We start from the raw sequence: 126,860 nt of genomic DNA, 5'->3' as shown, positions 1-126,860 counted from the left end.
ACATATGTACGGTGAAGGATAGATTTTTGGTAATGTATAAAATTAGCTTAGAATGTTGGATGCATTATGTGCTTGGCTAAACACGCGTGTGCTATAGATGTATACTCGGAGAGAGTGTCTGAACCCAGAACAGTGTCTATTCCACAGTTTAGGTGCCAGAAGGCTCTACCTCTTTTGGATGATTTTGCTATCATAGGAACTACTAAAAGTCTGGAGTTTTGTGATCTTAAGGAGCGTATTTAATGCATTTATGTTCATTTAATATCATAACAGCTCTGATCACTGAATCCCAGATTGTCAATAAAATTTATTCATCTAAGAAATTTAAGTCAAATGCCCTACATTAAAGTCTGTCCACCATGAATGTCTGCACTGCACATATCTAGCTTACATATTATACATATTAAGGCTACAGAGTATAAATAACACAAAATTAAAATTTTTGAGTGCAATGCTAGAAATTAATTGCCACTTCTCTCTTCTTATCTATATGTCTGTCACTTTTGCCCACACAGTTCAATCTGAGAAAATAGATATCCAGCACTTCTGTCTAGATAACCAAACTTATTAACATAATTTATAGTCCTGAGCATGTTATTTCATATTAAATAAAACTAGACCACACATGGCTTTGTACAAATTTGCTGCAGTTAACCCTACATCCGATATACCAAAATATTTGCATAAAGAAAAGTGTAATGTGGTTCTTAAAAATAGCCAAAACTATGTCAATTTCTTTTGGGGGGATGTAGTTATTTTGACATTATCAAAATAGGAAGGTCTCAAACATCTCAGTACTTTGATGACCTCTAGTGGCAATTGTTGATTTTATGAAATATTTTAAGGAGACATATCATGAAAATCTGACTTTTTCCATGTTTAATTGCTATGATTGGGTCCCAGTGCTTCTGTCAACCTAGAAAATGTATAATAGAACAACCCAGTAACTTAGTTTTGGTAAACCATTTTCTGCAAGCATGTGAAAAAAATAGTGAATTGAAATTTGTCTCTTCTTGTGATGTCAGAAAGGGATAATACAGCCTCTTATTAATCTGCACTATCAAACCAGGCCATTGCCATTTAGTGCAGAGATCAGTTGCATTTCAAAGGACACACCCAAAACGGCAAATTTTTACTTGCATTTAAAGTGGCAATTTTAACATGCTATAATAAATTATCTATGTACTTTGGGGACACCCAAGATTTATTTAAAAGTCTTGTGAAATGTCCTCTTTAATTAAATTGTGCCCTTTTGAAATTTAAATATTAATGTTATTGCATTACATAACACATCAAACTGTTAAATATCGATACAAAATTGGACTAACCTCCCTTTTCTAGCATTTTACAGTTACTGTTATCATTTGCATAGTCTTAAAGTCATTTTTAGTGAATGCATGGTCAGTTCCCTTTAAAATGGTGTCCTAACAGAGTAACGAAAGATATTATTCATAGCGACATCTATTATCTGTTGTTTAATCACTTACAAAATAACAAATTCTTTAGATAAGATTACATTAACATGCATATTTATGCATATTCATTTTTATCATTATGTGTGTTCCCTGTGTTCTCCACCACTGAGTTATAAAGGAACAGGAAGATTAAATTGACATTAAATGTACTGTAGGTTTCCTTTGTGAAAGGTTTTGCTTATTTCTTAAAATGTTTTTTATTGTACAACCCTTTTAATTGCTCAGCATCACTTGAATAATTATGTCATTGTTATCAATTACCGAATAACTGAGCGAACAGTAAGCCAAAATGCCTTAAAGTCTTTTTAGGTATTCACAATTTAAAACCATTCTCATATTAATATTAATGAACAAAAAAATGTTCTTCTGAAGAAAAACTGGTAGATGTATCTCTGTGGCCAAGCCTCAATGAGAGTCATTAGTCAGATGTTCCAGATGAGCAGAGACGAGAATGATAAGAATATCATCCCATTACTGAATCCATTAAAAGAGCCAAAGGAGAAAGCAGATCCATGCCATCTGCAGTTAAATTTCATTTACAGTGCAGCAATAATTAGTCAATAGACAAAACAAACCACACATAAGAAAAAACAGGCACACATGCACACGTTGTACCCTCAGGGCTCCATGTAATTACAAAGATGATTTTTTTTCTAGCCGTTTCCTTATTTGTTGCCCTCAGGCAATTTTTTTCCTAATAGGACCTAGGATCACTATTGGTTTACAGATGGCTCCAGAAAACATTCAGAAAACATTGTCTAACATTTTTAACAAAAGTTTTTGTTTTTATGATGTTTTTAAATATATGTTAATTTAAAAAAATGTATAGAGTACTGTATATTGTGGTTATAAGTCACCATTTACTTTGCAGGGCACACAGTGTGATCTTATTTGTAGCAGAACATACAGATTAATTTCTTAGCAATGTCTTATGGGAGTCTCAAGGGATAAATTCAAATTCAAGTTTTCTTACACATGAATAATATTCCAGTTTATTTTCTACTTTGTCTCACCAGATGGTGCTATACACCAAAATTGGCAGATGGTGATTAAGACATAATTTATTACAAATATTTTACACACAAAGAAATTAATAAAGATGCATGAGAGGCAGAGTCACATCACTAATATAGTCAAGTAATATAATAAATCATATCATTAATATAATTAAGGTGGCTGATTGCAAACAGCCAGCAAAAACGTTAGTGTAATGCTGCATTCACGCTGCCAGGTGTCAGTATAAGTCCAAGAAGACTGGCCTATCTGCAAACACAACTAAAATATAAAGAACTGCCTATATGTTTAAAATGTGAAATATTAATATTCTACTCATGGTTTCCAATTCACAAGGTTTAGTGTTCACTGCTTTCTATTTAAAGTCGCCATGAAAATAAAATGAAAAACTGTAATTTGTTTTGGAATATTGTGGTATGTTTTACAAATGATATATCTGTGAGCTTCATTATTATTATTATTATTATTTTTAAATTCATGTGCCCTCGTAATCTTTAATCAAAAACGCAAATCGCAGCAATTAGCACTTAGCTACACGACCCAACTTCAAATGATCCAATCAGATCTCGAAGGACGAATTCAGATCCAGCCCTGCCTTATTTCATTTCAGAAGCTGTCTGAAACCTCATGCCCCGTTTACACGAAGGAAAGACGCAGGTATTTCCCTGCGGTTAGGCCTCTCATTTACAAGGAAACCCCGTTTTTATCACAGAAAACGATTATTTAAAAAACCTCCGGCCAAAGTGGAGATTTTTTGATAACCCCGGTTATGGGTTTGTCAACTGGGAGGAGAAACAGGGTTTTAGGTTCTGAAATGCACCAGAAAATGCTTAATGTCATGTGAGCGCCCTATGTTTGCCGTTTTGAAAAGAACAGGAAGTCGCTAGTGTTATTCGTTGGTTTCAATTCTGAGGATCTTTATTGGCTTGCATGGCCTAATTCCACTCCCTACACTGCCGCCCATAGGTTTGGCATAGTTATTATGGTGCTTGACGGCGTATTTATGTGGGTTGATGTAAATGACAAGTTTTTTGAAAACGATGTTGTGTGCACGATGTTATTATTGAAAACAGAGATGGAGAAATATTCATTTAGGAAAACCTTTTTTCTCCAAGGGACTTACAAATGAGAGAACATTAAAAATACCAGAAAACTATGAACTGGGCTCCCCTGGATGAAAGTGATATCTAACAATATGTATTCCTTGTGACAACACCTACTTTTGCGGTAATTGTCAATAAATCATACGTCAACAGATGGGCCACATGCCAATGAAATATAGGCAATGATTATAGGTTTGATGTTTGTGTTAACAAATAAAACAATATGTCATGAATAACAGATCTTTAAATTTAGATATCACAGTAAAAACACCTCCCACATTCTAACTTAATTGAAGACAACATTCTCACCACTATTGTCTTGCATTCTTACCCCTCCACAGAAAAGAAAGCCACACCAGAGATCACTGCAAAACTTTAAAAAAAAAAAACAATTCTGACATGGCAAGGATTTGTTAAGGTCATGTACTCACTGTAAAAAAATTCCGTAGAAATTGCAGCTGGGTTGCCGGTAACTTACTGTAGATTTAAATTTATGTTATTTACTGGCAAGAGTTTGTTCAAAGTTAAATACATTTAAAATATTGACAAGTCTTTATCTTTACAGAATAAAACTATACAATAACAGCCTCATGCAAAGCATTCTGGGAACCAGAAATCATCATCAACCTTTTTCTGTTTTTTTTGCTTCAGATTTTGTTTCCCAGAATGTTTTGCTTAATGCTGTTTTTTTTAGTTTTACTCTGGAAAGACAAAGACTTGTAAATGTTTAATGTTCATTTAACTTTGAACAAAATGTTGCCAATAAATAACATGAATTTAAACCTACGGTAAGTTACCGGCAACCCAGCTGCAATATCACTATAATTTCTACAATTTTTTTTTACAGTAGTTCACAATCACAGTTCAATGACTTACAATATAACTGTATGTATATTAAATAGACTGTTGACATGTTTCATGTATATTTTAAACATGCTGGAGCTATCAAACAAATGCTTGACATCTACTGTATGATTATGCATGAAAGTGAAAAAGTGAAGGTAACCTCATATGGTTCTACGTTGCACAATATGGTTCTACACAGGTACTACAAAGGGGCTATATGGCACTTAAAAAAGTTCACACGTCTGGCCTGTGCACCCTAAAACACTGTTCCTTTTAAGGACACGGGCCTTCACGGCAGGTGCCGTTGAAGATAAACATATTTGCACTAAATGCTGCACAAAACGCTTCTACTAGCCTAAAGGCCTAAACGAGAAAGCTGTAGTCGCGCGGCGATTCTGCCGCTAGCCGCGTACAGTGTAAAACGGCCTTAACTATGAGCCACGGTTGTGGATAAATGTGAAGCGAATGCTGCGAGAAAGAGACACAATGCACCAAAGACGCCTCACGCCCCATTCAGACAGCCAGCGACCAGCAGTAGCAGAGTGACGCGATCTCATTAATTTCAATGGAAACCGGGCGACTTCCGGCGACACGAGCGAAAGTGACCGTTGGCGACTGTATGGGCGTGTCCAGCGACGCGAGAAAGTTACGAAAAGTTTAACTTTATGCAAAAGTCAAGCGAATTTCAGGAGCGACTACCAATGAGAACAAAGCAGTGGCGTTCACGTCATCCTTCACTCGTCAGATACTGGCGTGGATGGTACTCATTTGTTTATGACAAGCAGATTTAGAAACGCCTCATTGAATGAGACAGGCGACACACAGCGATAACAGCCAGCGACCAGCAGTAGCAGAGCGACGCAATCTCATTCATTTAAATTCATTTTAAATCGGGCGATTTCCGGCGGCACAAGCGAAAGTGACCATTGGCGACCGTATGGGCGTGACCAGTGACGCGACAAAGTTAAGAAAAGTTTAACTTTATGCAAATGTCGATTGAATTTCGAGAGCAACTACCAATGAGAACGAAGCAGTGGAGTTCACATCATCCGACTGGCGTGGATGGTACTCATTTGTTTATGACAAGCAGATTTAGAAACGCCTCATTGAAAGAGACAGGCAACACACAGCAATAACATAATTTGTGTTTCCAGCAATGGCAACTCCTGCACACAACATTAAAACTGAAAGATGGGAACAAAGCAATGCAATAAAAGTATTTTTAGAAAATAGATTTAAGAAAAAAAAACATAAAAGCAATAGGGAAAAAAGGGAAAAAAATAATCACAGCATGAAAATGATAAAATACATGTTAATTTATATTCTGTACATTTAACCACCATGGGCGTTTGTAAAACTGCGGTGTTAAATGCAATGCAGTCAAAAATTTGGGTGCACCTAACTTTTTGCAACCAGTGCAAAAAGTTAGTTTAGAGCCCCGAGTGAACCATTTTTAGTGCTATTTAGCACCAATTAGGGTAAGGTGCCTTAAGGGCACCATAGTCACAATCCGCCGGCCGTGAGACTCGAACCGGAAACTCTCGGGTTACAAGCCCGACTCTCTAACAACTAACCTCTATAACTAATATATAGCTACTATTTAGGTACCTTTGAGACATTTTTGAAAGGTTCCGCTCCAGTGAAAGCTAGGGTCTTTTTTGGCACTTTTTTTTCTGACCACCTTTTTTTAGCTGTCCACATGAAACATAAAACCCTTCAAGTTATATAAGAGACTTCAAGCTATATAAAAACAACAATGCCTGTCATTTGATATGGAAATATTACACCCACATTGCATACATATTTTAATGAACTGTTGTCTATATTGGATCATTTTTAAATATTCCGATGACAAATATGTTGGCTTTCAGAATTTTTGCCACATAAATAATCTTTGTACCCATTCAGAAAGCCTCGGTCTCTTTATGCTGTGCTCTGTGTTCAATTTAAAGTCATTTTGAACATTTGAAAGCTTGCAGTCTGTGATATAAAACACCCATGCACCTCATGTAATATGCATGGTGTTTTTCTTCACTTCTTCAGTAAACATATTGGCTTTATGACTTTGAAATGTTGTATACAGATGGAAATAGACAGAAAATGTTCCCATATATTTCCTTTAACTTGACATTTACTTAACCCTTCGTACATTAACACTTACCCTGCATGTTTTCTTTCTGAGTTAAATGCAAGAATCTGGAAGAGAAATGTAATCATGCGTCCTTTTTATGTCTCAGGGGTTTGTGGGGGTTTCACAGATAAACATAAACAATATTGTACTTAAAATTACCATTATAAAGGATGCTGGATGGAGCTTTGAGTTGGTTGTGTCTCTGGAGTAAATTGCATGCATTAAAATATCTGGTGCAGAAACACAACAGCTGTTATTAAAGTAAAAACAGCTATAATACAACCGGCATGCCTTCATCAAAGCTTAATATCATACCATTAAAGACTTTATCTCTGCAGCAGTTATTGTGTAACTATGATTTAATGATGCATGTCTTGGTCCCAGGTCAATTTACAATAAGAATGAGAAAATAAAAAAGGATATTATTTACTGTACACTTATTAGTTTCTACCACATATTGTTTTGTAATGTCTTTTGTAAAGCAAATGCTTGGATTTTCTTGTGGATTATCCCACAGCCGATTCCAACAATTTCTACATGAAGCCTGATGAAGTTTTGAAGACCAACTGCATACCCGTGGGTTGAGCGCTGTTGACAGCTTAATGGTACATCATTTAGTGGATAAAATGTGCTGTAGTTGCTTTGTTGCCTGTAGATCGAGTCTATTACCAGGAGATTTCAATTATAGCTAAGTGCTCCTTTCCTCTCATGCCTCCGTTCGAACTCTCCCACGGTGTTGTCTATTGTTCTACATTCACCACCACCATTACAGTACATCTCCCATAACAGGCTTCAAATGCACTCTGCTGTTCATTTTTGCTTTTTTCATAAGCTTTTACAACCTTTAATAGAGAGCCGCATGCAAGGTAGGACAAAATGTGTTATGAGACAATAAAAAAAGAACACTACTGAGTCAAACCTTTGCTGGTTGTTTTGCCCTGGGGCTCTAAAGAGAAACACATAGAAAGACAGCACATCTCCGTGTTTATAGTCACACCAATCTACTGCTATATTAAGTTCAGTCCAGAGATTTAACGGTCTGCAGCGTTTTGTATTTTTATATTATTTTGCTCCGCTGGAGTGAAATCATTAGTGCTTTTTTGGGATTTCACAGAGTCAGTCACCAGGCGGTACGTAAGCCCTGAGAATCCCTATTACCATCAGAACTACATTGACTTGTTCTGACACGCCACATTCTTTTCTGTTCCTCCCTAAACCTCTTGCTTTTTCTCCAGGGTAGCTCTGTCATTTGGCACTAAAAGTATCTATTGCTATTGATGTCTTATGCTGTTGGTCTTTGATCACACACTTTGGAGTTCAGACCCCTCCCCTCTGTTTCCAGCACCCCTGCTTGCTTGTGTATAATTTGTGTTCAGTGCAGGTGTTTATGGGAACTATGTTAGTGTAACAGTCAATGAGAGCTCTGCAGTAAAGTAAACCTCATTTCCCGTCCTCAAGAGGTGCCCTAGCGATAGACGCTAGAGGTCACGACCTTAAGCCTCCTTGGAGCACCTGACTCCCATGCTGGACCGGTTTGAGTCCTGCTCAGGGTGTGAGAAGGACCAGTTACATTGGTGTCATGACCCGGATATGGGAGTGAGGTTTAGGGGGATGAGTGTAACTAAGGTCAGCTAGCCAGTAAGAGGTATGCAGTAAAGTAAACTTCAATCCTCAAAAGGTGGTCTAGCGATGGACACTAGAGGTTGTGGACTTGAGCCTCACATATATGTATAATAAAGGCTAAATGTCTCACCCGCGCTGCTGGCAAATGGAGGTCGACGTCCACACCTGCCGTTCACACCCCAAATGGTTTGGTTTGTTATAAACCGCAGAGATGTACCTATGACACTGCATACTTATGAACAATGTTCCTGAAACATGTTTAAGCATCCAGAATTATATCCACATTAATAATGTTTCTAAAAAAACAAACCATTTGAAAATCAGTAGAAAATTTGGCAAGTTATTGTTATTTAGATGTACATGCACCATTAAAATAATGCTACAGTATGTGAGTGAGCTGCCTGAAACAAGATGGCCGCTGGTGATGGCGTTAGGGACTCTGCCGTAGGACATCTGGCCTTTATTATACATATCTATGTTTAGCCTCCTTGTAAGAGTACTCGACTCCCATTCTGCGAGTAGGACCGGTTACATTAGGAATTTGATTCTATCAGCACTTCCTTATGACGGCATCTTGCTTTGTGGAATTAGGAGTGGAATTGTCTTATTTTTTGTGAACCAAGAAATTAGGATCCAGACAAGGAACTGTGGGAACAAAGTTGTTGGTGATGTGTCACGACATGTGTAAAGAAATTCATAAACAACTTGGACAAGGTTGTGGTTAGCAGATTTTATTTTGTTCATATTTTGTTTATTTTGAAAGCATTCAAAAAGGTTACTGATTTTACTACTCTAAAATATGCTGGGTTATTTTTAACCCAGCCCGTTGGGTTGTAATTCATATGTTGTTTTAACCCATTGTTTGGTGATTTCATTTTCTGGGTTAACCCAACTGCTGTGCTTGTCCCTTTTTGATCCAATTTTTAAAGTGTATGCTTAAAGAGATAAATAAAACATATTTCATTATTTACTCACCCTTATGTTTTTTAAGACCTGAATGTTTTTGTTGAACACAAAAGAAGATATTTTGGTAAATGATGGTAAGCAAGCACACAGTTGAAAGTACCCATTGACCTTTATATAGTAGAAAGAACAAATGGAAAGTTCAACAAAAAAATCTGCATTTGGGTTCTGAAGAACAAATAAAGACAATGGGGGTTCAAATAACATGAGGATGAGTAAATAATGGCAACACTTTAAATAGCACGCTGTTTAAAAGTCAAAGTCTAATTGTGCATGAATATTATACGCCAGTCCTTCCTGTTTTCTTAATACCACGCATTTGGTTTTTGTGTCATTTTATGTATTGGTTTCTGAATTGTTTTTCTTTTTTTATTCAATTCAATTCCAATTTTCTGATACATTTCAGACATCCCAAATCTACCTAAAATTCCAATTTTACTTCAAGCAAGCATTGCTTAAAAATAGAGGAAAAAATCTGAGAAAATAATGACAACATTTTAATTGTTTTGTTCTTTCTGAATTGTTTATTTTTCTAAAAACAGTTGTTGGTGATGTGTCACGACATGTGTAAAGAAATTCATAAACAACTTGGACAAGGTTGTGGTTAGCAGATTTTATTTTGTTCATATTTTGTTTATTTTGAAAGCACTCAAAAAGGTTACTGATTTTACTACTCTAAAATATGCTGGGCATATATACATTTGCTGTGACTATTTGTGATCAGATTTTGTTGAGGGTATTAACAATATGTACGATTTCACCAGAGGTCACATTTTCAAAACAAAGGCGAAGCTTAATGATGTTTTGAAGGAGAGTGGAACGATGGGAGATTGTGTTTTCACCATCCAGAGAAAAGGAATTCGCAAATTATGTTCACAGATGAGGTTATGAATTAACTTTTTTATTACCTGTATGTTTGTTCTAACTATTTTATGTCATCATAATAAATTAGCTGCAAGATACAACAGCTGCGTGCTAGATATTGTATAACCACCACTTCCACATTTGCCCTTACGTGTTGCCATAGTTTTGCAATGTTTAATTTACACATTTTTGGGAACTTTTGGGATAATGTATGTACACATCTGCATGGAATTTATCACAATGTGCAAATTATTTTTGGATATATTATTATTAAAATTTTTTTGTTATTACAAAAATCTTAATATTGTGGCTTTAACAGAAGTTTTTAATCCATTGTAAATTATCAGGTCCCTCCGCTCTATGAAAGTCTATGCATTTTACCACCCTTATGAGTCATTCATAAAGTTTTACATTAAAATGTAACACTTCTATTAGTGATTTTACAAAGCAAGCACTACTCATGAAATGATTGATGATTGACATCAATTGATCAATTGATATCTCATACAACAAAAATCTGTTAGACATGCAAAAATACAAAAACTTACTCTAAAGGCCTTCAGAAAGCAAAAAGCAATCAATAATGATATGAAGCTGCATTATGATTGGTTGCACATCATTAAATGAAGCACATTTACTCAATTCAGCACAGTCAGCTTGAAAACCTTATAATAACGCAAGATTTAATTCTGATTCTTTTCTGCTGAGCACTAACCAAAAGATCATGAACCAATCGATCCTTGTTCTAATTCAGACCTCACTGCTATATTAATGTAAAATAATAAACCTCAGTATCCAGAAAAAAAGGTGAGTAATATCCACTGAAGCTCTTATTGAAATTCCTTCATTTCCATAAACAAAGAAAATGGGGTTCTTCATGAGTGTAGACTGATCAATCTATTTGAGCAAAATAAATATTCCCTCCCCGGGGAATGACTTTTCAATGACCTGGAGAGGCTTGCAATAAACTTTATCTTTAAGGTGCAAGCAACCTTCCATATTTCCAATAAAATAATGAGAAGCATCAATCAAAAACCATTGCTCTGGAAAACAACAGTGACCTGAAGTGAGCCCTGGGTTATGTTTGGTCCAACCCATTCTCATAAATTGCGTATAAATAGCACCCCATTGAAAATTCATGAAATATAGTATACACGCCAAAGTCTAATTTTGCATGCATTTTATATGCCAGTCCTTCCTGTTTTCTTAATACCATGCATTTTGTTTTTGTGTCATTTAATGTATTGGTTTCTGAATAGTTTTACTTTTTTTATTATTAAATTCAATTAAATTGTTGCTTGGGTTTGAGGTTAGAAGATTTTCTGATACAAACATTCCAAATTTACCTAAAATTCCAATTTTACTTCAAGCAAGCATGGCTTAAAAATAGAGAAAAACAAGAAACATAAAATGATACGAAAACATGCATGGTATTAAGTGAACGGGAAGGATGGTGTATCATATGCACAAAAAATTGGACTTTGGCATTGCACGAATTTTCAACGGCGTGCTATTTGTATGCATTCGATGAGAACGGGTAGGTTTGATCACAGTATAGAAGCTGTCAATGTATGCACTCTACAAAGATCTAATTTGCTTCTGGTATAAAATATTCAAATCTTTTCAGAAGAGGACCACTGCTAGGCAGTGACTGAAATAACAAGGCCATCAGAGATTTTATTATTACTTATGCAACTCGGTCTACAGAGAAAATAACCTATTTTCATTTTAGTAGTCATGATAGACTCTCACTGGGCCGGTATCCTTTCCAAAACTACACCTTTGCACTTAAAGAAGTCATTTTAGTAAGTCAGAGGTACATATTGCTACCAAAGAGTGCATATAGTACATCAAAGGCACATAATAGTACCAAATGTATACATTTTTTAAAGGGTAATGCCCCAGTGACAGCATGGGACCATTTTTAGCAGTATCCTTTTGTATTGATTGGTCATTGTGGGGTTTGCGGTCTGCTATTGAAGTGTATATCGTGGGAAACAGGAGAATGTATGTGAAATTAATATCGGTGTCTTTTAAAACCATAGCTGTTGAAATGTCAAACATGGATTCTGCACCAAAAGAATTTAACCCACCAGAGTGTGTATCCATCAGCATTATACAGTTGCTAATAGAAAAAATATTATGAGGTGGCTTTACATGAATAGACAGTGGCCCTAATACATGCATACTTTAGAAACTTATGTCAAACATAAATATGAAAATTGTGATCGTAAAATTCAAATTTCGTTGCAGATAAAACATTGGCAAGCAAATGATGTTGGACCTCTTCTGAAAAAATACGAAGCCATTTCTCAAGTTCATACAGGTGTCCTAGCAGATAAACCAGAGGTGTGGCCAATCACATTAACTATGGAAATGATCCACTGACATTTGACATCCATTATATGTGACCCTGACTGTAAAAATCCACAAATGTCCAAATACTTCAAATATATCTATTGTTTTAGTATTTGAAAGAAACAAACTCAATTTAGCAATTATTCATGTGGTTCTATTTGTTTTATATAATACAAAGACATTGTAATTGTCTTCCACTTCTGTAATATTTATGGACAGTATATTGTACATATGCATACCCATTAAACTATTACTGCAAATGACCATAAACAATACATTTAGGAAAGCAAAATTAGTTATTGTTGATGATAATTTGGGACATACAAACCTGGGACAAGAGTAAAAACTTTTTTACATTGCATTCTATATTCATTGTGATAAACCACACCAAATAGTAAATAAAAAAAAATGCATTTATTACTGATTGTTTTTCTTGTATTTTCCCTGCATTCAGGATCTCTGCTCTCTATTTTTTCTTTTTTTCAGATGATTATTACACCTACTCATATTATAATCACTAAACTTTTTATCAAAAATATTCCCAAGCTGTCACTTGGGCGGTACCCTTTCACAAAGTACAGTACACCTTTGCATCTAAAGAGTTCATATTAGTACCTCAGATAGACTCTCAGAAAAAGGTACAAAAGTTGTCACTGGGATGGTATTATATAATATGTTCCACAGATACCTTTAAGGTACCAGTATGTACCTCTAATGGCGCTTTTCCATTTCATAGTACCCCATGGGTTGGCTTATTTTGGGGACTTTCCACTGGGTACAGTACGTACCATACCAGTGTTTTTCTAGAAGTTTGTGGTGGCACATGATGTTCATTTGGTGGCACAGGTGTTTGTACAGAAACTGTCATGTGAGACACAGGTATAATGACAAACACGATGTGCAAATATCTATTTGTGGTGGTCAATTTATGTTGCGGACAGACAAATAAATGACTGTATGGAAACACTGTGTTCCAATGATGCTCACTCCTACCTTTTGTATGATGTAATCACAGCAGTAGCCAGTGCTAATGTAACGACGCACCTATAATCCCTCCAACCCTGAAGTGGTACTAAACTCAATGGAAAAGCTAACCAGCCCAAAGTAAGGTGAGCTGACACGACCTGACCTGTGGGGTACTATGCAATGGAAAAGCACCATAAGGTACCAATATGCACTTTAGGTACAGTGACAACTTTTGGATCTTTTTTCTGAGAGTGAATATTAGAACCTTTATATAGGTTACTGCCCCAGCGAGAGCAATCTCTAGTGTAGGAGATTGAAAAGAACAAAAGATATGAAGCTGATTGTAAGGGGTTCTCAGTAGAATTGAGACTATAGAGCAGACAGTGGATTGGAGAAAGTTAGAAAATGGTTGCTCTACACCAAATATCTCCCCAGAGATCCACAATGCACTTCTGTTGACTGAAATGTTCCTTTGCTACGTCAAACAGACATTTATAAGCGTGAAAAACAAGACAGACCCAGAGGGGCCGTATAAACAGTCGATATAAACAGCGCTGGGTGTGTTCTTTCTTTAACTGCATTGATGCTTTCAGAAGTTGCACAGTGGCAGATGTCACTAACATACTTCAAAGTTTCCCTGACAAGAAAGGGGGCCTGACCCATACACTCGGGTTCCTAACATTTGCGTAAGCCAAACATGATTTTATCTTTGCCTTTCTTGCAATTTCTTTGTTACTTTGTTTGCTCCACTGAGGTTTCTCATAGCTGAAACGCAAAAAAACTTTAAACAAATTGTAAAAAAGTCCGTTTAAGTTTACAGAGAGAGAGAGAGGGAGTCAAGAGCTCTCAAAATATTTTAGTTTACACTGCTGAAACACAGTGAGGTTATTTTAAGATACTTCTGTTGCTCTAAAGTTTTTGGACACTTAAGCTAAAATATAATTTTATGAAATGATATTAAAAATCTAAAACCCGCTTTCACTTTTTTAATTACAAAACTGTAATTTTATATCAAAGAGTTTATTTTATTAACTACAATCATGTTATTGCTTGACAACCAGTAAAATACTTTAAAAGTAAAAGTCTTTAAATAGGGAAAACATGAAAGTGTTTGGTGGCTTCTAAATTCATCTGTGTTTGGATCCTAAAGAATGAATGGGGCTAAGCTAAATGCTAACACATTCACAACACGCTGTACAAAGATTAAGTGCACGCATTGAAAAAAGATAGGCATGTATTAATTTGTCTAAGTTGACGTAGGAACATAGTAAAATATTGAAAAACAGTGTTGTTTTCCTTTAAAGGGATAGTTCGGCCAAAAATGATATTAAACCCATGATTTACTCACCCCCAAGCTGTCCGAGTTGCATATGTCCATCGTTTTTTAGACAAATACATTTTTGGATATTTTATAAAATGTTTTAGTTCTTTCAGTTGATTAAATGCAATGTTACGGGGTCCACCCATAGTCCACGACCTTCAAGTCCAAAAAAAGTGCGTCCATCCTTCACAAATTAAATCCAAACGGCTCCAGGATGATAAACAAAGGTCTTCTGAGGGTAATCCGTGCGGTGTTGTTGTAGAAATATCCATATTTAAAACTTTATTAACGAAAATAAATACCTTCCGGTAGCGCCGCCATCTTAGTCGCGTCCGCATTCAGGATGAGAGCTTACGCAGCCTATATGGGCTACTCTGCTGCTGCTCTGTGCCCCCGCCCTCCGAATTTGTCATACGTCACTAAGAAAAGTGCGTACACTACGCTAATACTCTCTCCTGAATGCGAACGTGACTAAGATGGCGGCGCTACCGGAAGGTATTTATTTTCGTTAATAAAGTTTTAAATATGGATATTTCTACAACAACACTGCGCGGATTACCCTCAGAAGACCTTTGTTTATCATCCTGGAGCCGTTTGGATTTAATTTGTGAAGGATGGACGCACTTTTTTTGGACTTGAAGGTCGTGGACTATGGGTGGACCCCGTAATATTACATTTAATCAACTAAAAGATCTAAAACATTTTATAAAATATCCGAAAATGTGTTTGTCTGAAAAACGATGGACATATGCAACTCAGACAGCTTGGGGTGAGTAAATCATGGGTTTAATACACTGATCTATATAAATGACTGGATTGCGCATGACGTCACACTTGTGAAGCCACCGCGCCGCCATGTTGGTATACCCAAACGTTCTATTAAATCAATGGACGTTATCAGATTTTAATGATAAAACATCACTTTACTCGTCTTCGTTTTTATATGTGAAGTTACCCTGTACATTATAACAACACAAACGTCCAAAGCATGTAAATAGTTATTTACTGAAAGTTGTACATTTTGCGTTTTAATCAGTTATTATACATTCATCTTTATTACAGTATCAGATCAGCAGACAGACCGCAGCATATTTAGTATTAATGACAATAAACGTGCTCATTCTGAAATCTAAATAAATAATCATGCTTTGTACCGTATGTGCATGCAATAATTTGCTAGTTTTGTAATTATGTTATCTAAACTTACAAGTTACCTAAACTTATTTAGAGATATAACGCTGACCGTCACAGTGTAGCTGAATGTCAAAAAAAACTTTATTTATACCCGTGTCATTAACAAATGCAACAGACACACTCACATTAACGGTTTTTTATAAATCCATTATCCTGCCCGATTAAAACATAAACATTGCAAATAACACCAGAATTAACAAATAATTTACGTACACATATCCTAAAAATTAACCTTGTGTAACTGATACGCTGTAAAGGGGGTAAATTTTGATCATGATTTTGAATGGAAGTCAATGGCGCTCTCTGCCGGTTGGGTATACCAAGATGGCGGCTCGAACTCTGCGCTGGCTTCAAATCACGCAGTTACGTCAAGCGTTCTATGCGCAATCCAGTCATTTATATAGATCAGTGGTTTAATATCATTTTTGGCCGAACTATCCCTTTAAGCGTTGTCTGTGAAATGGGGTTAGTTTTATGAACATTTAAATAATTCATTTTGAGAGTTGAAAGCTTGATTTGGTGTGTTTGTAGCTTTTTTTAATAATGTAACTTGATATTATGTTGACTTTCATATATTAAGTATGGCAAAGTGTCCTAATATTTTTGGCCCACTGTAAATAAATCAACAGTATGATATCTACAGAAATGATGCCAGCTACAGTATAACCTCTTGCCCCCCCCCCCCCCAAAAAAACATTTAGAAATCAATTTCATTCTTTCACAAAAATGTATCCAATAAAATGTCAGTGTAGTAAATATACTTAGGATGTAATAATTTCAATAACGCACCACATTTTACACATCTCAACACAAGATTTTTCCAATTATTCTTTGTCGATACATAATTTGCAGGCTTCCATTAATTTCTTTTCAAAACAACATTCAGTTTCGCTAATCTGTTTGTTTTGCAACTGAGCCTGTATTATCATGTGAATGTGACATAGAGACTTAATCTGCATATTTGTCATCAAGATCTCAGTGTGAGGTCCAGATGTCCCTATTCATCATTTTTCTTTGCATTTGTCTCATGCAACGGTTTCTTTCTCTCTCAGCAGAACAATACGTCCAGCCAGAAATCATACAGAAGGTTAATATCTACAAACAAGTGCCCAGGGCCATTATTTGCTCTATTTTCCTTAGTTTTCACTGTGGTATATACACATACCTTACAAAACACACAAACACATCCCTTTTGTCAACTAGACAATGATTCTCTTCTCTTGATTATTGCCACTCGCCAGAAATAGGCTTTATGTCACTTTAAACCATTACATAGAAGGTCAATATCTACATCAGCAGTGTCTGGAGACTGTATAGTGAAAGACAGGCCTGAAATACCTCATTTCACAAGTTCTGCAGCATGACAGGGTAAATGGATTTGGCTTGCCATCCATTAAGGAGGGACTCTAACACAAATTTGCACTTGAGCTCTTAAATCCCCTGCTGGACTAAGGCAATAAATATAGTCGATGTGGTAATAAGTCAAATACATGATTGGCAAATCAAATGAACTTCTGAAATGCATCAAAAAGTCACCAGAGCAAGTGCATCATTGTTTTTCATGATCAGGAAAAATATAAAAAGAAAATATTAAAAGCTGACGTAACAAATGAGTGCCTGGATGTGGAATCTTTGGTTTCTTTTATGTCAAAGAATCCACTTTCATTTTTTGCATTCAGCCAGTGGAGCACTGGCTCAGACTCACCTGCAATGTACTCTGTGCTCTCGGCCTCATTCCTTCTTACCCCCCAAAAAATTAAGGGAGTGACAATCTTGGTTTTGAGCTCTGGTATGGCAGAAGCATCTTAGGAACAGGTTCAGACATGATGGCGGCCATCTTGGGAACTGGTTCAGGCATGGTGGTGGCCATCTTGGGAACAGATTCAGGCATGGTGGCGGCCATCTTGGAAACAGGTTCAGGCATGGTAGCGGCCATCTTGGGAACTGGTTCAGGCACGGTAGCTGCCATCTTGGGAACTGGTTGGCCTTGGGAGTCAGGTGAAGAGTAGGGATATGCACATCGATGCTGCAGTATCGATAAATCAATCCCCAGAAGCGAATACTTTGGTATCAATGTAAATTAAAAAAGTATCGATATCTTAATTATATTAATGATTTCATCATAAGTAAGTGTTCCTGTGTGTTTGACGATACACATCGATCAGTTAATTACACGAGTAATGTGTCGTTCAACGCAGGCAGCATGGCGAAAGGAAACACAGTGTAATTATTAAAAAAAGTAAAATATTTAATTCTAAAGAGTACAAAGAGGCTGAACAAAAACATGAAGCCAAATCTCCCTCTGTCCGTTACAGGAGAGTTTTTAGGGATGGAAACCAGAGTACAAAGTGTGCATGGTTGATGGTTGTGTCTGCATGTCCTGGAATTTTTTACCTTAGAGATCAAAACGTAGTAATATAGTAATAGCATCATATCGGGGTATCGCCCATCCCTAGTAAAGGGTGATTTATCGGTGCACACACAGTGTAACAAAATAATCAAAAAGAAAATAAAACAAAATGTAAACTATACAAATTATTTACTGGCCAGATCCGCTAAAACAACTGTTCTGAACGGCATCAGCAAAAATACAGCACTTTACTAACCAAATTCAAGGTTATTTAGGGTAGATGTGGGTTACTAGCCAGACTATATTGGGTCTGGAAATGTATGTAAATGTAGATAAAAACTGTAACTCCACTGTTTAAGTTTATATGGCTCTTTTGGCCTTCCCTACAGTAGATGACGGCAACTTTGATGTATAAAATGCAGCTCTCAATGTGCCGTCTTTGTACACTCAAGGTTCTTTAAAAGATACTTCAGACTATGAAAGGTAAAAAAATGGTTCTTTTAAAAACCTTTTACTAAATGATTTTTTGATGAACCAAAAATGCACCTTTATACCACCTATATAGAATGTCCTGTATGTCTATGTGTAAAAAAGAGCTAGTAAATAATGGCATATAAGCATCTGTGCTCTCAGAAATATGTTACTTTTAAGCATCCAGTATGTACCTCCAAGGTACTAATGTGTACCTTTGAGGCACCAATATGCACATTTTAGGTACCAAGAGAATGTAGTTTGCAGAGTCTTACTGTATGCTCTTAAAGTCGTCTTTATATGAATTTTATTTTTAACACCTGTTACACATATTAACACTTTTTTCTTTTAAGTTTTGGGCAATTCCACTCTGATATGCCTTATTGTACCATGACCAATGCACCAAGTATAGACGTCTAATTCACAATTCATTAATAGATTATTAACAGTTCTGAAAATACGATTACATTTAAAAACCTTTTGAAGTCCATTAGGCAACCTCTCACTAATTGTGCCTTTTGCTGAGCTGCACAAACATCTCAGTATGACGACACTCGCTGTATTATTATAAAAGACGGGGGAGCGGTTCTTACATAATGTATGGTTCTTAAGTTATAACAGCTGAGGCACAGAGGTTCAGAGTGTTACACGAATAAAACCCAGTTTCTTTTCTATGGTCATTTTAATTTTCAGATGCTCCTATGCATAGTACAGTTTTTTTATTCATCAAAATGATTGGATTCGGCAAGGGTGTGTTTAAATAAAAAACACATAAGTTTGTAACCGAACAGGACCCCACATTTAAAGCAGCATGAGAACCTCCCTCCCTCATACTTCACACAATAATCATTAACATTTCCTTTTTTTGCCTTTTGGTCAAATAGCATTTGGCAAAGGGACCACCAATAAAGAAAACTAGGTGCTGCATTAAATTCTTGCAATGATGTCCTCATACAGGGCTACACTCTCAGAAATAAAGGTACAAAAAGGTACAAAAGCTGTCACTGGGGCGCCAATGCCTTTTCAAAAAGTACACTTTTCTACTCAAAAGGTGCAGATTTGTTCAAAATGGTACATATTATATCTAAAAAAGGATGTGTTAATTTTGTACACTTTTTTGTATTATGCTATTTAACTTTTTTATGTTATTTTGTGTTAAAAAATAAACTGACAATACAAGTTGTGTTAAAAGTCCAATAATAAAAAAGAGATGTGTCTAGTTTGGGACAATGCATTTTGTGTGTTATAACCCCCAAATAAAACTGATTGTGTCATTTTTAAATCATTCATTTTAAGAGTGTAGGATCTTTTTTTAAAGTACCGCCCCAGTGATAACTTTTTATCTTTTTTTCTGAGAGTATAAGAAGCAGTCTGATCCTCACTGCAGACTGTGTTTAAGTTAGATTAACTTAACACAAATACAGACTGCTGTCTGGCTTCCCAACTTCACATGGAGACTGTATCTTATATTCATTATTTAAAGGCCCTGCACAAATAATAACACATCTGCATTATGAACAAGGGCTGGTTAAAGTGAGAGAGCTATAGACATGACGCAGAAGAAGAAATCTTATATTGGAGGGCCTCTCTTTTTGTTTCATGTGTTTTTGTGCTATGTTTTCACGGAAAGCAACTTGAGAGGAAACAACAACAATGCAGTAAACTGAATTTTTCACCATATATATGGTCTTTACTGAGAATTGTAAACCAGATATATGGAATCCAAAGTGATACTGAGACTCATGAAACTGCTTTGGTATCGATTACTACGTTTTTTTCATTGTGACAACCTTTTACTGTATATACAGTATCAGTCAAAGGCTTTGGACCTAAATACTGTTACAGTGTACAGTCAATCCAGGCTTCTCATCATCCTCACAGTCCATTATTCCCTCACCAGAGTTTCATTGTTCATCATCCATCAAAAACCCAACCAGCTCACTCACTCTTTGTCTGGACTTGTTAAAATTCCCACTTTATCTTTATTTTCACACTATACAGCATTGGATATTTACAGTACACGAAACAATATCCTGGGAATGTTCTCCAGTGTTTTCTTGTCCCAGTAGATCCTCTGTGATTCCTCCAAACCTGAAACCTGAAAGATAAGACTTATTGTTGTTTGCATCTTGGCCATAGCTTTATTCTACTTCATCCATATTCCCCATCTGTTCAGTAAAGCATTGCTGCTGGGTTCATCTCTTGTTTTATCTTGTGCTTGACATACATTGTGTGTATGCTTGTATAACAACTGTAATACTCTTCTACGCTCTTGGATAGAAATACTCTAGGGTTCATTAGTAAAATACTGATGTCGCAGGCCTAATGAATGAATTTGTAAACGTATACACAAAAAGTATATAATGATTTACCACCACTCCGTCCACACTGTAAAAAATTTCCCTGTAAAATAACAGTAAAGAGCTGGCAGCAGAGACGCCAGCAGTATACTGTTATTTTTACGGTATTTATACGTAAAATGACTTTACGGTAGTAGTCTGTAAACCAGAAAAACTGTATTGTTCTGTATTTATATAATTAACAGTAAAGAGCTGGCAGCAGAGACGCCAGCAGTATACCGTTATTTTTACAGTATTCATATGTAAAATGATTTTACGGTAGTAGTCTGTAAACCAGAAATACAGAATACTTCTGTAGTCACACTGTTAAATAATTTCACAGTCTAATACAGTAAAAAATAAATGCATTTTTCTGTGATTTATTTAGAAACTAAAATAATATTGTTTAGGTTTAAAGTAACAACCTAAACAATATTATTGTAATTTCCAAATAATCACAGAAATATGCAGCATTTTTGAAATAACATAAATTTAGTCTCTAAAAATTCTTCATTGATATTTAAAATATCAGTCTCCCATGAACTTGCCCAATGAATTCCCAGGGCTAAAGACAACTGCTTAAGATATGCATTATTGTGAATATTATGCAAAATAAGCAACAAAAACTTTCAAATCAAACACCTTTATTTCAAAGAGAAATGTCAATGTCAAAATGAATACAAAAAAGGAAAGAAAATAAATCCTGTTGGACAATGTTGAAAAAGCTTTCTAGTAGTAAACAGAAACAGTAGTTTCTTGCTTTAGACTATGGCAATAAACGTACGTTCTTAAATTGCTCGTCAGAGACTGACCCTAATCCTAACCAAATGTGAAGGGCATAACCTATAGTTTACTTTTTGAAAACATACCTAAGGCCATTTTGAAACTATTATAGTACAGTAGAACATTTTGTCAGGATGTATCAATAATAAGCATAAAAAACATTTAGGATGAAACCGTATAGGCACATGTGCCACTGCAAGCTAGACTTGCAGGTTACCTCTTAAAATTGTCCTGTGAGGTAGGTTTGTGTTTTTACATCTTAGTTCTTGTGGATCCAGAAGAGACGATCATCACTTTAGTAGCCGCTGTTCCTCTCTGCAGCATTATTCCAGTGCTGCCACTGTCAAAGAACAAAAAACAATCATACTCATAAATAAAGTAAACAATCACGAATGTAAAGTATAAACTCCAAGCAAATGCTTATAAAGTTAAAAATACCAGTATAATTGTGGCAATGCCAGACTGTCAAAAAAATGAGAGAAAGATTATATACTCACCGATCTATATGAAGTTCCATTAAAAAGTCAAGGAGATTCTTCAGTAGCATGGCCACGTGTGTATTTAACTGCAGAAGACGACTTCTGGACGATCACACCTTTCTTCTTAGAGACAATCTTGTCTGATGATTTTGGCATTTGTTGGGATTTATATCAATGAAGTGCCTAAATCAAAAGCAATTAATTGTTTTTTTGTCTTTCGTCATTGCACAAATTGAGTGGATTTAAAGGAATAGTCTACCCTTTTGCCATATTAAACTATGTTATTACCTCAACCTAGACAAATTAATACATACCTATCTTTTTTCAATGCGTGCACTGTACAACATGTTGTGAATGTGTTAGCATTTAGCCTAGCCCCATTAATTCCTATGGTACCAAACAGGGAAGCCACCAAACACTTCCGTGTTTTCCTTATTTAAAGACTGTTACATGAGGAGTTATACCAGTAAGTATGGTGCCACAAAATAAAACTTTTTTTTTGTACCATAGGAATGAATGGGGCTAGGCTAAATGCTAACACATTCACAACACGCTGTACAGTGCACACATTGAAAAAAGATAGGTATGTATTAATTTGTCTAGGTTGAGGTAATAACATAGTTTAATATGGCAAAAGGGTAGACTATTCCTTTAATGACATCAAATGGAATTATAATAAAGTCTATACCGTGTGTGTGTGTGTGTGTGTGTGTGTGTGTGTGTGTGTGTGTGTGTGTGTGTGTGTGTGTGTGTGTGTGTGTGTGTGTGTGTGTGTGTTGAGGCTTGAAATGTACAGTACTAATTCCATTCTATGCATAAAATACAAACACATTAATTTAATTGTATATATCTATATAATGATGGCAGGGATTGAAGGGGTTTACCTCTGAATGAATTCCAGAGGGCAGGCTGTCTCATCTTGATACTGAAGGCTGAAAATGTAGTAGGTTGCAAACATAGCAGCAAGTCCAATTGCAAATGTTGGTGTGATGCCCTCAGAGCCCTTAAAGGTGATCATCCAACCCTTAATTGTGACTTGCCTTGTTGCACTTGAAACTTAACAACATGGAAATACTTGTTACCTTGTGTAAACATTTGTAAACTCAAGATGATTGGATAAAATATACAATGTGTCTATCAATGATTCTAAATTAAATGTATATTACCAGGTATCAGGCGAGGACTTGCAGGAAGACTGAGAGTTGTCTCAACGTCAGCTGCAGTGGCAGATACCTGAAGGGAACAAATACATTATCCTTACCATAATAAGATTTTTAAGAAGAAAAATTATAAAAAGGACAATAATTAGTAAACACTAGGTGGAATGTAACCAAGACGTGAACGAGGTACCTACAATCAAACTTCTAAATAGATTTTACATTCAAAATTTAAAGGGTAACAATTTATTTTTTTAACTCCATGTTGTCACACGTAGCTTACATGCAGCTTCCTTTGAACCAAAAAAATATTTACACCTCTCTTTTTACATATGTAGTAGTACTCCCACAAACTAGTACACACATTGCATTCACAAAGAGTCCAGAAAGACAATATTTTCACACCAATTTGGCGTTTAAAAAGAAAAATGCAAAGCCTTGACTATTCAACTTTAACCAAACTACAATTAGCTTTATTTTCTTGTTAACTGTTTGTAAAACACTTTTCATTAAAAGTCGACACAAACAAAATAAAACTCACCAAAACCATCTTGGATAGTCGATGTTCAAATAATCCTATGGTTTGGTTAAAGTACATTTTTTAATAAGTGTTGTTTCTCAAATTCAGAAGTAGCCTACGGCTAACTTTACCAAAATTAAACAAAATACCACTCAAAAGTAATATTGTTTTGGCTATTCAAATCTAAGCCTCACTGTTCAATGACATGTTTAAATCCCTAGCAAGAGAAGCTTCTATCAGTTGATAAGCATTTTTGGCAATATGAATAAGATTTGAATTACCGTTTCATTTGTAGATGCAAGACCCGATCAATTGGTTGAAGAACACTTGAGAATGTGCAGCACGTCATCTAAATTGTACGTCCTCTTCTGGAAAATCTCCAATCCAAATAATGGTTCCCGAAATTCCATCCAGGGGCAAATTACTTCTGTATTTTTTTTAAAGAAAATTGACCAAAAGCAAAAGGCTAGCCTCAATTTATAAAACTAATATTGCTTCTGACCGTGCTCCAAATTCCCCACACTGTAAAAAAATCCGTAGAAATTGCAGCTGGGTTGCCGGTAATATACCGTATATTTAAATTTATGTTTTTAACTGGCAACATTTTGTTCAAAGTTAAATGAACATTAAACATTTACAAGTCTTTGTCTTTATAGAGTAAAACTAAAAAAACAGCATCAAGCAAAACATTCTGGGAAACAAAATCTGAAGCAAAAAACAGAAAAAGGTTGATGATGACTTCTGGTTCCCAGAATGCTTTGCATGAGGCTGTTATTGTATAGTTTTATTCTGTAAAGATACATACTTGTTAATATTTAAAATTGATTGAACTTTGAACAAATTCTTGCCGGTAAATTACATAAATGTAAATCTACGGTAAATTACCGGCAACCCAGCTGCAATAACATTGTAATTTCTACGGAATTTTTTTACAGTGCAGTCAACATGCATTTTCGAGAAAATACTGTATTGTCCTGTAATTTAAAACATCAACTTACTGTTGAGGGCCTCTGTCTTGTTGCTCCAATTTAAGCAGCCCACAATGCATTGCTAATTACAGTACTAAACTGTTTAACATGAAAACAGTATTTTAGTGTTGAAAATTGGCTGTAAATTTACGGCAATTGCTTACAGTGCATCCTCAGAATAGTTTTTTTCCAGTTTTAAAATCCTATGTGCTAGCTTAGAGGTCAAACTAATCCTCAGGACCTTAATGTCTTTGTTCATTCTTCACCAGAATGTCTCTTCCCTAAGGACATATAGTTGATTCTTTACTGAAGTGCAATGGGATATAAATAATTCAGATCAATTGATGGCTCTTATTGTGAAGTAACTCAGAGGTTAAGACTCTAGGAGGGTAATATAAATGGCACAACATCAGCATTGTACGTAACAGAAGAGTTAGTCAGAGAATAGTAGAATTATTGTGTCTTTGATCAAGACACTTAACACAAAAGTCTTGTTTGCTGTCATGGGAAATCTCTGTTTGATGAACTCCTCTGGACAAACTCTTAAATCTTTATCTGATAGGACGGGTTCAAGAATTGACATCCACTGCTCAAAAAAATAAATGTTTTAATACACTTTCAGCAAAGACAGTCCGTTTTCCTTGTTAGCATAATGGACTAGTGAGTAAAGGTGGCCATTTTATACATTGACAGTTCTTTTCATGGATATGATTTTTGCATTACTTTGAGTGGTTGATATTTTATGTTACATGATTTGAGATTTAATGGTGTTGCATGACAAATATACATTGGCAAAATTTTGGGATCAAGTATGGTGGCCACAGCTGCAGTATAATAATTCTAACTTCACTAAAGAAAATCTAGTAAAACATATCTGTCATTTTAAGTTATAGCTCTACTTTTCATCCACACTTTGATACCAGTTATATTAAATGCTCTAACCTGTACTGGATTTCATGCACAGAGGTGCATTGCAGACACTTTTAAAATAATGTGATAAAAAGATTAGATGCAACCTGAATAATATTTTTTTTACTAGGGCTGTCAAAAGATTAATCACGATTAATGCATACAAAATGAAGGTTTGTTTTGCATTATATATTTGTGTGTAATTATGTATATATATTTATTTATTTATGTGTTTTTTATTTATTTATATATAATATATAAAATTGGAGGCCAAGAAAGCGACTGAAGCACACATTTTGTGTAAATAAGATTATATTTTTAATTTTTAACACCTTTTGATATTATTTTTAGCAAGTATTTTTTTCTGCATAGTTTTCATATATGCACTGTAAAAAATTACAGTATTCCTGGGTATTACTGGCAACTAGCTACCAGTAACTAACTGTAGATTTTACATTTATGTTATTGGCAACAGTTTGTTTAAAGTTAAATGAACATTAAACATTTTCAGTCTTTATCTTCTACAGTAAGTTACTGGCCACCAGCTGCATAATTACAGCTAATTTTTTACAGGGTGGTATTAGTTATCACAAAGGTACTCTCTGTTTATATTTCAAACATAATTCAATTACGCTGCCTATGAGGGCTGTCTGAATGTATTTCCCAGAGATGCCTTCATGCCGCCGAAGTCAGCTGCCTGCCTGGGTTTTCGGACGTAGCCTCTGTGGCCGTTGACAGTTCGTCATGGACCATTTTCACTCAGCAAAAGAAGGCTTTCAGTGATTTTACTTTTTACATTGATATATTTTTCGCTTTAATGTATGTATTGTGTGGTAACAGTTTTATAAAAGCAATAAAGCTTTGCAATGTAGTGCCCTTCAGCCTTGACTTATTCACAATACCGTACAGCCTCTCATACCTACGCCGGACTTTACTAGTAACATCAGACCATGCGCTAATGCTGTGAATATGTGGTCGAGTGCACATTCAAATACTAGCATTGTTTTCACAGACATTCATTTACTCACAAAAGTATTTGCTTAGTAATTTGTTTAGGAATAAAATGACCACCACAAATCCATTAGAATATCTGTATAATATTGAAATGTCCTGGCAGGTATAGAGATTAGACTCACAGATGACATGGATCTTTAGACTGGGTCCTACCATTGCCACTTCACTGGCTGGACATTTAATCTAAAGTTAGTGTTATTTAAAGGGGACAGAGAATGAAAAACCCTTTTTACCTGGTCTTTGTTGAATAATGGTAGTCTACCCGCTTTCACGAACATACAAAAAGTGCTAGATGTGCTAAACATCTCAGTCTCATAGAAATTGCTCTTTTAGAAATGTCAGCCAGAAAACGGCCCAATCTAAAAAAACTGATGCTTATGACATCACAGGCATCTCACTGCCCCTCCACTTTAAAATAATTGGCTACATTTTTTGAGTGGCAGCAAAGTCATCCAATCAGTAATGAGATTGCAGTTAAGCCAGTAGGGGGAGCCAAATAGGTGCAAAACCACTTGTTTAAAATCCCCCACCCTAATAGAGCTATCTGAGAGAGGTTTTTAGGAAGCTTCTAAGGCATTACAGACGCAAATAATTTTTTTTTGATTGTAATCAAACTTTGATGCTACTAATCTCAAATAGATTACCAGAATTTAGCCTGGATTTCACAGACAGGGTCCCACTCATATCAATCTGCTGTGAGTCATTTTAAAAGCTCTGTTTACCCACCCTTTAATTCTACACAATGCAGTAAAATTGATAATTTTTTTCCATTGTTTTGATAGACTGTTAAAGTATAAAGAGAGAGACATTTAGGTTCACAGTGGGGGAAAGGCTATGGTTAATATGTAATTAATATAACAATGCTATTGGGAAACATTAGTACAAGCTGCCTGTCGCTAATGTTTTCATTAGTGGTTTGGGAAGCCAGTACAGAAATTTGTTTAGTTTCTAATGAACCCATTTGGTTCAGCTTTTGCCCGTATAGAAAGACAAAACAGAAAATGGTCAAAAAAATATCTTGAGGATACCGGGAACTCTCGTCGACCATTCAACATAGCAGGAAGTTTACAGCACTACAGCCCCACTGCTCACAGACATTAGCTGTTCAGTGAGGGAATGCTGGAAATAATGCTTGCTCATTAACACTGCAGGGCATGAAAGTGCCCTGGATCTAATCACTGAGTATTAAACCACACGTGCCTCTGTGTGTACGGGTAACTGAGGTCAGGTGTTGCAACCTCAAGAGGGCTTTGGGAAGTTCGAAAATAACTTTGTTATCTTGACTTTACCTCAGCTATACATCTATCATGTGTGGGGCTGCATGTGTGCATGCATGATTGTGTTTGTGAGCTTAGTAGATGAGAGTAGGGTTGGGGATTTTCCGAGTTGTGTGTGTACATCAACAATTTTAAGACTCTTAAGACGCTTGTTCTTGGTGTCTGTGTCTCAGGCTTTGAACTCGTGCCTTAAGCACTGAGCCTTTAAACAAGCAGCTTTATACTCCCAGTGTGTTCACTTCAGACCAAGACAGGAGAACATACTATTAAGTGCACTTTAAAAGAACGCTCGTAAAACAGGTACAGTACTTGGCAGCAAAATTAAATGTAATGTAAAGCATTTTATATTGTGCTGAAACATACTTGTGTTATATACTGCATATAACAAGACATGCATAGTGCAGCTTAACAAAACATACGTGATTTAGGTGAATATAATAATCAGTGTAAGAAGAGAACTGGGATGGAGCAAGGCAGCAGCATCTGTGTTTACTCGCCCTACAGGAAGACTCAACTGCTGCTCATATTTGTTCCAGACTGTGGGTTGCTTGGAAACACAGCAGACGGCTTTATTAGCAGAAAAAATATATACAAAGTAACTGGCCAAAATGTTTCTGTAATGCAAGTTTAACAACAAGTTGATTGAAGTGATGTTTATACAAATGGTGCTACATAGCACCAAAAGTGGTTCTTTGGCTGCATAGAAGAACCACTTTTGGTGCTATACTGTATAGAGTTAGCACCTATTTTAAAGGGACATTCCACTTATTCTGAAAATATGCTCATTTTCCAGCTCCCCTAGAGTTAAACATTTGATTCTTACTGTATTGGAATCCATTCAGCTGATATCCGGGTTTGGCGCTAGCACTTTTAGCATAGCTTAGCACAATCCATTGAATCTGATTAGACCATTAGCATTGCGCTTAAAAAAAACAAGAGTTTCAAAAATGTTTCCTATTTAAAACTTGACCCTTCTGTAGTTACATTGTGTACTAAGACCGACGGAAAATTAAAAGTTGTGTTTTTCTAGGCAGATATGCTAGGAACTATACTCTCAAACTGGCATTATAATCAAAGACTTTGCCATTGTAACATGACTGCAGCAGGCATAGTGATATTACGCACTGCCCAAAAATAGTCCCCTGCTATTGAAAGTAACCAAGGGGACTATTTTCAGGCACTGAGAAATATCACTACGCCTGCTGCAGTCGTGTTACATCAGCAAAGTCCTTGATTATTACGACAGAATAAGAGTATAGTTCCTAACCATATCTGCTTAGAAAATTGCAATTTTAATTTTCTGTCGGTCTTAGTACACAATGAAACTACAGAGTCAAGTTTTAAATAGTAAAATATTGAAACTCTTTCTCGAACACGAGCATTGAGAACATTGTTTGTGTACACAAAGTTTACTAAAAACTGACTTTGGCTGTTTTGTTGTCCACTCGCCGCCATCTTGCCAGTCAAAATGTATCGATCTCCGAATGTGACGTAAGGAGGGATGAGAGTAAAGATGGATAGCTCCTAAAGCATAGTTCCATATAAATGCACAGATAATTCTTTGTTTTGTCGCAAGTGAAAAACAATATTGACCTTCTAGTTGAAAAAGGAGCCTCATATGAAGTCCATTCATTCGCATTTGGAGATCGATTCTTTATGTCTGGGAAAGATGGCGAGCGACACCAAAACAGCCAAAGTCAGTTGTTCAAAAACTATCTTTTTAGTAAACTCTGTGTACACAAACAATGTTTTCAATGCTTGCGTTCATGTGTAGAGATCCAGGTGATACTTCAAGCAAAGTTTCATGTTGTGTCGTGCCTTCTTGGTGTTGTAAAAATAATGATAGTTCGGGCAGCTGCTGGAAGAATGCATCAGGTAGTAGGCATCACACCCTAAATCGTAGCAAGCTAGCCAATGCTTGTCATTAGCCTACTGGTACTCGGTAGGTACTCAAGATGGCAGCAGTAAGCTGAAAAAAAGGCTGGATGACGTAAAAGGTCACATGACTGATAATCATCTATAGCAGTGTTTCTCAACCCTGGTCCTCAAGGACCCCCTTCCAGAATGTTTTAGATGTCTCCTTAATTAACACACCTGATTTAAATAGCTTGTTAGAGAGACATTCTGGAAGGAGGCTGATGAGTTAGTTCAGGTGTTTTAATTGGGAGACATCTAAAACTTTCTGGAAGGTGGTCCTTGAGGACCAGGGTTGAGAAACACTGATTTATAGGGCACCTTTGTTAAATGGTGCTAATATAAAACTTTATTACTTAATGCCTGATACACTACATGACTTAAAATCTGAACATATTTAAAATTAGGCATCATACACTTTGCAGACAGCAGACTTTGTAAACAGTTAGGAAAAAAACTGATCTGCAGACATTCTGCAACAACTGCAGACTAGTCCATATTGAAAATCTGGGTCAAAATCTCCATAAAAGTCTTGTAGTGTATTCAGGGCTTTAACGAGTGGTGGTCAATAGAACCTACAGTGGTTCATTTTTCAGCTAGTAGGGCTCATTATTGTGCCAGATACTACCACAGATAAGTTAATATGGTTTTATAAATGACAATTTTATTTAAAAGATAAATTATATTTTATCTTATATCTTATACTTCCTCTTGCGACAGCTCTCAGTATCCAAACTGTCCATCTTGTATTTAATATGTTACTCCACTTGCATATGTTTGCTATTTACTATGACAGTATGTTGTAAATCACTTATGCTTTTCTGATGTCAAAAAGTCTTGGGTGGGGAATGTTTCCTCATGCGGGTTTTGGTGGTAAAAATGTCTTCAGCAAATACACTGTTTTAAAAATGGTTCCCCTATGATTACGAGCTTTTAGTGCTATTTAGCAAAAAAATGTAGTGTGTAGGGCAGGTGGCCTTTCTGTGGGAAGTTTGCATGTTCTCCCCGTGTCACTGTGGATTTACTCCAATTTCCTCCCACAGGCCAAAAACATGCAAGTTAGGTGAAATCGGAGAAACCAAATCGCCCCTCCCCCAACTTATGTATGGATTAACCAGTTCTTACCATGAATATAGCCAGAGATACTGGAATGATGTAAAGAACAAAGAAAGAAAGAAAGATATAGGACCTTAACAACCCCAAAGAACCTCTGAGGAACCATACAGGGGTTTAACCGGTTCATTATATGGTAGCGGTGTTACAGTATATAGCACCTCAATCATCCCAAATAACAATTTTTTCCTGTGTGTTGAGTAACCATGTACAGTAACCATTTACAAAGTGGTAGTCAATATGCCAAAAACATTGTTCACTACACTTTTACTACAAGGCATGATTCATTTTAAAATACAACAATGTCATGACGGGAAGGAACCACGTGGAGGAAAACAAAATGACATAAACCGATGACAATACAGGCGAGACTATGACAAACATACTAAAGCCCTATTCAGACAGGATTAGTTTGTATGGGGGTAGGTGGAGTAATGTATTTTTACCACAGGATGTCTGTAATATTGATGGTCATTTTGCACAGGATTAGAAATCTCAGTAAATCATTAAGAAGGTGGAGCAGTCACCTCTCGTAGTCACGTGCACATTACCTTGCTTCCTGATATAACATGCACAGCAAACTGGGGACCACCAAGTGGTTTGACTTTTTTTAAGTTTGTGTCATGGTATTCAGGAACTGACTTGCCACTGACTTGTTTTTCCGTCTAGAATGCAAGTAAGTGCTTCTTTAACTGCTTTTATATTTTGAAATAAACTCACAAAATAACAGGAAATTACGAAATTTACAGATGGTTTTACAGCTGGTCTATTCGCACCGGATTAGTATTACCTGAGTAAACCTTTTACTTCCCCGGACCTTTTTACAGAAGGTAAAAGTCGCCGTAATCTTTACTGACATTGTCCGTAATGATTATTGACATGGAGCATTCGGACAAGACAAAAATCACTAAGAAGCTCTGATAAAAATGATTTACCCCACCTCCCTATGAAACTATTCCTGTCTGAATAGACTTTAACTTTAACAGAATTGACTAGAAAACTTCAGTATCACCAAGCTCAAGAAAGCTCAAGGTAATTGTTTTACAAAGGTCTTCTGAGGGTAATCTGGGCGGTGTTGTTGTAGAAATATTAAACATTTTATTAACGTAAATAAATACCTTCCGGTAGCGCCGCCATCTTAGTCACGTCCGCATTCAGGATGAGAGCTTACGCAGCCTATGGAGGCTACTGTCACAGGTAGGGGTGGACCCAGATGTTAATAAGGTCACGCCCCTTTCTCCACCTCGAGGAGATTCCCAAAGCCACCCCAATGACCAGGCACACACAGTAAGCATAATATTAAAATACTCTTTATTTAAATTACTTAAAATAAAATAAATAGGGGAGAGAGGGAGGGGAACTTAAAATAACGGCCTCTTCAGGCTCCCGTTATCTCCCTGGCAGGGTTTCACACAGTTCCTTTTTCAGGTCGTTCACTCGCTCTCTTTCTTCTCTTTCCACAGGCATCGTCTTGGACACAAAAGCACAGTTACTCTGCTTTGGACGGTTCTCACCTCTTGGCTGGGCTCAGCGTACCGTAAGTACAGGCTTCCTTGATTTCTCCTCAGATTATTCACTCTCTCTCCTCTTCTCTCCACAGGTATCGACTTGGACACAAAAGCACAGTTATTTTGCTTTGAATGGCTCTCACCTCTCGGCTGGACACAGCGTACCGTAAGTACAGGTTTCTATGCTCTCTCCTCAGGTTATTCACTCTCTCTGCTCTTCTCTCCACAGGTATCGTAGCAAATTGGCGAAGCGTCCGCTGGGGTAAGTAGTCCCTACGTGGCGTCGGGGGCGAACCCTCTCGACTGCTGGGTGATGGCAGGGGAGTGGGATAGCACAACGTCTCACCGGGCCGAGCGCTGCCCTTTCCTCGCTGCCGTCAGGCGTTCGAACTCTGGACGGGGCGCCCCTTTTTAGAGGCCACGGGACGATGGAATCGCTTCACCTCTCTCTCTGCAACACCAATACTCATGCAATTTAAAGTGTCAATGATAATAGCCCCAAATCGTACTCACACCGCTGCTGCTTCTCCAGCTCTTTGCTGCCACTCTTCACACCCGCCCGATGTCTAGGCGGGGAAAAGATCGTCCTGGGGCACCGTGCTACTTTCGGAGATCTGAAGCACGCTCACAACATATGCTACATTAGATCAAGCTAGGGCCAGCAGCCTCTTTGTCTTCCCTTAACGAAGTGCGTGAAGGCGGGGGTCTGTCAGACAGGACACACAGCAATACACAGCAACCCACAGCAATATACAGCACCACGTCAAAATTAAAGGTTTTCACAGCACAAAGACTCACCCACCACGCTCAGTGTATAAAAAGGACACCCGTCTTCCTTCACTTCACTTTGGTCAGATCTGGCGATGAAATATGCGGCCCAGCTAGTGGTGTCGTCGTTGTGACTGCTTCGGTAAATACCCGTTTGGCTCGCCCACCACGCTATAATAGGGGTAGGGCCGCCCTCCTTCTCCTGGAGGAATCTAACATACAGCTAGATCAATACACAAGGTACTTGCAACTTACACTTGGTACTCACAACAATGCCGTTTTCAATCCCCGTTTTCTCTTGGTCTCAATTCACCAAATATTCCGTTGGGTTCTCAACCTTTAAGGTTCGCGATGTCTTCACAAACGCACTATTCCAGCCAGCAAAAGCTCTCTTCGGGGTGCTCCTTTACTCTCTCTTCCCGTCCTGCCTTTCTTTCGCCTCTCGTGGCTCCTGTCCTCTTTCCGCGCGCTTCGTAGCGCAGCCCGGATCAACAGAGCCTACGGGCTCTTCAAAAGGTGCGGATCATCTTTCTGCCTTAGGCAGAGGAGCTTTCCCCGTGTCGATCGCCTCTCGTGTCTGACGTGCCTCTCTTTGTGTTTCAGCAGAGCTATTTATTCATCTCCCTTTCCCACAGCCTCCAATCACACTTCGCTTACTTAACTCTTCTCACCTGTGGCTCGTAAAGCCCGATTAGGTTTCCCTGGAAACCAGGAAGTGAGAAGGTCCGTCCTTGAATGCGGCCCGGTGGGAAACCTTCCGGGCGGAACCAAACTTCCCTAACTTTGGTTCCGCCCTTAAAAAGAACGTCACCTTGTGACACTACTCTGCTGCTGCTCTGTGCACCCGCCCTCCGAATTTGTCATACGTCACTAAGAAAAGTGCGTACACTACGCTAATACTCTCTCCTGAATACAGAGGAGTCTAAGATGGCGGCGCTACCAGAAGGTATTTATTTACGTTAATAAAGTTTTAAATATGGATATTTCTACAACAACACCGCGCGGATTACCCTCAGAAGACCTTTGTTTATCATCCTGGAGCCGTTTGGATTTAATTTGTGAGGGATGGACGCACTTTTTTTGGACTTGAAGGTCGTGGACCCCGTAACATTACATTTAATCAACTGAAAGATCTAAAACATTTTCTAAAATATCCGAAAATGTGTTTGTCTGAAAAACGATGGACATATGCTACTCGGACAGCTTGGGGGTGAGTAAATCATGGGTTTAATATCATTTTTGGCCGAACTATCCCTTTAACCAATAATGAATAATGAATTAATGAGGAAGCAAGGGGGAGGGGCAGAGACAAGACACCGAAGCACACAGCCCAAACAAAAGCCATATGCTACCACACAACACATGGGTATTATCCTGCCACATGAACAATGAAAAAGGCTGGCAGGATTATAACACCACCACTTAATATGCCACTCCCATTTCTAAACTTTTACAATTATGCATTTGGCAGATGCTTTAATTGAAAGCCATCTGTAACAAGGTATAACAAATCTTTTTTTTGTTTTTTCTAGGAACGAACCTGGAAGGACTTATCAATCTGTTACAGACATACTGGCATTATGTCAAAGCTTTAACCTATACGAAAAAATACCACAGCATAGCAACATTTAGCCCGAATTCATAGGAAAAACACAGAATTGGTAATCCACAGCCCTGCTGATACATCTTTACTAGGGGTGCACCGCTATATCGGCAGATGATGCTTGCAATGCTAAGTTCTCAATGAATTACGGTGAAATGTTGCTATACATCTAAAAGCCACAGAGTGATCTCATGCAGAAACTCAATATGTGATGCAGAAGAAGAACAATACACTCCAGGCCGTTTTGTCCAAGAATGTTTTGCATCACAATACTTGCCTTTCTTTCAGTTCATGTCAGGTTTGTAAACAAACTAAGAGACGACGTAACACCATTTCTCATTTGTAAGTCGCTTTGAAAAACATGTAAATGTTACATGCCATTTGATGGATGAGCTGCTTAAATGACCCCTGAGGTAACCTTCAGATCGACCAAACTAGGGCAGGTAAAACAAATTGCCAAAATGGATATACATAGTCAACTTTGTCATTATTTTATTACTTTAAAGTTCCACATTTCAGACTATTGTAAATCCATCAAACTGCAATAAAACAATGTAATATGAGAATCAGGTTGTCATAAAAATTTCTATAGAGCTCCTGCAGTTGACGTCACGCAGCCTAAACTCTGCCCTTTTGGCAGGAAATCGTAAAGCGCTTGAGCACTGTTGCATTGGTATCGATGGTTGAACAATCATTTTTAACCTTACCTTACAAATCTTACTACATTGTGTCAAAATGTTGTATAAGGCTTTTATGTTCGACAGTAACCCTGGGCTGATAACTGAGCTGATACACGTTAATAGGCTTTATAGGGATCTGTTATGCATTAATCGATTAAGTTTTGGATGTACATATCTATATCTTTTGAATTAAAGTGCAAACTCATGTCATGAAACTCCTGCTGGCGCCATCCATTTCATATTTTCTCCCGGCTGTCCTTGCCTGCCAGTATGGTGGCGTAAACAGAATGGGTCACATGATGTCCGGACCTCTATTGAGGTTACAGAATGTTTCAAATCAAAACATAGAGGAGAGCAGAGGAGAGGAAACAAAGTAGTTTGGTCTCACTAAAAGGGTTATTTCTAAGGCATATCCCATATACAGCACAAACTCGTTCATTGCCATTCTGAAATGAATCCCAATCCATGCTAAAGATTAGGGACCAGAATGTTGGCTGTGGATTACAGAAAAACACCCATGAGTTTATTTTTGCATTATACTCGAGAAGCAAAGAATCATATCAAAAAAGCTTACGGCGGAGACAAACTGGGCTTTAGCAGAGACATGTTAGATTCTTGTGAATGCTTTGGTTTAAAGAGCCAAGCACTTACAGTAGGGGCAGTTTCCCGGACAGGGTTAATGCACGGTTATTTATATTAGGCTTTATTATTTATGTAGTTTTTACAAACATACCTTACAAAAACAATACTGGTGTGGATCTTGAGACAAAACAATGGCAGTGATATATGTTCAAATCTGGTGTTTTGAAATTGAAGAAGCTCAAACATGCATTTTAGTCTGGGACTAGGACAGTTACAGTTTAACACATAAGTCCATCGGTTTAGTCTAACAAGTTATTCCATATGAACGGATTGATATTCTGGTGACAAACACACACATAAAAAGAAAAGTCATGCAAATGTGCCATGCTGTATTAAATGTGTACAATAAATGTATTCTTAAACTAAAGGTACAGTATAATCAGAGCTGGGTAGTAATGGATTACATGTAATCTGGATTACGTAATCAGATTCCAAAAATCAAGTACTTGTAATTAGATAAAACGACATTTTAAAATACTCGTAATCAGACTACTGTTGTTTTTTATGGATTACATGATTACATATGATTCAAACTATGGCAGTTTGATGTTCACAATTTTGTAAATCTCTTTTTTTTACATTTTTCATAATAAATTTACCTACAGCTTACGTTAGACAAGATGCAAAATGGAGCAGCACTCAGCGTTTGATCATAGGATGCAAAGGCGTTGATTTGGGTAGGGGCGCTGGGACATGTCCCTACCAATATCCAGGGAACACTGATTTATCCCTAGCAATAATTTTGACCAAACAATGAATCTATGTGTACATATATTCACTGATGTCCATCTGTTTTACTTACTTTATTTAAAATAAAGCAGATCTGGAGGAAATATTTTGGTTCAGTTTTTAATTTGCCATGCCAGATTTTTTACTGGCATCACAAAAAAGTTAAAATTATCCAAAAATAATAAATGAAATAGAATTATTGTATATTTGTTGTTTTTGGCCTGTAACCTTAATAATTAAGATTATGATAACAAAAGTACTATTTCAACTATTGTTCATGCAAAACAGCGATAAACCTTTGTGACAATCTGACTCTGAAGACAATGTTATTTATTTCCCCACCAATGTCAAAATCAAACTTATGCCCGTGACTGGATGTACAGTATAGACATTTGTAAAGAAACTCGCGGTTTAAAGAAACACTTCAATTGAATTTGTGAAGTGAAATTTTAGACCTAGCAGTGAATTTTGTGAAATGTAATATTGTTTTTTTGCAATGTAGCTGTTTTGTTTTTATTTACTTAAAATTACGTAAATATGTTTTAAATTTATAAAGAGTGATTTTGTTTTATTCAGTGTGTTACTATCAGTTGACACTAATAGCCAAGTAAATCAGTGTTAGTATTGTGAAGTATTAACATTGTCCGTACATTGCACTTTAAAAATAAGTTTTTAAGGCTCTTTTTGGTGAAATAGAATTTAATATATTTTTCCCCTCTTTATATATTTGAGATCAAATAAGATGTACAGTATGAATTATACCCAGAGCTGGGTAGATTACTTTACATAACATTGAATGAATAATTTTTTCAGTGTATTACTGACTTCAAATTTTGTCATATAATTCGTAATCAGTAACGGATTACATTCCAAAAGTAATCTACCCAGCTCTGGGTATAATACATACTGTACAGTACCAGAAGTTTGGACATACTGTCCCGTATTTAAAGTATAATTACCTTTATGCATTTGGCAGACACTTTTATCCAAAGTGCACTGTAAAAAAAACGTTAATGGCTCAACTTAAAGCAACACCAAAGAGTTTTTTTTACCTTAAAATAACGCTTCCAAAACAGTTTCAGTCGTTCATCCACTCTAAACAGGGTGAACAGCACTTTCACATTCGCTTTGCAGCCCTCTATCGGCCAAAACCGCACTAAAGAAGTTTCCAAACGTCGGGTAGTGGTCCTGTAGTCCCAGTGAATACTACAAAAACTTGCTTTACGGCAGACCTACAATCCAATCAGAGCCAGCTATGCCTCAGTATTTATGACAGTGGTAATGAACAATTACGCTTCTAACCTGTAGGGGGAGCAAAGAGCCAGAGTTCTTTAGTGTTGCTTTAATAAAATGGGATACATGGTTGCTTTAAGTTGAATTGACTAAAAATTTGAAGACATCAAGATAACCTTGTAAAGTTGAACCAACAGTGCAATCTATACGTTTTATCAGCATGTGTGTGTATGTTCCCTGGGATTTGACCATGACTTGAGCATGAACTTTTATGTTGCTAAAACAGTGCTCTATTGGGTCATACACACATGCATGCACGCACATGCATGCACATGCGCGCACACACACACACACACACACACATGTTGGCATATGTGGTTTAAAATTCCATAGATGCAATGCATTTTATGCTGTACAAACTGTATATTCTATTCCCATAACCTACCCAAAATGTTTTTTAATCTATGAAAAAGTACAATTTAGCATGTTTTTAAGCCATTCAGTTTACGGTTTACGTCTTTGCATGTTTAAACGTAAGTGTCATGTAATCCATAAAAACATCTAACTTTTGTGTATTTGGTGGTATAGGTATGTGAATAAAAATAACAAGACAAAGCAGGGAATTAACACCTCCGCAGCCAGGCTTTTGTTTAATGCCAAGCAGCATACGCAAACAGAAACTCCTTCAGACTTTCAACTCATGATATCACTTAATTTAAAAGCTTTACAGCTGCATATAGTTGAAATAAGTCAACTTCATTTTATATGTTGTAGCAACTCATTAAGATAAATAGGAGTAATGACTTAAATCTGAGTTGAAAAAAAATAAGGCAGCATAGAATTACTAAAAATTGCGTGGTTTCTGTTATTTTACCTTTCATGCGAATCACAGGTCGCCAAAAATGAAATTTCCATCATTGTTTTCTTATATCGTAAATCAGACAGTTAATTTATTTTATTCATGTCAGCGTTGCATGCTCTACCAGTTGAGCAGGAGCATGTTATTGACAAGAATATTTATTTATTTTTTAAAGGGGAGTATTCTGTTATTACTGAAGATGCCATGCTATCGTTTTCTACAACACTGTCGGTGCAACATTACAGCCTCTGCATTTAACCCATCCCAGTGAGAAATGAACACAAGCACTAGGCTGTGAACACAAACACAACCGGAGCAGGGCAGCTTTAACTGCAGCATCCAGTGAGCAATTAGGCAAAGGGTGCCTTGCTCAAGGACACCACAGTTGTAACCTGAGGTTCCTTTGCAAACTACAAACAAATTTCTAAAACAAGATGCATTCATTTGTACCGACATCTGGCAACACATCACTTTTATTTCAGTATATACATAATTTGGTAGCCTTTTAGTTTATCAATTAAAATTTAATTGTAAAAAGTTTCGTTTGGTTATTTGTGTTCCAAGACCAGTTAAATAAATATACATTATACTGTTTGAACAATTATATTATATAGCAACAAAAAGATCACATATGGATGGTCTTAAACCTCATAGCATGCTGTTCTAGTAAAAATGCCACAATAAAGTTGCTAGTGTGCCTTATGTGTGAGGGCAAACACTTCCCGTAATTGTTTCTGGGATCTCTTCTGTAAAGGGAACCCAGGAACATTGCCAAAACCTTTACAGACCTGTGTGAATAAAAGCCAGAAACAATGCCATAAGGGGTTTGCCATGCTACATCCTGATCTCACAAATTTCTGTGAAATAGTCATGCATTATTTTGCTCAGTTTTCCGTAACATTGTCACGTATTTCCACCATTTAATGTGCCCCTGCCACGACTTTCTTTTCCCTGAAAGTTTCACGTATTGGTTACTCAACTGTTTTTCCTATTTTTAAACAATTGTGGCTTCGGTTTGGGGTTAGATTTGCTGTTTGGGTTATGGATGTCACTTAAAGTATTGGTTAACACAATTTTTTCATATGCTTTTTAAACCATTGTCACCTGACGTTAAAGCAACCTTAAAATAACGTTTCCAAAAAAGTTTCAGTGGTTCATCCACTCAAAACAGGGTGAATGGCACTTTCACATTCACTTTGCAGCCCTCTATCCGCCAAAACCGCACTAAAGAAGTTTCCAACCGTCGGGTAGTGGTCCTGTAGTTCGAGTGAAAACTACAAAAACTTGCTTTACGGCAGACCTACAATCCAATCTTTAGTGTTGCTTTAAGGTTAGATTTGGGTTTGGGTAAGGATGTCATTTTATGTAACAGAAAGTTGTTTAATCCCAAACCGAAGCGACAATTGTAAGAAAATAGGAAAAACAGTTGAGTAACCACTACGTGAAACTGACACGGAAAAGAAAGTCGTGGCAGGGGCACATAAAACGGTGGAAATACGTGACAATGTCAAAACTGAACAAAATAATGCGTGACTATTTCATGTATTTTGTGAGATCAGGCTAGCCATACTAGCAGGGATGCAACTAAAGGTGGGGGGTAGGATGATTCTAAGGGCCCACGCACTTTTGTGGCCCCAAGAGATCATTTAAGTTATGGCTTGTTTTTGCATTTCTGTTAAAATTACCCCTCCCCATTTACTGCATGGTTTCGTAGTCTAGACAGTTTATTTAATAGGTAATGTTTTTCACCAATGAAAATGAGAAGAATGTAGTTTTCATCCAGATATAGATATTACATTTGTAGCCAGTTGCCAGCATTCTCCTGTTAGCAAACTATGCTAGCAGAGTTTTTGCTAACTATCACCATGTATGCTAGCGAACTGATACGCATGTGGAGTTGCGTATAAATAGCACAAAGTTTGAAAATTGTGCAATACATACGGCAAATTCCAATTGCCAAGCGAAAATGGTTAAAAAAATAAAATAAATAAAGATTATCAAAGAAAAGATGTAGCATTTAAGTGAATGGGGAGGATCATATGCATGCCAAATTGGAATTTGCTGTATTTATTGCATGAGACTGGGTAGCGCTAGCGCATTTACCTGCTCTTCCCCAGGAAGTTTCCCTAAATTTTCTCCCAGTTGAAGAAGGTGGTCATCAGTAAGTCACTACAAGACTGAAAACCAGACTAAAGTCTCAAATCTAGTCTTTAAATAGAATTCAAATCTTTAAATATGTGTACATCACATGTCTTGTCAAAATAAGTGCCTGCTGCAGACGCGTCTAAAGGGTTTATGATAAAAGAGACGCTCGCGTTTGCCAGATACTCGCATAATCTCATGCGTAATCAGAGTTTACTGTTAAGGGAGTGTTTTGCATGTATTTTGTGAACATGAGCGTCTCTTTTATCATAAACGCTTTTGCGCGTGTGCAGCAGCCACTTATTTTGACAAAACACGTGATGCACACAGGATCTTTTGAGGCGCAGAACACATATTTTGAAAAAAGGAAGCACACACATGACACTCCAAACACTTATTTTGAATTAGCGTCCCCTCGGTTGAGCGGTCACGAACCGCCACTGCATCAGACATGACTTCAAGCATGAACCAACAGTGTTCATTGCGATCTTTATGCTTTTATTGATACAACTGCTCCCCGCCTCTTTTATCTTTGTTTCATTTTGCGAGCGTGTGAAAGTTGCATAAACTTTTTTATCGATTGCTCTGAAAAGCCCCACCCTTTACCCCAACGTCACAGGGGTCAATCAAATCGTACAGAAATGAATGTGTATGAATGTGATCACACAAATTAAAACGAATAAGCCAACTCGTAAAATACTTATGAATTGCAAATGAGACATTGCATTTTCTTTTAAAAATATTTCACATATAACTGGGTCAAAAATACATTTCTATGGCCAAGCAACTCTACTTGAATTAAACGTGCAGTGTGAAATTCATGGGACAACAATGTAGTATTTAAAATATTAATTATTTTCTTACACTAGTCAGTTTGTAGTATATACTAAGCAATATTCAGCATGCAGTGAACTAGTATTCCATTCATAGCAACACATTTCATTCAAAACATTAAAGTTTAAGTCAGTTTAGTCAGCAGTTCCTGATCTGACCCATTTGTTGAGACGCCTCTCAAAAAGCATACTGTTCCCGAATGTGTGCTTGATTGTTGAGAATGACGTGTATTTTGCTCTAACAAATGTAAAAATATTCCAAAGACACTGCATCTTTCATCTGGTTTCATCAACAGCGTTTTTGTTTAATGCACAGAGTCCACTGACTCTGAAAAGATTTCCTTGTGTCCTCTGAGCCAATGGGAAAACCATGGCAAATACCCAGCCAGTCTTATCTTAACAGTCATCCCGAGAATCTAATATGGGTCATGATGCCATTGTCCAGGCATCTGACACACTCTCACTTCTCCAGTTACACTCTCCATTTTCCTCGATCTCCCTTCTTTCTCTTTCATAGCCACCTGCTACTCTACCACTGTCTATTGTTGACCAGGTTTAAGCTAGAGTGGCCAAAAGGATCATGTCATGCCTTGTTACTCACACGTCTGTCTGGCTCTGGACCGAAGCTGAGTCTTGGCAGATGTAATCTTGACTCCCACTCAATTGACATTTCAGAGTTGAAAAGTTTATGCTTCACAAAAGAGATTACCTAGATCGTCTGACTACTAGTCATTTATATACACCAGAACTCACTATAGGGTGGCTTTGCCATGACTCTGGAGACATAAAGAAACTCTCAGTTATCAGCATCGGTTCTCAAGTATCAATACTCTTTAGACTTAAAAATATAATAGTAACTATTTCAGTTTATATTGAATTTTGAATATTTTGGCAAATCTGTGCGAATATTTTTGAGAAAATTCCATTAATAATTGAATGTTAGATGTGCTATGTAATGTTAGTCTTAATGGCCTTCATTTTTTACAAACTACATCAGATGTAGTGAATCGTAACCTTAAAGCTTTCTGAATTTACAAGTCATAACATGTTTGCAAATTGCAGGGACCTTGAAAGGGGACCTTTGAAAGAATTTTCCTAGAATTAGTATAAGCAGCACATGCCCCAGGCAATAGATAATAATCTCTGTGCTTTCATAACCCGTGGATCTAAGATCTCACTGTCCTCTATCAAATAGGTTCTTATTCATATTTAATCATGGGATAGGTTGTGAGTGGAAGCAAAGAAGTGGAATTAACATATTCAGAACAGGCAATATGCTAATTACACCTCTCACTGAGGTCAGCTGAGAGAAAACCCAATGCATATGTAAGTCTGCATCTAACAGATGAGATTACCATTCCCCATTGTTCCCTGAAATATGAGGCAAATACCTTTCTGTATCTGTACCTTTAAGTATCTTTTGTTAAACAGGGATGTAACCACAATAGACATTGAGGGGGACATGCCCCCCCCCAGTAATCAGAAACTTTGATATTTAATATACATACATACATATTGCACTTAATGTTTTGGTCCCCCTAATGTTCAAGATGTGGTTACGGCATTGATATTATTACACTGGCCCATTTTGGTTGTTGGTGCCAGACGGGCCGGTCTGAGTATTTCACAATCTGCTCAGTTACTGGGATTTTCACACACAACCATTTCTAGGGTTTACAAAGAATGGTGTGAAAAGGGAAAAACATCCAGTATGCGGCAGACCTGTGGGTGAAAATGCCTTGTTGATGCTAGAGGTCAGAGGAGAATGGGCCGACTGATTCAAGCTGATAGAAGAGCAACTTTGACTGAAATAACCACTCATTACAACCGAGGTATGCAGCAAAGCATTTTCAAAGCCACAACACGAACAACCTTGAGGCGGATGGGCTACAACAGCAGAAGACCCCACCGGGTACCACTCATCTCCACTACAAATAGGAAAAAGAGGCTACAATTTGCACAAGCTGCACAAGGAAAAATGTTGCCTGGTCTCAATTTCTGTTGAGACATTCAGATGGTAGAGTCAGAATTTGTCGTAAACAGAATGAGAACATGGATCCATCATGCCTTGTTACCACTGTGAAGGTTGCTGGTGGTGGTGTAATGGTGGGGGATGTTTTCTGGCACACTTTAGGCCCCTTAGTGCCAATTGGGCATCGTTTAAATGCCACAGCCTACCTGAGCATTGTTTCTGAACATGTCCATCCCTTTATGACCACCATGTACCCATCCTCAGATGGCTACTTCCAGCAGGATAATGCACCATGTCATAAAGCTCGAATCATTTCAAATTGGTTTCTTGAACATGACAATGAGTTCACTGTACTAAAATGGCCCCCACAGTCACCAGATCTAAACCCAATATAGCATGTTTGGGATGTGGTGGAACTGGAGCTTCGTGCCCTAGATGTGCATCCCACAAATCTTCATCAAGATGCTATCCTATCAATATGGGCCAACATTTCTAAAGAATGCTTTCAGCACCTTGTTGAATCAATGCCATGTACAATTAAGGAAGTTCTGAAGGCGAAAGGCGGACAAACACAGTATTAGTATGGTGTTCCTAATAATCCTTTAGGTGAGTGTATAAAACATTTAGTTGCACTTTATTTTGATAGTCCTAACTATTAATGACTTTGCAACTACATTTTAACCAACTTTAGTTAATTTGGAACTATATGTCAACTAACTGTCATAAGAGTATTAGTAGACTGTAAGGGTTAGGGAAGAGGAATTAGTGGAATAAGTTGCCATGCACCCGAAAGAAACTTATAGACAGTTGAATGTCTGTTGAAGGATCATCACAATAAAGTGTTTAGTAGACAGTTTACTTATATTGTAAAGGTTGGTTGCAAAGTTACTTATAATTAGTAAAATGTCTAAAGTGGAGTATGGAAATAAAGTGTTACCAAACATTTCATTGCATGGAAATTTTTATTTATGTCCTTGATTTATATCAGTGATATTTCATTTATGTCACTGAAGCAATGCCCCAAAACTGCTTCAGTATCCAAACATGTAACTGAAGGACCAAAAATGTTACGTACTTGAAATGTGGAGATTCAGAGAGAAATGTTTATGCTTTCATTCCCCCAGGCCATCTAAATACAGTCTCCTCAGCTGTCCTTGTCTGCGTGGTCACCATCTGCTCCATTTGCATGATGGGCATCACTGACCGGGTAACCATGACAACTCCACAGCAATATCTTAGTGGCCTTAGCAAAGAATATGGAAATGGTTAACAATGAGAATTGTATGTGTAGTGTTAAAAATATTTATGCTCACAAGAACAAAAAATAAACATTGCCCACTATTGCAAGGTTTTAGGCAATGATGCAGCACTTCAGTATGCCTTTTTTGTCACATGATCAATGTCTGTTTGTTTTTCTCTGTCTCCTAATGCAATCTGAGATCTCTGTGACATGAACTCGGGAATTTTAACTCATCTCATAGAAAAAAAAAAGTTTTTTATTTGAAAACCATACTAGTGTGATAGTCCATTGTTTTCCAAGACCTAAATTCATTAATATTCATTTATATTATATTAATTTGATTAAAATCAAAGTAAGCCCGAGGTATGGGAATTTTGAAACAAACAAAACAAAAATTCAAAGCAATCCATAGCTAAATTTAGCTCCCTAAAGTAAATACCCTCATTTCAGCTTTGCACGTTCTCTTCAAACTTTTTAAAGGATGCAATTTTTTTATTTTTAAACTTAAATTTTGTCTTAAGAATCATTTACCACTTTTAAGCACAAGCTTTTAAGATCATGAGAAGCATAGATTCAGTTTGTTCAAATGTTTGACCAGTTTACGGTAAACACTAACATAACATGACAAAGGCGTCTTGCAATTCTGAAAGTGTCACTGTATCAAAGTCAAAACAAAACACATTTATCAGGCGTCATAATACAATCACCAAGATTACATAAGGGCAGACAGGTGGCAGTAGGCCAGACGTACTTGCAGAGACCCAGACTGAGCGCCAGGACATCCTCAAGCCCAGACGTTCTGCCACCCTCCCCGCCCCTGAGGGGGCTCACCAACTGCCCCCCCTTCCGTCCCCTCAAGCAGCTGCTATTTCTGAAAAACAGAGGCTGCTCTCTTGTGGTTCACCCTCAATCACTCTCACACATGGCTGCATTAGCAAGACCAGGCACTAATAGACGCCAGGACCCACTTTAGGAACCCTGTATTCATGGTTACTGGATACTCTCGAGAGACACATTTGTGGGCTACACAGTTAACAGTCTGCCACCATCATTGTTAGAAGTTTTTTTAGTGACCTAACCATTACAAGGTATGTTAAATTTCATAGTCCAAATAGTACTAAGAGCCTTTATGTAAGAAATATTAAAGGGATAGTTCACCCAAAAATGAAAATTCTGTTATAATTTAATCACTCTCATATTGTTACAAACCTGTATAAATGTCTTTGTTCTGATGAACACAAAGGAAGATATTTTGAGAAATGTTTGTAACCAAACCATTTGTGGATCCACTTCCATAGTAAGAAAAAAGAATAGTATTGAAGTAAATGGGGTCCAAGATCGGTTTGGTTACAAACATATCTTAAAATATCTTCTTTTGTGTTCATCAGAACAAAGGGTTGTAACATGAGAGTTAGTAAATCATTTTTGGGTAAACTATCCCTTTAAAATATTTTATAATTATATTAATAAATAATTTGAATGGCTTTCATCTGAATCGCACATTATTTTTCCTATTCAACTTAAACCATGTTGAAGTTCCTTGTAAAATGTGAGTTATTGGTGAATGATGAGCCTACTTCGGGCCCTGCTAATATGTTGTAAACTAACAGATATTAGACGGTTTTTGCTGTGTTAACAGCATTGGTACAGACACCTCTGTGTGTGCATAACAGTAAGCTATTTATGCTGGAAAAGTTCAAGCAAAAGTATGTAACAGTGTTAAAATCATCCATCCTAGTTAACGATACAGCCCAGGAATTTGTAAGCTGATTTTCCTGAACATGTAAGCAGTGTGGCTTTATGGTGCTATAAAAACATTGCTCTATTTGTGCAGACAAACATCATAAAATACTGTTTCCAGCTGCACAACAGAGAAACAGGGCTGTAAATGGATGTATAACCATTTAAGTTTTAGAATTAAGTAGGTACTATAACTTAAATGCAAATTAATACATAAAATGTAATGAATAACACAGCAATGAACCTATACATCGGTCTATATTGCTGGCCAGGTGTATAGGGCTTCCAGCAGTAAAGACTGAGAATACAAATGTATGGTGAAACACATTTGCATATAAACACAGTGCTCAAGGCCTGAGGAAAAAGCATGCAGCTATACTAATTCAACTTTGCATTAATAAGCTGTAGGTGTGTGTTAACCCAGAGACAAAGCCAGGAAGCTTAGTGCATCTCAGCTCTGCTATAAAATATATTTTTGATTTGAAAAAAAAAATAGGATGGTGTATTTATTGCTATTTAGATACACATATCCCACAACCTGCTTTCGTTTGTATTATGAGCGCAGGCAATGCAAAATCTAAATGTTTTATTAAATAAATAACTTGGCATAGCTTTAATGATTATTGACAAATCATATACATAGTATTGTTTTGACGGACAGACAAAAATGTCAGTATGATGCAAACAGATACATTCCACTGAGCCAAGCATTGAACATAAATAACAGTTTGCTTTGAACGAGTACCAGGCTGCGGCACAAATGCAAAGTACAGTAACTTCAATTAAATGTCTTTGGCAATGTTTTAAATTTTGGGCACTGTCAATAACGATCTTCTCAAATCTTTTGCCTCTGCAGACGTGCGAACACGCAGGTATCCGAGTAGAGACATTGCATTATGACAATACTCCTCCACCTGTCTGATCTGCTGGTAGTTAAGCACAGTTCTCCAGGCACTCGCCGCTTGTGTTGCATTTCTGGAGGATACGATGAACGGTTTAGTGGAGGAGTTCGTTCCTGTGGTCATATTCATGACGAAGACGTTGATGTCGTGATTGGCTGAAAGATTAACAAAGCCATAAACATTCCCAACAGTTTTAACAGGGTTCTCCACCAGGTCCTCGTATCGTACAGTCATGTATTTTCCCTTAAGCCAGCTGGGGGAGTAGAGGGCAGTTTGTAGAGTTTTATACATCTGTTGGCAGATAACCTCCATAGCTCCTATGGAGTGATAGTCTGAACCATCCTTTTTGTTCACTTTATGGTTTGGATCCATGAATGGCACACGACGATGCTTGGGGTCTCTGCTGCGTACGACTTGTAAGTTCTCTCGTATCAGCCCGTGTCTAGATTTAATCCTGGAGTTGGCCACCGCCCTGGGGTCTCGAACCAAGTGGATTACTTTCAAATTTAGATTGGGATCTTCCATTAAGGGGGCCAGAATATTAATATCCAAAATGCGGACTCCTTTGATAACTATAGTGTTGTATTTTAAACACTCTTCCTCCAGCACTTGCAGGTTCTGTGAAGGGCATTTTTTACAAACGTTTTCATCCACCATCCCCACTACATCTTTCCTGTATGATGAACAGAGAGGGTAGGAGCAGGTGACCTTATTAAGAGTGGCGCCAAAAAGTCCAAGAGAGGTTATGTTCTTTGCCCCGGGGCTGTTGTACAACTGAAAAACTGAGAAATCACATCTGTAAAGAGAGCGGAGCATGTCCCTGGCAGCTCCCTGGAGAGACACGGCATCCCCAGGGTACAGCTTTTGCCAAATATGCCACACCGGTTCATACAAGAAGAACACGTCTGGGTTTTGGTTAAAGAGCTCCCCAAAAAAAGAAGATCCGGATCTCCAAGTGGTCAACACGTACACGAGCTGCCTTTTCTTTACTTGTGGGGCTTTGTAAAATATACGGACGTCTGATCGGCTTTGGAAATTCAGTCCCTGCATTGGCTGGTTGCATTGCTGAGGCTCTTTGGTCCATTTGTAATTAGCCAGGTTCAACATGGTCAAAGCCACCAGCAGAACATAGGCAAGAAATAGGATTATCTTCTTCCGTCGTAGCACTTTCATGACCATACCGGGGTTGGCTATTATTTTGGTGTGGCTTCTTGTGTAAGGCTTGTGTTTTCTTCCAAAACCAGCATTTTTCTCCCATGGTGGTGTGAATTTTAGTGAGTAGGGTCTGTTTTTCATTTATGACACAGGAGAGCCGGTGATGTCCGAAACAGAGCTGCACTGTATCACATGCAGTAATCAAACAGGCACAGATGAAAGCGTGACATCTGGCCCAAACCCATGTAATCGCGTATCGATTGGGTGATGCGTGGGAGACGAGGGGATATCCGTATCCAAAATAGACGAAACGACAACAAACTGCACTGCAATGCGCAGGGTTTCATTTAGGATCAAGACGGCAGATTGTGTTCATGTCCCATAAACATTGACTCACAAAATCGGTATGGAGCTGTTTTAGATCATCTTACCGAAAGAAATCCTCTTGAGATTCATCCTGACTGACGCAGCCGTGGTAAACGCTGATGTACAGTTACGCGGGTCCAGGCAACGAGCTTGTGATAAAATGGCGCTAAACGTGCGTGCACGTTTATTTAAGATCACAAAAAGAAACGTCTAACTTTTATGTCCTTTTATTTTGAAAGTAGGCGTAGCATCTCCATTTAAAGTGGTACCCAGCTTCTGCTTTGTTGTCCAGGCGTACACCGTAACAAATTGATACAGCACGAATTCAGCAGCCTGAGTCAGGGAACACAAGTCTCTCCTCCTCTAAGCGCCGATTGGTAAAAACAGGAGCGTTTAGGCGTTTCCTAGCGATGTTATTGGTTCGTCTCTACGCCCGTCAAAAATACCACTGGTCGCTCGGACCGTTATGGCTCCATAGCAACGTGATTTATTCTGGCGCTTTATGTCAGAAAGCATTATTTTCTTTATTATATATCAAGAATTTGTTTACTTCACGCATAACCTATAATCTCAGAAATGCAGTTGTAAAATATGTATTTGTTTTTCATTAATATTGTTTTATTAATTGTCAAGATGTTCAAGAGATCTTTTAATTTATAACAGATTAGAGATCATTTGTGAAAATTATAAAATAATGTTTTTAAAATCATAATGGTGGAGATTTAACTAATAATAATACAATAATTACAATATTAGAACAATTAATAATAGCATGCACTATTTTCACTATTCTCGTAAAATATATTTAAACCAGGGATTCTTTGATTCTTTGAGATGAGTTTTAAAATTGTTACATAAATAATGATAGTAAATTTGCCACTATTATACACCCAGCGCTTGCTTTAGTGACTATTCTTTGTAGTTAGCGCCACCTGCTGTTGGTTTCTCTCTCTCTCTCTCTCTCTCTCTCTCTCTCTCTCTCTCTCTCTCTCTCTCTCTCTCTCTCTCTCTCTCTCTCTCTCTCTCTCTCTCTCTCTCTCTCTCTCTCTCTCTCTCTCTCTCTCTCTCTCTCTCTCTCTCTCTCTCTCTCTGTGTAAGGCGACATCACACTAAATTAAAACCATAAAAAATGACATGACACCTTCATAATCATGACACAACACGTGTCATTAACATGAAGGAGCTTTTATGCACATTTATGACAGCTGTCATTAAGTGTCATTTGTGCAATTATGTCATTTTTAGTGCAAAGATAACATTGTTTGAATTGTCTTTGTTATGACAACTTGACATAAACCAATACATCATAACTTATAAAATAAATCTGTCATAAACATGACATAACAGAAACAAACTTAAGAAACAACCTGGCTTTATGGGTTAAACTTAACCTTACATTAAACTGTCATTTAAATGTCATTAAGTGTTAATACCAACCTCATACAATGTCATCTTTTCATTAAAAATGACATAATTGAATGAATGACACTTAATGACAGTTGTCATAAACGTGCATAAAATCTCCGTCATGTTCATAGCACGTGTCATGATAATTTAATGTGTCATGTCAGTCTTATGAAAACCGTGAAAAATTTCCGTGTATTTCCATGTTGTATTCTAATAAAGAGAGAGAGAGAGAGAGAGAGAGAGAGAGAGAGAGAGAGAGAGAGAGAGAGATAATTATGGTCATTATACCCATGCGAAAAACAACAAATCTAATGTCGAAATGGTGGCCTATGGGTTTTGAACAGTTCTGTATAAATGAGCCATGTATTAAATAAAGTTTTAGTATAGAAAAAATGTCATTCTTGTAGTATGCAAAACATATGCACTAGCAGTGGATAGACATGGGTGTCTAAAGGCAGATTAGGATAATAGATAGGCCATTCCAGTACGGCATTAGCTCAGCTGGTCATTATTTTGACCCAATGTTCATGGGCTGAACAGACTTCACATCATTTTTCACTTTTTTATGATGAGTCAAGGTCTGCTGCTTTAATTTTGTCCTGCATGAGAAGAAATGGCACTAATATCAAGAGAACTCCCAAGAAAGGGGACAATTTGGTGGACCAAAAAAGCAAAGCACCCCAAAAAAGGTAAGATATGGTCTGTTTAGCTTTGCAGTTTATTTTTTCTTTAAAATGGGGCTTTGCAGCTTATTTTTAAATCCTTTCCATATGTGTAGGGGTCATTAGTTCACATTCTAAGTATGTGGATTTTTCATGTATAGGCCTAGCAATCTGTGGGCTTTTTTCTCACTGTCAAAAAATGGTCTCCTGGGGATTTCTGGAAAGTCTTGATGTGTATTTTGGATGGAAGTTTTTTATCGATTCTAAATTTGGTGTGTAAGTCACCAAATCCAACCTTGAGTTGACAGTGTTAATGTAACTGTAATTACAATACCAAGGGAAATCATTTTTGTCTTAAAGGGGCCATGGCATGAAAATCTGACTTTTTACATGTTTAAAGGGGACAGAGAATGAAAAACCATGTTTACCTTGTCTTTGTTGAATAATGGTAGTCTACCCGCATTCACGAACATACAAAACGTGCTAGACATGCTAAACATCTCTAAACATCTGATGCTTATGACATCACAGGCATTTTACTGCCCCTCCACTTTAAAATAATGGCTACATTTTTTAAGAGTGGCATCAAAGTCAGCCAATCAGTAATGAGATTGCAAGTTAAGCCAAATAGGTGCAAAACCACTTGATTAAAATCCCCCACCCTAATAGAGCTATCTGAGAAAGGTTTTTAGGAAGCTTCTAAGGCATTACCCAAACAAAAAAAATGTTGTCTACATGTCACATCACAGAACAAGGATAAATACCCCGTTCAATCATTCTATGTCACCTTTAAGTGTTATGATTGGGTCCCCAGTGCTTCTATCAACCTAGAAAATGTGAAAAAGAAAAACCCAGTAACTTAGTTTTGGTAAACCATTCTCTGCAAGCATGTGAAAAAATAGGTCATTGAAATTTGTCTCTCCTTATGATGTCATAAGGAGCTCTTATTAAAATAATACCACCCCTTAATCTGCACTATCCAACCACAGCACTGCCATTTAGTGCAGAGAGAAAGAGAGAGAGAAAATAATTCACAGCACAATTGAGTTTCAATTTCAACAAACCACCATCATTGTGATCAGTGTTTGCACTTCATCCGCTCATTTGTATTTTAAAGGACACACCCAAAACGGCACATTTTTGCACACATCTACAAAGTGGCAATTTTAACATGTAATAATAAAATATCTAAATGGTATTTTGATCTAAAAGTTCACATATGTGCTCTGACAGGCCTCTTTAATTGTGTGGCCCTTTAAAAAATGTATCCATATCAATACATAATAAAATGATAGCTAGATGATTGGATATATCTATCTATTATAGACAGATAAACAATATCCACTTATATTGAATAGATAGACTAGTAATACATTATAATGTTTAAAAATTTCTCAAGCATGTGCAACAAGGAACCAAAGGGGTCAGTTGTAACATTTGCACTTCTGTAACCTTCATTTTAATGATATGTTCTAGGTGGGTGTTGCTTGTGTAAAAATATGTTCAAATAATAATTTGAAAAATATGTAAAAATTATATCATATCAACATATATTTTTATGGTACTTTATCTTAACAAATTAAGTTAAAAATGTTCAACCTGTTTTTCTAAGCTCTGTCAACTTATCACAAGTGAAAACTTTTAGGTTGAATTGGCTTGCATAATTAAGATGTGTAAACTTCAAACTGCATTTTATTATAATAGATAAAATGATCAAATATGCCTCTGTCAAATGCCATGTTATGAAATTTGAGTGACTCGTATTAGGAGCATTCAGGTAACCTCTATACAGCTTCTGAGGTCCACTATCAACCAATGTAGGATTGTATTAAAGTAAAAGGAATTATGGGTGTAATATGTAACCTTCTTTCTGCCGTGAGTAATGTGGTAACTGATCCTCTTTTCAGTGTAATCAATAATGCAGGTGGCAGCCCAGAGACCGACGAGTCTCTTAAAGAAGTGAGCTCAGTATTGGATATCAGTGAAACATTCTTGGTTCTCGAAACTGTTGATTTTTACCTGTTTGTTCATCCTGTTGGTTTGCCACCTGTTTGTTTTGCCAGAATATTTTAAAAGACCCTTTAAAACTCGTGAAGGAGATTATTGTTCACAGTTTTTTTTTTTTGGTATGGATTACTCAGAGATCTTTTAGTGGACTGTTACCTGGATCCCTTGAAAAACAGGAAGTAAGGAGCTTTGTGAGTGGTAAGACTGCCAATGTACATTTATTTAAGTTTCTTTTAGTGATCTGGTTGATTGAATCAAAAATCCTTTTTGAAATATTTTTTCTGGAGATTAATTTAGTCTTTTCTCTTCTTTTTTTTTATTTTGGTAATTGTAGTGCTTTGTACAAGCTGACCCTTATAAAAATTAACCATGGTTTTTACATTGTTACTGTAGTAAAACCATAGTTACCACAAAATAACCATGGTTTTGACATCCATGGTTTTCAAAAACCATAGCTAAACCATGGTTAGTGTCGTAAAACCATAATATAGTAATAATAATAATCAAACCACCAAAAACATGATTACTGCTATGATTGGCCTTCTACAATTTTATCACAAAAAAACATGGTTAATCCTCATAAGGGGAAGTTTTACATTCATGTAACATACATGAAAACGTCACTTAAATTCAGGTTTCTTGTTCCGTCTCTGTAAGTTCAACGGCAGTCAAATAAAATAGGATATTACATTTTCAGCTCGTTTTTCTGCTTTATATGTGATGATTTCCTTTTCACAGTCAACCATCCTTCTGATAAGATCTTATTATGAGTTAGGAGGCTATTATAAGCTAATGTGCTGTTCAGGTGGAGCGTGTCTTATATTATCGCTCTACTTATATTCTGCTCCTGTGTCCAATCAACCTCGCAACACCAATTAAACACAGTTCATTTTACTCGTATTAAAAAGATGTAACAAATTCGATGAGTTTGCGCGTGTGTGTGTGTGTGTGTGTGTGTGTGTGTGTGTGTGTGTGTGTGTGTGTGTGTGTGTGTGTGTGTGTGTTCGTCACAGATAAACCATTAAACAAAGCCAATAAAATGCACAGAATGCCTTAAACAGACCGCCCTGAAGCTTGATTTATTAGTAAAGTTCAAAGAAAGTTCCACTTATGTAATCCACTGAACTTCAAACTAAATTAAACTTGCTATGTAAATACAGTGAAACCGGTGAAGTGTGAAGCCATTTTGTTAGGTCACAAAGTTATGGACGGTTGTCAAAAGAATCAACTGGAGTGTAAAGTGTCTCTTACAGCTTAGTCAGTAAATTAGTGTTTCTACACTCTATAAAAACTGTGTTGTTACAATGGTTAGGTAATATATGGACAAACCTAGTCATTGGGTTGTAATTATTCTGTGTTTTCTATTCATGTAAAGCTGCTTTGAAACAATTAACAATTGTGAAAAGGGCTATATAAATCAAATTGAATTGAATTAACCTAATAAATGTTCATTTTTGACATAAGTAAAGGTTCAATCCAGCATTTTAAGTTGAAACAACCCTAAATATGTTAATGTGGTAACACTTTAGACTTAGTAAACATTAAGGCATTAACTAACAAGTTAGGTTAGTTTGTAACCTAAGAGTTGCCGATGCTCACGGCCGGCAGGTTGCAACTGTAAGCAGGGCACCTTACCCTAATTGCTTTTGGGTGCTGTAATAGCTGCCCACTTCTCTGGGTGTGTGTTCATGACTTGCAGTGTGTGTTTACCATCACTAGGATGGGTTAAATGCAGAGGTCACATTTTGAGTATGCATTGCATACATGACAAGCTTGTCACTTTCACTTGTTATCTTGAAATAAGGTCCTTCAGTGTGATACAATACATGATCAAACTGTCAGGGCTTATTTCTGTAATAACATCTGGTTGTCTGTACATTATCCCCCTTATTACATTTGCTTCACATGTAAGGTAAGGAACATTAAATGTTGATTTTACATATTTGATTTGCATATTTTAAACGAATGCAGACCTTCAGTCAGGAAAACCCTTTTACTTTCGGTTTTAAGATAAGATAAGACACTATTTGGTTTAAGTACTGTATTTATAATGTCATATGTTAATAAAAGACATATTTAAATTTGTGTATTATTTAACTGTATCTGTCAAAATGATTTGCAGCATCTGGGTTACTTTGTGTTATTAGTTTTGAGCAGTTGTTAACTGGGAATAACAAACCTGCAAATGTTGCGATTGGCCAATCAGAATCAAGCTTTACAATGAACTTAATTTTTGTGTACTTAATTAATGTTAATGCGCTTGCTTTTAATAGTAAATGGTGAAATTATCATGAACTTTAATAAATTAATAAATGCTGTAGAAGTATTGTTATTGTTAGTTCATGTTAGCTAATGCCAAGGGTGTAACTTTGGTTTGAGAAGTGGGGGGAACGAAAATGGGGGTAAATGTTTTGAACTTGAATCTCATTTCCTGCATTTACATACGTTTAGGGACAAAATACAGAAAATAATTAAGTTAATTGTAATGATACATTTTTCTTAGATCATCCTCTGACAAATTATTAGCCGTTCCATTGTCTCGATTTATCTAAAGGTGATAGAGCCGTCAATTAGGTTTTCCTCCTCCCTATCTTTATTTATGTCATCTCTGAAAACACATCTCTTTTCTCAGGCCTATTTATAATTTTTTTATTTGTTAGTTCTAGTTAGTTAAATCTTAGTTTTCAATTTTTTATCTGGTTTTATGGTTATGCTGTTGTTTTACATACTAACCAATTCTTTTATGACTGCTTGGTCAGCAAAAAATGCTGTTTAAAGGTGCTATATAAATAAACATGACCTTTAGCAAAAATAATAGTATGCTACTAAACTACAGGAAACAGATGTATCAATATCTTTATTGTTTAATAGACCAATCACCAAGACTTGATAGAATCTTTTATAAAGTCAAAAACTTTAACCATCTAAAAAACTAGCCCAATGGTCATTAAAAACTAGCCCAAAAGCATCCCAAGAACCATACACAGCCAAAATACCAACAAAATATTAACAAAGTCCGTCCAACTTTAACCCACTGAAAAAAATCAACTCGCAAAACAGTTTACAAGTAGCCACATTTTTAACTCTGTCTGACTTTAAAATTGGTGGGACACAATCTGGATTTAAAAAAAGTGTGGGGGACATGTCCCCCCGTCCCCAGTGGAAATTACGCCCCTGGCTAATGCATTAACTTATTGTTAACAAATGCAATCTTAGTGTAAAGTTTACAGTTGATTTAAACCCAGTGGTTGGGTTTGTCCAACCATGGCTTAAAGTACACATATTTTTGAAGTAAGGAAGTAGTGGATGACTTGACAGTTTCAGCTGACACAGCATTAGATTTGGTGTTAAACGTTAACTCCAGAGGTGTCTCAGTACGAGGCCGTCAACTTTAATAGACATCATACAGGCCAAAGGTCTTTTGACTTGCCTTGCAATGTCTTTATGAGCACATGATTTCCGCATGCACTGTGAGAGAGGACAGATTACAGTGCAGAGGACTTGTTTGAAATATCCACACCTTTACCTGCAAAATCTGTGCCTTGTAGAGAGGTGGGAAGTTCAGGAGACAGGTACTGTTCCATTTGTAGTTGGACATGATTGATAAATGTTATCGTAAAGAAATCTGTCAAGTTTATTATGTTAATGGCTTGTCTCAAAATCAAGATTTTTTAATAAAATTGATTGTATATTGAAGAAAATTTTGTTTATTTTCTCCTTCATGGTCCTAAAACTTACTCTGAAAAAATGCTTGTTTAAGATTAAACAACTTAATTATGCAAGTCAATTCAACCTTTTTTAAGTTTTTACTTAAGTTGACACAATTTAGTTAAAATTGTTTAATTTAATTTGTTCGGTTAAAGTAACATAACATATATATTGATATTATATCATTTTTTACGGTGGACATGAATTCTATTAAGTCACTTAAAAAATTGCATGTATGATTATAATAAAATAATTGTAAAAATGCTGATTTATATGGAGTATAATGTAAAATTTGTTTCTGTGGCTCAGTTGGTAGAGTATTGCATTGGCAGCTCTAAAGATCACGAGTTAAATTCCAGAGAAGACAGATACTGATATAATGTATAGCTAATGCACTGTCAGTCACTTTGGATAACAATGTCTGCCAAATGCATAAAGAACTGTTTCTAACTGTAGAAGCAACCAATTTGCTTATTGTGTAAGGAATGCAGTGGTTTTTAGCAGACGACAAACAAAGTTTAATAAACCAACACTTCATGTTGACCTTTTTTCCAGGTCTTTTGCATGGTAAGAAGTGCTGTGAGGAGGTCAGCATGGAAAACAATGTCACACAGATCTCCCGAGAAGACCTGGAAGAACTGAGGGAAGCTTTTGACAGAATTGGTCAGTGCTTTAAAGGGGACATTTCACAAGACTTTTTTAAAATGTAAAAAATATGTCTTTGGTGTCTCCAGAGTACTTATGTGAAGTTTTAGCCCAAATAGCATATAGAAAAGGTATCATAGCATAGGTGTGAGCAAAAATTTGCAATTTTGGGTGTGTCCTTTTAAATGCAAATGAGCTGATAGTGCAGATAAAGATCCGGAATTATCCCCTTCTGACATCAGAAGGGGAGCCAAATTTTAATGACCTATTTTTTCACATGCTTGCAGAGAATGGTTTACCAAAACTAAGTTACTGGGTTGATCTTTTTCACATTTTCTATGTAGAAACAGTGGAGACCCAATTATAACACTGAAAATTTCAATGTTTGAAATGTGGTTGCATCACCTGACTTTGACTGGTGGTTGTGATGCTTTAAACATAACCACAGTTTACAGTAGGAGAAAAATACTGTACATGTCTGTTTTTATGACCACATCAAGGTGCACATAATATTGTTACAGTATCAAGTATCAAAGGTTGCCTGTAATAATTCCTTCAACTTTGATGCTATAAATGTTTTTTTATTAAAAGTAAGTGTCTTTTATCCTAGATATTGATAACAGTGGCTTCGTAAGTGACTTTGAGCTTCAGGAGCTCTTTCGTGAGGCTAGCTTTCATTTACCGGGATACAAGATACGGGAGATTGTGGAGAAATTTATCGCTGGTGACACCAACAAAGATGAGAAGATCAGCTTTGAAGAGTTTGTTGGGGTATGTCAGTCTATTACTGTTTGTTACCACATTTAAATGTTTTGATTATAATCTTAAAGACAGAGTAGGCATACAGCCAAAAAGCATAAATCCTGACAGGGCATGTTAAACTGTAATGCTATCAAAAATAACTTTAAAAGTAGACCATATAAAGCTGTTAAATCTTGCTTTCGTAAACATTTAGATATGGTGCATAAGCACAAGTTACTACGTGGCTATACAGACATCTCACAAACATCATCTCACTTCATTTTTCAGATCTTCCAGGAGCTAAGAAGTAAAGAAATAAGAGAGACTTTCCGCAAGTGCATCTCCAGGCGTGATGGGATTCGATCGTTTGGTGGAACATCCAAAAATTCAAGTGAAGGAACACAACATTCCTATTCAGGTCTTTATATTTTTTTTCTTGCCCTTGGAAATACAACATCACATTATGCAAAAGAAAATTTTATTTTTCATGTTGCCCATAAATTTATAAGGATACATTAAAAATGATTTGTTATTTTAATATCAAATATTCTAAACATTGGATAGTTGCTAACATATTAACATTAACATATCCCCCAGCTAATGGTTTATCACAAACAATTGCACATGATGATATTCCTCAAAATATCCGAGATTGTCTCTGAGCAATTCCTGCTGTAATTCATTAAATTTCCCACCGCTACAGCACACAGCGGCGAACCTTGTTTTAATTGTTGGAAATGAGATTAAAAAGTGAATTAACAACCTCTGATACATGTAGACCAAATGTCTCTTAACTTGCCTTGCCATTTCACTAATGTGATGTCTTTAAATGATTTTCAGATGAAGAAAAAGTAGCTTTCGTGAACTGGATCAATAAAGCCTTGGCAAAAGATCCAGACTGCACACATCTCATCCCAATGGACCCAGAGACCGACAGTCTATTTAAATCTGTTAAAGATGGAATATTGCTATGGTAATATAAGAAACAGCTGTGATGCAGCTCTTCCCTGAAGTGTTTCTTGTTCGTTATGTTGTGAAATACTTTGGGCTATTAATGAATTATTCATTACGGTTACTGATGAGTAACAACGTTTTGGTCATCATTCTGCAGCAAAATGATAAACCTTTCCCAGGCAGACACTATAGATGAGCGGGTCATCAACACAAAGAAATCCACTCCATTCACCATGAACGTAAGCACTCTCACTTTTGAAATATTTAACAAAATCTCTTCTGTAGTACCTCATTGTTGCTTCCACTTAATGTTTCTAATGGCACATGTATTCAACTAGAATACAAAGACATGAATTATAAATCTCATACCTCTCATTATGTCTAATAATGCAATGCATTACACAGCTTCTCATTGCTAAATAACTGATGATGCAAATTAAACATGCAGAAATACAAATAAACTCGTAATGTATCCATTATTTCTAATGCAGGAAAATTTGGTGTTGGCACTCAACTCAGCCTCAGCTATCGGCTGCACGGTGGTCAACATTGATGCTCAGGATTTGAAAGCAGGGACTCCTCACCTGGTGCTCGGACTTCTTTGGCAAATCATAAAAATCGGACTCTTCGCTGATATCGAGATCTCCCGCAATGAAGGTCATTACTTCAGTAATTATTTCAGTAATCATGTTGTTATCTAATGAGGGTAATTACTGCCACCATAAATAAATAAAAAGTATAATTGTACGTGTACGTGAGCGATTTGTACCTGCTTGTAAAGTTTCATTTGTGACGTATCTGCATTTGGGTGTGTAGCTCTTATTGCTTTGCTGGATGAGTCCGAAGATCTGGACCACCTGATGGCGATGTCCCCCGAAGAACTTTTGCTCCGATGGGTCAACTATCACCTGAAAAATGCTGGCTGGCAACCAATCAAAAACTTCAGTGATGATATCAAGGTACATGTCCAATCTATTCTCCATTACTAAGTCACATATCAGGACAGAGGTTAGGTTTTGGAATGTGGATTGTAAACGAAAGAGCCAATGTAACTGGACAAATATTACTGAAATACATCAAAATCTATATACTATCATTCATCCTAATTGTGACCCTGTATGTGAAATCCAGGCTAAAGTCTAATCTAAATATGAGATTTGGAGCTTTCAGTCATTAATTTAACTTTCATTTCAATCTTTCACAAGACCTTAGTCAATATTAAAGATATCAAGGTAATATTTTCACTAAATATTCTTTACATTATGTAGGATAATGTTATGTAGAAAACAGTAAATCTCATACAGTACATTGAATTTCGCTGGGTTTTCACAGACAGGGTCACTATTTTCTATTAGACCTTTTATGTTGTTTAAAGGTGCATTGTGTAACTTTTAGAAGGATCTTTTGACAGAAATCCAATATAATATACTTAAAAATATATTTAGTGGCGTATAATGATCTTACAAAATGAATGGGACCACGGGTCTTCTTACCATTTTGCGCCGCCATGTTTCTATTCAACTCTTCTATAGCGTTTGTTTCATCACAATGTTGTCTCAGATGATGACATGTTTGTCCTGTGGCGGCTCGGCACGTCGTGAATGTGTTAGCATTTAGCCTAGCACCATTCATTCCTTAGGATCCAAACAGGGATAAATTTAGAAGCCACCAAACACTTCCATGTTTTCCCTTTTTAAAGACGACAAAACGTGGCAATTCAATTTTTAAAGTGACTAAAAAAGTATATTGTATGACAAAAGAGCACTTAGTTTGCAGCACTTCGACCTCGGGTGCAATAATATTGACAAAGGTTTGAGCAAGAGGGGGAGTAGTCAGGAGTGATGATGTTTCTGAATGCCAGGGTTGAAGTGCTCTTCTGCCATACAATATAGCTCGATATAGCCTTAAAAATCACCATGTTTTATTTTGTGCCACCATACTTATATAACTACTCATGTAACAGTCTTTAAATGCGAATAACATGGAAGTGTTTGGTGGCTTCTAAATTCATCCCTGTTTGGATCCTAAGGAATGAATGGGGCCAGGCTAAATGCTAACACATTCAAGACAAAGATTAAAGGAACAGTATGTAGGATTGTGGCCAAAACTGGTACTGCAATCACAAAACTTGTGGCTAAAACTGGTACTGCAATCACACAACTGGTGGCCAATACACAACATGACAACATAAACATCAGTTGAGGGCTGCAACTCCACTTTTTAAATGACAATATCCTGGCCGGACCACTCTTGTCAGTGATATAAGTATTTGAAATGAAAATGATTTCTTAATGTCTAGTGACATATCATGGTCATTTTATGATTAATTGATATAAATTTCTTACATACTGTTCCTTTAAGTGCACGCATTGAAAAATATAGGTATGTATTAATTTGTCTAATTTGAGGTAAGAACATAATAAAATATTGAAAAACGGTGGTGTTCTCCTTTAATGTTATATACACAGTTATATCACATGGTTGTTGGATGCTTCGTTCTGATTGGTTGACACACATTTTTAAGGGTCTGCATTATTTTTCAGTAAACACACACCTAGTTTCAGGTCTGTCGACCACAAAACAATTCATTATCACTTAAGCCAAGTTTAACTGAAGTAACATATTTATTTAATTCAAACAAATAAAGCATAAATATCAGTGGTAGCAAAAGAAATATATTGAAAATAATAAAATCAATAAATTAAAAATGATTAAAATGAGAAGAAAATGACTCTAGTAAATAAACACTGAATGCATGCTTGTTTTCATAATAAGACTAGAAAAAAATTAATTATTCCTTATAACCTTTCATTCATAATTTTTTCTTTTGGCCACATGTGCATGTTAGTGTAAATCAATTTCTGCTCTCAGGACTCCAGGGCGTATTTCCACCTGCTAAATCAGATCTCACCGAAAGGAGACGTGGATGATGAGATTAGGATTGACATTGACATATCTGGTCTGAATGTAAGTCAGTCTGAATGTTTGGTCAATGACCTTTGGCTTTTATTGAGAAAGTGCACATGTTGATTCGCTTCCTGGGTCACTTAATGAGTGCCGATAAAGCAGAAGATGGTCTTGTGATACCCAAGATTGATTGCTTAAATAACAAAGGGAACATGAGAACAAAAGAAAACACATTAACAAATTAATTTTTTATGTCAAATTCTGGTTTTGTTAAATCTGTTAAGCATCAGTTAAGCATTACCTTACCCAAACTTGATAAGAAACTTCTTAAAGAGGTGTATGCAAAATAACCATTATAAAGGCCAATAAAACATTATGAAATCATCCTAACACAGACATTTTTCATCTTTATAAATAAAATATGGAAGTGACTCAGACTCAGAATATTGTGTTGGGGCGTAAAATGTAACGTTTGTGGAGTCATACTCATATATCGTATCATTATTGTGCAAACACTCATTCATCACACAGTGGCAGATGATGATTTAGTACACCGCAGTGTCTACTAGCCTACATCTGTTTAAGAGCAACACTTTAAATCATTCAGCTTTTAGGCAATGTTATTCTGATTCAATAACTATATCTTTCAGGAGCGTGATGATGAAAGGCGAGCAGAGTTGATGTTGAAGCAGGCGGATCGTCTGGACTGCAGACAGTTTGTCAGTCCCCATGATGTTGTTGCTGGAAATCATAAGCTCAACATTGCCTTTGTGGCCAATCTTTTCAACATGTACCCCGCCTTGAACAGACCCACTAACAATGGCATTGATTTTGAAATTGAGGGTGAGCTGCATTATTTGATGGGAAACTTCCTTTAGCCAAAACTATTCTGCAGGAAAAGCGATATTGAATGACGCCGGAATATCTTTGGTGCTCATCTGAGCCTGCATCCTGTCTGGAACCAAAACTTAGTTGTTTGGTTGTTATTATGGGAAACAAAATATTCATTATAAATTAACTACTTATTGAACCATTCTTAGCAAGACCAAATTTGTATTATTGCATATGCAGCCACCAAGTATCTTTAGTGTTTACTGTGACCAGCAGGGGGAGCTCTGTGGCTGACAAAGAATAATGTGTGTTAATGCCTCAAATGTCACTGCAGTAATTGGGGGTGAATGGGTATATTCTTTATCTCAGTGTCTCTTTATCTCTTTCATTCTGTTAATCTGATTATTTCATGTTTCTCTCCACTCTGACTCTGACTACTTTGAAATAAGTAGATTAAGAACATTTTAAAAGCAACTTTATTTATATCAACATTGTGTAGTTGTTTTATATACTATGTGTATTTGGTTGTCTGTATTGATTTAGAATAACCATAGATATACAAATAATTGTTTTGCCATCATCTCTATTCCGCCATCCATAACACTATTGATTCACTCTGCAGCCTGGTTTTATAGCTGATTATGACAAAGGTCTAGTATGCTGGGGGAATAACAAAAACATGAGAAGCAAACTGCATACAGTTTGAATGAAATATGACTAATAAATGATTTCTGTCTATTTCTGCAGGTGAAACGAGAGAAGACAGAACATTCAGAAACTGGATGAATTCACTAGGTGTAACTCCATACGTCAATCACTTGTACAGGTAGTGTAATGCAGCCATCTGTTGCATATTTTATACTGTAGTGTTGAAGCACTTAAAGAGATGGTTTACCCAAAAATGAAAATTAGGTCATTTACTCACTCTCATGTTGTTACAAACCCGTATAAATTACTTTGTTCTGATGAACACAAAGAAAGATATTTTGAGGAATGTTTGTAACCAAACCGACCATAAGCCCCATTGACATCCATAGTAGGAAAAAATACTGTGGAAGTCTACAGGGCTTCTAATTGGTTCTTCAAAATATCTTCATTTGTGTTAATCCGAACTAAGAAATTTTATACAGGTTTGTAACAACATGAGAGTGAGTAAATGATGACAGAATATCCACTTTTGGGTGAACTATCCCTTTACAGGGACAAAAATATGCTCATTTTCCAGCTCCCCTAGAGTTAAATATTTGATGTTTACTCTTTTTGAATCTATTCAACCGATCTCCGGGTCTGGTGGTATACCACTTTTAGCATAGCTTAGCATAATCCATTGAATCTGATTAGACCATTAGCATTGTGCTAAAAAACGACCAAAGATTTTTTATATTTTTACTATTTACAACTTCTTGAGTCTTTTGTAGTAATTTTTCTTCGGTCTTAGTACATGAAACTACAGAAGAGTCAAGTTTTAAATAGGAAAAATTTTGAAACTCTTTTGTCATTTTTGAGTGCGATGCTAATGGCCTAATCAGATTCAATGGATTATGCTAAGAAATGCTCATTCAAATACAGTTCTCAACACACAAATGTGTTCTTATCAACTCAACAAATACAACATCAGATCATCGAGATATGCGTTGAAATTAGGCACATCACATAAAACAATCTTAACAAGACGTTGGAAAGTTGCTGGAGCGTTCCTTAATCCGAAAGGCATCGCTGTATATTGCAAAAAGTTATGTGGTGTTACAAAAGCAAATATTTCTGAAGTATCCATACAGCATATCAAGCTTTGTAACGAATGTTATCAACGCAATCCTAAATCGAGGTAACAGGTAACTATCCGGTATAGTCACAACATTTATTTTACAATAATCTGTAATGTGCCGTCATGTTTTGGAACCAATAGACACGGAGAACACCAGGGACTGCAACTAGGCCTCAATAAATCATTTTCCAGCAAATACTCTACCTCCTTACGCATAATCGATAATTTCAATGAATTTACGCGGTAGGCATGTTGTTCGATAGGTCAAGCATCGCTCACATTAATGTCATGTTTCATGAAAAGCAATGAAATCACAGAAAATGGATACATCATTTTCCAGCTCCATGCAAATGTTATTGTCCATAATTTATTTAAATTATATTATTTTGTCAAGAAATATGATAAATTACAGGCGTTATATTAAACTAGACATGCCTTTTCATCTTACACTGAAATAGCCCTTAAAAGAATAATTACATAATGGCAGGGGTTTTAAATTACATACTGTAAAGATTTTGTTATAATACCATGGTCTCTTTAGACTTGGTCCATGTAACTATCTAGCAAGTAGTAAATTATCAACCACCCAGAACATTGTAGATCTTAAACAGCTCACATTTTCTTCAGAATTTTTTTCTATTTAATGGTTGGCTACAACTTTGCTTGGAATCCAGTAAAAATGTCAAATAACTAGGATTTAGTAGACAAATCCTTTGGGAAAGTCCAGCTTAACTTGTTAGAGCATGTGAGCTAAGTCAAAGGCCACAGATCTGACGAATTGTTGCAGTTTGCGATTTGTTGTGCTTGACTGAACTCGTCAGCATTTCTGCAGTGCACTGCAACATTCAATGAATTTATCTATATTTGATGAGAACATGTAATTATCATTAACATCAATAATGTTTTTCTGCAGTAATCTGCATGATGGTATGATCATTCTTCAGTTATATGAGAGGATCCAGGTACCTGTTAACTGGGCTAGAGTCAATAAACCACCTTATCCTATATTGGGCTCCAACATGAAGAAGGTTCGTACAACTCTGGGTGTAAATATTTTAGAAATACGGTAAATAACTGAGGCGAAAGAAATGGATGACATTCATTGTCCAATTTTACAATACCAATCAGTCAATAATATAAACCATTATTAGGTTTTGACACCAAATGAAATGTCTCTGCACTAAAACATGTTGAATTTCTGAAATGATTTACACAGAGCTGCCTCAGGGCATCAACTATTTCAGTTCAGACTTTAAAATGCACATTGTACTCCTTAAAAAATGATATGTATGTATGAAGTGCTGCTTTTGCTGGGGTTGAATGAACTTGTAATGTTAATTTGGCTGATTTATGTTTGTTTTGTAGCTTGAGAACTGTAATTATGCAGTTGCGCTGGGTTTAAAGGAAGCAAAGTTTTCCTTAGTAGGAATCGGAGGAGAGAATATCAATGAGGGAAGTCCCATGCACACTCTTGCACTGGTTTGGCAACTTATGAGAAGGTACTTATTTAAAATCAGTTTGTTGTGTTGCATATTGTAAACAGAAAAAAATGACCTATTTCTTATGAATCCCTCGCAGATACACACTGAAGGTCCTGTCTGACATCGGTGAAGGGGAAATAGTCAGCGACCAAGTCATTATCAACTGGGTGAACAGCACATTGCAAGAGGGGCAGAAAGACTCGCACATTAACAGCTTCAAGGTGAGTGAACCAGATATTTATGCATTTTATATTTAGACGCTTTTATGCGACTTACAGTGCATTACAAGCTATTGTTATCAGTATTTGTGTTCGAACCCATAACCTTTTGCACTGCAAACGCAATGCTGAGTTATACAGGTCACAGGAACTCTCGATATAAATTCCCCTCAATTCATCATTTCAGGACAAATCAATCAGCACCAGTTTGCCAGTGATCGATCTGATAGACACCATCATGCCCAAAACCATCAAATACGAGATGGTGAAAACCGGAGACCTGACCGCAGAGGACAAACTAAACAATGCAAAGTAAGTTCCTCCACAGTTCCTCGTAAATTATCCAGATACACATCTGACGCCAGATTGCCTTTTGTCTCGCCACCGGCAACCTTCTCCGTATCTGTGTCTCCCACTCGCAGATACGCGATCTCTGTGGCGCGAAAAATCGGAGCTAAGGTGTACGCCCTGCCCGATGACCTTGTGGAGGTCAACCCCAAGATGGTGATGACAGTGTTTGCATGCCTTATGGGAAGAGGCCTGAACAAAGTGAATGGCTGACCTTTCCAAGGAGGACGTCGCACAATGCTCATTATTGCACTTTCTCTTCCCTGCACTTTCCGTCGAGCCGAAAATTCTTTTGCATTTCCCAAACTCATTTACTTTCTTTTCAATATATCTCCAGGCCTTTGCCTTCGATGAATTTGCCATGCATTAATTCAAGCGTTCTCCCAATGGCACAATGACTGCACTAATCATTTCATTTCTGCTGGCTGAGATACTGCTTAGAGACGTAAGATTATTTAAAGACATTCTTTATTGCCTTAATAACTGTGAATCCTTGTAAATGTTTTTCATTTCCATTGACTCATTAAAGTGATTCTATAAATTGAAGCCAGATTGTAAATTGTTGAATATTTTTACATTTCTTAAATAAAGGTACCCCTCTATATATGCAGTATATATCATCATTTACTCATTCTCATGTTGTTACAAACCTGTATACATTTCTTTGTTCTGATGAACACGAAGAAAGATATTGTGAGGAATGTTTGTAACCAAACCGTTCATTGGCCCCATTCACTTCCATATATTCTTTTTTTTCTACTATGGAAGTGAATGGGGCCTAGGAACGGTTTGGTTACAAACATTCTTTAAAATAAATTCCTTTGTGTTCATCAGAACAAAGTCATTTTTTACAGGTTTGTAACAACATGAAAGTGAGTAAATTATTAATTTTAATTTTTGGGTGAACTATCCCTTTAAAGCCAATTAAATCTTATTCTTTAATCAGGTTTAGATGCATCCGGTGATCTGCTTTGGCTTACAGTCAAACAGATCATGAATATTCTTTTATAGATTTAGATTTCAGTCTAAACAATGTTTATCCAGAGAGCATCTGATACTGCAGAGGATATTACACAGTAAAATGTGTGCCCAAAACAAGGGAAATGCCAAAATCTTACTCTTTCCAAGTCAGTTCCGCTTTCCAAATACACAGAAATAATAATTTAATCATCACCCACATTATTTAACAGTCGTTAGAAATGCATTTATGAAAAACACTTTTCTGTTTGGCCCCCTGTTTATTTGCCCAGATACTGTAGATTCTCATAATGTTTTTGTGAGCTTTCCTTTGTGATAACCGAACCATCCAATTCTGTACAGCTGCACTCAGTTTTATCCAAAAGAACATTTAGTTCCCAGGATTTGTCTCTGTGGGCACAGTGTATATTGGTGTCTATCCACTTTATAATCTGTCTCATACTGCATTACTTTAGGCACTGTAATACTGCAGTACCGGATCTTAAAGGTGCCAAAGAATGCATTGATACAATATGTTAAATTGTTCTCTGATATCTACACAGAAGGTATGTGACTTTATTAAGTCCAAAAATGATCCAGAAACGGTTTTACATGTCCATTTACATACCAGAAAAAAATGGTCTAATATTACATATCATTAACTAGCACAAAGTTTCTCAACCCTGGTCCTCGAGCACCCCCTCCCAGAAAGTTTTAGATGTCTCCTTATTTTAAACACCTGAACCAACTCATCAGCCTCCTTCTAGAATGTCTCCCTAACAAGCTAATGATTTAAATCAGGTGTGTTAATCTAAAAACATTCTGGAAGGGGGTCCTCGAGGACCAGGATTGAGAAACACTGAACTAGCATATAGCGCATACTCAGCAGTCACAACTTTGTTTTTAGCATTTTAACAACTTTGTAATTATTTTAATGTTTAATTTAATGTTGGGGCGCACATCTCGACTGCGACGTAGCAGTCTGTGTTATTTTGAGATTTTCCTGCAGTCTTTTGCTTGCACAAGGTTTTAATAAAAATGAGGAAACAAACGCATTTAAAGGCTCACAATATGTCGTAACCATGTACAGAGCTCTTATTATTCATCTATGCCTAGATAAATACAGTTTTTATTGAATGGCACATTTAAATATGCATGCTTTTATCTTTTTGGCAATGTTTTCGCCAGTACTTTATAGCAACAGCAGCTATGATTAAAGGAACAGTATGTAAGAAATTTATAGCAATTAATCATAAAATGGCCCTGATATGTCACTAGACATTTAGAAATCATTTTCATTTCAAATACTTATATCACTAACAACAGTGGTCTGGCCAGGATATCGTCATTTAAAAAGTGGAGTTGCAGCCCTCAACTGATGTTGTCATTTTGTCTTTTGGCCACCAGTTGTGTGATTGCAGTACCAGTTTTAGCCACAAGTTTTGTGATTGCAATACTAGTTTTGGCCAAAATCCTACATACTGTTCCTTTAACTCCATATAAGTGCATAAGCTTGACCAAAGCATATTTCTGTAAGCTTTTATTAAATATTGTCTAAAATCGCTAAATTTTAATATATTTTACATTTAAAAAAGATTCTGCATAAGGTAAAAGGGCCAGGAACTTTCTCTAGTGACCTTGGTTACCATATTACAAATGTTACTCGGCACTTCACATTAACAACGTTTCATTTTGTCATCTTCTATCTTAGTTCACTCATCACGACACTAGTTATATTAGTTAAATGTCAGATTCAAAGGCCAACATGTCCACATCTCCTGCTACGTAAATGTCACCACCACCCAGCTACTGCAAATGACAGAGTTAATGCCTGCATTTATACACACTGTTCCTTCTATTCTCTGCAACAACAGAAAAAAGCTTCTTGTTCAATGGCCAAATCTGAGGGCATCACTGGTTATATGTACTGTAATCATATATATTTAAAATCCTCTAAAGTTTTTTAAATGTAGTCTTTCTCCAAAACCCAAATATAACAAACAATATTTTTCCAAGAAAAAACACAAGACCCTAAAAAGGTAGTGTTGTTTCTATACTGATTGAATACTAAAGATGTACAATATCAAACCCCATGGAACATTCGGCCAATACAATACATTATCTACAGCAGTATTTATGAAGACATGCCAAGGTCAGGAGTTCAAGCTTTATCTCAAATAGAAATATAGATTTTTTTTAATGGGCTAAAGACTTCAAAAAAGTGCTTTAGAAATGTCAAAAGATCAGACTCAAATCCTGAAACATTAACTGTTGTGTTAATGTAATATGCTGTTGAAAGTTTAAACTTCCCAACCATCCATAAAGATAGTATTCATAAACAATAAAGCATGTTTGAGGTCAATTATCTAGATAAAAGTATGGTAGTAACACATCAGTAAGACATCTTTTTAAAAGCACCATAAATCACTGTTAACTGCAGCATGCCAAAGTGGCAATCGAAATAGTTTTTGGCAGACACAGAAAACCTTAGGGGCCGGAGATGACCTGTTCACATCAGCAGTGTATATTCTTCAGCACTCCCAGATCTCTTTGCTTCTTGGTTTTGAAAGCCATCACAAAGTTATTGGGGGCAATGACACCATGTCCCTGATCATCTGTCTGTCCCATGACAATGTAGTTCAGACCTGAAAACAAATACGGAAAAGCTGGTCAAGCTGTTAGATGTTAAAAAAGTACAGGAAAAGAAATCAAAAAGCAAACATCTTTAAAAGCCATTATTATCCATACATGTTGCATCAACCCAGTCTCACGAAATTATATACCTATAGTCACGTAAATTTGTGAGTCTTAAGCGTGACACTGACACGGTTTTTCGCCTTTTTGTGTGAACATGTCACACATTTCCGTTTACGTGTCACTGTCACGTATTTGTTACTTAACTGTTTTGTCCTATTTTCAAACCATTGATGCTTTGGTTTAGGGTTAGATTTGGTGTTTCCGTTAGGATTTCAATTTTAAGTATTGGTTTACCTTTTTTCATGAATTATTTTTAAACCATTGTCACCTGGCATTAGGGTTATGGTTGGGTTTGAGTAAGGATGTTATTTTATGTTAATCTAACCCTAAACCAAAGCAACAATGGTTTAAAAAAATAGGACAAAACAGTTAAGTAACAAATACGTAACAGTGACACGTAAACAGAAATGTGTTACATGTTCACGCAAAAAGGCGGAAAACCGTGTCAGTGTCACGCTTAAGACTCACAAATTTACGTGACTATACGTACGTAATTTCGTGATACTAGGTTAGTTGCATGCAAACCAACCAGCCTGATCTCATGAGAATTCGTACATATTTTACGAGTTGGCTAATTCATATAAATTCATTCGAAGTTAATCGTGCAAAATCGTACGAGTCTCATGGAAAAAAACAACAACCAAACCTAACCCCTACCTAACCCCAACATCACAGAAGTCAAGGCAAATCGTACAAAAACGTACAAATGTTTGTGTTGTAGCGTTGCACCAACTTGTGTCAGCCTTTGCTATAATTATATTCAGTTTGAGCATATATACATGTTCATCAAATACCTTTGCTTCAGTCTATTAAGAAATACTGGTTTGTTTGGCAGAATCCGCTAAATACTTTTTCAATTTTTCAGCAAAGTCCTCTAAGTGCACTGAAGATTAATTGGATTACATTCAAAATTGTGTCCCTATTGAATACTTGGACCTAAATACAACCCGATTGTGGCAGTCACATGGATCACACCGACCCCTTATATGTAGTTCACTTTCTTCATTTTTACATTCCGACTTTTATTATTTGCAATTTTTCTAGTCGCATCTTTAGTGATTTTGCAAATGTCTTGTCCAAACAAGTGGATGTTTTTGCAGTAAAATACAGTCACATTTTTTAAATACCAAAGAAATGACTAAATTTGTGACAATTTCAATTACTGACTAATAACCTTTTCATTGCTATTTAAGTGAAATTACTGAACCTAAACATGCAGTAAGAGCCTTATAAAAATGCTTATTTACAAGAAAACATGTCAGATGCACTTAGAGGGTTTTGTATCTGAACTTCTCATAAGCCCTTAATTTAATTAATTTATTAAATTATTCTGTTTTTGAAACATATATTCAAAATGGTTGACAAAAATGGTGATGCACTCGCTTGCTTTTTGTTATTCAAACAAAAACATTTAATTGCAAATTGCTGTTTTTCTGAACCCCCAAATTATTCCTCCTGCACATTTCGAATTCTTCTTTGGCACATTGAACCTCCAAATCAAGCTACTTTTCAGATTTTCCAAGGAAACGTTTCTACATTAAGTGATCTGAGGAGAAAGCATGGCACACTGAAGTCACATACCATCCATGTGGTTACAGTAAATTATTATTTTAGCTGTCCGTGACTGGAAGAAAACCATAAAAACCCTCTCCTAAGCATTAAGTTACACACCGTGACGCTGAGAATGGCATATCCTTACTGAATATATCTCAAATGATGCCAAACCATGCCCCACTCCCACAGTCCACCTAAATCAATTATAAACATCTGCTTTACTCACCAGGTGCTAACAGTGGGTTTAATGAGTTTTTGTTGGAGAATCTAGATCAAGGTTAATATAAAGACACTTGCCTCTTCTGACCAGAGGGCATTTTTTACAAAGTACTGTGACTTTGGTGCTCATGGTTTTCCCGGCCTGCTGGATGGCTAAACTTCCTTCCTTATAAAGATGCATGATGGAGAAAGTGGCGAGGATGCTCTGGTTCCTCATGGCCGCTGAGATAAGAGTGGCAGTAATCACTGTGAAAAAACAAACTCATTCACAGAATAATGTTTTTTTTTTTTCTTTAAACAAATGCATGAAATGTGTTTGCATGGTAATGTATAAGGCATGTCATTTTTACTGCCATCAGCATTTTTACTCTCACTGCAATTAAATAAAAAGAGCTGAGTCTCGGTATCGGCCCGAACACATTTTCTATCTAAAAGCATTATTATTAAAACTGAGACCGTGACTGAGAGGTTTGGTTAACTTTTAAAACCAGAAAAGTGCATCATTACTGTAGGTTTGTTGTTGACTTCCACATCACAAAATGTTGATGAATATGCTTTAATATGTATGTGCATATGCAAATGATTGGTTAAACATTATACAGAATAGCAGCCTAAAGCAACTGCCAATTAAATATTGGTTAACATTACTGCTGATGGTGCATTTATTCTTCCACAAAACATGAATATTAAAGAAATAGTTCACCCAAAAATTCACGCCATCCCTCTTATAATTCACGCCATCCCAGGTGCACAGTAGCTGAACACAATTTATTTTACAAAATATCTGTTTCCTAAAGATCCCAAAACATAAAAAAGCATGACTAGTCATGAGACACGCAAGAACCAATAAGATTTAAAGTTAGCGATGTGCCAGTAGTTGCCAGTAACACCGTAGATTTTACATTTATGTTATTTACTGGCAACAGTTTGTTCAAAGTTAAATAAACATGTATTTATCTACTACAGTAAGTTACTGGCAACCAGCTGCATAATTACAGCAAATTTTTTACAGTGTTGGTTTTAGTTTCACTTAAATTTTTTTAACCGTTTTCTCCCCCACACCATAACTTTAATGATGCTGTTTATATTTTGGTGATCTATATGTAAGGGATAATGTAGAGGCAGCCGGTAGTTATTGGGAAATAAGCCCCGACAGTGTGATCAGGACCCGACGCGAAGCGGAGGGTCTTGTATCACACTGAAGGGGCTTATTTCCCAATAACTACCGGCTGCCTCTACATTATCCCGCTTATTACACGGCTACTTGCCACATAAGAAAAAAAACTGGACATGAATATGAATTTGAAACATTTTATTGGCATATTTGTTTTAGATTAACATTTTTATCCTTCCGCGAAACTTTGCACAGATGCATAAAATGATCGTAATACCTTATTAAGATCCTCTGCTTCATACTTGTCTCCATTTTTTCTCTTTTAGCCAGTCTTTGAGAAGTTTTAATGCCCATTTTGTATTTTTTTTTGTGTGTTGGCTTCGTAGCTGTCATGCTCTATTTTGTCAAGTTCAGTCTCAGTAAGCTCTCTGTGTCTTGTCGTGGTTGTCGAGTGTTTGTCACAAAATGGCGCCAAACAGACAGTAATCTTTATTGATCTTTATTGGCGCGGAGCGATTTTACTCGTGCAAGTAGTACCGGCTATGCGTTATTATTTTGGAGCGGTTATTATTTGAAAAGAACGAACCTGCAAATGTCTCAACTGACCAATCAGAATCAAGCATTCCAGAGAGCCGTGTAATAAGTGGAAATAAAGTGAATTTGGGCTAAAGAATGTACATCTGAGATTGCATGAATTTAATTAAATTATAAGAGACTTTTCATTTCTAGGTATACTAACAACTTAAAAAAAGTTATACATTATTTCTATCATTTTTATTGTCAAAAGCAAAAACTCACAATGCGACTTCTGCGACTTAATTGCTAGACTAAACAAGTAATTTGTTTAATGCTTTTGTAATAGCCCGAATGTGCCGTGTGCTAAATTCCAAAGCAGAAATATCCAAAAACTTTTCGTTCTTTGAATTCCTGATGTTATCTGGCTTTGCAGAAAGCAAAAACAAATTCAAATCAAAACAACATCCACTTACCGAAGTTACTAGAGCAGTAATGACTTTCAATTGTTCCAGTCCTTTTGCATTTCTGCTTGCAAAGATCTTCCGAATATGTAAGAGCTTTTAGGAAACAAAGATTGATTTTAATGCACGTATAAGGTGATGACCGGTAAAAGAACAGCCTTATAAAAATGCACTACAATACAGGATAAAACCAACCACAAATCACATACACTTATTTCTGTTTAAGCACTTTAGCTACAGAATGGGACTGCATTAGTCATCCCTTTTCACCAGCCTAATGCGTTCCATATGAAGCAAACATAATAAATCTTCAATACATTCCAATGTCATTACCTAAATATGGTTATTCCCACAATATACAGCAGTTTAACACTGCTACTTGCATTTTTCTTGTGTAATGAACCCTTCTGGTTTGAGGCTTGTGGACTCACCTATGGGTCGTGTGGTGGGTGGGGTTGTGCGCGCGGGAGTAAGAGGGGAACTGGCTGTGCTCAGACTCCTCAGTTTACACTGGTAATGACCAATGAATCCATCCGCAGTCAGACTCAGATCAGATATAAACACGACAAGGAGATGATTGCCATCAGAATAAATTGGGCTAAAGAACAAGTGGAAACAAAAATAAGAAGAAACGAAATACTATGTAAGTCAATGGGTATCGTTTACTGTGTGGGTTACCATCATTTATCTAAATATCTTCTTTGTGTTTAACAGAATGAAAAAACTCACACATGTTTAAAGCAATATGAGGATGAGTAAATGATGACAGGATTTTTATTTTGGGGTAAACTTTCCCTTAAATATATAATTGTTCTCATCATGTAGACATACAGTCTGTTTAATTTTAAAGTAAGTGTTTAGTACATGAAAATAAAAACTGCCATGTTATTAAATTACACACTTAAGCTTCTGTATTAGAATATAAGTGACCCAGTTATATACTGTTTTCTACATAAAATTATCAAACATAATGTATAAAAGAGCAGAAAGAATATTCTGTAAAAAAATAACCTTAAAACTGTATGTCAAAGATAGAAATCTATGTAAAATCAATAAGTGAAATCAAACTTTGTTGCTCCTCATCTCACAATTAAATTACGAGACTTAAAACTGAATTTCATATGCATAACAAGCACCACGAGCAGGTGGTAAATGGTGTAGCAGAGCATGATGATAAACTGAGGGTCTTACATGGGTGGGCTGTCTCCGCAGAACTTGCCGATCTTCTGTGACTCATTCATTTCTCCCCCATTAAACACGGCCACATGGTCATAGCGGCAGTAGCTGTCTCTCTCCACATCAAACTTCTCAAACTTCAACTCAATGATCTGAGAGATTAAAATCATAACAGTTTGAGCAATTGATTTGTGATTTGTTAAAAACATGCCACACTTTAAAAATTGCTAGGTTATTTTCAACCCATGCTGGGAAAATATCGGACACAACACATACTGCGTTGAAATTGACACAATGTTGGGTTGCTTGCAACTGCTGGGTTATTATAACCCATGGTTGCATAACAACAACCCAACATTGGATAATTTTTAACCCAGCATGTGTTCTGTTCAATATTTATCTAGCATGGGTTAATAATAATCCAGCCATTTTATCATACAAAACAAGCCGTCTTGTTTTATTCACATTTAGTTCTCTATCATGTTAAAATCAACATAAAATCAGAAATCACCCTTTTTGCTTTATTCATATTCTTTGACTTATTGTGAACTATTGTTATTCAGTGCACATTGTTCCAAAGTTCCTGTAGCTCAATTGGTAAAGCATTGTGGTTTGATTAAAATGTTTCTTTTGATAAATTTGTCTGCCGAATGCATAAACGTATGCGTCTTCATAATCTTTCATTAAAAAGTAATAAAAATGGCTCTGTCTCTGAAATTATTTTTTGCTTTTTTCTTCAACCCTTCCCTTACCACTGGGCCCCCCACTTTTTACAATTCAGTCAATTTCCAATTAACAAAATTAAGCTTTTTAATTTCTTAAAAGATGAATATAATGTTTAGATGATGTCACTTATGTCATATGGTGCTGTCACATGAAACTTGTAATTATAAACATAAATATTTTTTAAAACAATAAATATAAAATTGTCTCTCAAAAACTCACTTGTTCCTGAGGGGCAATAATATGCCAGAAACATGTTACTCCTGGAGGATAGTCCCTATCTGGCCAGTTAGGGGTCTTTATTGTCCCATTGGGTTTGTCCAAAAGACCCCCACAATACCGGTCACCTGTCATGGACACATACACATATTTATTTGATTTATTACTGTGGTCTAGGGATGCATAACAGCTAATCGTTTGCAGAATAAAATTTTTTGTTAACATCATATATGTGTGTGTATTGTGTATACCAGTAATAATTATGTGTATAAATATACACACACATGTATGTAAAATTTTAAGAAAAAATATTATATATATAAAGTATTCATATTTATGTATAATATAAATTATATATAAATATAAAAATGTATATACACATGTAAATATTTCTTAAATGTATACATGCATGTGTGTGTGTGTGTATATATGTATACATAATTATACACAATACACACACATATATGATGTAAACAAAAACTTTTATTCTGCAAACGATTAGTTGCGATTAGTTGTTATTCAGCCCTACTGTGGTCCATAGCCTGTCTGTATTTAAATAAAGGTAATTATTGTAATAAGTAAAAATGTCAAGTGTAACAGGGTCCTAAATGCTTGAAGTGGACTCTTCTCAACCCATTTGTCCATCCACTATCATTTTCGCCTGAAAGTGTTAGTACTTATGTTTCTCATCTTCTTTTTGAAATAACATTGATGGTTTTAATGGATTTTATGATCATTTTTTAAATAAAGTCAACAGACTCCAAACCCTATTTTAATTTTTATTCAAACTTTTAATAAGATGAAGAAGGGATTTGAATGACTCGATGGGCAAACCGATCACAGTTGAACTTAACTTACTGTAAATAACACAGGGAAGGGCCACTTTCTATATTGAGACAGAAATGAATTGGTAGTTACCTCTTTCATTTGGGCGAATTGCTGAGTATACAGCTACAAAACCACTCCCAGCTGTGTTGGCGTCCGACACCATGACCACTTGCATCTTGTTTCCATTGGTGACCAGCGCTCCGGGTCTAGCAGTTCCACAGAATCGGCCAAGACGCTGGCCATTGATGTGTCCGTCATATATATCTACATAATCGTATCTGCAAAGATTATCACTCTCAAGATCCAGGACTCGAAACAGGAGGGAGACCACCCTCCCCTGAGGGACCTAGGGATTGAAATGAGTAAAGAATTAAATTCTTATTAGCATGAAATACACACTGAGCATGAAGAGATATCTGCCAACAATCTGAGGAACTATTAACGAGAGTGGAATAATAATTGTCTCCGAGCATGAAAGAGGTCACAACTGGATATTAAAGACATTTCTAATTCATTAGCGGTGTTTGCTTAAAGTGCTTAACTCTTCGCACACTTCCATTTGAGATTTGGAGATAAATGATTTTGTAGTTTGTTAATGAGAGATGTGCTATTACTTTTTAAAACTAACAGAATTAAGATTGCCTGGCAGACTTAAATTAAAAAAGGGACTTACTAGAGCTGGGACGTGGGCCATTAAGCAACCAACTAGCCTGTGTTATCAGAAGAGTGAGATAATAAGTATCATTTAAATTATCCAAAAGCGATTGTAGTGAAGTCAATCTATATTTCTTATCAGTATATGGTTTCCTGGGAATCAAACCCATGGCCTTTGTGCTGCTAGTACACATGAATTGCAGAAATAAACTATTTTTTCTTAATTTTAATTTCATATTAAACCTATATTTGGAAGGATTCAAAGTGGGAAATATTTTCTTTTACAAAAAAGGCATGCATTATGATATCTCCCACACATCTGTGCCTTACTGTAATTCTCCACACACATTTGTTGTTGGGTGGGTAGACGGCAGGGTAGCCCTGACTCCCAATCAATCCCGTGTCTCCTGTAAAGTTCCCGCCACATGAAAACACTGGTCTACAATAATAAGAGCACAGCAGGGGACACAAGTCATCGAAAAGATTTACATTACAGTGCTTTTATGGTTTTAAATATGGCAAATAAATTACATCACATGCATTAATAAGTTTAAAATAAACAGTAATATAAAGTGAAATTAATTTAATAGAAAATGTTACCAACTGTTACAGTAGGCTATTGCAAATCATCAACGTTGTAATCTATTCATCACTACTTCTTAAAAGCTATATAGTTTTTATTATCCAGGCTACTGAGAAGGCGAATATTGATATAGCCCACTATAAGTATTTAGTAAGTTTCTCATACCTTCGTTGTCGTTGCGCAGAAACAATGTTGAACATAGCGGCCGCAAAAATCCAGATTATAATCCTCATTGTATGAGGCGCGTGTGAACAAATGTGACATTCAGAGAGAAGTTAAAGAAGGTAAACAGAAGGTAAATCTCTAGAGATATTAAACTCCTGACTGAATCCTGCTCGTGAATGTGCTGATTGTTCTGCAGGAGCGGAAAGGGAACAGATTTCCTCCAAAGTACAAAAAATAGAAAGTTTTTTGCGCCTGTTGTTCTCTTCTAGTTATTGTACAAATGCGATACAACTTTGTATTGCGTTTAAATGTGTTTTTTGTTTAATGTGACGTAACATTCTTAACTGTATTGTAAGACTTTTATTTTATTTAGACTTTTTATTTTATTTAGAATTTTTTTTAGATTTGACATTTTTTACACTTGTTGTACATTACACGCATTATATTTACCAAACTTAAACATATTTATTTAATACTATAGTGATGTTTTTATATACCGTATATAAAAAACATTAATTTTACCCTACACCTATATACCCAAGTCAACCTAGTGATGAAGGACCACTAGATGTCTACCTTGCACAAGATTTTATCATCATTTCTTGTCGTAGCCTATTGACAACTATTTAAGTATTACTTCAACATTGCCATGTTATATATTGTAATACAGTTCACTATTGTGAGTACAACTCGCTTTACAATTCTGTCACAAGCACATCTTTGATCTGTTTCATATGCTGTCATTACCCTGGTTAACATAAAATGTATTTACGGTTGACATTTTTACAACACATTGTGTAAAGCTAGCAAGCTGTGAAAACTGATTACAATTCAATCACTGGGCTTGTTTAGCATTTTAGTAATAACAACTAGAAAAATTGAAACAATTGAGACAATTGTTCACAAAAAAAAAACATTTATAGTTTTTATGAAATAAATGTGAATGGCACAGCACAGATAATCCAGTTTTTAAAAAAATGCCAACTATGACAAATGTGTGAGTTCACATCACATCAGATCTTTGACTTTCAGCAAATCTGAGCACATTGTTGAGATCTCTCTTTAAAATGGAGACACTCTTATCTCTCTTATCACTCTTATCTTGACCATTTGTCAATAAAAACAGCTGAGATAAAAGATGACATACTCTTAGGTTCTTCTAATTTCTGAACTCGCACCTTTCTCCAATGGACATCAACTGTGGGAGGAATTCTAGATTGACCATTTTTTGATTGACTGTTTTAAATTGAGTATTACATACAGATTTAAGCAATTTCCTGCTGACCAAATGTTTGCAGGTTGCCCTTTAGCATACCTCGGCCCACTAAAAATGAGGATAAGTGATTTTTACGATGCACTTACAAAGCCTTATTTATTATGCTTGTCTCTGAGCCCTGGCACTGCCTTTGAATCGGCCTCTGGCACTAAAAACAAGGACTTTCATTTGGGCTCTTGCCATTCTGTGGATTAATATAAGGCTTAATGGAACGAGATGTGGCCATACAGCCAACTTTGTGACATATGATTCATTAATGCAAACTGTTGGCTTAAAGAAAAGTAGTGACCTAGTAATATTTACTCAAATGTAAATTGGCATCTAATGACTGAACTACAGGTATTACATATGAGGGGGGAAAACATTGTAATTGAAAAGGAACTGTAATGTGAATAATGAATATTTGCTGTGCTCTTATGAAAGAAGATCTGATTATAAAGTTTTTGTTTTGTCATCCACATGTTGGTCTTTCCAAATCCGGTTGGCCACTTCATGGATGCCAGTCTGATTTTTTAGAAACAACTCCTTGAATGACCCTAAACAATTCACACGTAAACAATTACAGGCAAATTGAAGGAGCATTCACTGCCTTGTCCAGAGCACTAGAGTTTCAAAGAGGCACATGGAAGTCATGAAGACCATTACATGGTTTGTTTTTGCTCGCAAGGATCCAAATATCATATGTCAGGATATGCTTCAATTCAAGTCAGTGTTATGGTGAAGCTGCTTATTATTTCCCAGGATAGTCTGTGAGAGCCTGTTGGTGTGGTGGTCATATTGAACAGCCTTGGTAAATATTTCTGTGCCCAACCCCCCAGTAAGCTGGTTTTCATTCACACTGTTATCTGAGCCCACTCCCAAAAGACACACGGTGAAGCGATGCCAGACCCTGCTAAGTGTTTGATCCTCAGCTTTAATTGATTGAAAACTATGATGGTGCCTTGGAGGCAGACTAGAAAAAGTTATGAAAGGTTCAAGGATGAGAGGAGACACGAAAAAGAATCATTTTCATCTCTGCACCAGCTGTCATTAATATGGTGACATTTTTGGAAATAGTGCGGCCTTGCACTGAATAAGCAGCAGATTGAATGGTTTTAGCTAGTTCAGAAGGCAGAATATGATCAATAACACAGAATCACATTTTTAAAGCACCAACTCGGATATCAGATATTAAGTTGCACCTGTTCAGCATTGGGATTTAGTTTAATCAAATGATTCTCTGAAGAAAAAGGGCTTTTATCAGTTACTAGTACTGGGGATTTAGTTATAATGGAATCTCCTGTACAAATCACATTTGTGGTATTGAAATAAAAAGGCAGATGTGAGCATCAATGTAATGAATGAGAAAATAAATTTCTTCATAGCACTTCAGGAGAAAATAGTTATGCAAGCTCTACAGAGACTTAACATTCTTGTTTACTTTTACATTTATGTGCATTACAATGTACACATTTTTATCAGTGTGTTCAGTGCCGCGTTAAGCCTTTGTGGGGCCCTGGGCTAACGCTGGTTTGGTCCCCCCAACATACACTGAAAAAAAAATAAAGGCTGGATTTACTAAAAAATTTAGTGCCCCATTTCTTAAGATTTTTAGTAAAACTAACTAAAAAAGGGGGGTGTAAAAACAATACACTGTCTATATTTTTAGTAAATCCAGTGTTTTTTACTGCGTATGTGCAAAATGAAATGGCTCAAATTATTTAAATAAATTAAACAATATTATCAAATAATTTTACAATCAGAAATAGCCCAGAAAATCATTTATTTAATAAAACTCGAAACTAAAAGTGCTTCTTTCTGTTCTTCTTTAAAGAGAATTCCTCAATTAAATCATTAAAATCAAGTTGACAGAAAGTAGGCTGAAACTATTTAAATAAATTAAACAATATTATCAAGTAATAATTGTACAATCAGAAACAGCCCGGAAAATAACATTTATTAAATGCAACTCACAACCTAAAGTGCTTCTGTCTGTTCTTCTTTAAAGGTGCAGTGTGTAAATTTTAGCTGCATCTAGTGGTGAGGTTGTGAATTGCAACCAATGGCTCAGTCCACTGCTTACCCCTTGCTTTTGAAACGCATAGAGAAGCTACAGTAGCTGCCACCGGACAAACATGTCATCTTCGGAGACAACTTAGTAAAAAAGTTTGTCCGTTAAGGGCTTCTGTAGAAACATGGCGGCACAAAATGGTGACTTCCATGTAAGGGGACCCTCAGTATGTAGATAAAATGTCTCATTCTAAGGTAATAAAAACATAACAGTACATTATGAAAGTATAGTTATGAATATAGTTTTGTATATTATTTTGCATTTCTGTCAAGAGATCCTTCTAAAAATTACACACTGCACCTTTAAAGAGAATTTCTCAATTAAATCATTAAAATCAAGTTGACGCAAAAGTAGGCTAAAATTATTTTTAAAAAATTAAACAATATTGTCAAGTAATAATTTTACAATCAGAACAGCCCGGAAAATTTTTTTATTAAGCAACTAAAAATGCTTTTTTTTGCTCTTCTTTAAAGAGAATTCCTCGATTAAATCATCAAAATCAAGTTAACGCAAAATGTCGTACTCACTTGACATTAATGTCAAACAGTTTAACCTTTGTTTATGCATTGACGTCCTCAGTTTCTTTTTAATTCGTCCCAATTTCGGAAATGACCTCCTGTTCCCTGGGTTTAAACCCATTACCTATTGTGCTGCTATTGCAATGCTCTACCACTAAGCTATACAGGAACACATTTTTTAAAAAATAATTTCCTCTAAATGCTTGAGCTACCATTTATAGCAAAAAAAAAAAAAAAATACAAAAACTAATTAGTCTTATGGAAAATTCTAAGATGGATATTGGTTAGTTTATTATAGTGCTACTGCCCAATATACACAAAGAATTGTTTAGTCAATGCATAAAACAAAATCAAATATATCAAAAATTAAGCAATTGGCATTTTGCCATGTGAAATTCAATAGTCTCGGCAGGCATGAACCCTCTTTTAAATGTCAACAGAGATTCAGTTGCTTTCATTTCGGTAATTGCTTCAAAGTACATTTTCAGTGATTTATTCTGCAACAGCTGTAAACTTCAAATCTGTCGCCACATTTTAGAGTTTGTACATATCTTAATCCAACAAATCTAATTGAAATAAGACTACTACTACGACAAACCAGCGAATCACAAAATGTCAAGTCAAACCATAATCCCACTTTGACTAGCCAAAACTTCACTGGAGATCCCGCAGAGGATAGATTAGTGACAATACACTGTTAGAAAGTGTTAAAATACAATCCACACATAATTTTCTTTCCACCAGGGCCTACTTAATCAATGCTACAGACAAGTGCAGACAGGGGGAACGTTCTCCAAATGGAAAAATGAATTCTGAGTCAGCCCACTGGAGATTAAAAACGGGTAGCAAATGAATAATGGAAGAAGACCATGAAGCAAAAAAAGCACGAAAAATGTGGCGAATCATCAATATTCCTTATTGAGATTGTCTCTTGATGAGAAAGTACAGCTGTAAAAAAGAAACTTGTTTTGGTTAATTTTTGTTTCCTTGTTAAGGGACCTTTCTCTGAGGTAGAAAATTGGATGATGAAGGAAATAGGGGAATTCGAATTCATATAATCCACCCCAGACCTATTTGTATACAGTGTTTCAAAGTGAAAGTGCTGATGTGTGATATCTGCCGAATCTCATTTCACTGCTGAAAACCAAAACTAATCCAAGATCACCACCCTTACCCAGTCACTCTGAAACCTGACGGTTGCTCATTCTAGAATTGTGACAGAAATGCTGTCATATTTATAAGTTATATACCACAAACAGAAGTATTGATTGTTTAAAATCAATCAATTTAGATGTTATCCAATGGTGTTTTCGAAGTGTCGTGTGTTGCTTGTGTTTTCGAAATATGTGTTTGTTGCGTCATGTAAACCATGTGCATCACGTGTTTTGTCAAAATAAGTGCCTGCTGCACACGCGTAAAACACTTTTATGATAAAAGAGACGCTCACGTTCACAAAATACATGCAAGACACTCCCTTAACAGTAAACTCTGATTATGCATGAGATTATGCAAGTATCTGGCAAACACAAGTGTCTCTTTTATCATAAACCCTTTAGACGCATCTGCAACAGGCACTTATTTTGACAAGACACATGATGCACATAGGATCACACGATGCACAGAACACATATTTTGAAATTACAAACCACACACATGATGGGCTACATACATGTTGTGACGAACTTCGCATCGTGCACCCTCGAAATAAAGAATTCACCAGCCGCCACTGATGTTATCATGCCTGATAAATGAATAAATGTGTGTAATGTAAAGCATATCCTGCTAATATAGCTATACAAAATCACATTTTTGAATTCTAGATTTACTGTATATTCAACTTACAAGAGTTTGCTTCCTGTATAATGAAAATCACATATGGACATGCAACAAAAGTCTTTGAAGTTACTAAGTCAGAATCCTAATATAATATATTTTTAACCCAGCAACAGTGATGGTGTGCAGCTGTATCTTGTTATTAGTTATGCTAACACGTTGTGCTAAAGGGGACAAAATTCTTCAGGATTGGGGTCAGAGGAATCTGAAATGCAAATGTATCATAATTAAAGATATATCATCAAAAGAAATTAAAACCCTGTGAACCCTTCGGAGCGCACATCTTTCTTTCCAGCTTTTCTGATCTGCGTGTCAACATTTGCTTCGTGCCATTGGCTGGCTTTCAAATCATAATTGAAGTCAGAGCGACCATGGTGCTCTCTACAAAGAAAGAAAAACAAAGTCTGTGATGAGGTGTTGTGAATAGAGAGAGAGGAAGTGTAGGTCACAGCCATATGGTCTATATGCTAATGGCCAAATGCTTTATCTAGAATTACTAAATAAACACCCATTGTTTGGTGATAGTTCGCCTGGCTAAGGGCCGGCCCAAAGCGAAGAGTGCTGTGGCCACTGTGTCTGCATTTACCAGTCCTGGTTTCTGAGGGAAATGCTCAATATTTCTGTGATTCGCAGGCTCAGCTGTGACAAAGCGAAAGCTGTTTTCATCGCCACGACAGTCTATTGCACCCATGCGGCCCGACTGGCTGTATATTTCAGCAGTGTCTTGAAAGAGAGCCACACAGGGAGAGTGCTTTATCCACCTCTGTCAGCTTACAGTATTGACTCGGCGCCTGGTCCTCCAGTACCCCCCCCCCTCTGTCCTCTCTTATCCTTTTCTTGTATTTTCTCCTTTCTGTCTTCTGTTCCCCAGCCAATCTCTGCTAGTGGCTAACTGTCCAAACAATAAAACAAGCTCGTATTAACATCCAGTGTTTGAAACAGATGTTTGGCTTTCGAATTCAAACACTTACATGATTCGAATTCGTGCAGCACAGCGTGGGATAGTTTGGTGGAAGTATTGCATTCATATCATAACTACTCTCTATCAGACTTCAAGATTTAAATATTTCCTGGTTGAGGTAATATTTGCATAATCAAAAATTTCCAAAGATAGCAGCTGTTTCCCTCAAGAGTCAAAATTCTTTTCTATTTACTGAAATTCTTTGGATGAGCTCCCATAATTTTTTTTCAGGCACCATGATGCAATGATTGGGTTAAAGTGGTGTGTAGCCTATTCCATTGCATGAATCTAATACACAACTTCCCATCATGCTTCGTTAAACACATTGTGATTACTTAGAATCTAAAGCTGAAAACATTATTTACAGTTTATGTAGCCCTTTTGTCATTATTTAATCAGCAGAAAGCAGGATGATGATTTTATTTATGGAGGTGGGTGACTGTTACATGAAAATCCGAGTGGCCACTTGCCAAGTCACTCCCTTGTTAGACACAGCAATTCCTGCAGTAAACAAACAGCAAGTGGCGCTGTGCTTCACAAAATACCCATACATTTGCAATGCCCCACAACTCGTATGGTGAATGTCCTCGATCCTCATAATGGCATGCAATACAATAGAGTTACGTGTTGTTTTAATACTTCTCTAATAACGCAATTAAACGTGTAAATCAAAAAGCACAGGAGAGTACTTCATCTGTAAATGATTACCGGTCTCCCGCAGGGGTGTGCCGTAGGACCAATAGAGTTTACCCCCCCCCCCCATTCTTTGCAATTGACGCTCCTCCGTGTAGTCGCAGAGAATCAACAGCTTCTTTCACACGGAGGATGAGGAGGAGGATGCCACACATGTAGACAGCAAATCACGCGTGCAGCATGAGACACTGCTCTCACCACAGACATCTTCCGTGGATACCTTAGTGGGAACAGATCTACATGAAAGACAATATAGCAAGAGGAACTGTGCACGCTGACACTGATACGCGCGCAAGACGTGAATTCGCCACTACGGTCAATGTAGACTGAGATTTAACGCGACTTTGTGTCCCGATCAGGCAAACCGCTATTCATGTTGCAAGCCCGAGCTTTATGACAATGGATTATTCGCTGTTACTATACAGCCTTTGGGTTCCCGTTATTCTGGCTGTTGAGGGTAAGTAAATGCTCTTTGTTACGGGGCTACTCTTGTTTCTGGGCTGTCTCGGTCATCGGTGGGCTGTTCTCCGTGAGAAAATGCATAAAAACTAACATTCTGCTCGTGATTGTGGCGGTTGTGATGAACGGGTCGCGTGGATGTGTGTTTGATGGCTCGAAACTTCGCGTTTGAGGAAAACTTAAAGGGTTTTATGTTGCAATATTTTTACGTTAATTCTCATACAGCGTACAAATTTACAATGTTCACGAGGTTAAACGAAAACGATAAGTGGTTGTCCGTTAAGATGTAACCTATAAGGATGACTGTGCAGTTGCATTGTTCATAGAAATACCAATATGTTTTATCTTGACAGTTTCTTAATTATTATTAATACAATAAATTCGTCATTTTTTTATTGAGAATTTTCAAATTAAAGATATTTCCAAAAGTCTGCTTTGCTGAAATGTAGTGGGCTATGACATTTCTCTGGCTCGGCACAGTCCATTGATAAGATGTTTGTGTTATGGCATTCTGTGTATTGAAACAGATGATGTTTTCCCACAAGCTCTATGTCCCTTTGTTATAATAACAAACAGTGAAAACATAGCCTAAATCAATTCTGTTTACTTGTAAATAGATGTCTATACACAACCAGCATCTCATTAATAATCATTTTGTATAAAAATGAAGAATGTGGTGATATTATGGAAATACTTGAATAGGTGCTTTATTAAAGATCTCATGTAGATGTTAGATCTTTTAGGGCTCCAGGATGCTAAACAAATGGTTTAAGACTGCTGAAAGCCCCCTGTTGCTTTAGTGTGACACATTTCCCCCAAAAGCCCTTAAATCACCAGAAGTGATGATAGTAGCATCACATCAGTTTAATTGGCACATGTTAATTGGCCTGTGTGATTACAGCTGTTCAAAGGTGAGGAAACTTGAGTAACATCAAAGAAACAACACATTTAAAAATGTATTAAAAAAATGTATTGCTATTTTAAAAGCAGTGGTGAGGAAAAACGTGGCAAAAATGAGTATAGGTGTGGTTTTATGGCTATTTGTACCCTTAAAGGTTCATTGACTTCGATCGAAGAATTCATAGGTTTTGCATCAGATTTGTAATTACATTTTCGATGGATTATACATCTTTTTTTTTTTTTGCATATTATGACAAATTATGCATACAATTAGTCTCCTCTTTACTTGCAAATTAAATGCTTGATGGATATTAATTTCATATTTAAAATATATTGCGGCTTGGCAAAAACAAGGCTGTTTTTTGTTACAGGATACTAGTTTCAAGGCAGGATTTAGCTTGGCATTTTTACCGAGGGATGCACGAAGAATCTGCATTGATCATGCACCTACGTCGTGTCCCAATAATCCTCAAATACAGTACAGAGGCAGGCAGATACTGTGGCCATGACTGCCTCAATTCTTCATCAGTTTCAGTGTCAGACTCAAATCAATATTGTGTGTGTGTGTGGATGTGTGAGTCAAAGACCAAGTTTCCAAGCAGGTTTCTTACCAGACTACATTAGTTACACATCCACTGGAGGTCAAGTGGGCCGAGCACCTCATGACAAGAGAAAGTGTAAGATGTATCCAGGGTCCCTTGTGTCAATTCGGTCAATCTGTCAAAAGCATTCCAGGGCATCTAAATATAAAACAAATTAGTGGTTGTCATTATTGGGGTCCAAACCTTGCTGATGTTTTTTTTTTTTATAAAAGTAATATGCAGTAACAATCTAAGCACCATCTTTATTTACCTCATTGCACACTCCCTAAAACAGATACTAAATAAGAGTGCCATTGTAGAAATGTTTTGGATGTGTGGTAAAATAAACAACCTTTGACATCTGAGGAACATTTTTTGTTTCACAAAGGATTCTTTGTAGTGGAGAAAGGTTCTTTGGACAATAACGTTCTTTAGACAACATATTTCCAAGGAGAGAGCTACAATTTTATTGTACAGACGTGCAATGATTATAAAGGCATTCTATTTTATTCTATTCTGTAAAGGTTAGAAAGAAATCGTTTTTTTTTTTTCAGAACAATTAACTAAATGTTTTTTTTGGGGGGAACCAAAAATCGTTCTTATATGGCATCACTGTGATGAACATTTGTAGCACCTTTATTTTTAGGAGTGTAGTCAGTCCCTGTCAGAAAAACTGGTCAAAATATGTACCCCAGCTGTCACTTGGGTAGTACCCTTTCAGAAAGTACATACTGGTAACAAAGAGAGATAATTAGTACCTCAAATATACACACAGTATTAGTTTCATATATGTACATGTGGTACCAATATGTACCTTTATGTACCCATAGGTACCTTTTTAAAGGGATAGTTCACCAAAAAATGAAAAATCTGTCATAATTTCTTTCACTCTCATGTTGTTACAAACCTGTATAAATTTCTTAATTTTGATGAATATGAAGGAAGATATTTTAAGGAATGTTTGTAACCAAACCGATCATGAGCCCCATTCACATTCATAGTAGGAAAAAGTAGTGAATGGGGATCACGAACAGTTTGGTTACAGACATTTCTTAAAAAAAATCTTCCTTCGTGTTCTTCAGAAAAAAGAAATGTATACAGGTTTGTAACAACATGAGGTGAACTATCCCTTTAAAGCAGGGGTCTTCAAGTACTCGTTTAAAATTGTAAATATGATGTGGGCCAAACTTTTAGTCCTATTTTTACCTTTTATATATTGTACTTTGACCTATTATATATATGCATATAGATTTTTAAGCATCCAAAGCTCAAATTGGATCTGATAATTACGCACCTGCAGATGGTTGGCACTCTCTTTCCATTTTTTCGGCTGTCATTTGTCATGTTCAGTACACATGATTAACCACGTTGATTTTAAATCAGACAAAGTTGATCGTCAGGCCAGATAAAGATGATTTGAGGGCCGCATTTGGCCCGCGGGCCACCAGTTGACTAGCCCTGCTTTGAAAGGGTATTGCCCCAGTGACAGCTTAGTATTAAAATGCTGTTTTACCCAAACACTTGGTTGAGCCTGTTTAGCCATTTCTCTTATTTACTTTTTTGGTTTTGGTAATTTCTGTGTTTGCTAGCTTTTGTGTAACCCTGTTGCTGGGTTAGTTAACCCAGCTTGTATACTTTCTAATTACCCCTGTGCAAGTTTGCCAGTTAAGTTATTTTTAGCCCAGTTATTTTTAGAGTTTGGATATTTCTTTTCGATTCTACGTTTTGGAAGCTTGGCGAAGTTACAAAAGATTTCAAAGAATAATGACTTTGTACATCTGCTGACTGTACAACACAAAGTTTCAAAGCACATCCTGTATGCTCATTTCGTTGAGAAAGACTGCAGTGATCTGCTTTGTGTAAAATAAAAAAATCGTGATGTTGTGTTCCACGACGAAGCCAAATGCACAGATGCAAAATCCCTCAAGGAAAGACTGAATGCGGACATAAGTAATTGATCAAAGAACTTCGCCCCGTTTTTATGAATATTTCACACAGCGAGATGCCCTTACAGCTATTTCATCACACAATTAACTCTTTCTGTGATTTACAGCACTGTATAATGGAAGTGTACAACCAACATAAACACAAGTTGTGTGTTTGCCAGGCTCAGACGCATATGCTTATTTGTCGGGGCCTTAATCAGCTAAGTTGATGTTCTGCTCTAAATATTCCCTGGATTTGCTTGCAGATGTGTGTGTGTCACGTTAATTTGAAGCGAGCGCTCGGCTTCATCGAACACCGACGTACAAAGTGAATAAAACATTCGGGTGCGCGGTTAATTTGCAAAAGCTGGCCCGTGCAGTTTTGCTTCCTTTATAAGTAGAGAACGGTGCATCGGCTGCAGAATGTCATCGCGTTGAGCGCATCCCTGCGGTACAGAACAGGATCTGTTCTCAGATCAGCCACAGGCCAGAGCTGTAGTGGGTAGATAAATGCGTATTGCATTATTAGTGTGTGGAGTGAAAACAGTGATTAGGCCTTCCACAGTCTGAGTAGGGAATTCAAATGAGTGGAGTGCTTTGATATGCGGCCGTTGAAATTACAGCTGTAAGGGTGGCGATGCTGGGCTGTGTTTGGATTCGAGTCTGGTGTGATTTAGAGGCTCATTGCTTGTCTATTTTGCAGAGACTCTTATGGACAGCAGGTGGGCTACTACAGAGCTGGCGTGGACCACCTATCCGGAAACAGGGGTGAGTATTTTCCTTTCTGTAATAGTCCATAATGGTGAGCGGATGTCGACATGGGTATTGACATCTGTACATACTCCCTAACAAATGAGACAATTGAAGTGGGCCCATTACAATGAAAAAGCACCCCTCAGCATTTGTCTTTGCGAAAACGCACTGTATGTAAATATCCTAGGAGCACGTGACTAGTGAGGAAATTAACCACAGCAATTCTGACCTTATGCTTGACACCCCCCACCCCCCAAATCTACACTCTCCCGTCGTACGATTTGTCTTTGGAATGTGCATGCGAAGCCAGTCAATGGAAATGATGGGTTGCCATGGCAACAATCTTAAGCAGCTCAGCCCTTTTCCTGCAGGCTGGTGCTCGATGTCTGGCATCTCAAAAGCCATGCATCATCATAAGTAATGCGTTCCTTCACACCTGGAGATAAACACATGCTACCCCTCGCTGTGATGCCTCTTAATTGTGTTGTGAGAAGTTCGCAGAACCCAAATGTCACCTTTGAGAAAGCATTCTATTTACCTAAACCCCCGACATGAATTTAATTGAACATTTTGAGCTGTTCATTATCTCCCTGTTAGTTGTTAAAATTGCTTTTGGTCTTTGTAACAATCAATATATAGAGCTTATTATGACATTTGCATATTAGAATATATAATATATTACAGGATTATAGGATTATAACTCTTCATTAAATACTGATAAAGCCAATTATAGACTGTATCAGTCTATCACCTATTAAGACCTTGAATGATAAATTACATTTACTCATTAAACTCATTTCACACTGCTATTTCTATGATGATTACGGTTAAAACTGTAACAGTACAGTAGCCTTGAAGAGAAGTGCAGTGTGCAGTCAGTGACAGTATTTTATCCTCTTCTCAGTGGGAGGAAGTAAGTGGATACGATGACCACTTGAGCCCCATCAGGACAAACCAGGTCTGTAATGTGATGGAGCCCAATCAAAACAACTGGCTGCGAACTGACTTCATCCCCCGGCGAGGGGTCCTCCGCGTGTATGTGGAGCTCAAGTTTTCAGTGCGAGACTGTGGCAGTATCCCAAATATTCCCGGGTCCTGTAAGGAGACCTTTAATTTGTTCTACTATGAATCCGATGGAGATACGGCCACAGCAAGCAGCCCGCCTTGGAGGGAGAACCCCTATGTAAAGGTCAGTTAAAATGAGTTTTGCTTTTAAATGATAAGTTTGCATAAAGATGCATTTCATGGCATTTTGGTGAATGGTGGCATTTACCTGGGAATATAATACAGGTCCAGATATACACAAAGTATTTCTATATGTATCTACAGAGACTTTAGTATCAGGCTGTGCTCAGAAAAAAACTAAATGTTCAATCTTAAGTGAAAGCTTTTGAATAACTCAGTTGATTTCAGTTGTTTACAAATTCCCATGGCTTGGGAATGGATGGGCACACTGCAAAAATACTTTCTGTTAGTATTGTTAACTTGTTTTCAGTACAAATATTTAAAAATTCTTAAATTAAGATGGATTTTATTGATAAGCAAAATGACCTTAGAAAATATTTCTAGTTTTTGAAAACAAAAATTCATAATTTAAGTGAAGTTGTACTTAAAACTAGCAAAAAAATTCTTAAAATAATTTTACTTTTTTCTTAAACACCTTGTTCAAGATTTACTTATGTAAAATTTTCTTACTCCCATTATCAGATTTATTTGTTCACTTAACTTTGATATTTTTGTCTAAACACTAAACCTTTTTTCTTGAAAACAAGACAAAATACTAAGTAAGAAAGTCTTTTTTGCAGTGTATACCTTGTATAATTGTTTGTATGACTCTCTTGCATCTGCAAGTGACTTGTTATACACATAGGTCGCAGACGTTGCATTGTTTAACACATTCTGAGTTAAGTATTAAAGCACAAATAAACAGAAGTGTTTCCCTACATGCAAAGTAAAAAAAAAAACACACCCGGCCACACACATTAGCCAGCACATCCAAATGTGTGAGTTTGTGTATGGGCAGTGAGATTTTTTTATAGATAGACTAAAAATATGGGAGAAATACGGGAAATTATTTAAACGGGATGATGGCGTGAAAGAATGGTACAATGTGGGAGAATCCCGGCAAAAAATGTGAGGGTTGATAGATGCATTAATATACTGGACAAATGTATTTGCAGAGAAAGTTGATAAAAAAAATAAAAAAATTGAGAGCTTAAAAAAAACTATGTGCAATTCATTCAAGCAATACAAGTCTTCTTGCCTTTTGTCACAGGTGGACACCATAGCCCCCGATGAGAGCTTTTCGCTGCTGGAATCAGGTATCGTCAACACCAAAGTACGGAGCTTCGGGCCTCTTTCCAAAGCTGGTTTCTACCTGGCCTTCCAGGACCTGGGCGCCTGCATATCTCTCATCTCCGCTAGGGTCTTCTTTAAAAAGTGCTCGACTTCCATCGCCAACTTCGCTGTCTTCCCCGAGACGGCCACTGGTGCCGAAGCCACTTCTCTAGTTATCGCCGCGGGGGCCTGCGTGCCAAACGCCGTAGAGGAATCGGTCCCTTTAAAGCTGTACTGTAATGGAGATGGAGAATGGATGGTTCCCGTGGGAGCGTGCACCTGCATGCCGGGCTTTGAGCCGGCCAAGAAAGACACTCAATGCCAGGGTGAGTGTTTGGCTTTTTTGCACTAAAGCGGATTGTCACTAAAGCTTTTGAGTGTTTTTGGGCAGATGCCCTAATACGGATTATAAAATCTGTGTGGTAGAGATGCAGAGGTTATAATCAGGTCATAGTGGTTTTTTTATGCTTTTTTAAGCAGTCAATGGTAATGCTAATTTTTAAGCAGTGTTTTTATTATGCATCCTTAAAATGCATGCATCTATTTTGTTTGCTTTCTTTTTAACAGAGATTCCAAAATTTTCTGAATTAAGGTGACTTTTATCATGTACGCTAATTGGAATTTATTTATGTAGCTATTTAAACAATTTAAATGTGTATATTTGTATTAGTAAACTCTAAAATTGTATTACTTATTAGTAACTTGTATAAGTTTACATGCAAATCAAAATTCACGTTCCATGTAATCTCTATATGTAACTAAACATGGGAAATATTAAATATCATGTTCGAAAGTAAATACCATGTCGCTTTTATCCAAAGTGATTTACAGTGTAATTATAACAGTGGCAGTCACCCTGGGGCAACCTGAGGTTAGGTGCACGCATACACACCAACGTGCATGCTTTTTTCCCTATTTCATTATGTTGGGGATAAGTCTATTGACTTCTGTTGTTTTCATACCGAGCTAATGATATTTGCAATCCTCAACTTTATCCCTAAAGCTCACATTTCAGATTTTAATGAAAACATCCTTTAAAGGCGAAGTGTGTGTTTTAAAAAAAAAACATTTTGGAAAAGGAAGTCGGGCCGACTACCAAAACACACTTGTAGCCAATTAGCAGTAAGGGTCGTGTCTACTAACCAACATCATTGCTTGGGTTGCGTATGTGTGGGGCGGGTCTATCAAAATAAGGTCCAGATTCTATTGGTGTAGGGGCATGTTTGTTAAGGTGATTTTAAATGTCAACATTAACTTTCAGAGATCATGCACCCCACCTTTAATATGTTTATAAAACCATTGTCCCCTAGGGCAATGGTTCTTACACTTTTTCGGTGTGCGGTGCCCTTGTGTGCATCTCTTCGTGCCCCCCCCCCCAAAAAAAAATTTATGAAATAAAACATTGTAAAACTAAGATTTTTAGTTGAACAAAATATTAAGTTAAACAATCGAGGGCTGTTGGTTAGTAGCCTTATTTTTCTGAGGTTTAATTACACAGAATTTATGATAAAACATAAACCCTACCGCATTAACTAAGTCGCCAAAAAAAAAAATTTGCTGCACAAAAGGCCATTAAGAAAGACGTGGTCCGTCACTGTCTGGATGATAACTAGTAGCCAGTTGATAAAACATCTCGCCACATGGCTGAAATGGTCCGTCAACTGTCTGGAGGATGATAAAGATAATAAAACGCGTGTCCGTGAGAACTGTAAGTGGGCTTATGTTTTGGGTTTATTTAAGCCTGTTATTGTATTAGTCTATAGTTCTTGCAAATTTAAAGTAATTAGCTGGTGATTTTGTTGTTTGAGCAACCTGCTAGCTAGGTTGCACGTGCCTGTTGATTCGATATGAGCGCTCTTGCTCACGTTATTTATGTGCATTATTTACATGCTACAGTAATTACATTACTAAGATAATGTAATTAATAGTGGGAAATAATAATTTTGTACAATCTTCGCGCTATCTATCATCGTTCGCCAGACGTTCTACAAATCTGCTTCAGTTGTGTTTATTAACCCTTTAGTTACACTTCATCACGCAGCTATTTTCGTTAGAGGTATCTGTTAAAACATTTAATTCATTAATAATCTAGTATGTGTTCATTTTCTGTCATAGTTTCTTCAAAATGTAGTTTTATTTGAGTGTTTTAAATAAAAATATTTTCATTTTCAACATGACGCGTATGCCCCGCCCATTTGATTACCTCGCCCACCTAACAACCCTACCACCTTAACTAACAAATTTTCTGTGGGAAACCCTGTGAACTAAGTTTACCATCCTTGTATAAACATTTGGTCCATGCAGTGAAGGCAAAACTTACACACACACATTTGAAATTACAGTATGACAGTTCAAGCATGTATGCCTAAAATTGCATCCCATTTGCATTCTGCAGGAGAAAAATCAGCTAGGTGTTTTAAAAGGCTAAAACACAAAGAGGATAAAAGCTTTTTTATGTGAATATGTAAAAGCCCTAATTTTGGAGCTCAACACGGCTTGGATGGCTTGCCAGACCAAAACACCTTGAGTTGAGCATTATACAGTCTGAACAATTCGCCCATGCTGATCCACAGTCTACCCGCAGACCTTTTCTCGGCTTAGCGTTGAGTTAAAAGCTCCGGTAATGTGGTGGACTGCAGTGGTGTCAAAGAACAGAGCCGCAGACAGTGGCAGCCCACAGCTTCTTCTGACACATCTGATAGGGCCCTAACAGAGTGATATACCAAAGATTGATGGTTCTGCAGAAGGCGAGACGAATTCTCAAAAGCCGGTCGGTGAGAGTAATGGAGAAAATTAAAAGATAGACTTCATAGAGCGGGGGGTGAAGGGAGTGCGAGGCGATGATGAGCTGGACGTAGAGTAATAACACGTGAATTGGATCGGCCTCTTGGACTGTTTGCGAGGAAGGAGCTGGTGGATGGAGAGAACTTCCTTTGAGATTGTCAGCGTGTGGTTGCTCATTTGTTTCCATCTGGTTGTTCAAGGTTAAGAGCTCTGCCTTAAAGGATTGATAAACGATTCTCAGGGGCCACGCTACAGACGCCAGATTCACCGTGGCCAATGGAGAGAGTGCGTCTAATTTTCTTTATCACCTTTCAGCTGTAATCTGCAGGCTGGTGTGCCTACTGACAAACACACACACACACACTGAGAATCATCCCAGCCCGTTTAACATTTATCTGTCAGACCGGGCATGTTTCTCTGTCTCTTTCTCTCTTAAAGCTCTTCCTGTCTCATTTTCTCGCTGTGTCTGAATGCGGAACGGCACGCGTGTTAAGGTTGGGAGCAGAGGCCATTCGTGCGGATTTTCCACAGTCTTATTACGCTCGCTCTCCGTTTTAGCTGTGAAGTAATGTGTCACGGAAGGAATATTGAAGATCTGCAGTGTTGTGTGCAGCATTCATATAGTCAGGGGGTCTCTTGGTATGGACCCCATTAACTGCTCTACCATCCACAGTGTTTCATTGTGGAGATACGGGTGTGGTGGATTGTTTACAGGGAAAAAACTGAGCTTTGTGAAAGCAGCAGATTTTGCTGCCAGACTGTTACATCAGCCATTTTCTTCAGAAAGAAACTGACTCACTTGATTGCAGCATTATAGCACATAGCCCCAGTGGTGCAACTAACTTTAGAAAACTAACTTTATCTAAGCTTCAGTGATTCATTTTTGTTTAAAATTTTTGGAAACATTTTTTTAAAGGTAAAGTGTTCTAATTTTTTTAAATGAGAAAATTATTTCTGTGGGGCGGTATAATATGCATTGACTAAAACAAAGCAATTAGGTTGATTTCCCAGTAGAAGTGTAAACACTGGGGTTGTGTCCGAAATCGCCCCCGTTATAGTTTATATATAGTATAGTGCACTTAAACAAGTAACTACAAACAATACTGGAAACAACATAGCACACTGTATAGACAGTTTCATTGGATGCAAGCATGTTGCCATAGTTATGTGCCTGGCCCGAAGTTAACTTTTCTATGCTGTTTATCTGTCTGGCTAGATGAGGGGAGACAGTGAGCATAGATCAACGCTGTGTGTATTTGGTAGCCAAAATGTAAGGATCTGTAGCCATAGGTGTCATTTACACTGGGGACGCTGGGGACATGTCCCCACCACTTTTTGTAATGGCTGATTTTGTCCCCGCCACTTTTTGAAAGCATTTGGTTAAAATGTTCTGAAAAATCAAGCGTACCAAGAAATATTAAAGGTTTATTTGCATAGATTAGACCAGCTACTGCAACCTTAAACCAGCTAAAACCAGCTACCAGCTTATGCTGGTCTTTGCTAGATTTTTCAGTAGGTTGGTGTGTTTTCTTTTACATATGTAATGAATTTCATTGTAATCATTGACTTAACACAGTTTTCTACAGTATGGTGCTTTGGCACTGTTCGGTTGAGCTGGTATTGCAGGGACTGTTACATGTGCAGTAGACATTGTTGAGTATTTTTGTGTTGTTGACTGGCACACGCTATGCCCATTTTTGATGCGCCGTTATTCAATATTTTTCCCGTCCTGCTGTAATGTTTTTCATCTGATGTTTGGTCCCCACCACTTTTCAACACAAACTGACGCCCCTGTCTGTAGCGAACATTGTATACATTCATTTTACACATTAAAGCTCAGTGTAATGGTTGATATGCTTTAGCTATGATTTAAAATAAGGAAATTTACTGTTTATTTATTTAGCTTGATATTAAAAATTCTCATGCGTGTCTCATCAGTAAAGCCAGTTTGGTAATTAGAAGTAAATCGTCATCACCTGCTTTCAGATGGAGCAGCATTTACTAGAGCCGTATTTCACAGAGAAGATAGCCAAAAGCTCATACAATATAGAAATTTCCACAATTATGAAAGCGATTTTGTGATTTTCTCTGTGAAATTTGGCTCTGTGTAGTAAATGCCGCTCCATCTAAAAGCAGCTGATGGCGATTTACTACTAATCACCAAACCAGCTTTCCTGATGAGACATGCATGAGAATCGGAGAATCACAGGCTTTTTTCCAAGCTCTAGAAGGACTGTTGTTATTGATTCTATGCCGATGTCGGAAGATACGTTTGGGACACAAAAGTAATTTTGTGCCTTCTAGAGGTCGACCGATAATGGATTTTACAGATACCGATAACTAAGTTGCTCCCTGTTTGCCGATAACCGATTAATCGACCGATAGGTTTTTTTTAATAGATACGGGATAGAAAACAAACATAACACTCAAAGTGAAACAGTGCTGAAATTGATTTCAAAAGTAATAAAACAACAGTACTGAACCATGAAAATGTGCTAAATGAAATAAATGTATAAATAAAAATATATTAAATTAATTAGATTAATAATTATTAAAGAAAAATACATCCGTGAAATACTCCCAATGGTAAATTTCTAATTACATAAATGTATATTATATGTGTAGTCTTTTGCTTTATTTGCTTTATTAACATTTAATGATTATCTAATCAAAATAACAAAAGATGTATTGCATTGATGATAGAATAGAACTGAAATCAGATTTTGATTTGTTGGATATGTTAACGTCGCCGACAGCTGCATATATTTTGTTTTCTCAAGTTATTAACTTAAAATATGGATAAAAGTAACGAGCTGGAAATAAACGAATGCAAATCGATAGTAATATCCATGATATTAAACATTTGGGTTGGATTTATCTGCGTGTATTTTTGTGTAATTGTTTGAGGTACTACTAATATTATTGTCCTGTCAGCCTTAACCATAATTTCAGGTCCCTGCTGTTGTTTCACTGCTAATTCAGCAAATTAATTACTTCATAATGATATGAAGCAATGGACGCACTCTGAAAAACTATCGGCATAGATTTTTTGCAGATAGCCGATTGTTCCACCAATGAACTATCAGTGCCGCTTGTGCTTCCGGTGTGAAGGCAAATAAATCCTGGGATTAATCCCAAAATCAATTCCGGGATGGGGACCTAGTAAAATTGCCGGGATCAGATATGGAACACGCCTTGTATAACCAAAAGGCAGGAACAATGCTATAATAGGTGCGTCATAGTGATGAAACATTTGTCTTAACAATGACATAGTTATTATGCAAGGATATCAGAGATCAGAAAGCTGCGTCGTTCGCCATCTTAATGGAGTGGTAGGCGACGTGGTAGTTTATGATTTAAAGTGCACCTATTATATTGCTAAAAAACAATGTTATTCCGTGTATTTGGTAAAATGCAGTGTGTTTGTGTGGTTTATGGTTAAAAACACATTATTTTCCACATACCATACATTTTTGCAGCTCCAGATATCCTGCCTTCCTCAAACGCATAGATTTTGTTCAAAACTCCTTGATCTGAAAAGCTGTGTCCTTGATTGGCCAGCTAATTTGTACTTGGCGAATTACCTGGATACCTTTGAAATCAGCTGGAAATGTGGCGCTCCTTACCATGTTTGAAAGATTCGGTTGCTGACAGGGGTTAATTTACAGGCTGTGGGTCAAATTATGACAATGTTCAGCTTGTCTACATCACCAATCCCAGGAAGTAAACTGTTGCCTACAATCCGTGTGTTTATTGTAGTCCAAGAAAAAAGATTTACGTTGGAAACGATACCTCGCATCCTTACCTTGGGGTTTGTATCTTTTGCATATCGTAGGTACTAATACACACTTACACAACAAAGGAAATGTAAAATTGTGAATCGGACAATAGTTGGTCTTTAATTAGAAAAAAACACAAGAGTGGAGTTATATAAGAGAGTGGAGATATATGACCGATATATGTCTCAACAATAGGGCAAGGGGCGGAGCATTTTGGAAAGCTGTTATTGCTGTTAAACTGTCATTATTTGTGCAATTACAGATATCACACCCTTCACCTTTAATGCACTTTTTCCCCTTTCATAGCCTGCACCCCAGGGACATTTAAATCGAAACAAGGCGAGGAATCTTGTATGCCATGCCCTCCCAATAGCCGGGCCAGCTCGAGGGCATCAAGTGTATGCCCTTGTCAAAATGGCTACTACCGTGCTGACAGTGACTCCCCGGACACCCCCTGCTCTAGTAAGTGATGTATTATCAGTGGCACATGTTAAATCCCGTAAAATTTGTTATAGCACTAGATGGTGCTAATTATATATATTGAAAAGGTCTCTTCTGTGCATTTTGCCACTTTGATGTATATTTTGATTAATGACGTAGAAAACAGCAAACATCAAAAGGTCATCTTTTTTTATCTTTAGCATGCCGGTTATCTTTTTCTTACACTATGAACTTGTGATTATGACTAGTTAGCTTTAGGTTTGTTGAGGGTTGACATATGATTTAACACATGGATACAATGTGTTGCACAAGCCCTTGATTAGAGAGCATTTGTGCTGTAGTGCAATAACAGTTTTTCAGTGTTTTTCATATTTTTGAAAAAGAATTGAATTGTGCTGGAAGTTAAAAAGGAGCCTTTTCTTTTTTCTTTTCAATAATTGTAACCAAAGTTTCCAATTCCTCGGGCAGTAGTGCTTTGAAACTTCAGCCCCTGGTTTTAATTAGTTTACATTTTGATTCATTAGTTAGAAATTGAACCCAGGCACTTTACACTGTAGCGTGCATTGTAAATCCCAATTAGACGTTTTTTTTTTGCAGCAAATATGCAAGGATAATTAGATGGTTTAACCAATGACAGAAAATTAAAGGTTGATCATTTTTAAAACTAGCGTCTAAAAAGGATAATCTGGTGGGATCGTTTATTATTCCTTGTAGAACTGGCGGATATGTGTTCTAATGCCCAAATAAAGTCATGTTTTTGATGCATTATTATGCCTCTCTAATGATGTTTTCCATAAGTAATATCACTTTATTGTTGTCTTCATAGCTATTCCCTCAGCACCTTTAAACGTGATATCCATCGTGAATGAGACTTCCGTGTCTCTCGAGTGGTCCGAGCCACGGGATTTAGGCGGGCGAGGTGACGTCGTCTACAACGTCGTATGTAAAAAGTGCCTGCACGATGGCGGATCGTGCGCCCGCTGTGATGATAACGTGGAGGTGTCTCCCCGGCGACTGGGCCTGGCAGAGAAACAGGCGGCAGTAAGGAATCTGCAGGCTCACACCCATTATAGCTTCGAGATTCAGGCTGTCAATGGCGTGTCCTCCAAGAGTTCATCCAGCCCTCAATACGCCACAGTCAACATCACCACGAATCAAGCAGGTGAGAGATTAGTTTCCTGGAGGATTGTCTAATACATTATTAATGTATATCTCTTTTGGTTTTCGGATAATCTTGTTTATCCATTGTTTAGACATGCATATTTTCCATAGAAATATCTGTTGACCTTTTATTTGTAGTACGCTTGCACTTGTATTGTCAAATGTTAATGCAGTATTATAGATGGATGCTCAAGTCTGAGACTTGGACTTGAATCGCATTTAAGTAAAGCCAAATGACTTAAGACTCGGCTTAGACTCATAAACAATGACAGTGGACTCGAAATCTGAGAGAAATGCAAGTCAGTGGAATGTTTTAATGCATAAAATTTTTTTTTTTGACTTTATTGTGCGATAAAAGCATCTCACACTATGCGGTCCTTTGCTCCTGCGAAGTGCCTGTCTGAGTCATTCATCCTCATTGCTTTGTTCTTATGATCTCTACAAATTGTGGTTATAAAAACAGATTTATTTCTGAAGAAGTTTGACTGAGTTAGAAGTACAGATATAAAAATAATAATGTAATTCAGTCGGTAATCCGTTAAATTCCTGCATTTACAAAGACATACTAATCTACTGTATTAGATACTGCAGCTTTGAGGTCACCTAAGTCCTAGTGTGCTTATAAAAGTTAACAACGTGAGCTTTTAACAGATAAACACATGCAGACCAAGTTATAGTTTTTTCTTAACTTAGCAATGCGATTTATAAAATACAGTGCATTAAATAAAAGACTATTGGAGATTACAGAATAGGTCAAATAAATACGTAGAAATTAATCAGTACAACAAATATCAGGTGTAGTCTAGATTAAAATCTTCCAGTTTGTCTTAAAAAGTTTACTGATACGATTTAGGGAAGTTGTTTCTAAAGATGCCGACTGGTTCATTCACATCTGATTGGTGAAGAGGATGATAAGTCTGGAAAGTCTGTCATCCAGTCTGCAATCAGACAGCTTTACCGAGATCTTTCAGTTCCTATTGATGTTTTTTAATACTCTCTTTAGTACTTTTTTCAAATGCAGCTTGCGTTTCAATGCACCCCCTAACATCACATTTCCATACTCAAGACATATTTCAAGAGCAGCACATACAGATGAGGTCTACATTTCGGCTGTGAAGTGGAAACCGGAGAGGCTTTTTCAAACACTCATCAACTAACTAAATTAGTTGTCAAGGTGATATCCTAATATTTTGAGTAGGATAAAATGGGTACATCCTGACCACCCAACCTGAGGCATGCTGGTTATTTTAGTGGCCGCAGATGCGCACACTTTCAAGCATTTTGTCCAATCAGATGCTCTTAAGTCACTTACCCGCACGTCTACTTTTGAGTAGCAATAAATTACATTTTAAAGTATATTTAAAGTATTATTTAAAGACAAAACATCTGTATGTATTCCCTAGAATGAAACCCAACAACCTTTTGCATTGCTAACACAATGCCTATGGGCTACAGAAACACAAAACATCATATTTCACTGCAACTATGTAGACTAAAGGCTATTGGCTATTTATAAAAGAATAAGGGTCGAGCCCTTTAATACTGTATGTCCCGTCCCAGCTTCTTCCGTCAAAGGACCGGCATTTTATAAGCAATCTTTACCAATAAAATGAAACTAACTTTTTCTTTCTTTCTTAACACCTACAGCTCCATCCGCAGTCCCCACCGTACATTTAATGCGGGCTACAGCTGGTACGCTCAGCCTCTCCTGGCTGCCCCCAGAGCGGCCCAACGGCGTGATCCTGGATTATGAGATCAAGTACCAGGAGAGGGTGAGGAACTGCTGTGCATCTAAATCAACCCCAACTGAAGAACTCTTGAACCCAAGCCAGATGACATTACACCAGGCACCCAGCACGGGTTTAACTGGCTTGAGCTCAAAGTAGCCTGACTCTACTTAAAATGGAGTACAATAGAAGAACAGATGGCCACTAGTCAAAACTCAATGGATAATGCTAAAAAGACTGAAGCTTAATTTGTCTGTAGGATTTACTTGCGGCCATGTGTTTGGATGAAGGAGTTAGGCAAAGCTTGTCTTATCCAATATGTGTGATCCGTTAATTGCAGAGAAAACCGTTCTTAAAAATAACAAGTCTTATATCATTTACTTTTAACAAACCTTTTGTCTATGGTCTTTATTTTTATGTAAACTCTCCCTTTAAGTACTGAAATGTTTTTGTTTCTTTTCAGGGAGAGTCTTTTTCTCATACTGTCACTGCCCAGCATACTTCGGCCAAGGTTGAGGGTTTAAAGGCTGGTACGGTGTATGTCGTGCAGGTTCGTGCTCGGACAGTAGCTGGGTATGGACGCTATAGCAACCCGGTGGACATCAGTACAAGTCTGTATGGTAAAGACATTTTACATTTTTTTACACAAGCACATCATCATTTACATGTAGTACTGTAATCGTCCCCAATGATTTTGTGAAAAATCCTTATAATGAACGGGTACTGGAGCACTGAAACTTCAAAAAGGATACAAAAGTGCCATAAAGATATAAAACTTGGCCATGCAAGGATAGGCATTGTATTAAATACAATTATGTACTACGTAAGACTTGTTATAATATATAAGATATAATACAAAGCAATACAATACCTTCTGAGAGGAACAGAGTGAAATTGAAGTTATTAACTGAAAATCGTGTATGTGCCCTAGTTCTCCTTGGCACATTCATGTAAAGATGTTTCATTTCTGAATATATAATTTTTCTGTCCGTTATATATATATATATATATGTAAGTATGTAGTTGAGTTGGTTTACAAAATAGTGATAAATACCCTCATTTTCACTTTGGATTGAACTGTTCCTTTAACTGTGAGCAAGATTATATTTTGGATTTCTTGATATGCTGGTGTATAAAAAGAACTTGATTTGTTTCATAGATGATCCAGAGCGGTCAGTACAGGACCTGTTGCCTCTCATTGTTGGCTCTGCCGCTGCTGGATTTGTGGTCATCCTTGCCATGGTTGTCATCGCTGTTGTTTGCCTCAGGTAAAGATGAATAATGAACACGTTATCTGTAGTTCAGGAATTAACTGAATTGTGAAAAGTTGCGCTTCTGTAACTATTGGCGCTTTTCCATTGCATAGTACCCCATGGTTTGGGTTGGGTCAGCTTACTTTTGGGGGCTTTTCCACTGGGTGCAGTACGTAGTACCCAATACTTTTTTCAGTAACACCTCGGTCTGGGTTACAAGCGACCCAAGCTGATACCAAAACATGACGCGAAAACACCGTAGATCAATGATTGGTCTTAGAGAATCGTCACTACCAGCATCATCGCTATAATGTAAAAGATTAACTTTACCTTCATGCTAGCTTGCGCTGTCTCGAGTAAACCTGTTGTCATCTGTGCTCTGCTATAAGTTCCCAAATGCCCTTTTAGCAATGAAAAACATCCACAGGTTGAGAATCAGGAACACCATAACAGTTTTTTCAGACTTGCAGTTTGAGGCGGCACATTCGCTACGCGCACGTCCGTATATATGCTTAAATGCAACTTAAATGAAGCTCAGCGGAATGCGTCAACTGACGCCACGGGTGTTTATACAGAAAGTAGTAGTACTAGTGATAAACGCGATGTGCACACATCTATTTGTTGTGGTCAATTTTAATTTTGTGGCGGACTGAGAAATAAATAAATGTATGGGAATGAACAACAACGCTCTCACTTGTATGATGTCAAAGCAGTAGGCATCGCAAATATTACGACACGCCTATAATCCCTCCCAATCCGAAGTGTTAATAAACTCGATGGAAAAGCTAAACCAAGCCAAAGTCAGGTGAGCTGACCTGACCTGACCCAAACCAAACCATGGGATACTATGCAATGGAAAAGCGCCATTTGTTCCTATATCTCAGTTGTTAGTGGATTGCGTTACTACTTGCGTGTACTAATACTAATATTTTTTTTATTTAAAAAAGCATCTTTCAAATACATGAATGCAAATGTAAAAGTTACATATGAGAACAGATACAGATGGTGAATGATAAAAGATTATGTTGACTTCCTGTTTTATTTATAACTCAGTGGCTGCGTCAAAAACCGCATACTGTGACAGTACGTACTGAATGAGACTAAGTACCTTTGCTGACAGTTAAAACAGTAGGTACTGTATAGTATGAATCTTGTATAGTATGAATACTACATACGCCATGTTGATACATTACGTGACATACGTCGTCATCACGTCATGTCATACCAGCGCGAAAACAGCCGCATCGCCGCTTTCCACCATTTCCTAATATGACGACGCCTCTTCTTCTTTGTTGGATATCTCCTCTCCCGGGGCATCATGGGATAGTGAAGTGTCTGTCGTATGCACACTTCAAAATCTAAGTGGAAGTAGTAGGTCATCCGGGTACTTTTCGCCTATTGTTTTTGGAATTTGAACAAACTGCTCGCCTACTGCTTATTGCCTACTATATAGTATGGAAGTAGGCGGTTTCGGACGCAGCCAGTGTTTGTTTTGTTTTGCAGTAAAAATGCACAGGCATCCATTAAACAAGATAAATGTACAATATCTTAAAGGGATAGTTCGGCCAAAAATGACATTAAACCCATGATTTACTCATCCCCAAGCTGTCTGAGTTGCATATGTCCATTGTTTTACAGACAAACACATTTTCGGATATTTTATAAAATGTTTTAGATCTTTCAGTTGATTAGATCTTTGCCGCCATCTTAGTCGCGTCCGCATTCAGGAGAGACTATTAGCGTAGTGTACGCACTTTTCTTAGTGACGTATGACAAATTCGGAGGGCGGGGGCACAGAGCAGCAGCAGAGTAGCCTCCGTAGGCTGCGTAAGCTCTCATCCTGAATGCGGACGCGACTAAGATGGCGGCGCTACCTGAAGGTATTTATTTTCGTTAATAAAGTTTTAAATATGGATATTTCTACAACAACACCGCGCGGATTACCCTCAGAAGACCTTTGTTTATCATCCTTGAGCCGTTTGGATTTAATTTGTGAAGGATGGACGCACTTTTTTTGGACTTGAAGGTCGTGGACTATGGGTGGACCCCGTAACATTACATTTAATCAACTGAAAGATCTAAAACATTTTCTAAAATATCCGAAAATGTGTTTGTCTGAAAAACGATGGACATATGCAACTCGGACAGCTTGGGGGTGAGTAAATCATGGGTTTAATAGCATTTTTGGCCGAACTATCCCTTTAATAAGGAAATAAAGTTATTTCTGAAATAAGGTCTTTTTTGTTTTAACCGTAAATCCCAGTTTAATTTTATAAAGCAAGAAAAACTAGAAAGTAAATATGGCCAATATTGATTTAAAATGTAAACTTTAACCAAAAAATGTATTGTCATCCCAATTCTTCAGTACTTTGTATCTCGCAAACTCAACAGGACAACAACATTTGATCAAGTAGGGACCTTTAAAAAAAAGACTTTAAACCGTGTCCAACTTCACATATTTATTTGAGTCTCACAAGATGCTCATTTAAGGCTACTTCACACCAGAGTGCAGACTGGGACGTTGCCAATCACTCCCAAAACGCCAGAGTGCCACTGTGTCTATTTGACACATTCTCCTTGACTGCGACCGCCTTATTGTGCCAAAGCAACTCCTCCTCTCTGCTTCAACCTTTCTTCTCTCTCATTCATGCCGTCTTCGCTAATGTGTTCATTGTGTGCAAGTGTGTGCCAGAGCATCATTCTTTCCCACTGACATTTAAATTGGAGATGAGATGCTAATTAGCAGCAGGCGTCATTGTTAGCACAGGTCGTGAGACAAAGGGAATTCCACACATGGTGAATTCCAATAGGCCCCTTTGCTCCCGTTCCCTTTCAGTCACGCTACTTATGCAGATCTAGCGAAACAAAGAGTTCTTAATGAGAAGGCTGAGATTTAAATACACTGTCTTCAGATACTTGATGCAAGCACAGATTGGCATGTATGTTATTTATTCCCTAAACTTAATTGTTAATTGAGTTTAACTTACATTTTGGCTCATTTAAACCATGTAATGGAGGATTTCTGGTCTTAACAGTACACATCATCACAATGTGGCCCAGGGCGTAGTTTTCGGAGAGGATGGGCGGAGATAGTTAAACTAGCAATTAAACCTGGAACCCCCCAATGTCTATACAATGATTAATGAAAATATAAGTACAGGTGACACTTCAAACCCCAATGTTCAAACCAAATCTACGACAATGGTGGCGGCCCAGATTTTGGATCCTGTATACTGTATTTCAGTTAGTAGTAAATGGCAAGAATTCCCTCTAAGGGTGTGATATTGCGCATTTAGGAAGTGAAACACACTCATTATGGGTTCAATTTTAGATTTTAAACAAGGTTTTTGTGCAATTTGAGGGACATAATTGGTGATTGAAGCATATGAAATACCTAAACTCTCAAAAGTTCTCTTTCACAATTTGTCCCAGTTAAATTTTTTTTTGCCTGCGCTCTGTGTAAATCCAGACAGAAGCCAGACTCTCAATATGCATATTATCTGGTTACAGACGGCAGCGTACTGGCTCGGAGCTGGAGTACACTGAAAAACTGCAGCAGTATGGTGAGTAAAACTGCATCCTGCTTTTCATTAAAGGGCAGAAACAGAATGAATCTGAATATAATACAATAATGACTATTATATTGATTGTGCATTTTGTTTAATTACAATAAATTAGATGTGACCGTAGATGTTGTATGGTTGAGCAAAAGTATACAAATCACAGGAAATAAATAGAAAATGTAAAAATTATATTACATTTTAGTATCCCCAGGTGTTAAAGTTTATATTGACCCTTTCACATACGAGGACCCGAACGAGGCAGTTCATGAATTTGCCCGAGAGATCGACATCTCATGTGTGAAGATAGAGGAAGTAATTGGAGCAGGTAAACACATTTTTGCATATTATGAGGAGCTAAAACAAAGCCAGGTCAATTGTGGTACTTGCAAAGTGGTTTGCAACCCAGCTAACAAAACTGCAAACAATGGGCCTGATATATTTAAAGATCAGAAAAAGCTAAACTGAATCAAATTTGAACTCAAAAAATTAAATACAATTGACTGGATACACCTACAATAGAGTCAACATCACAAAATATGGGAATGATTTTTGCTAAACACAATTGTTTATAAACTTGTAATATATTTGTGATATAAAATGATATTTATAGCCAGTGAGTGATTTTTCAAAGGCACACAATGCGAAACTCATCAAAACATGTACTTAGCCTGTCATGAGTGTGGCTCGTCATGTCAAAATACGAGCCTGCTGCAGACGCTTCGAAAGGGTTTATGATAAAAAAGATGAGCATGTTTGCCAGATACTCGCTTAATCTCATGTGTAATCAGAGTTTAGTGTGAAGTGAGTGTCTTGCGAGTATTTTGTGAACATGTGTGTGCAGCAGGCACGTATTGTGACATGACGCATATTGGTTCACGTGACACACCGAACACATATTTTGAATTTGCGCCCCTCTTAAAGGGACATTCCACTTTTTGGAAAATATGCTCATTTTCCAGCTCCCCTAGAGTTAAACATTTGATTCTTACCGTTTTGGAATCCATTCAGCTGATCTACGGGTCTGGCGCTAGCACTTTTAGCATAGCTTAGCATAATCCATTGAATCTGATTAGACCATTAGCATCGTGCGAAAAAATAACCAAAGAGTTTCGATATTTTTCCTATTTAAAACTTGACTCTTCTGTAGTTACATCGTGTACTAAGACCGACGGAAAATTAAAAGTTGCCAGTTACTAGGCAGATATGGCTAGGAACTATACTCTCAAATTGGCGTAATAATCAAGGACTTTGCTGATGTAACATGGCTGCAGCAGGCGTAGTGATATTACGCAGTGCCTGAAATTAGTCTCCTTGGTTACTTTCAATATCAGGGGACTATTTTCAAATGTTTAACTCTAGGGGAGCTGGAAATTGAGCATATTTTCAAAAAAAGTGGAATGTCCCTTTAAAAGAGAACTCACCGGCCGCCACTGTTTGGGTTGCAAACCACAAGTCGAAAACCCATTGCTTTGAAAGAAATTTTAAGATTATTTAAATAAGAAAAATGTTTTTCATAGTTTTAATATCATCATATTCATGAGAGTTTATAGTGAGCTTTTGCTGTGACTAACCGTATGCATGCTGCTTGCTGCCTTCACCTTTATCTTTTATTGTTTCATCCCTGTGCTTTTTCTTTTACAACCTCAATTCCCTCCATCACTTTTCACACACTCGCCTTCTCTTCCTCAGGGTCCAGACCCAAAACTCCCACAGCCCTTAAATTTCTCACTCCTCCCTCTCCGCAGTCTGGCCCTAAACTCCTCACTCTCCCACTCTCTCCATCCGCCCCCTGCCTGTTCAAACCCTAAACCGTTGCCATGCATCTTATTCTCTCTAGTGCACTTTCCTCATTCCTTCTTGTTCTCTGCCGTGCATCACGTCTTCCCGAAAAGATTTTTTTTTAATCCTAAACTCAAACCAATAATCCTCCCTCACTCTCCCTCGCCCCCACCCCCACTCCCTCTCTCTTCTTCCTCTCTGCGTATTCAGGAGAGTTTGGGGAGGTGTGTCGGGGGAGGCTGAAGCAACCCGGCAGGAAGGAAGCAACAGTGGCCATTAAGACGCTGAAGGCGGGCTATACGGAACGCCAGAGGCGGGACTTCTTGAGCGAGGCCAGTATCATGGGCCAGTTTGACCATCCCAATGTCATCCACTTGGAAGGAGTTCTGACCAGGAGCTGTCCGGTCCTTATCGTCACAGAGTTCATGGAGAACGGAGCTCTAGACTCCTTCCTCAGAGTAAGATCATGCTTGATAGATTTTTTTATGTAGTGCATACAAAGTCTGACCACTCATTTAAAGTCAATACTTGATTATATCAAACCAAATAGAGGACTCTGCCAACTGGTCGCTTGTGCAGTGAACTGAACAAATAAGCAAATGATAATTTACTATGTCTAGCACTCATTTTCCTTTTAGCAAGGACTACTAGGCGAATGTTACATTATCAAATTAATATTCATGAGCTGATAAGGATTATAATGTGGGGGCACTTATCAGCTCATGAATATTAATTTCACACTTGTCAGATCGTTTCTACTCTCCTGAATTTAATGTCAGTAAACATTATGCAGTACTAGCTAACAAAAAATACATTTAAAAAAATTGACGTGTTTTATGTGACCTTTAGCCACCAACTCATGTCAAACTCAATTCCTTTCATGATCTGATAAATTCCCGCCCCATACTTTTTTTCTCATTGAACATCCTGTTTCACTCACACATCACATTACAGAAATAACATGGGTTGCGAATGTTATTTTTTTGTTGACTTTAACTCCATTTCCCCCCAAAAAAAGTGTGGCCAGGAAGAAGTTTTTCAAGCTGTCAGGGAACTTGATAACCCTTCAGCATGAAACAATTATTCGTGGCTCTTTAGAGAGATCCCTGGTTCAAGCACCTTTTACTTGTGTCAACATCTGGTTTTCCAAAAAACCTCAGCAGAATTTTTTTAAACAGTTTGCACCACACAAACCTTCAGTAAGAGTTTAAGGGACATTCCACTTTTTTTTGAAAATATGCAAATTTTCCAGCTCCTCTAGAGTTAAACATTTGATTCTTATCATTTTGGAATCCATTCAGCTGATCTCCAGGTCTGGCGGTAGCACTTTTAGCATAGCTTAGCATAATCCATTGAATCGGATTAGACCATTAGCATCGCGCTAAAAAATAACCAAAGAGTTTTGATATTTTTCCTATTTAAAACTTGACTCTTTGTAGTTACATCGTGTACTAAGGCCGATAGAAAATTAAAAGTTGGGATTTTTTAGGCAGATATGGCTAGGAACTAGACTCTCAAACTGGCATAATAATCAAGGACTTTGCTGGCGTAACATGGCTGCAGCAGGCGTAGTGATATTACGCACTGCCCGAAAAAAATCCTCTTGGTTACTTTCAATGGCAGGGGAATATTTTCGGCCAGTGCATAATATCACTACGCCTGCTGCAGCCATGTTACATCAGCAAATTCAATGATTATTACGCCAGTTTGAGAGTAAAGTTCCTAACCATATCTGCAACTTTAAATTTTCGGTCGGTCTTAGTACACGATGTAACTACAGAAGAGTCAAGTTTTAAATAGGAAAAATATTGAAACTCTAATTTTTTAGCACAATGCTAATGGTCTAATCCGATTCAATGAATTATGCTAAGCTATGCTAAAAGTGCTAGCGCCAGACCCGGAGATCAGCTGAATGGATTCCAAAACGGTAACAATGAAATGTTTAACTCTATTGGAGCTGGAAAATGAATAAAAAAAAAAAGAGTGTCCCTTTAAGCCATAATCCATAACGTTGAGAGTTAAAAAAACTTCCAGTTGTGGTAGATCTCACTCTCTCTGACCACCAGACAGAAGAAGACGATTAGTGTAGTCAACTTACAAACTCAGCCCCTCATCTCCTACGGCACAGCTTGTACTTGCGCTAAGTCCTGCCAGGGACACGGGCGCACTCATTCTCCACACACACATACAACACACATTTCTAAAAATATCCATAAGTACAAGCTTTAGCATGAATCATCTTCAACTTTACAAAAAAGGCAAGGCATCAACATCAAAATCATCCACCAGAATGTTTATCGTCATGGAGCCAATCCAATCGAGAACGTTGCAGACCCAACATCCCTTTGCTTTAAGGGCTTAGCTTGTGATGTGTGTGCTATTTGCAAACGCTGGAGTTGTGAATTCACCCTCAGAGATTTTTAAGCACCAGTACGTGGGCCACAGCAGTGAAGTGTGTGGAGCCCCGCTGCTGCTGCTAATGCTCGTACTTCAGTTTCTCTTTTCAGAAAGACAACATGTGGCTTTGATATTCCATGTGAAGTATGTAATTGAATTATACTTTCAAGTATTCAATGCTATTGCAAAGGAAATTCCTCCATGTAGATTAGCTTTTGGGGGAGACACTTTTTTCATAGCATTGGCATTCTGTGCCATGAAGAAGATTGCATCCTGCTGACAGCAGAATTAGTCAAACGGCACTGTCAAAGACAGCCTGATTAAAACGAATGGAACTGGTGTAGTGTCATGTTTTCGTCTGTTAGCGTCTGTAAACATCTATTCTACCATTTCATCTCTCTCTCTCTCAGTTGAATGATGGGAGGTTCACAGTAACGCAGCTGGTTGGCATGTTGAGGGGCATCGCAGCTGGTATGAAGTATCTGTCTGACATGAACTACGTCCATCGCGACCTGGCTGCCCGAAACGTGCTTGTCAACAGCAACTTGGTGTGCAAGGTCTCCGATTTTGGCCTCTCTCGCTTTTTAGACGATAACTCATCGGATCCCACCTACACCAGCTCACTGGTGAGTTTTAATAAGCTCTTAAATACGTTTAATGTATTAATGTATGCTTTTGTATTATAAATAATAATAAAAATACAACATCCTTGTTGCTTGAAGTCCCCACTGTGCTATAATTGTACCTTGCAATGTTTTACAAAGTAGTCAGTAAATTCTTCTAGCTGTTATAAATGAATGAAATATTTATATGTTGTATATTTGATGGATTGTCATGCCTTAAATTAGCATGAATACAAAAAGTACTGTTGGTACCAATATTGATACCATTGTGCATGGATGTTCAACAAGGGGTCCGGGGCCCCTTAGGGGTCTATGGTGCTATTACTGGGGGTCCTCCAAATATTGGTTGAATTCAAATTCTTTTTTTAGGCATCAAACTAAATTGCCTTAATGGGATAATAATACAAATGAATATTCACAAGTTAAAATATATTTAGTAGTTTTTAAATGTTATGCAGTACAGTATGTTAACAATATGTGAAAGTGTATACCATTTGTTTTATTTTAATATCTTTGAACGTAACCATTATAGCAAAATATGTAAATATATAAATCCAAACTTAAAGGGGCCATGGCACAAAACTTTTTTAAGATGACAAATAAATCTTTGGTTCCCCAGAGCACATATGTCAAGTTTTAGCTCAAAATACCATATAGATAATTTATTATAGCATGTTAAAATTGCCACTTTGTAGGTGTGTGCAAAAATGTCCGTTTTGGTTGTGTCCTTTAAAATGCAAATGAGCGGATGAAGTGCAAACACTGATCGCAATTATGGTGTTTTGTTGCAATTGAAACTCAATTGTGCTGTGAATTATTTTCTCTCTCTCTCTCTTTTTCTCTGCACTAAATGGCAGTGCTATGATTGGATAGTGCAGATTAAGGGGCGGTATTATTATAATAAGAGCTCCTTATGACATCACAAGGAGAGCCAACTTTCAACAACCTATTTTTTCATGTGCTTGTAGAAAATTGTACCAAAACTAAGTTACTGGGTTGATCTTTTTTACATTTTCTAGGTTGATAGAAGCACCGGGGACCCAATCATAGCACTTAAGCAAAGAAAAAGTCTGATATTCATGCCATGGCCCCTTTAATTTAATACATGTACTGGGGATCCTTGATCCTCCTCTCTACCCATTAATGAGATAGTTCCCCTAAAAATTTAAATTCTGTCAATAATTATTTACTCACTCTCATGTTGTTACAAACCTGTATACATTTCTTTGTTCTGATGAACACAAAGGAAAATATTTTGAAGAATGTTTGTAACCAAACTGATCAGAGGCCCCATTGACTTCTATAGTATTATTTTTATCTACTATGGAAGTCAATAGGGCCTCTGATCGGTTTTGTGTTCATCAGAACAAAGAAATTTATACAGGTTTGTAACATGAGAATGAGTAAATAATGACAGAATTTTCATTTTTGGGTCAACTATCCCTTTTAGGGGTCCTTGGTCTGAAAAAGATTGAGTAACGGTATACATGAAGAATTATTTAGACAATTCTTGACCGTCTTTCTTATCTGGATTGTGTAGTACAGATGGAATGTTTAATATGCGGATGCAGCTTGTCTTTATCTCTGTCTGTGCGAAACATATGGACGTAGTCAGTGTGTGATGGCTTATTCGGTGTATCCGAAATGATAGGCTGTGAGTACAGACTTTTAATGACTAGTACCCTACAGTATATAATTCCTTTCATTAGTATTCAGCTGTAGCTCAATTTACGCAGCTAAAAACGCTCAGAAAATTTAGTTCATAATTGGAAACGCTAGCGCAGAATCGATACATGTAAGGGTGCAGATTTAGTGCTAGGTAGCTCATTTAGCTTGTACTCTTTCCTAGATTAGTGTATTGATTGGGCTCGCCCGTTCATGTTGTCGCTATCACGGATAGATCAAACCGGCGCCTTTAAAGCCAGATTTCTGCTGTTCTATTTTTACAGTTTTTTCATCTCAGATTAATGAAGCCAGTGAGGTGGCCTGTGGGGAGAAACCATGAGTTAGACTTGACTCTAATTAGGCTGCTGAAGACACTGTCTGTGCTTCTGTAGCTGGTGTTTGGCTTTAATGGGGTTTTGTGTTTTCGTATAGGGAGGAAAGATCCCAATCCGCTGGACTGCACCAGAAGCCATCGCCTTCAGGAAATTCACCTCTGCGAGTGATGTATGGAGCTACGGCATTGTGATGTGGGAGGTTATGTCATTTGGAGAGCGGCCGTATTGGGACATGAGCAATCAAGACGTACGTCAGCTTTAGCTTTACTGTCATGAATATCACAAAATGCCACGGTCATATTTTGTCTTGAAATTAATTTGATTTTCTAGATTATTTTTTTGTATGACTTAAATAACAGAATTTTTATTTTTTGAGGTAAATTATCTCTTTTAAGATTTTTTCATTGTGACATTTAAAAAAATTATAATAATCTTTTGGCCTTTTTCTACTTGGATAACTAATTTTACTTAAAGGAAAACACCACCGTTTTTCAATATTTTACAATGTTCTTACCTAAACTTAGACAAATTAATACATACCTATCTTTATTCAATGCGTGCACTTAATCTATGTATAGCACGTTGTGAATGTGTTAGCATTTAGCCTAGCCCCATTCATTCCTTAGGATCCAAACAGGGATGAATTTAGAAGCCATCAAACACTTCCATGTTTTCCCTATTTAAAGACTGTAACATGAGTAGTTACACAAGTAAGTATGGTGGCACAAAATTAAATTTGGCGATTTTTTTAAGCCGATAAAAAATGAGAACTATATTGTATGGCAGAAGTGTAACATAAGTAATATCATCACTCCTGACTACTCAAACTTCCAATAGTATTACAAAATATCCCTGTTTGGATCCTAAGGAATGAATGGGGCTAGGCTAAATGCTAACACATTCACGAGGCGCTGTACAAAGATTTAGTGCATACATTGAAAAAAGATAGGAATGTATTCATTTGTCTAAGTTGAGGGAAGAACATAGTAAAATATTGAAAACCAATGGTGTTTTCCTTTAACTTCTTCCACCCTGAAGCTATTTTGGGGATTTTCGCCTGGATTTGGCCTACCCAGTTTCAAAAGCTTCCCATACCCACATGCAGAGGTTTACATACAAAAGTTTGGTATCATTTTACAGGAAACCCTTTGAAATTACATAAAACACTGTTGAAAGTGCTAAACATGGTTGTATGTGATGTCAGGCCTCTAATAAACACAAAAATAAATAGGCGCTTTTTATGTTTTTTTTTCTAAAGTTTTTATTTGAAAGTATATAACTCTGGCCCTGGGTATCTCAGGTCCATGCAGACAGTTTTGTTTGATTCCAGCAATTGTCAGCTTACAGAGGAAAAAGGAATTTTTTTCTCTATCATAATATATGCAAAAGTTATTTTACTCCAACTGATGGGAGGAATAATACGCTTATGGTGTACAATTTCTGCCAAAAAACATTTGAAGTGTCCCCATAACCACATACAGTGGAATAAATGCAATTTCTTTATATCATTTTAAAGAAAACCCTTTGAAGTTACATAAAAAGCTGCTGTTTGTGACAAATATTGTTATTTATGTTGTTTTTCATATGATGAAACACCAAATTTTCTTTTTTATGTTGTAAACACTGTCTTTGATAGTGTATAACTCTGGTTCTGTGTGCTCTAGCAGACTGCAGACAGTTCTGGTTGTTAGCAGCAGCAGACAGTAAACACCCAAAAAAAGAATGAACTCTTTATCATGTCGCATTCAAAAGATATTCTTATTTTACTGAAGGGTGCGGAAATACATTTTTCATAAAAATATTAATTTTTTGTTTTGCACATATAATAAAAAGCTAGGGATTAATTATGCAAACAACCAAAGAAAATGCTGTGAATGGACTCATTGTTTAGAGTAGGACCTAAAATAAAAGATGGTGTATCATTTGTGGCTATATGTGCTATCTGAGGCAGTTCAAACTCAAGTTTCACATATGTTTACAAAAGACCATTTTTTTACCTTATTATTCATTCGATGATTGTTGGATATGTGTTGATATTAGAACAAAAATAACGCTGTAGCCTTATTTCTGAGAGTGAGAGCTTTCATTTGATATAAGACTTGCCCATGTTTGTCATATTTGAAAAATATGAAATATGTGAATATTATATGATATCAAAAAATATTGGGGGGGTGATAGTGTAAATTAAGTGTAAATAACTTTCTTACAGTAAAAGATATGTCAAAGTAATGCATATCTGCAGAAAGTAGAGACTCTAATCTTTCAAACAGTATCTCATATGTGTTACTGGGGTCCATGACGGAGCATTACAGATTAAAAGAATATTTTATATTAAGTCAAAATACGAAGGGTTGAAGAGGTTAAGAGTTGTATTATTATAAAAAGTAAAAAATATAGCAATTTAAATGGTTAATAACTTGATTTGTATTGAATATATTGGATTTTAAATTGTATTAAATACAATATTTAAAAAAACACTTTTATACTGTTACATATACAGTATGTGACCCTGCCTGTGAAAACTTAATTTACTGTTTTCATAAAATCATCCTACATAATGTAAAGAACATTCTGTGGATACATAACCTTGATATCTTTAATATTGACTGTCAAAGATTGAAACTAAAGTAAATTAATGACTTAAATCAAACCAAAATAATTAGATTTATAATTAGATTAATTAGACTTTAACTCATCAATTGATTTTACTTCAATATTTTTCATGTAAATGTTAATCTATCACGACAAACTATATATTGTTTGTAATTTATTAATTTGGGACAAGAGTATGCAGCAAACCAACACATAATAATTTTGATTTTGATAATTTTATGCATTAAAAATAATACTATATATTGCATTTTTTATTTATTACAAATAAATGTAATAAATCTAAAATATATAAAAAAATAATAAAATTTGTAATAAATAATAATATTTTCACCTCCAGACACTTCTGTAAAAAACTTTAAAGTATCTTCTTTAAAACAAGACCAAAATTAGGCTTCTAGACCAATAAAATGCCAGTGTTATATTAATTTTAAGGTGTACATCACCTTTTCACCCCCAACACTCAAAAAGGGCTGCGCCAGTTAAAGGGTTAACCTGGATTTTAAGATCTTAAGCACAGTGCTATGTGTCTTATTTCAAATTTAAACCCATCCCTTTCTTCAATCCCATTAGTCTTTATAATGATTATGTACTATGTGCAAATGTATTTCTAAATGTATCCTGGTTGTGTGCCTATTAAAACTCGGTATACTGTCGAGTTTGTCCTAATGTGAAAGGACGGTGTAATTGCTCTGTCTTTTCTTGCTGTAGGTAATGAATGCAGTGGAGCAGGACTACAGATTGCCTCCTCCCATGGACTGCCCTGCAGTGTTGCACCAGCTAATGCTGGAGTGCTGGGTGAAGGAGCGGAACATGAGGCCGCGCTTTGGCCAGATCGTCAGCACACTTGACAAGCTGCTCCGCAACGCCGCAAGCCTCAAAGTGCTCACCAGCACACAATCGGGGTGAGCACAGACTGGACCAGATTAGCCACGGGTCAATTACGGCTCTGAGTTATAGGAACAGACTGATGTGTACAGTGAAATGTAGTTTGTGAAATCACAAATGGCAGAGCGTGCGGTAAATAATTCGCCCGGTTGGTGCTATTTTTATAACTGTGCACAGAATTTTGTCATATTTGCAGCAATTGCAGTTATTTGTTGACAGCACTTAAACTATCAGTTTTTTGTACGTAGGCCTTGTTAGTACAATTTTGACTTGAACAGTAACAACTTGGAAACTTTTATTACTAGCCCAGTTCTCATTGTGATTTCATTTAGGTATCAGCATAGAAAAAATTAACATTTGTTACCTTATAGTTAAGAGTATTGAGGTCTAATATTATATTAATATTAATTGCATGTAGCTCAATTTGGTTTTGTAATAATATTTTCATTGATTTTAGTAAGTAAGAGCACTGTTTGTGACATTGTTGAGATCTAAAACTCAAGAGGAGATGCTATGCGGTCCAAAATTGGATCTAAATATGCTACATAATATGCAAAATCCTTGAAGGGATAGTTCATCTTAAAATTAAAATTCTGTCATCATTTACTCATCCTCATGCTGTATGAATTTCTTTTTTCTGATGAACACAAAAGAAGATATTTTGAGAAATGATGGTAAACACAAAGCAGATGGTGACCATTGACTTCCATAGTAGGAATAAAAATATGATGAAATTTAATGGGTACCATCAACTATGAGCTTACCATCATTTATCAAAATATTTTCTTTATCATTTATCACAATACTTCCAAAATATTTTTTCCTACTATGGAAGTCAAGTTCATTTCACAAAATATCTTCTTTTGTGTTCATCAGAATAAAGAAATTCATACAGGTTTAGAACAACATGAGGACGAGTAAATGATGACAGAATTTTCATTTTAAGATGAACTATCCCTTTAACTGCCTCACTATGTAACCATGCGGGGCATTCCCCCCACCCATCGAAACTCTTCACAATAAGCATTTTTATCCATATAAATTCTGTATAAATATCCAGCAGCTGTGGATAAAAAATAAATGCATCGTGCAACACTGCTGAGTTTGATTTAGTCAAAAATAAACATGCTGGTTTCACTCACATTTGTAAGCGTATGGCTCCCGCCTGAAGCACTTTGAACTGAAGCATCTTGGGAACGCAGTAACGGCTGACTTACACACAGAGCAGTGCCCTTTCCTCTTGGCTGGCTGCTATATCTGGTCGCTGGGGAAGTTGGTTCTGTTCAGGCTACGGTTAGCGGAGGTGACTGAGAGAGCTTAATAAGGGAGATGGAGGAGATGCTAAAAGAGAGCAATGACTTTAATTAGTTGGCTAATGAGCTTTTTAATGTGCCGGCAGTGGAGCCTCGTGCCCGATGCAGGACTCAGTCGGGTATGCATGCCTATGTGTGCGTGCGCGTGTGCATTTGCGTCATGCTATTGCATGGCACCGCATGCTGATGGCCTGTGTATGATTCATTTATGTTCGCATCTGTATGCACGAGCAGCCCTGGCTCGGCTGTTGACATGCCATGATCCAATCTTCAGGGACAGCTGTGTATGTGTGTGATTATTATCCATCTTAGGAACACGAATGTAAGCATTTGGCCTGTTTTTGTAAGTTAAAGGAACAGTTTGCCCAAAAATTACAATTGCGTCATTTTTACTCTTATGTTGTTCCGAAACCAAATCCAGGTTTATTTGCACGTGGAACACAAAAGTGGAAATTTATCATGAACCTTTATACATACAATAAAATGTATAAATATACATATTTATCACATTTGACAACCTCCTAAAAGGCAAAAACACTTTTGAAGTACTATTAACTCTTGCCCCACCAGCGTTTTTAAAAAAAGGTTGCCAGCCAGCGCCAGCATTTTTCATGATTTTCAAAAAAGTTAAAATAATCTCATTAACTCTTTCACCGCCAGCGTTTTTTTTGCCAGCCAGCGCCAGCGTTTTTCATGATTTTCACCAAAGTTTAATGCCTTCCAGAAAATTTTCTTCTTTAAAGATATAAACATACAATATACCAAATGAAAGAACAGACCCTCTGCTTTCTAACAAAAAAAAAACGTTTCATCCTACCTTTAGTGGTTCTTTTGCAATCAGCTTTTGAATATGGGTAGGTTTTTGCAAAAACACCATATTTTGAGCAAAAAGCAGAGATAATTCCATTTTTATGACGGACTTTTCATAGAGATCCCATTCAGAGCGATCTTTAAAACAGACACGGACATGCAGCAGCTTGCCATAGGGCAATACTTCCGGTTTTAAAAAGTTGCGGAAGGGCGCCACCTGGTGGATAATAGCGGTATTGCGGAAAGACGGAAAATCTCGTCATTGGCGGGGAAGCGTTTTCTCTTAATTGACGAGATATCTCGTCAATGGCGGGGAAAGAGTTAATGACTCGCCCTCATGTCGTTCCAAACTCGTAAGACCTCCATTCATCTTCAGAAGACAGTTTAAGATGTTTTAGATTTAGTCCGAGAGCTTGTTGAACCTTCATTAAAAACCTACGTACGTATACTGTCCATGTCCAGAAAGGTAATAAAAACATCATCAAAGTAGTCCATGTGACATCAGCGGGTGACGCTTTGGAAATACATTTTGGTCCAAAAATAACAAAAATTATGACTTTATTCAGCATTGTCTTCTCTTTTGCGTCTGTTGTGAAGTGCATGCGAGAGACTAAAATCACGTGACTGCAGTGACGTGGATGACGTGTTATCTGGTGCGCCCCAGCTGTTTTTTTGGGGCTGGTTTTGTGCGCCTGGGCTTCTTTTACAGTCTGAGGGAGACGCACGCTGTAAGTTTGAAAAAAAAACCTTTGCAAACATGTCTGAGGAGAACACGTCAGAAGCGTCACTGCAGTCACGTGACTTTAGTCTTGCGCATGCGCTTCACAACAGACGCATAAGAGAAGACAATGCTGAATAAAGTCGTAATTTTTTTTTTTTTGGACCAAAATGTATTTTCGATGCTTCAACACATTCTAACTGACCCACTGATATCACATGGACTACTTTGATGATGTTTTATTACCTTTCTGGACATGGACAGTATACCGTACGTAGATTTTCAATGAAGGTTAAACAAGCTCTCTGACTAAATATAAAACATTTTAAACTGTGTTCCAAAGATGAACGGATGTCTTATGAGTTTGGAACGACATGAGGGTGAGTCATTAATAACATAATTTTTTGGTGAACTATTCCTTTAAATTACTGAAAATATGACTTGTACTATATTTTGTGCTATATAAGATTCACAAACCATCTCCTACAATTGTTTCACGCAGATGACTATTAAAAGAGTAAAAATATTTCTGGCTAAACTTCTTTTAAATGAACATCTTGTGCTGTCATTATTTCCTGCAATTGCTGATTTTTGCTTTGTATTTTCCACTCCATAGGGATCTCTGTCGAATTGGCGGGACCCTGCCGGGCCACCAAAGGAAGAGTATAGGAGATTCACAAGACATGAAACAACAAATGAGCCAAACTCTGCCCATACGGGTTTGACTGATTAAAAAAAAACACCTGCCGAGCCTCCGGGCTAATAACAAATTCCCGTTTGAAGAATAATCCCTATTGGGACAATCCATAGAAAGCCAATGGAAAATTACCGGAGCTGACTAATGCTTGAAACCTGGATACGATTTGGGACAGCTACGTCGCACCCCACCCGAGGACCCATGGAAAACTATGGCGTGTCCAATGGAAAACTGTATTTGCTTGATAGGCAGACTGAGTATCGGGCACCTGGGGAGAAGTGGGATAAAACAACACATGTTAATTGGAATGTTGTACGATGGCGCCTCAGGCAAACATCTTTGTTCTTTCCTTCCTCTTTTTCATGACTTTCCCATGTTTACACTGAATTTTCATTAACGTGGATTCAATTGACGACGTTTCGAATTCTCAGGTTCATTTTGCATGTGTGCATGTGTTTCTCTAATGGCAAAGAAATATCTCTCTTCCATAACTCAAATCCCTTCCACCCTTTCCTCTTTGCTGTCTTTATTTACAGAGGCCACAAAAGACGAGACAGACTCGAGAATTATAAGCTAACTGTAATAATGTTTAAAAATTTAAATAAATGTAGGCCGGGCGCGTTTGATGTTGACTTGAGGATATTTTGCCAGTCTTTATTCCCTCAAAGACCCGTTTCTTCTGATCTCTGCTTCATATTGAAGAAAGGACGACAAGAAGAGTGGAGGGAGACGTGAAAGTTTCAAACCAGGCAGAATGGACTGTGGCTCTTAGAAGGCGACGAGAACATTTTCAAAGAACGGGACTTCTTTAAAGGAAGAATTGACTTTAAAAAGGGGATTATGGCTCAAGAAAGGTGTTTTATTTACCTCTGTTGTATTTTGTCTTCCATGAAACGTTGCTAAGAGACTTTTCCTCATGGAGGACATCAGACTGTGATTTAAGAAATATTGTTTCCCCAACCTACGAATAGGGGGAAAATTGTGCTCTTTGTATGTGTGTGTACGTATGTATGTATGTGTACAGTATGCTGTTTTATGCTTGAGCGCGTGTTACAGCTTTACATGCATGCCATATTCAAAACTCAAAACTATTCAAGAGGTGAAACAGTGACTCGAGAGCAGTTGGCTGATGAATACTCCAATTATTAAATTCAGTCTGTTCCAGTATGCTTAACTGTGTAAATAAATATGCCCCATAACAGACAAAGAGTCAACAAAATGATTATAATGCCTGATTTACATCACCCACAACAGCAACGTGAATCTTTTCAACATACGGTGTAAGCATGCAGTGAATAAGCATTTCTACTGTATATAAAATAGTGAAGCTTTTAAAGTAACAAACTACATTTTTAATGCACAGCTACAGCATGCCAAAATGCTGCATTGCTGGTTTAAATGTCACATTGCACATTAGCTTAATGCACACTGTATCAAATCCTCTGTTTCAATAAAATACCCTCTCAATCTTTGAATAATATATACATATCTCATATGAAGCATTATGGCGTTCAGTTTATTGTAATGAATCAGTTCTCATATGGATTCATTGGTATAAAGGATGCACTGTTCTCTGTGCAGCATTTTACGTTCCATTTTGCAGTTTTAGTTATATAAAAATACATATTTTTTCCAACTTTAATTCTTAAAAAAAAATCCAGATAATTTACTCACCCCCATGTCATCCAAAATGTTGATGTCTTTTTTTGTTCAGTCGAGAAGAAATTATGTTTTTTGAGGAAAACATTCCAGGATTTTTCTCATTTTAATGGACTTTAATGGACCCCAACACTTTAATGCAGTTTCAACGCAGCTTCAAAGGACTCTAAACCGGCCATTCCCAAACTGTGGTCCGCGGACCACTAGTGGTCCGTGAGGGTACTGCAGGTGGTCCGTGTAAAGGCAAAATAAAATATAAAATAATATATTTTTTGAAGAAAAATATATTTTTTTAAGAATATGTTTTAAGAATCTGTTGTACTAATGTGATGACCAGTTATAGTTTTAGTGCTAGGAAGCCTATTTAGAGGTGCAGATAAATTCAGGACTTTGCGTAGACATATTTTATTATATGAGTATTATGAGGTGGTCCACGAAAATTCTTGATTACAAATAGTGGTCCGCACACACAAAAAGTTTGAAAACCCCTGCTCTAAACAATCCCAAACGAGGCATAAGGGTCTTATCTAGCGAAACGTCGTCATTTTTGGCAAGAAAAATAAAAAATATGCGCTTTTAAACCACAACTTCTCTTCTTCCTCCGGCTGTGTGACGAACCAGCGCGACCTCACGTAATAGCGTAATGACATGGAAAGGTCACGTGTTACATATATGAAACGCACATTTGCGGACTATTTTAAACAATAAACTGACACAAAGACATTAATTAGTATCATTCAACATACAACAACGTCTGAACGGTCCTCTTTCTCCATGCTTATAAACACTAGCGCGCCACATGACCGGAGAAAGACGAGAAATTGTGGTTTAAAAGTGCATATTTTTTATTTTTCTTGCCAAAAATGACAATCGTTTTGCTAGATAAGACCCTTATGCCTCGTTGGGGATCGTTTAGAGTCCTTTGAAACTGTAATTTTAAACTGCATTAAAACTGTTAAGTATTGGGGTCCATTAAAGTCCATTAAAATGAGAAAAGTCCTGGAAGGTTTTCCTCAAAAAACATATTTTCTTCTCGACTGAACAAAGAAAAACAACAACATTTTGGATGACATGGTGGTGAGTAAATTATTTGGATTTTTTTTTAAGAAAATGGACTAATCCTTTAAAGTCTAAATTGATCTTTAATGCAGTTAGTATAGAAAGTGTGATGTAATTTTATATATTTGTATTAGTAGCTTGACTGTACTTTTGTTTCTTTTACCAGTGCATTCAATTATCTAAAAGTTTGCCAGCTATATAACATCCTGTAATCCCTTTCGAATCACCAGTGCTTATTTCTTTACGAGCAGACTTGGAAGTCAGTTTGTCAGTATGATCAGAGCTTCTCCATCTCTTGTGTATCTCGCTGATTTCCCAAGTCAGATCTCCCTACGCGCCGAAGCCCCACGTTCCCAGCGCTGCACAAAAGCACGTTTGATCTTTCCAATTACGCCGGCCGATCTGTGCGAGCCTGCAGATTGTAGAGAACAGCTTGGCAGTGGAATTGGTTGCACATCAGGCTCTTTTACTGCTGTAGTTATTCGCCCAGCGGTTGGAGATCCACTGTAGTTGCTGTCTCATCAGGGGAGAGGGACTGTGTCAAAAGTGCAGTAATAATCACTGAGCGTGCACCCTCATTAAGAGCGTGTGGTTGTTTTGTGCGAATATGTGTGAAAAGACAAAGGACTGTGTTTGAGTGGGTGGTGGAGAAACGAGAGTTGCGAGAGTTTGAGGGAAAGGCAGATATGGACAGAAGAAATGAGATTGTCTCTAGCATCTGTGTTGTACAGCTAGCAGAAGAGAAGCGAATCGTGGCGTGTAACTGCGAGCTGAAGACTCGGGGGGTTGTCAGAAAGACATGACGGCACGCTGCAGAAGTCGTAGTCTGACGTATAACTAACATTCTCTGGACGCGTTTGGAAGTGGATGCTGTCAAGACGTGCTCGTCGACTGTCGGCTCGAGCTTGAAATTCCAATTAGATGGACGTGGCAGATTCGGCGTGTTTACCACACTGAAAAAAAGCTTACAGTAACTACAGTATAGCTCTAGATGCGAGAAGTATTGAGCCTGTGCTGACCTCTTTTAGTTCTCATGGTGTTTACAGCGACGGGAACCCAATTCTTATGTTTTCTGATGAAAATATGGGTTGCACCACTTGGATGCTAAGAGATTCTGGGTGGTTGCCAGAGTGTTGCTATGCAATATTTCACTGCAAAAAATTCATATTTTCAACATCACCAGGGGAATCCATTTAATCAGGTATTTATAACTCCAATCTGTACCATTTTTAGTTAAAGGGCACATTTCACAAGACTTTTTTAAAGATGTCAAATAAATCTTTGGTGTCCCAGCAGTACATATGTAAATTTCTAGCCTAAAAATATCATATAATTTATTATAACATGTTAAAATTGCCACTTTGTAGGTGTTAGCAAAAATATGCCGTTTTTGGGTGTCCTTTTAAATGCAAATGAGCTGATCTCTGCACTAAATGGCAATGCCGTGGTTAAATAGTACAGATTACGGGGCGGTATTATCCCCTTCTGACATCACAAGGGAGCCAAATATTAATTAATTGCACATGCTTGCAGAGACTGGTTACTGGGTTGATCTTTTTCACATTTTCTAAGTTGATAGAAGCACTGGGGACCCAATTATTGCACTTTAACATGGAAAAAGTCAGATTTTCATGAAATGTCCCCTAAACATTAACAACAATCATTTACTAAGGAAGTGAAAAATCAGTATTGAAAAATGTCTCCCTGCCTCACTCGCAATAGGAAGATTATTATAATGATTTACAAGTGGAGCTGTTAGGGATGATTTCAACACTAGCTCAAGGGATTTTGTGGTATAGTCAGGAAATATTTTATTTATTTATTCATGTTCATGGCCACCATTTTCCTCTTTTATCACATCAATAAGCACGAATGTCTTTTTCGTGTCACTCAGCATTAATTTATATGTATTGTTTTTTGTGTCCCTGAGAATGACTTTCTTTTTTGTGTCTTTTAAGTATTGGTTTTTCAACTTTTTTAACTATTGTCGCTTGGGGTTGGGGTTAGATATGAGTTTTGGGTCAGGATGTCTGAAATGTAAGAGTAAATCATTCTACCCCAACGCCAAGTGACAATTTTAAAAAAATAAAAAGAAATTAGAAACCAACACATTAAATTACATGAAAAATCATGTCCATAAACACAGATAAATAAATTTAATATTTTGTGATTATACCACAAAATGCCTT

General features: G+C 36.9%; 4 protein-coding genes across 6 annotated transcripts; 2 read left to right on the top strand and 2 right to left on the bottom strand.

Annotated features, from left to right (window-relative positions):
• Nucleotides 1-47,672: 47,672 nt before the first annotated feature.
• chst2a (carbohydrate (N-acetylglucosamine-6-O) sulfotransferase 2a) lies at nt 47,673-49,888 on the bottom strand. Its single transcript, XM_065269424.2, has one exon. It carries the CDS (start codon nt 49,297-49,299, stop codon nt 47,905-47,907), a length of 1,395 nt encoding a protein of 464 aa, XP_065125496.1. The 5' UTR covers nt 49,300-49,888; the 3' UTR covers nt 47,673-47,904.
• Nucleotides 49,889-51,246: 1,358 nt separating this feature from the next.
• On the top strand, nt 51,247-67,881 carry pls1 (plastin 1 (I isoform)). Of its 3 annotated transcripts, none has more exons than XM_065269392.2 (16): nt 51,247-51,620; nt 57,864-57,971; nt 58,564-58,724; nt 58,983-59,112; nt 59,535-59,667; nt 59,806-59,887; nt 60,140-60,305; nt 60,465-60,607; nt 62,520-62,615; nt 63,206-63,398; nt 64,134-64,212; nt 66,065-66,179; nt 66,517-66,650; nt 66,730-66,853; nt 67,038-67,162; nt 67,273-67,881. In XM_065269392.2, exons 1-16 carry the CDS (start codon nt 51,545-51,547, stop codon nt 67,409-67,411), a joined length of 2,004 nt encoding a protein of 667 aa, XP_065125464.1. In that variant the 5' UTR covers nt 51,247-51,544; the 3' UTR covers nt 67,412-67,881. The 3 variants fall into 3 exon arrangements, with proteins under 3 accessions (XP_065125464.1, XP_065125484.1, XP_065125456.1); XM_065269412.2 differs by lacking the exon at nt 51,247-51,620 and adding an exon at nt 53,661-53,798; XM_065269384.2 differs by lacking the exon at nt 51,247-51,620 and adding an exon at nt 57,061-57,172.
• Nucleotides 67,882-68,062: 181 nt separating this feature from the next.
• Nucleotides 68,063-79,336, bottom strand: pcolce2a (procollagen C-endopeptidase enhancer 2a). Its single transcript, XM_065269374.2, has 9 exons — nt 79,125-79,336; nt 78,707-78,815; nt 77,813-78,068; nt 76,898-77,022; nt 75,968-76,104; nt 75,208-75,374; nt 74,789-74,872; nt 72,764-72,931; nt 68,063-70,800 (listed from the first exon to the last, which is right to left on the bottom strand). Exons 1-9 carry the CDS (start codon nt 79,190-79,192, stop codon nt 70,670-70,672), a joined length of 1,245 nt encoding a protein of 414 aa, XP_065125446.1. The 5' UTR covers nt 79,193-79,336; the 3' UTR covers nt 68,063-70,669.
• A 7,079-nt stretch (nt 79,337-86,415) lies between these two features.
• On the top strand, nt 86,416-123,433 carry ephb3a (eph receptor B3a). The gene is made up of 16 exons (XM_065269363.1): nt 86,416-86,912; nt 91,024-91,088; nt 91,978-92,262; nt 93,349-93,736; nt 100,280-100,435; nt 101,241-101,576; nt 103,223-103,347; nt 103,766-103,922; nt 104,462-104,570; nt 108,066-108,118; nt 108,321-108,443; nt 110,108-110,355; nt 112,705-112,920; nt 115,015-115,164; nt 118,239-118,432; nt 121,873-123,433. The coding sequence occupies exons 1-16, from the start codon at nt 86,849-86,851 to the stop codon at nt 121,979-121,981; spliced, it is 2,778 nt and encodes a 925-aa protein (XP_065125435.1). The 5' UTR covers nt 86,416-86,848; the 3' UTR covers nt 121,982-123,433.
• The last annotated feature ends 3,427 nt before the right edge of the window (nt 123,434-126,860 follow it).

The sequence above is a fragment of the Paramisgurnus dabryanus genome, chromosome 6, assembly GCF_030506205.2.
Source record: "Paramisgurnus dabryanus chromosome 6, PD_genome_1.1, whole genome shotgun sequence".
In the NCBI taxonomy this organism is placed as follows: domain Eukaryota; kingdom Metazoa; phylum Chordata; class Actinopteri; order Cypriniformes; family Cobitidae; genus Paramisgurnus; species Paramisgurnus dabryanus.
This window is presented reverse-complemented; position numbering and strand designations above follow the sequence as displayed.

Coding starts and splice junctions, on each gene's coding strand:
- chst2a (XM_065269424.2), bottom strand. CDS start 49,299: ATGAAAAACAGACCCTACTCACTAAAATTCACACCACCATGGGAGAAA.
- ephb3a (XM_065269363.1), top strand. CDS start 86,849: ATGACAATGGATTATTCGCTGTTACTATACAGCCTTTGGGTTCCCGTT. Junction 103,923..104,461: donor CATCAGTACAAGTCTGTATG/GTAAAGACATTT, acceptor TTTGTTTCATAG/ATGATCCAGAGCGGTCAGTA. Junction 112,921..115,014: donor CCACCTACACCAGCTCACTG/GTGAGTTTTAAT, acceptor GTTTTCGTATAG/GGAGGAAAGATCCCAATCCG.
- pcolce2a (XM_065269374.2), bottom strand. CDS start 79,192: ATGAGGATTATAATCTGGATTTTTGCGGCCGCTATGTTCAACATTGTT. Junction 78,816..79,124: donor TCTGCGCAACGACAACGAAG/GTATGAGAAACT, acceptor TTATTATTGTAG/ACCAGTGTTTTCATGTGGCG. Junction 70,801..72,763: donor ATGCCCTCTGGTCAGAAGAG/GCAAGTGTCTTT, acceptor ATTTGTTTTCAG/GTCTGAACTACATTGTCATG.
- pls1 (XM_065269384.2), top strand. CDS start 57,064: ATGCACTGTGAGAGAGGACAGATTACAGTGCAGAGGACTTGTTTGAAA. Junction 58,725..58,982: donor GCTTTGAAGAGTTTGTTGGG/GTATGTCAGTCT, acceptor TTCATTTTTCAG/ATCTTCCAGGAGCTAAGAAG. Junction 60,608..62,519: donor ACTTCAGTGATGATATCAAG/GTACATGTCCAA, acceptor TTCTGCTCTCAG/GACTCCAGGGCGTATTTCCA.